General features: G+C 41.6%; 1 long non-coding RNA gene across 1 annotated transcript; it reads left to right on the forward strand.

Moving 5' to 3' along the window:
* The first annotated feature begins 16718 nt into the window (after positions 1–16718).
* On the forward strand, positions 16719–72853 carry LOC121474964. The gene is made up of 3 exons (XR_005983591.1): positions 16719–16932; positions 70269–70527; positions 72562–72853. It is a non-coding gene; the product is annotated as an uncharacterized LOC121474964 (long non-coding RNA).
* The last annotated feature ends 71326 nt before the right edge of the window (positions 72854–144179 follow it).

The following is a 144179-nucleotide window of genomic DNA, read 5'->3' on the forward strand; positions in this document are numbered from 1 at the left end:
TAGGCATCCATTTGCTGGATAACAGAAGCTGGTCTTAAAAGCAGAGAGCTGGACAATCACACCATTGTCTGAGAAGTCCAGGCTTTATCTTCGGTTCTTTGAGGCAATGAGGACAGAGATTTCTCATATCTCCTGGTGCTGAGACTCATGGCTCACAAGGCAAAACAGCCTGCTCTTGCATGTGGCCTACCTCTCCATCCCCCGCCCCCACCGCCGGCCCAGTCACTAAATACTCTCTCTGTTCTAATCGCAAAGTTCTCACAGGGTATTCTCAACGTTTCTCTGTAACATGGTCCTCAGATAGCCACACACTGTTGCAGAGGCAAGTTGCCTCTTAAGCTCTGAGGTAACGTGATCAAAAGTCTGAGACACCTGGATTGGAAACTTCGACTGGGCCATTGGGTATCTAGTTCAACTTAAGCCTCTCTGGGTCTTCGTTCCTCCTCTCTGAAATGAGAATACCACTACTACCTAACTCATTGGTAGGCTGAAAACTTGAGTGGGTGTGTGTAAAATCAGACCACAGAGCTTGGTCTTGGTAGAGCTCACTTGAGGATGGAGATGCTCCATAGCTTTGCTGTCTGATACACTAGCACTAGCCAGGGAGGGCCATTGAGCCCTTAAAATGTGGCTAGTTGGGGTTTTGCTCTATGAATTTCTTTCTCTCCTACATTATAAGAGGGAGGTTAGGCCATTATGTTCCTTTGCCTTGAGGGTACAAAGGCCACTTTACTTTCACTCTGTGGGTCCAGTAAACCTGCACTGTTGGGCCACCCTGGGTAGAAAAGGGAAACCATGGTGGAGTGGAGACCACTGTGCAGCTACCAGATTCCTGCCCAGCTCCCTGATGTGACTGGCAACTTGGACTATAAGAACCTGGTGCATATCATCACCCACGGAGAAGAGAAGGACTGAGGGGGCTCACCAACCAACCCTGGGCTTGTCTTTGGTGGGGATGTAGTCCCTGCCCTCCTCTCACTTTGCCCAGTAATGCTGCCATCCCTGCTACCGGCCCATTAGTCGTGTGGCTGCCTCATTAGCCAACCAGGAACAGCAGAACTCAGAGGACCGAGTGTGGTTCCCATGAGGCTGCCTCTCAGTCTTTGTGCCAAAATACTGGGGATTCAACTCCTGTCCAGCTTGGCAATTTTGTTTAAAGATCACACCCAAGGGGACTAAGAGTCATCCATACTACAGTATTATCATCATTGCTACCAGAAAATGAGCAATTCCCAGAGTTTCCTTGGGTCCAACTAAATCATAGACTGGGGTGGGGAATGGGGAGAAGGTAGATGGAGGAAACAAAAAGAGGGCCAAACAGGACACCTATGCTTGTTGGAGGTGGTTCAGTCACCCACACCGAGAACTCTCCCTGCCTTCCCTTAACAGAGTCACATTACAGTGCACGAGATTTTACAATTTGCAGCCTTGTTCATTTAGAGCCTCCGAACTATAACAACTAATTCTGCAGGGCAAGGAAAAGACATTTTGTTCATTAAATTATCATTTTGTTCATATCATTATCATCCTGGGAGAGTAACCTCCCATGGAAGGAGGGGCAAGTAGGCGAGGTCACGTAGTAGCTTGCCAGTATTTTTTATCTAACAGCTGTCCTCAGACTCTCCTGATATTCCATATGATAATAGTAAGCTTCTCGTGGATTGATGCATAAAGTTCTTTTTCTCTCTAGAGTTCTGCTATATAGGACAGTAGCCACTAGCCATGTGTGGCTATTGAAATTTATTTTGAGGGGCACCTGAGTTAACTCAGCCGGGTAAGCACCTGCCTTCGGCTCAGGTCACAATCCCGGGACCCCAGGATTGTGCCCCAGGTTTGACTCCCTGCTCAGTGGAAAGCCTGCTTCTCCTTCTCTCTCTCTCTCTCTCTCTCTCTCTCTCTCTCTCTCTCTTTTTTAAGATTTTTATTTATTTATTCATGGGAGACAGAGATGGAGAGAGGCAGAGACACAGGCAGAGGGAGAAGCAGGCTCCCTGCAGGGAGCCTCAAGTGAAATTGGATCCCAGGACCCTGGGATCACACCCTGAGCCGAAGGCAGACACTCCACCATGGAGCCACCCAGGTGTCCCTCCCTCCCCCTCTCCTCCTTGTTCTGTCCCTCTCCCTGCTTATTCTTAGTACATAAAATCTTTAAAATACAACAAATTCTATCCTCAGTCATACAAGCCATATTTCAAGTGCTCAGAAGCCACACTGGACTCCTGTCCACGCTGTTGCACAGAGCAGATATGCAACATTTCCATCACGGCAGCAAGTTCTACCATAGGATGCTATTCCACAGAGGACTACTCATTGCGTATCTAGAAAAGTATTTTAAACAGCCACTTGCTTGGTTGTTAGGAGTAATAACTTATTTTATACTTAAAAAAAATGAAAATAAACCTTACCCTGCTCCAAATCCTGAGGAGTCATATTCTAGAGTCATAGTTTTATACAACATTCACAGCTAAAAATAGAAAGCTAAGGCTTCCCAAACACACAGCACTTTTCTTGCTTTGGGAAGTTGCATTTGCTTCCTGGGGACCAGCGATACTCTAATAGTCTGGTCAGTGTCTGTGAGTGGCAGTGTCTTCTGTGTACTGAGACCCAGTTATTCTGCAAAGGTGACAAGAACACGGGGACCTGTGCTCAGAGTGAATACAGGTAATACCCTGCTGCCAGGATGGGTTGCAGTTATGGCAATTTACAGCTCGCCCCAGGGAGACTCCACTATAAAAGCCCAGTGACAGTTGTTGGGAGGGAGTTGCCACGATGATGCAGGTAAGAGAGGCATTAAGCTATCGACTCTACAGAGGCAAGTAAGGCCCCAGGGCTGAACTGTCTGGGTACACTGTCTACACCGACTATTCCCACAGTGGTTTGATGTTCCCCTTCATCTACCCGGGGACGGCATGTCTTCAGGTGGCACAGAGAGTGCTGCTGCTACCTTTGAGTGTCCGAGAATAAAGTCGCTCCCATTAGAAGCCTTTATGGGTTTTTATTAGGTGCCACTGCAGGACGCCTACAGCCTTCTAGAAGCAGCAGGACCCGAACATAATCATTTAAGTTCCATGCTAACAAAACAGAAGCTGCTGCAAGACAAGTAAAGGCAGACCGTGAAAGAGAAGGACGGCATTCCAGGCCACACCTGGCTGGATTCCAGCTCGGCCCGTGTGACCACAACAAATCCTTCACGGCGCATGACCTTGCTGGCACAAGGACAATGGTCTGATGTTACATTAATAATAACAGTTACCAGGTATTAAATGTTTACTCGGCCAGGCTCAGTGCTAAGCCCTGAACATGCATTACGCCAGGGACCCCTCCAATAGCACTGTCAGGGGTCACCATCAGCCCCCTCTCCTAGTGCCTTAAATGAGTTCGGGGCCACCCTAGCTCATGCAGTGAGAGGAAGTAGCAGAACGTGAACCAAGGGGATCTGGGCACTTGAACAAGTGTCTGGGAGTCTCCTGGCCCAGCACCCTGTCAATTCATCCGTATACCCATCCAGCCCACTGGACTTTTAATCAGCTTCCCCATTCGCCTGATTTCGGGGTAAAGCACATGGGTTCTGGGGCCAGATCACTGGGTTCCAATCCCAGCTCTGTACTTAGCACCTGTGTGCTTATCTGGGCTGCTTGGTTGTTCATCTATAAAAGGAGGAAGATATTGGTGGCTGGCATCACCTGGGAGCTAGGAGAAATGCAGAACTTCAGGCTCAACCACAGACACAGTCAGAACCTGCATTTTAACAGGATCCTCAGATGTATTTACACATCAGGGCTTGGAAGCACCACGCTACGCTAGATAATAGTGCGCTGCAATTAATTATTCAGTCGGATCCACAAGACTCCAGCACAAGCGGGCTACAAGGCCAGACCCACCCCACAGGTGTAGCTTGACTGTGCATGTGCACTCAGAGCTACGAGCTCTTCAGGTGACCACGGCCCTGAGAAAGCAGAGGTTTGTTTCTTCTGTTCAAAGAGGAGGTCCTGAAGCTCGGTCATTGCTGTTAGGACTCAAGTCAATGAGGTTAACGATAGCCACGCAGACCCGGTAATCTGTGAGGGCTGCAAGGGAAGCATCATATAAGCAGAATAAGGTCTGTTGTCCATATCTGTTCCCACCAAGATTTCATGCCTCACTAGGTCTGGCCTAGGAAAGCCAAATCCTGTTCTGGGGAGACCGGGAGGCCACCGTGTACTTTCTGCCAACTGACTGCTCCTCAAGGGGCCACACAGAACTGTGTCCGGGTCTGGTCCTCAGATTCCTAGAATTCTGCTTGAAAGGGAAGCTGCTTACAGGCCACTAAGCAGGTAATTTTGAAAAAAGGATCCTGAGTGGCTCTAACTGGGTCTATTCCTGTCTTCCGCCCCCTCCCCCACATTCTTAGGAGGTTCCCCCAAAACAGAGCTCAAGACAGGAACTCTTATTCCAATGACTTACTGGGCATGCTCTCAAGAGAAGGGGCACAAATAGGATGCCTAGTTCAATCTTAATTCCAGATGACCAACAAATAACTTTAATGCAAGTATGACTCAAAGATTTTGTGGGACCTGCTTACACTAAAAAGTTATTATCTGAAGTTTAAATTGAACTGGGTGTTGTTCATTGCTAGATCTGGCGACGCTGAATGCAATGGACACAGGACAGGCAGGGAAAGGAGCTAAGTAACCAGCAGGTAGCTGGGCTGGGTCCTGGCTTTTGCCTGAGCCCATGAGGAACCCACAGTGTACACACTAGGAGTCCTACCTTGGGGTAACGGGGCTAGCATTCTGTACACTTCTGCTACTGAGTCAATGGCTTGGGCTGCCCCTGGGCATGTGGATGGGGAGGTGTTCATGGCCAAGGTGGGAGGTGGATCCCTTTCAGCCAAGGGTTAATTTTCTAGAGACCGAGAGTGGCTGGGAATTGCCGACAGCCAGCACTCAATCAAGGTGGGGTAAATAGTACCCACAATACCCTCCCCCCAACATGTACATTCCTTGGCAATCCTCAAGCCCTTGAGAAGTCACCATCTTATTAATGGTTTTACACTGGGGGAGCGTCCCTGGATTTTTATCGTCATTTCATTGGGGATAGATCCATATGTAGGGCTTTCAAAAAATAGAACAGGAGCGTGCTTTATTCACCAGCTCCAGATCTGCACCATCAGCATATTATCAGGCTAACTCCGGGCATTTCCAAGAGCTGGGCTGAGCATTTTCTTTCTCTGGTGCTTCTAGAACAGAGTTATTGTTTCACTAGAATGGGAAATGGGGTGGGAGAAAAGCTTCCTCCCCGGGTTCCCGCCTTCCAGGCAATAAGGACTTGGCAGTCTCTGCTGGAGGCTGGCTGGGCCGGTGTCACTTTCAGAATACAAAATGACATGATGGCTTATGGATAGGGCAGGAGTCCTACGTACATAGCAGCTAAACAGATCCCTGTTTGTGTGTGTGTGTGTGTGTTTTAAAGATTTTATTTATTCACTCATGAGAGGCACAGAGAGAGAGAGAGAGAGAGAGAGGCAGAGGGAGAAGCAGGCTCCACGCAGGGAGCCCGACATCGGACTCGATCCCAGGACTCCAGGATCACACCCTGGGCTGAAGGCAGGCGCTAAACTGCTAGGCCACCGGGGCTGCCCAGATCCCTGTTTTATACGCATTTGTCCATTTAAAGCCCAGCAGAAAACCAGAGATGAAAAAGAAGTATTCAGGACCAAAGACTTCCAAATTCAGCCTAGTAGGAAGAAGGGGAAGATTTTGCCCATTTAGTCAGCAAGGAGACCATAGGAATATTCCTAACTTCATATTCCTAAACTTCAGATTCCGAGCATTCTTCACTGATAACTGCTAACTACCGCCAGCTCTTTGCCAGCTGCAACTAGATCAGTCTTCCCAGAATGTGGTCCACAGAACACCTCCCTTGTAAGTGAGGTTGTATGTGTAAGAGTTAGGCTATTCTGCACGTGGTAGCTATTTCTTTGAAACTCCACAATGCCCATTTGTACTGTAAAGGCCCTGAGAAGTCCTGTAATACAGAACCCCAACTGTTTGCCAGTGCCCAACACCAGGAGTTCTGTAGAATAAGTACCACCTGGGCAATGCCCACAGTTCAAGGGGAAGAGGACAGGGGCGCAAAAGACAGCTACCTGCGGGGAGGAGTGGGGCAGGGCAGGGGAGGGTGTCTATCCAGTATTTACACCAGAGAGCCTGCATCGTTCCAGTCATTCCCCCATTACTAGTTTTTTCTGGATAAGAAATTAAAGGCAGTTAAAAGGCTAACTGGAATCAGGAACAGTAGGACTTTGATATGGTCCAGCCTGTTCTCCAGTAGATCCCGCGCACCATTCCTCACCACCTTCCACACCGAGAAAGGATTCAGGAGAGCCGAGTCCAGGTTTTCTCAGAAGTCACCACGTGGGGGAGCTCGTTGTAAAACGGAAAGTCTGTCAGAGGGGCCCGCAGGCTCAGGAATTGGAGTATTTGCTCTTGTGCCTTTTGTAAAGAAAAGGCTGTTGAGAAAGAGAAAAAAGTCCATGCCTCACAGTCGGGTAGAAGGACAAAATGAATCCTGCTCATTCTGACACTTGGGAGACAAGTCATCTTAGAAGTAATGACCAGTGTGTTGTTTTGCTGTGTTTGACAGATTTTTATTCTATGAAAGATAAGGGGCACAGACAGAAAATGCTCACTTTCCCCCAATTAAAAGAATAGGAAACATGAAAAAGTGGCCTGTGGGTATTATTTGGGAGGCAATGAGAAGGTCTCCCGGCCCCCAATATATTTCTTAAAGTAATTTAATGGATAGCTGGAATTTCATCAGTAGAGATTCATTCCTTTGAGTTAAGTCATTGGTTCTCAACTAGGGATGATTCCCCCCCCACACACACACACTCCCACCCCCCGCAGCCCCCTTGTTAAAATAGATTGCTAGGCCCCACTCCCAGAGTTTGATTCAATAAGAACCAGAGAATTACAGGTCTAACCAGTTCTCAAAGGACGTTGACGCTGCTGGTTCAGGGACCCTACTTTGAGAACTACTAGTTGAAAGACCTGAATGAGATAATGCATGCACATAGCTATTCATTTACTGCCTGCCATATATAAGGCCTGCCATGCTCAATGGTTCTTGAACTGGGCTGCACATTAGAATCTCCTAGGGAGGTGTGATAATCCCAGTGCTCAGTCCACATCCTAGACGGATTAGATCAGAATCCCTGGGGGTGAGGATGCCTGGGTGCCTTCAGCTCAGGGTGTGATCCTGGAGTCCTGGGATTGAGTCCCACATCGGGCTCCCTGCATGGAGCCTGCTTCTCCCTCTGCCTCTCTGTCTCTCTCATAAATAAATAAATAAAATCTTTAAAAAAAAAAATCCCTGGGGGTGGAAGGGTCCCCGACACCATCACTTTTTGAAACTCCCAGGTGTTGCCAGTGTACAACCATGGTTTGGATGCACTGTAGTCAATGGTAGCTTAGAGTCATCTGCAGTACCGGGCCTTCCCTATCTCCTCACCCAGCCTGGGCATCAGTTGACCTCTCTCATCCCAAAGCACTACCATGTTCAGGTCCTGACCAGTCCCCCTCTATCATCTATTACTTCTCCTACTCTGGTCCCCCTGCCTCAAGTAATCCTCACCTCCATGCCAGTCCACCCGCCCCTCTGGCAAGGAGTGCTCCTGCTAGTACATGTGCCCACCTGCTCTCACCCTCTGCCATGCAGTCCCTTCCTGGCAGTCCCACCCTGGATGCCTAGCCACACTCTTTGTCTTCCTGGTCCTTCCTCTCTGGCCTGCTCAGGACTAAGACACTTTCACAGCCTTGGACTCCTGCTAACTTGGCCCCAACCCAGGAAGATGTCCCTGACGCAGTGCTCCCCTTCCTAAGGGCTGAAGTATGATAAAGGCTGTTACTACAACTGTTAAGAGTCATCATTATTACTGATTTGTCCCTCCAACTAGACAGCAGGAAGGGAGGGGATCTTCACTGGTAACAAGAAAGCACCATTTATCAGGTGCTCATTTTTTTTTTCCAGCCATGCAGATACAAAAATTAGAAAACAGCTCCTGCTCTGAGGAATTTTAATCTGATTGTTCAGAGAGCCTCCTAAAATGTCCCTGTGGTTGCAGGTCTAGCCCTAACTACAAATCAGGACTAAGAGTTTGATAAGAGATTTCTTTCCGTCATGGCACTGTGTCAGGAAACCCTTACGAAAGGGATAAAACTTAAAGCACATTTTGTTACACACTCACCATATTGCCTAACCAAGCAGGAAAAGGCAGGCAGGCAAAGAAACATACAACTGAGTAAATTATAGCCATAATTTACTGGCTATATGGATCTATGCGAGTGATTGGGATTAGACCCACCCGCCAACCCCAGGAAGGGTTATCTACGCCTACAGTCAACCCAACCCATCCTTGAGATTGGAAATCCAGGAAAAGAGCCTCCTCCACTCCCACAGGCCGCCACAGAGACAGCCTGCTGCATAACCCTCTGGCCACATTTGAAACAGGTGGCTGCACACCGCCCGACCTCCGCTTCCTCTCTCTCCTGGCCTCCTTCCTCGACTCCCCCCTCCCAGGAGCTCCTGCCCGCCTCCCCCCAGGTGACCTCCAGCCCCCGCAGCTCACCCAAGCAGATGTGTTTCCTCTTCTTCCCCTGCCCCACCTAGCCTTCCCACAGAGCAGGATTCCTTCCCAAGCTTCCTGTGGAGCCATGCATTTTCTGTGTTTGTGTTTGAGGGGGGAGAAAATAAAGGAAGAGCTTTATTATTTGAGCCTCGACCTTTATAAATGCACCTCCCTGCCATCTGTTATCCTTAAGAGTGGGAGCAAAGGAGAGGGGCCCCAAATGACCCGGCTGGTCACTGAGTGGACTCCGTGCCACAGACAGTGGGAATCCGAGTGTTTGAACAAGAGGATCCCACCCCACTCCCCTCCTCACCCCTACAGATGGCACTAAACCCTTCTTGCGAAATATTAAATTCAATCTTGAAATGGAAACCCAGTGGAGAATTTTTTTTTTAAGAGAGGGATGGGGGTAGAGGGAAAGGGAGAGAGAATCTCAAGCAGGCTCCATGCCCAGCACAGAGGCCAATGCGGGGCTTGATCTCACAGGTCACATTTTGACCTGAGCCAAAATCAAGAGTCAGATGCTTAACTGACTGGGCCCTAGTGGAGCATTTTAAATAAACCCCTTAGATCTAACAAAAGGAGAAGATGGGAAGTAGGGTTCATGGTAGGCCCCACCATGCTTCATAGGAGCATCACGACAGATGATAATCCCAACAGCCCCCGAGAGGAAACCACTGCTGGCTGCTGCCCACCGGGGCAGATACAGTGACGGAGACCCAGGAAGATCCGAATTGCCTTGGCCTTGGCTCTAATTTCCCAAACACACGTCTTCAGCCTGTTGTCCCCCCCCCCCACCCCGCCCCCCCAGCTAGCATGAGCAAAGGCCGAAGCCGAGCAGCACAGTCCAAGAGAAAAGCCAGGATGTTTTCACATTTTGCCACAGACAAACCCCCAAATGGATTGTGGAGTTAAGGGAATGAGAAAATGTCTAGCAGTTGCAAAGACTGGGATCCCTGTTACCTCGGATACAGTTTCTCATTCAGTGACTATATTGCTGGGTTTTCTTCTACCCAAGGCTTTTGTTGAGAACAGTCACAGAGCGGGCAACAGCGACACCTGCCTTTCAGAACAGATTCAAACCAGGTAAAGAGAAACCAGAACCTCACCCCTCAGCACCTGTGAGGGGGACCTTACTAGGAAATCCTGTCTTTGGAGATGGTCAGGTTTCTGAGGTCATTGTATGGGCCCTAATCCAGTAGGACTGGTGTCCTTGTAAGAAGGGGAAATTTGCACAGGAAGATGCACGCAGAAAGACCATCACGTGGAGATGAAGACAGAGATCAGAGGGACACATTTACAAGCCAAGAAATGCCAAATGGCCAACAAACCATCACAAACCAAGAGGGAGGAAGGGAACAGATTCCTTTGAGAACCAACCAACCCTGCTGCCATCCTTGATCTTAGGATTCTCATCAGCAGAACTCTGAAATTCCCCACTTTGGAGGACTTTTTGTGACGGCCCTAGGAAACAGATATAGGCACTATAATTTGAGAGTTTGCTTACATGGTAGCCACAACTGGATAGAAGCATTTGTGATACAATCAAAGAATTCAGGTGGGCTCTAATCCCACTTACCAGCTGCAGGACTCTAAAGCTCAAAGAGGCCCAGGTACTCACCCCATTGCCTTGTCTGAAAAATGGAACCCTGTTGCCACTAACCACCTCAGAGCTCATATGCATCTTTGATAAGTTCTTGCATGTGAACATGGCCTATAAATTGGAAAAGGTGATAACTATAGTTGTCATGAGAGTTTTACTTTTCCTTTATGTGATCCAGAAATGAACAGACTGGCCAACCCTGAGCAGTAGGTAGCTCTTTATGGGGCCCCACAACTGCCTTGTTCTAACCTCCCTAAGGGAGCTTGACCCGTAGGGAAATTTGCTATCAGTCAGGATTGGCCAAGGGGAGACACCAGGAGATGACAGGAGGGCATGAAAACAGAGACATCAAGGCTTTCATCTCCAGGCGCCTTCCTGCTTGGGTTATCCAGAGTGACCCAATCCTCTATAGAAGGCTTCAGCTACCATCAGAAAAGCATCCCTGTATAGTCACTCTCTCAGGATTCTAGAAATTCTGTGCTCTCTTTATCTTTTCAGGCTTAGGAAGCAACAGAGTTCCACCGGGGCTAACTCCGGGACATTGTACTAACCATGACCAACTTGCTTTCACTCCGCACATACCTTGGCAAATAATCCCTTTAGCAAAGGCTCCTCAAAGGATCCTGTTTGATTGTGCCATCCTGGCATGCCAAGACTCTGCTTCAGTAATAATACAGTTAGAAAGTAAATTTTACAATATCCAGTCATCACCTTGTACACCTTAAACGGATATGTCAGGTACGTGTCAATAAAACTGAAAAAAAAAAATAGACACATCTGTAGTTCCTATGAAAAGGTAGGGTTTATTTCTCCACCCCGATTCTGACCTTAGCCATATTTTCCTATGGCTGTTGGGATATTAACAAATGTGACACAAGCAGAAGCGGAAGTGATTGTGCATTCGTGGCTTGCCCTTGTCTGCGCTCCTTGGCAGCCCTTGGACCACCATGCAAAGGCACCTGGGCTGGTTTCCTGAGGGTGAGACAATGTGAAGAGAGGCCCCAGCCATCTCCAGCATCCCAGCTGAGGCATCAGACACTCCATTCTAGACAATCTGCCACCAGTCGCGCTGCTCAGACCAGAGAAGAGGTACGTACCAGCTGCCTCACAGAATTGTGAGCAAATAAAATTATGGTTTCCTTAAGTCCTTCTCACTTGGGGTGGTTTGTTAACTGAAATAGTAATTATAGAGATTGTAGGGCCCACTGACTTTCTGATGGAACTAGAGTGAGTGCAGAGGGATAAGAGAAATTGAAGGCCATGAATATCCAACTGAGAATACAACAGGGAAGTCAGCAGCCTCTCAGGCAGCTTTGAAGGAATCTGCATTGCCTGTAATCCCAGCAGATGTGGCTGGGATCCAAGCTCAACACACGGTTGTCAGGTTTGCAAAACTGCAACCACAAATATTCAAACCCACAGGTCTTTCAAACTAAGACGGTTTCAAAATGTAGTTCTCATACCAGCAGCGACAGTGTCAGCTGGATACTCCTCAGAAATGCCAGTTCTGAGGCTTCACCAAAGGCCTAGTGAATCAGACACTCGGGATGGGGCCTAGCACCCGTGTTTTATCAAGTCCTCCCAGTGATTTATTTGGAGGCAGGCTACGGTCTGAGAAACCACTGCCTGAAAATAAGTCTCTGGTGGAAAAGGAATGGGGCTCTGAGGTGGAGATATCTGGGCAGACACACATGAAGCAAAGAATTCTGAAGCCTCCCAGTTCCCCTTAAATCTGCTTTGTCCTCAGAGGCTGTCCCTCACCCAACCTGGAAACTACCTACACCTGTCTAAACCCTTTCTGGGACTCCCAGGAGATGCCTCCAGGCCCATACGAAGAATTAGGTCCCGGCATAGCCCAAGTAAACACGAGGCCTACTCTGACCTGAGCAATTGGCGTCGCAGGAGTCCGGGCTGCTTACGCAAGAGTGTGTCCTAGGGTTGACAGGCCGCAGAGGAGTCGCTGGCGGTGTGGGGGAGAGTTCACTAGAATGGGCTGGTGGGAGCCAAATGGAGATTTTTTAGGGCTTGGGGTACTTGTTAAACATAGACCTTAGTAAAAGTGAAATTGTGTAAACTTACAATGAGGTGTATTAAAAAATAAAGCTAATTCTCAAAATCCATGGCTCCTATTTCTCTCCCCTACGTTTTACTATTATTGATGCTTATGAGGCTATTTGCCTTTACCACCTCTCCATAGGGGGAATACTACATCATGGCGGCCCACCCTGGATCTCCCCCCAGATCTGCCTTCAGTACAGAGACGTTTACAGCTTGAAGAGAGCAATGGTGAGAATATTTACAACTCAGAGATGAGCCAACAAGAGAAGCCAGGCTCTCCCTCTGGCCCAGATTGCTGAGCAGTAAACCTTGACCAGCATACCACTGACTCTAAGGCTTAATAAGCCAAAATTTATTTTTTTTTAAAGATTTTATTTATTTATCCATGAGAGACACAGAGAGATGCACAAAGAGGCAGAGACACAGGCAGAGGGAGAAGCGGGCTCCATGCAGGGAGCCTGATGCAGGACTCGATCCCAGGCCTCCAGGATTACACCTTGGGCTGAAGGCGGCGCTAAACCGCTGAGCCACCCAGGCTGCCCGCCAAAACTTATTTTCATGAGTTTAGTCGTCTCTGATTTGGGTTCATGTAGGCTCTAGAACCCAGGAGTGATGTCAAGTTGAAGCTTGGATTCAGTGGCAGCTATTGTCAATTCCTGATGCTGCTATGACAGGTTATCATACACTTAGCGGCTTCAAACAACATAAATAAATGTAAGGAATTACCTCGAAGTTTGGGAGGTCAGAAGTCCAAAACAGGCCTCACTAGACTAAAAATCAAGGTGTTGACAGCACTGAGTTCCTTTCTGGGGACTCTAGGGGAGGATCTATTTTCTCACCGCTTCCAGATGTCTGACAGTTCTTGGCTTGAGACTCTTTCCTCTGTGTTCAAAGCCAGCAACAGCCAACGGACCCTCCTCCTGCCGCCAGCCTGCTCACACTGGCTCTTCTGCTTCCCTTTCCTCCATTTAACAACTCTGGTGATTGTATGGGGACCACCTGGATGACCCAGGCTCTTCTCCTTAAGGTCAGCTGATTAGCACTTAAGGCAACTACTCTGCCTTCTATAGTAGCCTAGTCAGACGAATCACCAGAACCTTCCTGCAAAGGCTCAGAAAGATAGGAAGATCAGAATGACTCCTCTATGTTCACCCTGCTTGGCACCCATTCGCCCCAGTCCTATCCCACTGACAGGCCCTGGAGCACTCTCCACGCACACCAACAAGTGTTTTGGGGATGGGACAGCTGCACAAGTCTTCGAGTGGCTCTGTGGTGGCTGTTCTCCGCAGGCAGGAGCCCAGATGGGAACGCTGAGCCACTAGACAAGGTGGGCCTAACTGACACAAGAACAGCCCAGCAGGGATCTGTGGCAATGACTAATTGATCATGGTGTCCTTAGGAATGAAATCAATAGATAGCCTACTAAGATGCTGCTTGACGTATATCAGGACAAATGTGGATTTACTAGGTCAAGTGATCCTAGGGGAATACAGGACCTCTTTCTCTGGTCAGACCCAGAGCCCCAGAATGAATGTCCAAGCACTCAGTATAATGCAGCGTAGTTAGAATTTTCTTCCAAAGCCTTCCCAGAGCAAACTGTGGTCATTTATCTTGGTAACTGGGACTGGAGAAGAAAATATACAGACCTCTCAGGAGTTATGAGATACTGGCCCTGAACACACATGAATCCCTGAAATATCACCATGGACCACCACTCAGAAGCTCATGGAGGTCACATGACGGACTGTCCTGGAGCAAGTCCCTCTCACAGTATGTCCAACATGGACACCCTCTGAAGTTGGCTCCTCCATCCCAGGGTGCAAACAAGAAATACATAACCTTGGCAACTCGGAGAACATTCACATGAGCTCCCTGACCTGTGGAGTAAAGGCCATGGTAGCTGGAAGGGCCAAATGGAGTCCCCTGGAACTGACCCCTCTGCGTCCCAGGGAACTGCCAAGATTAGCACTGAGATCAATGGCCTGACAGATGCAGGCGTGGTGATTTCTTTTTTTTTTTTTTTTTTTTTTTTGATGCAGGCGTGGTGATTTCTACTGCATCCTCATCCTGCTTGGCAGGTGCAAATTCCAGAGGGCTCATGGAAAATCACTGTTTTCACCAATTAGGTAACTTTTAATATGCATTTTTTCATTCCGTATCTCAGGAAAGAAAAATTTTCCAAAGAAGACCTAAAACCCAGAATCCATAAAGACAAAAACCAATCAATTTCATTATATAAAGGTTAAAACTTTCTGTATGAAAGAATTAAGTGAAACGGTAAATTTTTTTTAAAAAAGATACTTGCGACACACATAACAAAGGCTTCTTTTGCATAATACAAAAAGAACATTTGCTGATTAGTAAGGAAAACCTACAATCCAATAGAAAATTAGGAAAGAAGCGTAAATGGAAGAAGAAATCCAAATGGGTCATAATTATATGAATAGAATTAAGACAATGAGAAACCACTCTTCTTTGCCTTGCACACTGGCAGAATATTTTAAAGTTTAAAAAGGTTTTTTAAATACAAGATGGTAGCAAGGATGTAGAAAATGGACATTTTAATATATCCTGGAAATTGCAAGTCTCTTTAAATTGCAAATTGACAGTACTCTATCAAATGTAAAACACACATAATCTTTCCACAGTTCCACATAGAAAAATCTGTCCTTTCCGATAATTGCACACATGTAGGGAGCTGTCACTGAAGCAAGGACTGGTTAGGCTAACAACTGGAAGCCATTCAAATGCCCATTAGTTCGAGTGAAGCAGAAAATTGGAAGTCTAAATACTTTGACTCAATCTTGGTTAAAATTAGAGTTTGAAACTATGGCCCACAAGTTTCAAAGGCATTATGAAAACTTTAAATGAAGATATGGTTGATACAGTGCTTTTGATAAGTGAGGCACCTGGTTAGCTGTGATCTGTCGCTTAAAAATGTAAGAAGGACAGGCAGCCCAGGTGGCTCAGCAGTTTAGCGCCTGCCTTTGGCCCAGGGCTCGATCCTGGAGTCCCGGGATCGAGTCCCATGTCGGGCTCCTTGCATGGGGCCTGCTTCTCCCTCTGCCTGTGTCTCTGCCTCTCTCTCTGTGTGTGTCTCTCATGAATAAATAAATAAAATCTTTAAAAAAAATGTAAGAAGGAAAAGTTAGAGAATATTTACCAACTAATAACTGTAACACTAATAACTGTAACATTCAAATAAGCCTATACTCATCCTGTATCTCCTGCATTTGAAGAGGAGTTTCTGTCCGCTTATGAAAAAGAGCAACAATCTTCCCCAATAGAGTTTGTTTTCACAGTTACCTATCAGGACTGCTGACCTGTAACTTTAATACCGTGTTTTTGTTATTGGAAACTGACCACGAATGCTTATTTTAGAGGATTGTGTTTGTTTTCTCAAAAACCGTGTTTGCATAACAGATTTAACTGCTTATCAACCTGGGACACTGAACCCCTAGCTATGACCTCATGGGTCTTGTGATAATAAACAAACCCGTATGAAAACTGTGAAGTTTCTTTTGGAGTTAAGAATGTATCTTTATTTTGGCTTTCTCCTTTCCCTGGTTTATGGAAGTAAAATAATCTTTAAGCGGTGTTAATATCAGATCTATTATTTAAAACACAACTCAAAATATGTAATCTTTTTCAATTAGCTAAATAAATTATGGCACGCCGAAACAATAAATAGGGAATAGAGCAAGTGCTCCACACCACCCCCTCCCCGATGTGGTTCTCAAGGCCGAGAAAAGAGGGCTTGTTCAAATACCTGCTGAGCAGGGACCCTAAGACAGGTTGTGAGGCTCCATCTCAGGACCCGTGAGCGGACACCAAGAGCCCTCCTTTAACCAGCTGAGCCACCACGCATGCCAACGTACCCTTAGAAACCAAAATTAGCAAGAGACGGCTGCAAGTCTCTATGCAATGCATCCCCTTGCGGGGCATCCCGAGCGCAAACCGGCTCCATGGGCCAGGTTTCCCCAGATGGGGCCCCGGTGGGACATGGGGTGAAGGCGCAGGAAAACAGGCAGGGCCAGAAGCGGGCTCATTGCTCATCCTGGAGGGAGGGCAGGGGTTGGGGTGAAGGGGGTGGGGGTGGGCAGGGGTGGGGGGTGAAGGGCAAAGCCGCACCAGGGAAGTCTTGGTACATCGCAACTGTTCTACGTCCTGCCTGGGAGGCTCCTTTAGCGACTCTGTGTAATTGCCAAATACATCACCCTGCACGCTTAAAACTGATGAGTTTTATTCCCTGCAAGTAACACCGTGAAACAACAGCAAAAAAAAAAAAAAAAAAAAAGGGGGGGGGTGTGGAGGATAGGGTGACAGCCGGCAAAAATGCCGAGCACATACCCTGGAGCAGGCCAAAGGGGCGGGGACCACGGAGCTGAGTCGCCCGCCTCCGTGGCCCGGGAATCTGCGCGCCTGCCTCGGAGGGAGCGGGACCGAACACCTGCTGTCCCTTTCCTGAGCAAGCGGCGTGAAAGAAGCCGCCCGGGTCGGCGCGGGGAAGGAAGGATGTGCCGCGACCGCGGGGCGGGAGGTCCCTGGCGCTGACCCTCCGGGCGGGCGGGCACCAGGAGCGAGCGCGGCGGAGATGCACCTGCACCTGCTCCACGGGCGGCGGCACCTGGCATGAGCGTAGGTGCAGCGCCCAGCAAGGCAGGTAGGTGGGAGGCAGGAGGAGGGAGGCCTCCGCTCCCCCCAAAACACCGCCGCCCCGAAAATAATCCGGCAGGAGCGCCCTGTCTCCCCACCCCACCCGGCTTGACTTGCGCAGCTGGGTGCGGCTGCCCCCCGCGCCCCGCCCCGGGCACCGCCGAGCGCTCTGCGCAAATGCAAGCAGCTGCTTCGGCCAGAAGGGGGCGCCGCTGCTCCGCCGCTTCCGCGAAGGCGGGCCCGGGGCGCTGCGCAGAGGCCGCCGCGGACCGGGTCCGGCCCTCGGCGGGAGGATGTCACGCCCCGGGGGACTCCTGGTTTATTATTATTATTATTATTATTATTATTATTATTATTATTATTACTTCATGAGAGACACAGAGAGGCAGAGACACAGGCAGAGGGAGAAGCAGGCTCCATGCAGGGAGCCCGACGTGGGACTCGATCCCTGGTCTCCAGGGTCAGGCCCTGAGCGTGAAGGCAGGTGCTCACCTGCTGAGCCACCCGGGGGGGGGGGGGGGGGCTCAGCGCATTTTATTAGGTTCTAATGTATCTTTCCGGTGTTTCTTTATGCAAATACAAGCAAATGTGACTACATTTTCTTATTTCCCCTTTTCTTACACAAAAAGTAGCAGGACATACCTAATATTTGGCATCTTGCTTTATTCACACAGTATATCCTAGAGATATATTCTACATTTTTAAAAAGATTTTATTTATTTAGGAGGGACACACAGATGGAGGAAGAAGCAGGCTCCATGCAGGGAGCCCGACATGGGACTTGATCCCAGGTCCCCAGGATCACACCCTGGGCCAAAGGGAGGCACTAAGCTGCTGAACCACCTGGGCTGCCAGGACTCTTGGTTTAGTTAGTTTGATTTTGGTCGGTATTTTTGCCGGCTGTCACCCTATCCTCCACCCCTTTTTCTTTTTTCTTTTTTCTTTTCTTCTTCTTCTTCTTTTTTTTTTTTTTTTCTTTTTTTTTGCTGTTGTTTCACGGTGTTACTTGCAGGGAATAAAATTCATCAGTTTTAAGTGTGCAGTGTGATGTATTTGGCAATTACACAGAGTCGTTAAAGTTGCCTTCCAGGCAGGACGTAGAACAGTTCCGATGTACTAAGACTTCTCTGGTGTGGCTCTGCCCTTCACCCCCTACCCCTGCCCACCACAGTACCCAGCCCCCCGCCCCCCCCCTCCAGCGGTGATTACTAATCTTCCCTTTTCCAGAATGTCCTATAAATGCAACCATGGAACCAGACTCTTTAAGTTTTGAAATTCGGCCAAGTCGTTGTGTTTTCATACCTTGCTCCTTTCTGTGACTGGGTAGTTGTCCGTGGTGTGGGGACCCCAGCATTTGTTGATCCCCCCACCACTTGGTGGACGTGTGGGGGGTTGTTTCCAGTTTTGAGGTTACATCAATAAAACTGCTATGAACAATATTGTACACGTTTTTACGAACATAGGTTTGCATTTCTCTTTGGTAAGTACCTCAGTACTGGAATTGCTGGGACAAATGGTAAAGGCCTAGTTAGCTTTATGAGTACTGCCAGACTGTTTTTAAAGATTTTATTTATTGATTGAGAGAGAGAGCTTGTGTGCATGCAGATGAAAGCAGGGGTAGGGGCCAAAGAGAGAGAGAGACCCAATCCCACCACCCTGAGATCATGACCTGAGCCAGAATCAAGAGTGGGTTGCTCAATAGGGTGAACCACCCAGGCGCCCCTGCCACGCTGTTTTTCTAAAAAGGGCTGCACCATTTTAGGTTCCCACCAGTAACGAACGTGGGTTCTAGTTTCCCCACATCCTTGTTAACACTTGGCATTGTCGGTCTTTTAAACTTTAGCCATTCTTGGGGCTCTGTCTGGCCATCAGTTTTTACCTTTACCCCGTTAGGTCCTGGGTACCCAGGGACACAACAATTGCAATATGCTCCTACCACATGGTTTAGGGAGCATGAAAGGCTGCTGAGGAGTCTGCAAGCTCAAGAAGGCAAGATTCTGTGGCTTGTAACCTTTGTTTCAGACCTCTCAAGGCTTCTGAGCCTCAGCAGCTGTTGTAAAACAAAGTTCCAATACACAGATTAGATGGGGTGTCTTCGTGCAGAGAACTGGGGGATGAACACCAGCAATACCTCCAAAAGCTTCTGAACGTACTGCATACTTTTAGGGTCAAAGGAAGGTTGTCAGCTGACGGTGGCCTTGGCCTTGCAGAGACCTATATGGAAGTGTCTTACTTGGAATTGGTAAATCTCAGAAATGACTTATATCCTCCCAAATGCATAATATTGTATAAGTAGAGCTTCTGTGACCTGCTCCTCTGTGTCTCCCAGTCTCTCTTGCAGTTAGATTGGGCCAGGTGATTACATTATGGAAGATAACGCAGAGAAGTTCCAGACCAGACCCTTAGAGATAGTCCAGGGGATCCTCTATCTCTTTTAATACCCCATCATGGTGACTTGATAGGACATTCTGGTGCCCCAGAAAATGAACTTACGACATAGAAGAGGGGCTGTCTGAATCCATTTGATTTTTAGGTTAATAAGAAATACATCTTTTCCATGTTAAGTAGCTGAGATCTGAAGATTTTTTTGGTTACTACAGCATAGCCTAGTCTAACATATATTTAAGTGATCCTCCCATTCTTCCAATGTCTGCAGAAGAGCATCTTGAACATGTTGCTAAGACCTCATTTGATGGTGGGAAAATCACAGTTGCACAAGAGGATGTTGGGAGGGCAGGCCCCTCCTCCCCGCCGCCACCCTTGTCTCCTAGACCATTTTGTTTTGCAGCTACAATAGCAGTGATTCTGAGCTTTCTGGGATGAGGAAAGGCAGGAAATTATACCTGTAAGAACTTGATTCTATACAAGAAGTGCTCATGGCAAATTGATCCATAAACAACCTCCCATCCCACATTTTAGATGATAGTTTCCACAACCCTCACATGGTTTCCTTGCCCAAGATGCAGACACATCCATACATGAATGCATGTCCACTTTCACCCCTCCATCCCCCTTCTCTCACACTGAGGGCTACAGGCAATACAAAAGGAAGAGTGAAAAACAAAAACAAAAACAAAAAAACAAAAGGAAGAGTGATCAAGTTCTTTGGTCACAGTAATAAATATAAATATAAATATAAATATAAATAAATATAAATATGCATTATCCAGTTATTTCAAGATTTCAGGTAGGCGCACTCAATCAGACTTAGTAGGGAAATTCCCTGCTCTTGGTTATTTTCTATGAACAGAATATTAGACAGTCTCCTTATGGCCAAGGCATAGGGCCAAAGATCTGAATGGGGGATGAGTTTCACCTGAAGGCAGGTGGGGGCAAAGGGAAGAAGCTTCCAGTCTCTGGTCAGTGGTACTGCTTGCGCTGTGTCATGACCCCTAGGAAACCAGAGACTGAACATCAGAATGTGGTGAACTGGATTCCAGGAGGTCAGGAGACGCTGGATGTGGACTTTGTTTGCTCAGGAAGGGAAAAATAAAAAATATTTTCAGAAGCATTCTTTTCCTTTTGATTTATTTATTTTTCATTTTAAAGATTTTGTTTATTTATTCATGAGAGGCAGAGACACAGGCAGAGGGAGAAGCAGGCTCCATGCAGGGAGCTCAATGTGGGACTCGATCCAGGGACCCCAGAACCACGCCCTGGGCTGAAGGTGGCGCTAAACCACCCAGGGATCCCTCCTTTTGATTTAAAAAAAAAAAAAAAAAAAGTTCCCTAACAATGTTAGTCTTGTTATCAGAACCTCAAATTAGTTCTGAGAAGCTCCAAGAAGTCCTCAGAACATACTTCCCTCTAATCAGGGTCTGGTTTCCTCACTCAGGTGTAAGTCAAGGGCTTTGTCAGCCCCGCCCTCTGGGAGTCTGTGTCCATCAGTCCCCAGCAAAGGAGGCTTGGACAACTCCAAATTTTGACAAAAGTCAGGAAACAGTGAAATCAATATCCTGTCCCATCTACATCTCGTGCTTCTCCTCTACCTCCAAAGCCATAGACCTCAAGGTTGGGGAGGCAAGTGAACAATTCTGGCAAGCTTTGTGAACCATGCCGGAAGGTCCCCTCAAACACCCTGACCATGAAAGCCAAGGCACTCCTGAGAACCCAGGCAATGCTCAAGATGGTTTGCTCTGGAGCTGGGGCCTAACCTGTGTCTTGTTCTGTCAGAATTGCTTCATGTTGTTCTGCTTCAATGTACACATGACTAGTTTCGGCACTGAAGGACCTTGTCACTTTAACATCATATTATTTTTTTATTGTGCTTTATTTTACTTGTACTTCCAAACAAGGAACTAATGGATAATAATGCTTGTGGAGTGCTAATTTTTTTTGAAAGCTCTTTAATAGTAGAGCCCTGCTGAATTTACTCTCCATCTTACCACTTATGTCTCCTGATATTTGTTACTCTACTTAAGTGGTATTAATGAGCTTTCAGCTAAAATGTATAGCACTTTCATTGTGGGATAAATCACAGGATAATAATAGTCCTCCATGAATAATTCACTGTGTTCCAAAGATATTTTCTAGAGATTATTATATAATGACCCACTAGTTATGCCACAGCAATTTTTGTTACAGAAATTTCATCAATACAAATATTAACTTGTATTAGTATATAGATATATTAATGCCAAGATAAGACACTAAGTGACCCTGTACATTATTGTTCCCTAGGTGTTTTTACTTTTTAAGTTTGCAGAATTAGGATTTGAAAACAGGAAGTGGAAATAAGAAAGAAAGAGAAGGAAAATTATTCGGATGCTTGAATATATTTTTGAAGAAAATACAAGAAATGCCAGCGGGCAAGAAAAGGAACTCCAGAGGCTCTTGATTTCATGGAGTGTGGCAGGCATAAGTCACAGTTGGGCACCCTCTACCTCTGTGTCAATCACACTGAAGAAAAATAAGAAAGGCAGGAAGACCCATCACCCCTGTGAAACCATTTTCCTGAATATACTTTCTTTAATCCAGGTACATGACCATGTAATTTGAGTATTATGCCAAAGGACACTCTTGTTGAAAATTAGTCACCTCTGAAAAGTAATTTCCACTTTCCAAGGACAATACAGATAGGAAGTTTTGAGAAAATTATTACCCTGAAATTTTTACAGATGAAAAAAACTGCTAGACTCTTGTCACTTTAGTCTATCTTGAAAGAGTCTGCTTTGTCCTTATTATAAATTTTTTGTGGGTGAATGGGAAAGCTGAAGCTAGTGGTTGCACAAGAGCCTGTCAGAAGGCAGCACAACGAGAAGCAGATGCACACTGGTGGTGGGACAACATATTAAAGGTGAAAACCTACTTGAGGGCAGCCCCGGTGGCTCAGTGGTTTAGCACCGCCTTCAACCCAGGGCGTGATCCTGGAGACCTGGGATCCAGTCCCATGTGGGGCTCCCTGCCTGGAGCCTGCTTCTCCCTCTGCCTGTGTCTCTGCCTCTCTCTCTAGCTGTGTCTCTATGAATAAATAAATAAAATATTTTAAAAATTAAAAAAAGAAAACTTACTTGAAAATACATAACTGTCGGGGTGCCTGGGTCACTCAAGTGGTTAAGTGTCTTGCCTTTGGCTCAGGTTATGATCCCAGGGTCCTGGGGTCAAGTCCTACATCAGGCTCCCTGCTTGGGAGCTTCTCCCTCTCCCTCTGCTGCTCCCCTTGCTTGTGCTCTCTCACTCTCTCTGTCAAATAAAAAAAAATTCTTTAAAAAAAAAAGAGGAAAATACATAACTGTCAATGCTGTAGAACGATAACACATAAAAATAAGAAAATATACCAGTGAGCCTCTGGAGAACACACAATAGGCATAATTCCACATGAAGCAATATCTAACAATCAGGGAATCATCCACAATACCTATGACTATGATGATGTACATTGTTTTCATTTGGCAGAAACCTAGCAAATATTGATAATATTATGGTCGCACATTTGTGTAGAATATTAACATCAACTCCAAATAATACTTTAGTTTATTTAGGGGACAAAACAGAACTGAAGAAGGAAAAAAATAACAGATGTGATGAATTAAATCATTTTGAATAAGAGAAGAAATATTTTCAAGATACTCAGTTATAATTGATACAAGTCCCGATACAAACTTTGTAAACAGTTAATAATTGTCACTAGGCTCCTCATTTCTCAAATACAACTATTTCCCTCTTTGCATACTTAGCTTTCAAATGTTGAAAATCCAGGAATGTATAATGCTGCAAATATAATAAATTACAACAGAAAATCCTCTAAAATTCTTCTAGAACATTCTGTATTTCTGACTCTGTGTTCACCAGTGAATAATACAGCAAAAATCTCTTTTGACACGAGTCTTTAAAATATTGCCTGAAATCTCTACAGCTACATGAAAGAGAGTTGCACTAAAAAAAAATGTTTAAACAACCCAAATTTGAGACCAGTTTCAAAGGCAAAATGGAAAAATCGAGTTAAAAGAGAAGTATGCAATACTCACTTAAAAATTATAGATGATTTTATTGATAGAGAAAGACCTGAGAAAGTAAGCCAAAGGTACACTTCTGAAAAATATCAACTTTAAATTTTTTTTACTTGGTAATCGTTTTAGATGACAAATGAAGTAAAATTAATGACACAAGCAAAATGACAAAGAAGCCAAATGCAAGTGCATAATGACCTTGACAGCATCTAAGAAATGAAAAAACTCTTTGAAGACAACCAACTGTCAATCAACTGTTACTGATGCTAAATAAATTGCAGGATCCATTTATTTCACACCAACTTCTCCACCACTAATAAATAAATAGACAAATAAATAGGAAGAAGCTCTTTGAAAGTCTCATGATCAGGCCTTCCATGACCCCCACTAGATTTTAAAGTCAATTTCTTTTTTCTACATTAGATACAGTAATTTTATTATTAAAAGAAAGGTTGGCAGGGGCTCCTGGGTGGCACAGTCTGTTAAGTGCCTTGGTTTCAGCTCAGGTAGTGATCTCAAGGTCATGAGATCAAGCTTCATGTTAGGTTCCCTGCTCAGTCTACTTATGACTCTCTCTTTCTCTCCCTTTGCCCCTCCCCTCCTCTAAAATAAATAAATACATCTTTTAAAAAAGAAAGAAAGAAAGATCTACAATGCTGAAAGAATATCACAGTTTTCTGGATGATACATAATTGGAAAGATTAAGATAGAGATAAGCCATCTTAATTATGTTACCATTGCTTTAGAATGTCAAACTTGCTAATGAAATTAACTTATAAACAGTAAGAGATACGATATTGATGGGTCACCCCACGTATGAGGAGCTAAAAACTTTAAATTGCCTTAAATTCTAGTATGTGGGGGCATCTGGGTGGGTGGCTCAGTGGTTGAGTGTCTGCCTCCTGTGGGGAGCCTGCTTCTTCCTGTACCTATGTCTCTGCCTCTGTCTCTGTGTCTCCCATGAATAAATGAATAAAATCTTTCTTTAAAAAATTCTAGTATATGTCTCTTCTGGCATTAGAGTATATTTACAGCAATAATTCACCAGGAATTTCCAAATACTTTTGTAACTTTCAGGATATAGTTAACTTGGCCAGTGAAGAATATAGTCAGTAGGGATCTAGCTTCTCAAAATTCATTTTTTTCCCCAGAGGTTCAGGTTGGGGAAGGGGCAGAGGAAGACAGAGAGAGAGAGACTCTCAAGCAGGCTCTATGCCCAGCACTGTACCTGATGTGGGTTCAATCTCACAACCCTGAGATCATGACCTGAGCCAAAATCAAGAGACACTTAACCAACTGAGCCACCCAGGCACCCCTCAAAATTCAATTTTTATTTTAAAAAAGCAACCTAAGTTTATGTTATGTCTGAGGATCATAATATTAGAGGAAGATTGTCAAACACAGCAATTATCTCTAGAGAAAATGAGACATTGGAGCAAGTAAACACTGCAACTGCCAAAAGATACTATTTCTGTGAAAGCAAGGCAAATAACTATTTTAACACAAAGTATTAACATCTTAGCGCTATTGAATGCCTAATTGTTCTTGTGAGAATTTCAGGCTTTCTATTACTGAATCATCTGTAATTTAATTTGTACAATTTATACAGAACTGATATAAACTTCATGCTTATTATAACATTGAAATAATTTTTATTTTTGAAAAATTAAAAATGTCAATTAAAAACAAAACAAAACATGATTTGACTTGAGCAAAAGCTCCTTTTCCCCATCACAAAGCCAGAGTATGTCTTGCTTGGTATCCTATCCGAGAAGGATGGATCTCTAAGCCATTACCTCCCTTCATGGGGCCTGTGAACTCTCCTAAAGTGGTCGCAAAAGTCCGCACGCATGTGCACTTGTGCCTTTCTTCCCTGGGGCAACTGTCCCTGCTGTAGAAGATCAAGAACAATCATTTTAGATGCAACCCTGGGCCTCACACTTGGGCATGCATTAGAATCAGCTGGGGGGCTTGTTAACCAGCAGATTACTGTCCCCACCCTCAGAGTGTCTAGTTCAGCAGATCTGGACTAGGGCCCCCAAATTTGCATTTGTAACAAGTACCTAGGGGACGCTGTCGCTGTTGATCTAGGAATGACATCTGAGAACCACTTTAAGGGCCCGCGGTGGCCCGGCTCGCGAGCCCCCGTCCCCGCAGAACCCTGTGCGTTAGTGACGAGGTCTCACCAGCAGAGGGCAGGCCCGCATTTATTCCAACTCGCAGCAATAGCACCTTTTGTCACTAGGTGGCAGCACACGCCTACAAATTCCCACGTGCCTGTATATGAAAAAAAAAAAGGCATCCCAAAAGCAAGGTAAGAAAGCTACATGAACAGCCTTTGTCTACCAATTGGACGATAACCTAATTCTGACAAATGATCGAAATAGCTATCTGTTAAGAATCCATATCCATGCAAATCAGGCTTCAGGTACGAGTAAAATACACCGTTTGAGAGAAAAAGCGATGGGGAGCTATGTGGCCTCTGGCCTGATGCCCCTGGATGGGGTTTCATAGTTCTCTGTCTGATGATTTGGAAATGTCCCTCCGTGGAAAGTCCTGGGCTAGATGCTGCAAAATTACCCAAGGAGTTCGTGAAGAATACAGATCCCTCTTCCTCCACACCCCCCCTCCCCCATTCTAATTAAGCAGATCTGGGGGGAGGCACCGGCTTTTTGGCATCCCAGTGGATTCCGAGGCACAGCCAAGTTTTGGCCATTTGCATCTTTACATGTAATAAACATAAACCAATGCTTAGGTGTGAATATTTGGATTTTTTTCCACCTTTTGCAAAATGGTTCTTTCTGGGTTCAGACATGACAACCGCTCCAAACGTAGAAGAGCTGCACTGGTCCATACAGAAGCCACCAACCACATGTGGCTGTGGAGCCATGCGAAATATGGTCCGTCTGAATCGAGATGTGCTGTCAGTGTTAAATAACATCAGATTTCAAAGACTTGGTAGGGGGAAAAAAGGAAATAAAATATGTTTAATGTGACTACTAGAAAAATTAAATTACATAGGTGGATCATAATATGTTTTCCCTGGATAGGCTAGTTGGAGGATGTAAATAACTTTGAAAAGAATGGGGGAGTGGGAGTGGAAGCAGAGAAGCAGAGCCTGGCAGGCTCAGGGGAAGGAGTTTTGACCGCTTGGCCCTGGAACCGCATTCCTGGACGTGGGCCTCACGCCCTGGCAGTCTGGCCTGGAAACACCCCTCCGCCTGCAGGCAGCGCTACAGCAGCTCATCCGTGAATGGGTTTCCAACTTAGCCCCAGCTGTGTGTGAAAACACAGGCAACAGTCACCCTCCAAATAGGTTGAGTCTGAAACAGACCGGGTGTTGTCCACCTGCCAGAACTTGGAGGGGAGTTTAATGCAGGAAAACAGCGTGGTTACTACCAGTGGTTGCTGGTGTGTGTGCCAACCCATTGGGACCCAACTTAACCTTTCCAAGAGCTGAACAACTGTCCTTAGCCCTGACAAAAACTTGACTGCTGATCAGCAAACAAAACCGTGTTTTGTTTATTCTTTACTTAGTAGAAAAAGAAAGATCTGTTCAGAGAGCCTCTCTGCAGTACTAGTTCTGTGCTCCAAGAAAGGAAGGCAGGTTTACCCTAAGCTGTCTCCTTGGTCCTCAAGGTCAGAGGCACCAGCATCATCTGAGAACTTGTTAGAAGAGCAAATTCTCAAGTTTTCACCCCAGACCTTAGGAGTATGGAACTCTGCAGGTGGGACCCAGCAATCTGGGCTTTGAGGAGCGGTCCAGGTGATTGTGAGGATGCACCCCCTCCGCCAGGGAAGCGCCCATCTAGAGAAAGAGGAGGCCTGGAAAGGGAAGCCCAAGGGCACCACAAGCCATAGATGCAAATTGCTCCCTACTGCATCTGCCGACATTGGGAAGCTGTGCGGTGAGCCAGTTAAGGGCCTAGAGTTTGGATTCAGGACAATCTGGTTTCACAGTTGAGCTCCGTTCCCTACTGTGCGACCTGCTACAGTTACTAAACTTTTCTGACCCTGTGCTGCCAGTTAAAAGATGAGGGAAAATAATGCATCGTGTGTATGATTCTTAGTGGGAGTGAATGAGCCACTGTATGGAAAAAGCTGCACATGGTTCTTGGTACAGAGCAGGGGATTATTTTTAGGTACGTGTAAGTAAGACACCCAGAATGCTAGGAAAAAACAACCGGAGAACTTCTGTGGTATCATCCCACCATTATTATCTTATCTGTGTCTGTAACATGCTTGCTCTTCTCATGGAAATTACTTATTTTCCGTGATTAGCCAATGAATCCATGACAATTTTATCTAATCTCTTTCTTGCTCAATTGACTCATTAATGTTTTATCTCCTCAGTTTTATTGAATCAGGTTGGATGGCAGGGAGCGCCCCACATGGTTTTTGAGGGTTCTACTTTCTTTGCCTTCTCGCCATATGGCTTCAGAGGCTGGTTTTGATTAAGAGAAACTGGTTTGTTGGTACTTACGTGCTAGGACCTCATTCCTGGGTTTGCTGCTTTCCTAAGTCTGTCTCATAAAATGCATAATGCTTTAATATTGAGGATGCTTGCTGACGTAACAGTGACATTGGACTGTGGAAAGGTCTGCCCAGGGTCAGAAGCAGCAGGCTTCTCTCACTGGTTTTCTTTCCTGGGTCTTAGAAGGAGAAGCATTGCAGGGAAGCATTGCAAGTATCAGGAAATATCATTTTCAAAGAACCTAAGATGGGCTGAGTCATCGGCAAATATGCACCACAGCAGCTCTCCCCAGTGGGCACTACCAGTTTGGGCTGCATCCTGGGTTTGTGGAACAGGCAGCAGAAATAGCCCAGATCAGACCAGATTAGGAATCTGAAACCAAGAATCCCCTAACTCTCACCTCTCTCTGGTTCCCCTGTCAGGTCCTATTTATCATCAATGATCTACTTTAAGTCCTCTGTGTGTCGGGGTGGGTATCACTGACACTAAGACTTTTTTAGCCTATGGGGATCTCAAGTGAGCATTAAAACAGTTGGCTTCACCTTCAGAAGGGGGAGAAAATGCACTTCCCATTTCCTCACTGCTGGTGCTAATGGACCATGGGGCTGCGGTTGGAGGAGGAAGCCCAGGACCCAGCTCCCTTCCTGTCTCCCCAGCCTGTGGACTCCAGGTGATGGAGGGCAGGAAGGTGGCACCTGCCTCCTCCATATCAACCATCCCAGGAAGTCCTAGACCACAAGAAAGACTGAACATGCCCTCAAAACCAGACAGTTTCAGCAAGCTGGGCAGCCCCCAGCTGCAGCATTGACCCCTTCCTGAGTCATGGAGAGCAGAGAAGGACTATTTATAATCACAGAGGAGAGAATCAAGAGACATTTAACCTTCCATCCCAATGTGTTCCCCCGTGAGCGCACTCTTCTAAGGCTATAAGTTGCCTGTGAGGTTGAGAGACTCTTCCTGAGTTTTGCTGTCTCTGAGATCCCTCTACCTCATTCAAGAAGGTGTCAACACACGAGCTCTCAGAAATGCCTCCCTTGGCTTTCCACTCTCGATGACTGCAGTAAAGAGGCTATTATCTCACACACAAACACCGGTTAATTGGTGTCTGCCCAGAACCATAACTCTGAGTCTACCTCAGAGTGGAAGGAGGCAGTGATTGCTTATGAATATCTGCCCAAGGCAAAACGAGATGGACGATAGCCTCAACGTACACTTTTGGCCACCTCTCTTCTAGAGCAATAACTCTTCAGTTTCTTAGCTTCAGCACTGGAAGACTCATTTAGATTACTTACTTCCCCCACCCTTGCTACAGCAAATAAGAGAAAGATAAACATTACAATAGATTGGGTATCTGCTAGGTGAGAATCACTGCACCGTGTATTGTCCGCATATTATCAGTGATCTTTTTTTCGTTTAATAAATTTATTTTTATTGGTGTTCAACTTGCCAACATATAGAATAACACCCAGTGCTCATCCCATCAAGTGCCCCCCTCAATGCCCGTCACCCAGTCACCCCCACCCCCCGCCCACCTCCCTTTCTACCACCCCTAGTTTGTTTCCCACAGTTAGGAGTCTCTCATGTTCTGTCTCCCTTTCTGATATTTCCCACTCATTTTTTTCTCCTTTCCCCTTTATTCTCTTTCACTATTTTTTATATTCCCCAAGTGAATGAGACCATATCAGTGATCTTCAGGGCAGCTCAAGAAACATATCATAATGGCTCCTTTGGAGGAGACTGCCGAGACCCAAGGAGAGCAAAAAATGCCTCAACATAACACTGGCCAGGGTCAGAATTTGAACCCAAGCTTGCCTGACTCAACAGCTGGTGCTATTGCACCACCCTGTAATCTTAAAACACCTGTTCTCTCCAGACCTCTCATTCTTAGATTATGTCTGGTTTCTCTAACATAGTAAAATAAATATATTGTTAATTCATCAAGAAATAAAGTGCATGAGACATGGGAGTCAGTCAGTAAATAAATGTGAAGTGAGTGAATGTGCTGAGCCGGTATCAGCCCCTTTCCCACCCTCAGGCACAGCCTGGAGAGCCTCCAAATCCCACCTCTACCCTAGGACATGACCTTGGGCGTGACACCAGGCTCTGCACCATTCTCTGACCGTGTAGGATGCTGAGGAATTAAGGCTTCAGGTGGTTTCGTGTCCCCTGCCAACGTTTCCCCAGAACTCAGACTTTGGTCTCCCTTCGCCTTCAGCGCATGTTGTGCATGCAGCCAAAACCAGCTCCTCCAGGATGCAGTCCAAACCAGAGAGTGTGGACAGGATGTATGAAAGACTGTTTAAACAGTTTAAAGAATGAACCATTTTAAGTCATGAATACTGCGGGAACAGCTTGGAGGCACTGAGGACCGCAGATGGCTGGAAAATGCATTTTGGATGCAGAAGAAGGTGAAGATATTGGAGAATACAAGGAGGACTTTGGTTTTAATTTCAGATTTGTTTATCGAGGATATATATATATTTTTTCCTATAAAATTAAGAAAATGAACATAAGACACCTCTAGGAGTATATTATAGCATGACCTAACATTTCAAAAATGATCTTTCGATTCAAGAATTTGGGGAAAATGGAGACCATGATTATTTTGTTAAGCAAATTCCAGCCTAGTTAGAAACCACATGTACACATCAAATGAAGAAGTGGGTTAATGACTAATTGATATTGCTAACATCACCTTCATTCATCACTGAGCCCACGGACTGGTCCTTCTCACAGGGCCTATTATGCAAATTACTAAAACTGTCTTTTTTCTCCTCCTCGTAGAATGAGAGAAGCTGTTTTTCTCCCTTCAAACTGCTCTCTCTGACTAACTCCTGACTCCTAGACCCTGGGTAAGGCACACAGACGTGACTGTCACCTGGGGTGTGTTTATCCCTGTGGACAAGCAGACACGCCACGTGTCCTGGACACACATGCTCTCCTTGCCTCCAGGCCCCTACACTGCCTCCCACCACAGGGGCTGCTCCCTCCATCTCCTTGGCAGCCTCTCCCCCACCTCTTCACACTGAAGGCCAGAGCTCAGTTCTCAGTGCTCCTCTTCTTTCTTACTCCCTTGGTGTCTTCCTCTGGTCTCGAGGCTTCCATAGTCCCCAAATGCCTAACATGTAGCCCTCGTCCAGACCTCTCTTCTGAGCAACAGCCAACCTTCCCCACCTTGTTGTCTAATGGCCTCCCTTCACTTAGTAGGTCCAGAAAGAGTGCCTGGTCTCTCCCCCAAACAATTCCACAGGAAGCCTTCCCATCATAGGAGTAGCATCTCTATCCTTCCAGGTGCTCCAGTCAAGGACCATGGTCTTGGACACCTCTCCTTCTCTGATACCCAACCTGCCATCTATCTGTTGGCTTTAAAACATAGCCAAAATCAAATTCTTTCTTAGTTCCTTTATTACACCCCCTCATTCCCTGCCCCACACATACCTACCCATTTTGTTCAAAGGAAAAGCCAAAGTCATCACAATTGTCTGTAAGACTCTATCAGGCTTTTCCTCTCTGACCTCACCTACTCCTCTCCAGCCTCACTGGCCTCCCGGCCAGCCTCCAAACACAGGGAGCATATCCTAACTCAGGATGTTGGCTTTGGCTATTTCTACCTCCTTTAGGACTTTGTTTAAGGATCATATGCTCAGTGAGGTCCACTTGGCCATTCTACTAAAATCCAAGCTCCAGGGGTGCCTGGGTGGCTCAGTGGTTGAGGGTCTGCCTTCCACTCAGGGCGTGATCCTGTGGTCCTGGGATCAAGTCCCACATTGGGCTCCTCACAGGGAGCCTACTTCTCCCTCTGCCTGTGTCTCTGCCTCTCTCTCTCTGTGTGTGTCTCTCATGAATAAATAAATACAATCTTAAAAAAGAAATCCAAGCTCCAGGTCCCCATGCCTCCTCTCAATCCCTTACTGGCAATACTTTCTCATAGTTATCTTAGGCTATTTGTTGCCTATCACACCCACCAGGATGTAAGCTCCAGGAGAGTGGGGGTATTTTTTTCTGTTTTGTTCATTAAACGAAGGCCTAGAACAGTTTCTAGGCACACGGTAGGTGCTTAATAAATATCTATAGATTGAATGAACACTACACACACACAAAACTTACATTTGAATCTTACTAAGGGAAATCACCATCTCGGATTTTTACTAGGATGAGCTGACCCTCCAAACACAGCCAAAGTCATTCTTCCATGTAACCCCAATTTTATTCATTGCAGAAACAGCCCCAGATATCTGAAATGAAACTGAAAGATAGTGTAATAATTTTATTTCTGCCTCTTAAATACCCCAGCTCACCACAATCTGATAAATCTCCTAGCTTTGCCAGGAGCCACATGTCCTCTTTGAGGACCAGGCACCACTCCTGAACCCAGGGACAGGTACATTTGGTCACTGATTCCCCTTGGCCTCACTGACCACAGGCTGACCCTAATTCCCAGGAATTTCACTGTATTACTGACATTTTTTGTTGTATTCTCTTCCCACAAGTATGTACAGTATTTAAACTGTGTCCAAATCTTGGCTCCAGTGAGATTGAGTTTCTTCATCTGTGTTTCAGTTTTCTCACCTGCGGAATGAAGATGATGATAATACTAGTACCCACCTCATAGATTTGTGGTGAGGATTGTTTGTGTAAACAGATGCAAAGGGCTCAGAACAGTGCAGGGCACACAGTAAGTGCTCAGTAAACATCAACCATTAGTATTAGTCTTATTATTACCACTATGAACATCAAACACAGTATCTTTTTAGTTTTTTATTTCCAGCCACTAGTACAGTGCCTGAGAAGTGCTTAGCAAAAGTCTACTGGATATTAGTGAATGAATGAATGAATTAGCGAATGAATGTGATAAGCTATTTCAGTGCAGAGGCAATATTTTTTCATCTCCATTTAGCATAAACCTGGCACCTAATAATACTCAGGAAAGGCTTGTTGAATTTTGAATGAATGACGTATAGGAAGCTTTCTGCACATATTTTGCATAGCACAGACAATTTTGGAAAGGCATAAAATAAACAGAACTAGTGAGAGCATGGAGGAAGTTGGGGTGGTGCTTAAGGTCTGGAAGATGAAGAGACAAGGTATGTGACTGGGCAAATTTTTAAAACTTTTGTGGGTCTCAGATTGCTCTCCTCTACCAACTAGGGCTGAAGAGTCACTGGATGCTAAGAGGACCATGCCAGACAATGCCTGCAAAATGCACAGTTTAGGGCACAGCACCTGGATTGCCTCATTCAACAAATGTTGACTTTAAAACCACGTGGCCAGAATGGCTGCTGTGTGCACCCCTGGGTACTAAGGAGAGGCAGGCATCTGGCTTTACAGGACAAGAGCTGAGTCTCCAGGGACCCATCTTTCTACCCCCATGTCTTTTCATGTTGTGCAAATAGACATCTTCACCAAAGGCATCTCTTTCTTGTCCCCTCCTGCCCTTGACCCCAGGAACAACCTGGATAAGTTCCCACATCTATAACCAGAACTTCATCTGTCATGTGCAAGGTATTTCTCCAAAATTCTTCAAACAAGTCCAGGCAAGTCTCATCCTTTCAAGAGACTTGAGAACAAAAACTGGACATTTCCTACTAGTTTCCTGTTCTCACTTCCTCCCCTGGACCTTCGCAAAATCTGCGCAAGCAAGCGGATGGGTGAAAGGAGGCTTGGCAGACGATGATTCAAGCTCTTAATCACAGATGGCACTCATCGTCATGCTTGCCCAGTACAGACTGAACTTTGGCCTTAGTTGATTTAAATCCAGAAAGTAAAAAAAAAAAAAAAAAAAATCCAGAAAGTATCCACAGTTTATTATAACTTATCAACTCTGAGCACATTGTGAGGTCTGTGTGATCACTCTTTCTTTTTAATGTCATATATTTTGAACTGATTGACTTCTCCAAAAACTTATGATGGTTATCATTTGAAAGAATGTTTTCTTGCACTTAGATGAGAGGAGAGGGGGAAGTGCCTGCACCGTTGGTGCTTTGACTATCTGAACAGGGGAACTGGGAGAAGGATGGAGGCAACAGCTTGCTTCTTTGTCTTTCAAAAACTGAAATTTATTTATATTACAACTTCAGGGAGTCAGAAGAATACCAAACTGAGCACTAAAGTTTGTTCTCCTCACCTGAACTTTGAAAAGCAGGATTAAAAGTTCTCAAGTTTAAAATTGGAAGGAGGAAAATGATGAAAACAAAAGCACAGAATGACAGAGGAGATAATTTCTACAGCTTAAAAAATTCCCCATATTTTCCCCATTTCATCCTATGAACGGAAAAGTCTTCAAAGGAAAATACTACGAATTGCATAGTGTTCCTCATTGAGTATCTTGACACTTTAGTATCTTCATTTTGATTATAATAAATGAATTAAGAGTCTGTATCTGGAGCTTCAGTGATATATTTGCCATACATATGTTCATATGTATGTTTGTATGTGTGCATGTATACACATATAGTTGGTGACTAACTCTTCAAGAATCCACTTAAAAATATTATTTTGAGCAGGAGTTGTTGGAGAGGGTGGTAGGAAAATAACAAGGACTCAGTCTGTCTTGTTCCTACCAAATCTCAACACTGAGAAGTATACTCAGTAAATGTTTGTTGACTATATGAAAACAGGAAATGATATATTGAACCAAAATTACACATTTAAATATGGCAGTAGTATGTACAACATTAGAGGAAAGAAATTCAAGCAACCAGATGGAGGCATCTGCAATAATCCATGACATTCTGATGTTGACATTCTGTGGTAGTTGTTGACATTTTAACATTCATACCAATTTTTAATCCCTTAAGAACAAAACATTAAACTTTCATCTTCTTTTTTATTATCATGAGATCTGTGCACTTGATGCCCTCACCCCATCCTTCACCCCTCCTCCCCCGAAATTAGTCCTATTTGGTCCCTAATCCACAACCCATCCTCGACTCTCACTTCATCTCTCTGTAGACTTCCCCATATCCTTTACCCTATCTGTTACCAAGTGCTCCCAAGTCAAAATATCCTTGGTGTCCCGACAGTGGACAATGTCAAACAGTATTCCAGTTCCACCCATGTGGTACAAATGGCCTGACCAAGTGTGCTGGTAATGGACATATTAGGAAAGGCAGAATGAGAGGAAATCGGAAGGAACAATGCACAAGATTTGGCAACTGAGTAGATGTAGCAGAAGGGACACAGAGAGTGGGCAAAGATGACTCTCTAGTCAGTATGTGATTAAGAAGAATGAAGACACTGGGGAAGTGGGGAGCAGAAGAGGGTATGAGAACAGCTGAAGAGGATGAGTTTGGACTGGGGCACACCAAGGTCAGAAGCAACACCAAAGCCCTGAGCTTCACGTGGTTGCTGATTAGATTTGGCATTGATGTACAAGATGCATGGGACCAGGACATTTTGGGGTCAGATTCAAGCAGGGCTGATGAGCAGAAGGAGAAGTTCCTGAGAAGAACAGCCCCAAATGAGAACTGTGTTGAGGCTGCAAGGGCCTGGCTTCTATGTATGCTAGGCCACACTCTGGTTCCCACCACTCAGGGGGCCAAATACTTCCACTTACTAATTATTGAAACCCTGGAGGTAGAGGAAGAGGCCAATCTCGTAAGCCATGCAGGGCTGAGGGAGTTGTCGAATGAGGAAACTGCTCATTATTTTTCTATATCTCACTTTATTCAAATAAAGACCTCCTTAGAATTCTTCCCCTGAAAGTTCTCTCTCCTCAGAAAGAATGGGGCTGTGATTTAGAAACCCAAAGACAAGTTTGCTATGGCTGCTGTAAGCTACAGATGTGAGCAGCAGAAATTTTTCTTCTCACAATTCTGGATGTGAGAAGTCCAGGATCGAGATTGGTTGCTTCTGAGGGCTCTGAGGGAGGGATGTGTTCCAGGCCCCTCTCCTTGCCTTAGAGATGTCTGTCTTTACATTCACAGGTGGTTCTCCCTGTGTCTTCACATTGTCTTCCCTCTGTATATATCTCTGTGTCCAAACTTCCCCTTTTTATTTATTTTATTTTTTAAAAGATTCCTATTTATTTATTCATGAGAGATGCAGAGAGAGACGCAGAGACATAGGAAGAGGGAGAAGCAGACTCCCTTGAGGAGCTTGATGTGGCACTTGATCCCAGAACCCCAAGATCATGCTCTGAGCCAAAGGCAGACGCACAACCACTGAGCCACCCAGGCGTCCCCTAAACTTCCCCTTTTTATAAGGATACCAGTCATATGGGGTTAGCACCCACTATAATGACCTCACTTGAACTTGATTACCTCTGTACAGACCCTATCTCCAAACTGGGTCTCATTCTGAGGTCCTGGGGATTAAGACTCCAACATATGAATTTGAGGGGACCCAGTTCAATCCATTACAGCAAGCCAGAGGGAAAGGACAAGTGCATGAGGAAGTACATGTTCTAGGAGAACCCCATCTAAGTGTGCAGAGTTGGCAGTCATCACTTTGGCCTCAGACCTTTGGAAATCCCCTGCATTTGGTTTTCCCAATTCTCGTAATCTCATCCCACCAAAAAAAAAGACATCTAAATACATTCCATGCATTTCTGGTGAGAAGCTCACTCTGCTGCCCTCTATGCAATGTGTTAATGAGGTTTGAACTAGAGTGGCTTAAATGGTTTGGGTAGACTAAGGTCTCTGAGGCATTTCACCCATTCCTTAAGCCTAAACAAATCTTTTCCAGGTGTTCAATACATTGCACAATATTAGACCACCTGACGTTCCATCTCCCAGTGACAAATCAGGATGGTGATAAAAGTACTTGGTGACCTTTTCCCTTCGTGTCTTGCAGGGAAACCCTATGTCGTGTTCTTCCAGACTAGTTGGAGGGACACTGCTGGGTGAAGCAGAACAGTTTGCACTCAAGACAGGTAAATGTGGGCTTAGGTAGAGTTTTTGGGAGAACGCTGACAGTGTACCAGGTGCTGTGCTGCGAAGCCTCAGGATTTACCTATGAGCAGGACAGTCTTCTGGTGGGAGAGGAAATCCTCCCCTTCCCACAGGCAGATGGGATTTATTAGTGGAAGGGCAGAGGAGCTCAAAGACAGTGGGACTAATCCTATTGCTCTAAAACAGAATCTTTGCTTACTGGTTGTGCAAACATTTTGATTGGTGGGTTTCCATGTCATACCAGTTGCTAAGTATTTTTATATTACCCTTGCATATGAGCATATGGCTCTTGGAGGGAAAGTGAGAAGGGAGTGAATGTGGCAACCAGCTGAGAATTAGCTTGAGGAAAATGAGCCAGGATTTGTGCAGCAATTCTCAACTGTCTTAGTATCAGGACTCTTTTCCACTCTTAAAAATTACGGTGGACCAAAAATAAATAAATAAATAATTTTTAAAAATCGCTGAGGACCTGAAAGAGCTTCTGCTTATAAAACTTATATCTACTAATATTGGCTATGCTAGAAGTTAAAACAAAAAAATTCTTTGTAATGTATGTTCATTCATTTAATATAATAACTACCCATTACATATTAACATAAAGAACTTATTTTTCATGAAAATTAATTATATTTTCTTTCCTCAAAAATGTAGTGAGAAGAAAAAAAAATGTAGTGAGAAGATTGTCATTGTGTTATATTTTTTGAAATTTTTGAATATCTGGCCTCAGAGAAGAAAGCTAGAATCTCATATCTATTTCTGCATTCAATCTGTTAGTTGTGCTGTTTCAGCTGAAGTATAGGATGAAACCCAGCCTGATACAGATATGTAGTTGGGAAAGGCAGGATTTTGTGGGTTTTCTGAAAAGAACTCAGGACTCCCCAGAGGACTTCTGGTCACACTTTGAAAACCACACTAGACTAGGTTAGTAGTTATATTATCTTATTACATCTCAATCAGACCTCCAGAAAAAAGCATTCCTTGAACACAGCAGGCAACTAGCCTCTCACCTACGGGAGGTAGAGGCGAGCTCCACTGTGGGTGAGGAGGTGCCATGGAAATGCACTGTACTGAACTCTGAGACACAAGCATTCCGGCTTTCAACTAGACTCCCAAAGGGAGGTAGAAGCTAACTCAGTAGGAGTGGAGGTGCCCTGAGGGGCTATGTAGTTAACTGTGAGCAACAAGGTTCCTGGAGAGCAGCTTTCCACTACCCTCTCACCTACAGGCATTAGAACCTATATCAAAAGAACTGAGGGGGGCACTTGACAGGATGAGCACTGGGTGTTATACTATATGTTGGCAAATTGAACTCCAATAAAAAAAAAAACATACAAAAAACCCTACCCAGTGCTCATCTCATCAAGTGCCCCCCTCAGTGCCCACCACCCAGTCACCCCATCCCCCCACCCACTTCCCCTTCCGCTACCCCTTGTTCATTTCCCAGAGTTAGGAGTCTCTCATGTTTTGTCACCCTCTCTGATTTTTCCCACTCATTCTCTCTCCTTTCCTCTATAATCCCTTTCACTATTTTTTATATTCCCCGTATGAGTGAAACCACATGATGATTGTCCTTCTCCGATTGACTTACTTCACTCAGCATAATACCCTCCAGTTCCATCCATGTGAAAGCAAATGGTGAGTATTTGTTGTTTCTGATGGCTGAGTAATATTCCATTGTATATAATATACACGCCACATCTTCTTTATCCATTCATCTTTCGGGTCCATAATTTCCCCAATAGTCATTCCCCCACTACGGCTGCCCTTCTCCTTAGCCTCAACAGCTAAACTCTGGTGCCTCACCTGGGAGTTCCAATGCAATCTGTATTGTGTACATTCAACCTTCGAGCTTCGAGTTCAAATCCATATACACACTTCAAAGCCCAGCCTTGTCCGTGTTCTCTGTGCTTAGCCCTGGGATGAAATCAGTGTTCTTCCTGAACTACCTCTTTGCCAAGGCCATGTGCAGCTTTAGAAGTAGGTTTAACTGGTGATCCTGCAGTAGACTGTCAGAAAGAGAAATCAAAACACTGAGGTTCTGTGAGGGGAAATGTTGAGGCCTGGGGAGAGTTTATAAGCACATCTCACACGCCTACCCCCAAAGCCACTTTAACTGATTCTTGTCAGGAAAGAAGCGTGCCCCAGGGAACTCAACTTTGGGTCTCTGATTTTGTGGGATTCCCCCCCCCTTTTGTTAGAAAAGAGCATAACATGATATTTTTTCTAAATTTACTTGCAGAAAAACCAATAGTGGTCTTCCAGCTTCGTATGAGGATAATTTTAACGCATGGCCTAGAATATGTGACACTGTTACCTCAGGTCTGCTAGTGGGGTCCAGAGAAAAAGCTGGAGGCTTTGCTGGGGTATTGCCAGCTGAGGGTCAATCAGTGTGTTTTTCCAACAACCACAAACTGACAGTATGCTTTTGCACTTGCTAGGAAGAGGATTCCTTTCTTTCTGCCTCATCGCAAATCATTGAGTTTGTGGTAGCATCGTCCGGGCTGAACCTTTCCAAGACCACACTCTCCTTTCCTTTGTGTTTTGCTTTTTCCTCGTAATGCTTCCATCCCATAATTTTCTCTCTCAGTGAACATCTCTCCTGGATGTTATGTAGCAACCCAAGACTGAGTGTGAGTCTCCACTAAATCATAATAGGGGTGGTATTGATCCTTGTCTTGACTGCATCCATCAGTAGATTGATGTCCAGAGAGATTCCATATGGAGTAGAACTGCTGTCTGGGTTTTCTAGGATGACAGATCAATTTGGAACTCATGGAAGTTTTTCTAACCCCAGCTAGACACCAGTGAAGGCCTTATGTGCCAGTCAGAGGCTGCAGGAGATACTCATTCTCAATGTTAGTGTCCCATGAAGAAGGTTAGGCAGTGTTTACTTAAAAAAAAAAAAAAAGATTTATTTATTTATTTGAGTGAGAGAAAGAGCACAAGCAGGGGGAGCGGCAGAGGGAGCAGCAGGCTCTCCATGGAGCAGGGACCCAATGTGGGGCTTGATCCCAGAACCCTGGGATCATGACCTGAGCCAAAGGCAGACACTTAATCGACTAAACCACCCAGGTGCCCTACTATTTTTACTTTTAAAGAAATGTTAAAACAGTTATAATTATTGGATTACATACATGGATTAAGTTATGGAATAGGAATAATAGGACCTTAAGAGATAATGTGGTTTATTTTAAAGTATAAACACATACACACACTCATATTTCATGGAGTAATAGAGGAAAATTTCTTCTGAAAGAGCAAATAAGCTTAGGAAAACCAGACTCACGAATTCATGCGCATTCCTGGCTTTATGATCCCATGGTTTTATTTGGTTAATGTTAACTTTCCACACTTGGCTACCAAAATAGCTTTCCATTCTGAGGCTGTTACTGCAAAAGTGAGTAGCTTTAGTTTTCCTTTCACACCTCACCGGATATTAATCTTTCAGAATCTTTGCCCTCCCTTTTGCAATGTTCCTAATGTTCACACTTCCTATTGAGAAACTGCCGCACACACTGAGGATATCCTGCTTGGTCAGCAGGGTTGGTTGTTCTGAGTGGCAATCCTCAGGAGATGTGTCCCTATTATTCCCCCTGACTATTGCTTTGGAAGACATGCCTTGTACCCTAGGAGCTCTGAGGTTTATCAGATCCAGATCATTCCTTCTGACTAATTACGGTCTTAAACAGCAGTTGTCATTCAAAGTTTGTTCTCTTATGGAATTTACCATGGCTAAGCAATCTTTTTTTTTTTTTTTTTTAGAAGCATTAGACATTTTTAGAGGTGATTCCCTGGTGATTATGGAGTTTTACATTAGGCTATGCAGGAAGACATCTTTTAGGAACCCCAAATACTCAGTGAAGCACATCACATTGAATAGGAACAATTGTGAATAGAAAGGTGATTTGAGGACATGGTGATTCCAGTACAATTTGTTTCTGAACTGTGGCTTCTCATAGTACTTCATGGATTGTTTTATTAGTGCTGAGAAATCTGATCTGGGAAAAAAATTGGACAATTTTTCTAAGGCTCATACAATTAAGGACATTTCTTCATTCGAGGAGGAGAATTTATTCCAAATTGGGGGAAATTGAAAAAATAGTTTATATGACTTAAATCCTAACTCTGTTGTTGTCCCAGTTATCTATTACCACGTAACAAAGTACCCTAAAGTTTAAAGGACTCAAGCAAAAACCATTTTCTTGTTCATGATTCTGTGAATTAGGAATTCAGACCAGGCTCAGTGTGGATGGTTCATGGTATTGTCTGAGGCATATCTTGTGCCACTAGATGATCCAAGATGGCTTTACTCACATGGTTAGGACATTACTAATGTTATATACACCAAGACAGCTGGCTCTGCAAAGGAACTAGAAGTCCTTTAACCCATAAGTCACACAGTATCACTCCCCTCATATTCTGTTGATCACAGTAAATCACAGGGTCAACCTAGATTCAGGTAGAGGAAAAAGAGACCCCACTCCTTGGCCAGAAAGTATCAAGTGTCACAGAAATTGTTAATAGCCACTTTTTGCTGAAATGCTTCTACAGAGACTTATTCCTGGCAAAATGCTTGTAAGTTCCTTCATTTAGCCAATTAATATTAGCCAATTACCTCAAAAAAAATAGAGGGTTACTTATTTTATTGACTCCAAAGTGCCATTAATTGTAAGGTGTACTTTGTTCTATATATTGTTTAAAAAATAAAAAGGCCACCAAGTAAACCAGGACATGGCAGAAATTGTTAAGATGCATCTTGATTCCATAGATATTAATAGGTGGGGGGAGATGGACATATTCAAGATAATGAAAAATGGTAATTATCTAACTTAGCAGAGTCTAAGACAAATGGATAAAACCCAAGGTTTAGCTAGTCAATATTTTGATCACTGACTCCATCAACTGAGTATCAACTTGCATAGTCCTTATCCTGACTAAGGCACTCACTCTGCATGATCTGATAGAACAGGGACTTAAAGGATCATTATTTCCCTCTCACCTCCTCATCAAACCACATGGGCAGGCAAATCATGAGAATCAGGAGAACAGCTAGGTACTTGTAGCTCAATTAGCAAAGCTGCCTCTACTGGGAAACTGATCCCCACTTTTAGTTGCTTTGCACCACTCAGTTCAACCAATACACCTAGCTAGACCTTCTACTGGATTCTTTAATTCACTCACTGAATGTTTTTCACCATTTATACATCCTCAGTACTTTCACAATGGATTCCTAGATGAGAGGATTTCTAGGAATACCCTAAGTCATAAAAGCAGTGATTACCATACTTCCAAATTTGGTCAATGCTTATTCAGTCCCTATGTACGCCATACAGTGCACTAGATGCTATAGTAGTCAAAAAGACAGACTTGTAGTATTCCCTCTCACAGTCAATGGAGGCAGGCAATGGACAAGTAAAACAAACATTTGAAATCATGAGGGATCTTATAAGTCCTATGAGGGAAATGAAGAAGGCAATGAGAGAAAGTAAGAGGAGCCCCCTTTAAACAGAGGTGATCATGGAAGGGCATCCTGAGGAAGGAATATTTAAGCAAAGACCTACAGATTTAAAAGGACAAGTCATGCAGAAAGCCAAGGGAAAGTGCTCTAGGCAGAACAGAAGCCACAGCAAGTACAAAGGTGCTGAGGTTGCAAAGAGCCTGGCATGTTTTTGAAACTGAAAGTCCATCGATATAATCAGAGCACAAGGAGCAAATTTCTCTAGAAAACCATAGAACAGGCCTAGAGATCTATGTCAAAATGTCTCCTCTGTTCCATGCAGGTAAAATAAACAGAAAATAGTTTAAAAACAAACAGCAAAAACAAAAACAAAACAAAAACAAAAAACCCCACATGGAACCAGAACTTTATAAGCCTAAAAATATCTCTGAGGGGGGAAAAAAAAAGAGTCCTATAGTGTTTTGTTTCCTTCCCTTTTTCCTACAGATGATGAGACTCTTCTTGGACTTATAGAAGCTTATTATGAAGTCAGTATTTCTCAAGCATGAGTAATGATTTTCTTTTAAAGGAAAAAAAATATAAATCATCAGCATTGACTTAAATCATTTTAATTATGTTCCTTTAAGATGAATGAAGTATAAATGCCTTGTGTTCATAAATCTTATGTAAATCTAAAACTAAGTCAAGTTTATAAATTAAAGGCAAACTAACTTACCAAACCAACAAAATGCAAATTATTGATATTAATTTAGTTATTTGCTGCCACTAAATTGCCCATGTTTGGTTTACCAGCGGACTATGCACTGATGTGTTTCATTTCACTTGTTGCAAAGCTGGGTCATTATTGTTATCATCTTCTTTGATCATCATTTTAAAAAATAAGCTTCCTTATTTGAACGGATCCATTATTCATCCAAAGGATTCATTATGATAAAGGCCAATTAGCACATTTCAAAATAAAATATTGAAATTAAAATATGGGACACCTGGGTGGCTCAGTGGTTGAGCGTCTGCCTTTGGCCCAGGGTGTGATCCTGGAGTCCAGGGATCCAATCCTACATCAAGCTCCCTGCATGAAGCCTGCTTCTCTCTCTGCCTATGTCTCTGCCTCTCTCTCTCTGTGTCTCTCATGAATAAATAAATAAAATCTTAAAAAAAAAGAAATTAAAATATACTGTTTAACAACAAAAAAAATCTTTGTTTTTCACTACTGCATTTACAACCTAGCCATTGTTAATTTGTATATACAAAGAAAAGTTTTCACAATATAGCCAATGATTTTGTGAATATGTACTAATGACCAGCTTTGGGGTCTTTATAGTTTCATATGGCAATGATATTAATCATTCCATTCTCCCACTACCTTTCTCTATGGAATGACTGCAAAAATATTAGCATGTATGTTGTGTTGTAATTTGGCTTTCCATCATACTAATATGACCATATGTTCAATGTAAATGTTCCTATGAAATTGCATGGAGTACTTCAATAAAAGGAGGTAGTCTGGGAGTTCTAAAATGTGCTCAGATTACTTTAAGATTATCACAAATATGAAAATCCCCAAAAGTTTCATCCTATAGATTTTGCAGACTCAGAAAATATGTCAGAAAGATCCAGGCTGAGAAATGGTACATACATTAATAATGGGGTCAGAAGGAAGAATGGGTCTGAGATGTTTTATAATCTCAGGAACAATATGTGAGTATAGTTAGATTAATGCTTGCCACTGAGACACAGCATGGGACATCTATGCAGTTTAGAAAGAATGTGACTAAGGAAGTTTGAAAAATGTATTAGCTAATAATAATGGTGATTAACACAAGTGTCTAGAGTATTAGGCATTGTGTTTAGTAATTATTAATAATGATAAAAAAAGAATGCAGTTCATTTATTAGCTACCACAGGCATATATAATAGAATAACATAGTTCCAACTAGGTCACTTTTTTAAAGAAAAAGCAGGAGGGCAATTTCTTTCTAATTTAACAATGTCAAGTCTAACTAACAATCCAAACAAAATCTCTGAAGGGAAATTTCCTGCCCAATTTCTGGTGACTCAAAATCTCTTCCTGTGACTTGAATACCAACACTCATCTCAAATGGAGTGTCAGTGATAGATGATGTCCAAAGATGTCCAAGCTCTGCCAACAGCCCCTTCCCCCCTCTGTACATGCAAGCTGCTCTTCAAATCAAGAAGTGAAGTTCTATTCCCCTTTCCTTGAATACACACTGGCCTTAGTGGTTTGGTTAACCAGTAAAATACAGCAGAAGTAACATTTGGGTGCTTATAAAGCTAGGTCATATGAATGGAACTTGGAACTTCTACCTTGCTCTTTGGACTGCAGCTGTTTGAGATATGCCCTCTTGGAACCCACCTGTGAGAAGGCTACTATAAGAAGACTAAGCCACATGTGTTGGCACTGCCATTGACAGTGCCAGCTGAGCTGCCAGCCAATGGTCAGTATCAACTTCCAGCCATAGGTGTGAGCCCTAGACGTCTCCCTACAATTTCCAGAGAAAAACAACCAAGAGTTTCCCAGCTTAGCCCAGGCAACCTACGGAAACATGGAAAATAATAATAATTGTAGTTTTAAGTCACTAAGTCTTAGGGTGGTTTGTTATGCAGCAATAGGTCAATACAGTAGTATCCCAAACCAGATCTTTCATTGCCCTTCACAAAACCACTCTGCTCTTGTGTGTCTATCATAGGAACAACTTCCATTTAATTAGATTAAAAAAAATCTCGAAGTCATCCTTGAGCTGCTCTTTTTCTCAAATACTACCTCCTATCCATTGGCAAATCCTGTTGGTTCAGTCTCTAAATTGTATCCCAAGTTTCTTCACTTCTTATTTCTTCTTTCCTTCCCATTTTTATCCAAAGCTACCATGACCTCTTACCAAGGCTCCTGCAGTAGCTGCTCAGCTAGACTCCCTGCTTCTACCTTTGCCACCAGTGTCTCTTCTCCACATGATAGGCAGTCAAAGCCTTCCTTTAAAAATGGCAATCACTTCTCTGCCAAAATCCTCTCATCACATGTGGAATAAACCCAAAGTCCTGGGCTTGACCTAGAAAGTACTCCAGCATCTGGCTTCCATTTCCTTGCCGACCTCATTTCTTCCTGCCCTCCCCTTTGCACATTCTTCAGATAGACACGCCCTCTTGCTCTTTCTTGAATATGCCAATCACATCTATAGTTCAGGTCCTTTACACACACTCTTCCCTTACCCTAGAATGCTCTTTCTTGAGATATTACTATGATCCTTTGATTCACATCTCTGTGCATATTGCTTCTGCTCCAGGAAGCTAAAATAGCAGCTATGGCTTCTACATCCCCATACGCTGCTTTAGTCTTCTTTATCATATTTCTATCACCACCTTTTGCTATGGATCTCTTTATTTCCTGTCTATATTGCTCCACTTCAGTGGAACTCCATGAGGACAAGGATATTGTTTGTTTTATTTACTGATATATCACCAATGCCTAGAATAATGCTAGGCACATAGTAGGCCCTTAACAAATGCTTTGGTAGATGAATGAATGGTCCCTAGACTTGTTTCCCAGATTGTCAATAAGTACTGACACACATCTGCCTTCCTGACATTTAAGCTAATGTTTTCCATATGTCTTTCAGCTCTGAACATCAAGACACATGACTTTTCCAGGCTGAAATGGGGTGGAGAGGACACGTCATCCCCATATATTCTACTTTATTAATTTGTGGAGTCAGTACTGTCTGGGTATTACAGTATGTGACCACAAATCCTTCTCCCAATCCTAACTTCTTGGAGCTCAGGCTCAGACTAGACTTTATTCAGGAGCCCATTAAAAATTTAGATGGCTGACCCTAGTCATTCATCTATTTAATTAAGGTCAGTAGATCCCCTACTCTGTCCCAGGCTCTGTAAAAAGTACTGGTGCTACAGCAGGGAACAAGACAAACTGGGCTCCATCTACTCAGAGCTGGCATTTTGAAGGATGGCTGAGAGATAAGGCAGCTGGGGAGTAATGGCAAAAGATGTCAAGGAAACTGCCCATAACTCCAGCCGCTGAGTGTGAAATGGAGCTCCCAGCTCTCCCAGTTAATAACCAAGAGGTCTCCTGGATCCTCAGAGTTCCTTCAGCCTTCCATCAACTTGAGACTGGACCAGATTTCCTGGTGTAACTGCCCTTTGGAGATACTAAAACCTCACATTTGTATGGTAATCTGGGGGAATGATAACAACCAGCACTTGTTGGTGCAAATTAGGTGCCTAGCACCATGGAAAGGACACAACTGTCTTTTTCTCACAATAAACTTGGGAGTTGAGGTTATTACCCTTATTTAACAATTAAAAAATTAGAAGCTCACAGAGGTTCAGTAATTTGGCATACAACAAATATAGAGCACACAGAACTCATATCTGCTTGACCCTAAACTTACGCTTTTTCCTTAATAATACATTGCTGCCTATTAAAAATTAAGATAAAATGCCCGGTGTTAATCCCTTTAAAAGTTCATGCCTGTTATCTCCTTTTGTCATTATATGGCCTTCTGAGTCAGTAAAGTCAAGTGTTGCTATCTTATTTTACAAAAGAAAAAATTCAGTCCAATTAGATGAGCATAATGGAAGTCATTTAAGACTACCAGGCAGGTTTGTGTATTCAAAAGTATTTCCCACATCGGCTGCCACTGAACCCAACATTTTAGCATAAAAGATTTATTTCTTTGACTAATGATATGTTTAGGTCTCTAATTTCTTATTAAAATATGAGTACTCTTAAAAGGGTTTATAACCCAAGCAAGTTTTCAGGTACCATCGAGAAGGTGGTACCTGATGGGTCTGCTTGAGAGTTGGCAGAAAAAGGATTATTGTTTTCGAAGTAAGGCATCCATGGGGAGAGCTCAAGGCACAGACTCCTTCAGAAAATCACTTAGATTGGGATCTAACTGGAGATAGTCCTTGACTGGCAGTGGCCACATGACTACGTTAGCAAGTGAGCCAACCAGACCCAGAACTCCTGGCTCCCTGACTCTGCCTTGGGTTCACTCTATTCTGAATCATCCTACACTCATGGGAGGACCCATGCAGTGCCTGCTGCCATACAGCTAACCAGGACAGACCCAGAGAAATAATAGCAAGAGAGATTTCAAACTCCATCTAGTGCAAAGATTCATGTTTTTTTTGCAGTTTGTTTCTTTACTATGTAAATACCTGGACTTTAAGGGTGTATTATTGGGATAGAATCCTTTGCAGCAAACAGGAGAACCACCAATAGAACCTTGGCTCTATTTCCTGGCTCAAACTCAGAAGCACCACTCAAAGATGTGTTCCAAATCCTTGCGTGGTTCCAAGGCCACATGCGTGCCTTGGGAGGTCCTGTCTCAGTAGTGTCCTCTAGATGACATTGGCTGTAGCTGGCACACTCACCGAGTGCCACATAAGCAAGATTGCTTTGCCCACAACAGGGGCCCTGGTAAACCCTGTGGCAGAGCCAAATAGCCGTAACTCTCCAGGACTTTCAAAGCATTTCTAAAGCCCAGAAGGGCAGTGTATTATCTGTATTTACCCAGCAAAACAGCAAAAGCCAAAACCACAGTTGTGAATATTTTCAGCAGTTGGGACTGTCAGAAGAGCAAGAAGCATGGCTAAATATATCCAGGCAGTTTCCCTGCACTGTTAGGCAGGGCTTTTTTTTTTTTTTGCTTTGTTTTGTTTTTGTTTTTAAATCCCAGCACCTTCAAAGAACAGTCATATTGGAAAAAAAAAAAAAAGACCACCATAATAATAAACATCCTTTATGCATCATGAATTATTATGGAAAATTTTCCCATATTTATTTTCTCGAGAATTCCTAAATTCCTGTGGAATACACTGCTAATAGGATTTTCAATTGGCGGGATCTTTTGTGAAGTTTCAGAGATGTGGGTCACCAGCTCACATAACAAAGTAGATGCCATTTCCCACAATCATTCAAGTCCCCTTTATACTTCTTACATGTTTTAGCTAAACTAACTAAACTCTCGTAGGTCATTTTTCTCTTTCAAAAAGAATATGAATGGGGACGCCTGGGTGGCTCAGTGGTTGAGCATCTGCCTTTGGCTCAGGGCGTGATCCTGGAGACCCGGGATCGAGTCCCACATCGGGCTCCCTGCATGGAGCCTGCTTCTCCCTCTGCCTGCGTCTCTGCCTCTCTCTGTGTGTCTCTCATGAATAAATAAATGAAAATCTTTAAAACAAAACAAAACAATACAAAAAACAAAAAGATTATGAGTAATTTAACTAAGGTATCTCAGGAACTAACTGCAGATGACAGCATCTAACAGAAACATCCAATGTGCCAAGTGCTTCACAGGCATTATTTCATCGAATTCACACACCGACTTTGTGGGGGGAGCACTTTTAGTATCATCACCAGGATTCTCCAGATGAGGACACCAAGGTACAGCATGTTTTGACTAGCCCAAGATTGCATAGCAGGTAGCTAACTGGTAGAACATGGATTCGAACCAGGACCCATCTTCTGCAGAGCCAGCCAGCACAGCCACTGAGCCCTTCAGCCCTGCTTTAGAGGCTGACACCACAACGGGTATAGGACTCAAGAACAAACAGGGGCAGTTCTCGACATCTGTTATCCTGCTTGCTAATAATGCCCACGTTTGGACACCCAACTGCAGAGCCTCCCGCTACTGTTGACACTGCTGCAAAGGGTGCTCCCATTCCTTCCACCAGAGAACTGATTCCCGCCCTTGCCTGATTCCCCTTCCTCTAGGTCGTCCCCCCTCCCCTGTAACCTCAGCCTTGGGGTTGCCCTCTAGAGGCCGGTGAGAGAACTGTTAAAATGCAGGTCATTTCTAGGATAGGAGTGACCTACACCATTGCCTGCCCTGTTGTTTCCTTACCTGAAGGATTCCATTGTCCAGCCTGCAATCTTCTCTCCACCAATATGATTTTCCACCGGAAAGTGAGTTAGTTTCAAACAACTAACCTGCAGGTAAGCCCCCTCCATTCAAACTGCCTCTTTAAGATTATGTTGTACTGAAAATTCCCATCTGACCCTCTCTCTCCAAACCTAACCAGGGAAAACTGTAGACATGTCAGGATGACATTACGTCCAAGTTTCCTGTTCCATTTCTTACTATACATATGTAAATCGACCAATAGTACACTGTTTCCTATGCCAGGGTTATTAGTCATTTCAGTGTTTACTGGTACATTTTGTGAAACCCTCTCCAATGCAAAACCACACAGCATCTGGGTTATCTGCTCTGTGTTTGCTTCCAGCCTTCACCATTTTGAAATTACCTGGTGCTTATTTTCTACTTCTGTTCTTTATGGGCTGCATTTTCATTCTTCACACATACCTTCCTGTGTTCTTTTAGGCTCATCTTTGAAATGCCGCTCTTAGTCCACTGATATGAAAGCTTTTTTAAAAAAGAAAATTTGTTGTCATTTCTTTTGAGTTGTAAAAGTAATAAATGTTATTTATAAAATAAAATCATTTTTCCCAATAAAAATGATCTTTGGCCTTAAATCTAGTAAATTAATCAGAAAAGAAAACCTCATCAGTACTTCTGAAAATGCCTTTAATTTTAATTTTTTTTTTTTTTTGAGTGAGCAAAAGCAGGGAGGGGGGTGAAGGGAGAGAGGGAGAGAGAGTCATAAGCAAACTCCATGCCCAGCCTGGCCAGAATGGGAGCCTGATGCAGGGCTCGATCCCAAGACCCTGAGACCATGACTTGAGCCAAAACCAAGAGTTGGATGCTCAACTGAGTCACCCAGGTGCCCCTGAAAATGCTTTTCTTAAATAAAGCATACCCCTGTTAGAATAGTAATGCAGCAGTTCTCAAACTTGAGCACCCACCAAAATCACCTGGAAGGCCTGTAAAAATGCAGATTGCTGGGCCCCACTCATAGAGCTTGTGGGGCCTGAGGCCGCGCATTCCTGACAAGTCGCCAGGTGAAGTTGATGCTGCTGGTTGGGGGTTCACACCCTGAGAACTGCTTGGTGTAGCCCAAAAAAGCCGTGTCGTTTATGGCTTATTTAAAGCTCTAGTGGTTGTTAATTTACGAAATCCTACTTGAACTGGCCTGAGTACAGAAGAGAGTATATTGGAACAGCTGGGATAGACTCATAAATGGAACAGTCAGGTGGCAGAGCAGGTCGATTGAGGAGCACAGCAGGAGGGACGAGATCTCCTCTGTCTCTGTCTCTACGCTCCCAGTGTAAGCTCAAAATTGCTCTGTTCAAATAGTTGAGGGAGAGATCTGATGGGCCACTGGCCAACTGATGAATTGACTCCCCTAGGATAGGATTAGAGGCCAGCCCTGATTAAATCAGCCCAGGTCACAGGTGCAGAGTCTCTTAATCCAATAAGGTGAGAAAGGTGTGGTTCTCAGAGAAGTGGCTTGGCAGAAACTGTAAACAGCATCTACTACATCATCTGAACTCTTACTGTCAAAAGAGACAACTGTGGTTTGGGGAAAGTAAAATACTTGCCAAGGAGCATGCATCTAATAAATGGCAAAGCTGAAGACAGTCTTATCTGGGAGTAGGGGGGTGGTGGGGGGAAGTGGAATGTGGTATGTGGATTCAGAGCTGGTCTGGAAGTGGAAAATAGAAATTTGTTTCTTAGCCAATGGTGGGCTGGAGCTTCTGGTAGCAACTCCAGGGATCTGAGCGTTAAATATTCAGGAATTCTGCAAGCAGGTCAACCACTGGTAGCTGAAAACTACCAGAGTAGTTGGAGTATTGCAAGAGTTGGAATATTTACACCAAGAAAATTAACATTACAGATCAGCCCTCCCCCTTATCTTTTAGTTCCCAAGAGCCTGTTTACTAGCACCCCATTGCCTCCCTCCGTGTGGGGAGAATTTACAATCAACGTAGACACCATATTTCATGTAAGATAAGGCAACCCGAATTTGCAGTTTTCCCAATAGCTGGGGTTCTAAACACTACCATTAGCTGTTTGCCCTGGGGCTGGCAGCTAGAAGTCTGTGCATCCTACCCCTCAAACTTCTCTCCCATAATGGCACTCCTTGTGGCTGACCCTCGTGCACCAAGCAAGCTCACTGTCTCATTCATTGACCGTGTGCTGCTGCTCTTGTTCCCAGGTTCAAAGCTGGCTCCGTCCTAACAGTTGAAAGGCAGAGCTTGAGTGTTACAAGACTAAGAAAAGCCTGAGCAAGTGCATATAAAACCAAGAGAAGTGTCTTTAAGAGATCTGAGTTTAAAAAGCAATACAAAAACAAAACAAAACAAAAAACCCCTAATAAGGCAGCTGATAAATGCCCTCAGGGATATTGACTTACTGTGTGGTGAGTTAAAGAAGGAAATGCTTGTGCAAATTGCCTGAACATCTTTTCTCCAGCTCCCATTATGTGACTTGGCTGCCTGCTACCTCATTCCCATCAGTGGACAAAGGCTAAGAAACCTCCATGACTGTAAGTGATTCCCCAGTCCCCTGGCCTCTGCCACCTGTCACGGAGCCCGCTGACGCACCTCCACTGTCACGTTGGCGGCACTCCACGCAGCCTCCTGTCCCACATTTCTTAAGAGGCATGAACTGCATGTGCTTCACTGACCACAACACAGCACTGGGAGCTGGCTGGGGGGTGGGGGGCGGGCCAGAGCGTTTCCATCCAGGGTTTTCTGGGCCAGAGAGCCTAAAACAACACAAAGGACAACGCCGGCCTTGCCCAGGAATTTCGGCGGGAAGCTGTTGCTGCTGCTGCGACTGTCTGGCAGCATGATTTCCTGGAACACAATGTCGTCAGGAGCTCTCCCATGCGTCTTCTCGTCCGGCAGACCAGGAGTTACTAGCTCACTCATTTAAAACACTAAAAACATGTGAGGATGCCAAGATAAATGAAGTCCTGGCACTGACATCTATGGAGACAGGAGCATTTTACAAACTAATGCTCTACTCTCCTCCTTCTCTTTTCCTTTCTTCTTCCTCCTTCTGCCTTCTTGTCCTTCTCTCCCTCACCCAAAATCTGCCCCCACCGCCCCGTTTTGTCAGCATTGGACTTCCACTGTGAACTTCCACAGCACACTAAACGAGGTACTTTGAGACACGCAAGAATCTGTGTGGAGGGGAAAAGCATTTGGTGTGTGGATCCAGCCACTTCTCTCCCTCAGACCAGGCCGCTTCATCTGATTCATTGTTTCTTCCACAGTCTTGAGCTCACTGTTCTTAGTGATGGTGGGCAAAACCCACTCCCTGCCCCTGCAATCTCCTCAGGGAGGCAAATGCTTGGAAAACATTCGAGAGCCCAGAAGAAGACTTGCTCCAAAGTGGCACATATGAAGTGCTAAAATATTTGCACCTCGATTTTTGAATCACAAGGTGCTTTCACTGGATTGGTTAGTGCATAATGTACCGTAACCTTCACAGCAGCCCTATGAAGTAGGCAGGGGAACAATATTGTTCATGTTTTGGCCTAATTGTCCTTCCTGGACTGGGAGCTCTTTGAGGGAAGGACCTTGTTCTAGAGTCAGAGAATCTCATAATTGAAGAGCCTGTGGAAGAAAGACTGCAGCCTACCACTTCCCCTGTACCAATGAGGAAACTGAGGTAGGAAGGCAGGGAACTTGACTAGGCCACCTGGTTCCTGCCCCAGCTCTCAGCCATATGGTACATACATTATTTCACATATGGCCTCTTTATGCCTTGACATTCTCTTCTGTAAAATGAAACCAACACTATGTTATTGTGCTGCTATAAGTATTAAATGAAGTATGGATGTGAAAACAGTTTGTGAAGCATTACTACAAATATGAGAGCTCTTTGTTACTATCTCTTTTAAAACCTGTCAAATCCTATTACACTTGATTGAAAATGTGGTTGTGTGGGGACCAAATATAAGCTCTTTGGAGGCAGGAGACAAGTTTTACTAATGTTTGTATCACCAGCACTGAGTACGGGGGCTGCTAAAATGTTGTTTTAAATATGTATTTTTTAAATAATAATGGCTGGTTGGTTGGCTAAAACATAAATACAGCTTGCCCAAGGGCAGTTCTAAATGTCTCCAGGGCTATTTCAACTATAGCTCATGAACATACCCTCTGAGGAATTTCTCAGTTCCTATTATATGACTACATCAAGGCAAGGTATTCATGGTGTCCCCACTACAGCAGAAAGATCACCTGTGTTTCTCACTGTACCATTAGGCAGGGTGAGAGCGAAGGCTTGCCACTCCGATCTTACTCTCAATAGGGCATTTCTAATTTTCCTTTTGTAAACTTTTATTCCAGCCATGCTCAGGGTTAGCCAAAGACCTTAGGCTGATGTCCTGTAGGTAGTGCTGCTGGGATGGATTTATAGTCATGGGAATGGAGCCCTGGGGTCTTCAAGATGCAACAGAGACACTGGGATTCTTCACCACGAGTTACAGATCCACTGTTGAGCATATCCCTGCACACATCCAGATAGAGAGTCTACTGACAATTCCCACTGCGTCTATGAAACTCTCTGGAAATAATGTGCTCATCCTCATCAGCTATTTGACTAATTCACGGCTGTTTGCCCATGAAGCACCTGCTCTATCCTATGCTTGAAATACTGAAGTAGGAGTTGTTCTCAGAGGTGGGAGTTGAAGCCATGAGAGTGAAAGCTTTCAGGGAGGGTGTGTGAATAGACTGGGGAGTTGGAGGATATTCATAGTTGATAAGTGGGGCAAGAAAGAGGAACTAGAAAAGAGGGAGAGAGTGAATGTAAGAGGAGAATGAGGGAGTGACACTGGGAAAGTGATATGTCATAGAATAGAGAGAGAGAGGTGAGGTAATAGTGTCATATCCAGTGGAGTCATCAAAAAGAACTCTGATGAAAGACAAATAGATGTGGCAATGAGGAGGTCATTAGTAAAATGTAGGAGGAAATGTTCAACTGTGTGGTGAGTCAAAAGGAGCAAGAGAGGGAAGATGTAGCTGCCCAGGAAAATGACATTAAGGTGACAGTTCACACATTCGAGGATTTGGACAAGAGAAAATTGTTAACCTGTAGTGAGAAGAGATATCAGGATCAAATGAAGATCTTGTCAATTTAGGCAAATCTCAGCATGCCTGGTATTGGGAGGGAAAGAGTCAGAAGGAAGGGTGGGAAACAACAGATATACATAACTACCTCTAATTCCTGGCACAAAGCTCCTAAAATACTTGTCATTTCCTAAGTGATAAGAACATGAGGAGCATCTTTTGTTCTAACATTTGATCTTTACCTGGTTTCTGACATAGAGCTCCTAAATTCCTTGGAATTTCCCAAATCCCTTGGAATATCTTATGTTATAATGAGGCAGCTCTGGGTGGGCCTCTGAATAGCTTCAGGATAAGTGCTGGTCACCAGAATGACAAAGTCATGTTAGAAGCTTCCAACTTTCCACCTCATTTCCCATCCTTCAAGATAGGGAGAGGGACTGGAGACTGAGTTAATGATCAATCATACTATGTCATGAATCCTCCATAAATATCCCAAAAGTACTGGATTTGGAAGCTTCTAGCTTCTAGCATGGTGAACACATGTAGGTGCTGGGAGAGTGAGGTGCTTGCAGAGGGCATGGAAGCTTTCCCACATATCTTGTTCTTTATGTCTCTTCATCTGGATTTTCATCTATATCCTTTACAATAAACCAGTAAATATAAGTGTCTCTTTGAATTCTGTTATCCATCTAGCAAATTAGTGAGCCCACGTAGGGGATTGTGGGGATCCCATTTACAGAGGTACAGGTGACAACTTCAGACCTGTGACTGGCATCAGAAATGAGAGCAGTCTTGTAGGATTGAGCCCTTAATTTGTGGGATCTGAGGCTAACTCTGGGTAGATGGTGTCAGAATTGAAATGTAGGGTACCCAGCTGGTGTGGCAGAGAATTGCTTGATGTGTGGAAAACCCACACATCTGATGTTGGAAGTAAAATACTGTGAGTGTGTGGGTAAAGGAATATATAGAAGTGGCTTCCCTAGACAGAGGCAAGTTTCCAAAGGAGAAAATGACTGGAAGAATCAGTATTTACAGGAAAGAATGGGCTTCATATGATGGAAGTCAGAAACCTCTTTATTCTAGCCTACAGCTGTAAAATGAGGGTGCAGATAAAGCGCCAGTGAAGTTACATTATCAAGAGCCAACTCCTCCAAAAGACGACAGAAAAACCTGTTAATCAAGCAAGGAAGGGTTTGCAGGGTCTGGGTTCAAGTGATTCAACATAGGTCTTTTAAAGGGAGATCTGACTGGGAAAGAGAAAAATCCATGACATGATAGTTAATACTGGTGAACCCAGCAAGGTGAAGGTCAAGTCTTGGATAAGCAAACAGTTGTTTGACAAGTGAACTGTTGGCCAAAGTAAATAATCTATTTTCCTGAGAAGAGAGCCGTTCACCCAGATGAGCAAACTCTTTGCCCAGATAAAAGCAACAGGGTTATTTACTGTTTTACAGCTTTTACTTCCTAGACAAGAAATCCTTGGAGAGATTAATGATCATGTTGACAGAAATGGTCTTAGTCTCAGCGCTGGCATTTAAGCTTTGTTGATGTAGGTGATCTTCATGCTTAACATTGAGGGTCTCCTGAAGCATGAGCATAAACCAGAAATGCTATGGCAGTAGTTTCAAACTTTGCTGAACATTGAAATCACCTGAGATCTTCAAAAAAGTACCAGTGTCTGATTCCCAAGCCCCAAATTCTAATTTAGTTGGTATGGGGTGCAACCTGAGTATTAGGACTAAATGCAAGGTTTGGGAACCACTACACAAGGATTACAAGAGATCAGAGGGATGACATCACCATTTGGGTGATGCTTTGGGGCTTAAAAAAAAAGAAAGAAGATTGGTAAGCTACACAGCATATGGCAGGTTGAAATCAGACAGCAGTATTCCAGAATAGGCCTGGTCTGTAGCTTCCACCATAGAAGGCAACAGCAGCCCGGGTGTGGCAGCCTCAATGAGAGGCTAATCAGAGGGGACTGAGGCATTGAGCAAGTTCTCTGTGGTGATCAGTGTGGGAAGTGTGGACTTGAGTGAGGGGAAGAGCAGACAGTTGAGAGCTGTGAGCAGAGAGAGACAAGTCTGAGGTGTGGGCTTTTCAGAAATGAGAGATCCTTCAAGGGGACTTAGAAGGAGGAGGCCCAGGACGTTAGGGTGCTGCTTCTCTGTTATGTGAAGTGAAGGTGGAGGCCTGTGGCCTCATGGAGGAAAAGGACATGATGGATGTAGTGATGGATGATGATGGGGTGGCCTGCACGAAGAGAAAGAAGAACACTGAGGACATGTGGCGGTGCCTGCAAGCAGACAGGAGGCCACAATATCATTGATTGGAAGAGTGCAGTGTGGACAGATGATGTGGAGTTTAAGAGATGAAATAGCAAGGAAGACAGCTGTGATTTGATGGCCTAGAAATGGCCCTGGGGAGTAAGGAAGTCCTGCCCTCCAAGAACGGGTCTGGGAGGAGGTAAGAACTGCCCAGGAAAGGACAGCGGGGGTGATCCAGGACACTGAGAGCCAGGGTAACCTGTGGACTGAAAGAGGGTGAAAAGGCGGGAAGGGACGAGCTGTTGGTTAGAATTCAGGTGCGCTTGTCTCTGCAAAGCAGGAGTTTCACAGAGCATAAAGCACATGGGAGGTGGTGGGAAGGACAAGGTGGTTGAGGAGGCATGCGTGCAGTTTTGAGGAGAACAATAGGAGTCAGTGAGGTGAGAGCAGAGATTCCGAATGCCAGCTGGGGAGAGGAAGGAGCAAGCACAGCACAGCACTGGGCTGACTCCAACTGCCTGCTATAGGCCAGGAGGTCAATGAACTCAAGAAAGACTGAGGCATCTACCAGGATGTTTTTTTTCTAGATAGTTTTTCATCTCTTAAAAAATTATTTAATTTTTGAATAGGCTGCACATTCAATGGTTTAATACCCAAGAAGAGTATTAAAAGGGATACAATCAAAAACCTCCCTCCAGCCCAAACTCTCCAGCAGCTAACCATTATTACTATTTTCTAATGCAGCATTCGCAGAATAAAGGTTGTGTATACATATGTAAGCATACACGAGTACACATTTCCCCTTCTATGAACACACTCATGGTGTATTATCGGGGCACCTACTCTTGCACAACTCTAGGAGGTGCTGCTGACACAGAATTCAGTGTGAATAGTGCTCCAGAATTGCTCAACATGGAAGGATCCCACAATATGTAGTTATTTTACTTAACAGTATGTCTTGTATATATTTCCACATCAGCATCTAAAATCTGTATCCTTTTTCTAAATATTTTTTAAAAATATTTTACTTTTTTTATAGTCACTGCCATGCCTTGGTGTGGATATACTATAAGTTCTTAAATATCCTACCAGGGTCATTTTGGTCATTTCCAATGACATGCTTTATAAACAGTGCTGATTATTTCATTTTGCACATGTCCAAGTACATAAAATGAATTGCTCAAAGCGTCATTACTGGTCATAGGCTTTCTGCTGGCAGTACATTGGCAAATGTTTTCTAGAAAGAACAGATAGTAAATATTTTAGGTCTTGCAGGCCATATGGTCTCTAACTCAATCTCAATTCTGCATTTGTAGTGTGAAAGCAGCCACAGACAATATATAAATAAATGAGAATGGCTGTGTTCCAATAAAACTTTATTTAGGGACACTGAAATTTGAATTTCACATCATGTTTATGTGTTATGAAATATTATTCTTATATTGATTTTTGTTTCATCATTTAAAAATGTAAAAATCATTTTTATCTTGTGGGCTATCCAAAAACAGTCAGCAGCCCAGCTTTCCAAACTCCTGTTTCTGGAGTAAAAATTTTGATAAGCATTACCAAACTGACCTTCATGTAGGTTATCACTTCATACTTCCACTATGAATGCGTAAGTTGCTATTTCCTGGTAGCCTTGTCAACAGAGTGTATTTATGAGTTTTTGAAATTTTTGTCAAACAGATGGCTGAAAGCACTATCTCAGAATAATTTTAATTTGTATTTCTCTAAAAATGGACATATCTTCATAGCCATTTGCTTCTCTGTCAGTCATCAGTTTGTATCTTTTATTGCAAAGAAAGTTTCAAATATCAATTTTTCTTGTAAGTCCTTTCTCTTTTAAAAGTGGAAATGGTTTTATCGGGCTTTCTGATTATAAAAAATTTTATGATTATGATGATACTCTCCTGGTATAAAAATTTAATGAAAATACAAAGAAAAGAAAAAGTATTACTCATAATCTCATCCCCATTTGTATATTTTTCTCAGGCTATTTTTCAGACATTTTTATATAGGCATGTTTTTAGAAAAATGTGACTCGTTTAACAAATAGTTAGTGTTATGACTACTACAACGGTCACAGGACATATACCATTTTGTAACTTGCTTTTTTTACTTAACAATGGATCATGGAAATTTTATTCTCAGCCTGTCAGTGCAGACAGTTAGATCAACAAAGTAAAAAATACAATTAAATAAACAGTAACTCAGTTTATCTCATCGTCTCTGGACCTCTGTGGGTGCCTGTTCTGATAGAGAAGCCAAGTGAACCAGTGACATGGATTGACAGAGTAGTGTTACAAAGAGAAAGAGCCATTCATTCATTAGGTATTTATTGAGGACCTACTGTGTACCATGCTAAATGCTGGGAATATAACAGGAAAAAAGGTTAGGAAAGTTCCCTGATTTCATACAGTTCAGTGAAGGAAATAGATAATGTAGGCAAGAGGTTCCCACAGTGAGATACATGTTATGAAGAAAATAAAACCAAGTGATAAAACAGAGATCAGTGAGGGAGCTGCTTTAGATTGGGTAAAGAGAGGATACCCATTAAGGAGGAGACAAATGAATTGAGGTCTGATGGGCAGGAGGGAGCCAGCCAGGTAAAGATCTGAGAAAGAGAATTCCAGGCCAAGGGAATGGCACATCCAATGAACCTGACTGGGTCTAGAAACAGAAAGAGGCTACGAAGACAAGCAGAGTCAGAATGATATGGCCAAGGCTGAAGAGATAACCAATGTCAGATGGTGAAAGTCTTGGCAGGCCATGGCAGGGAGCTTGGCCTTTATTTAGAAAGCAACGGAAAGTCATTGGTAGATTGGTATGATTTGATCTACATTTTTTTTTAAAGCTGATTCTAGTTTAGGGTTGCCAGAAAAAATACAGAATACCCAGTTCGATTTGAATTTCAGATAAACAGTGAATAATTTTTTAGTATGAAAAGTAATTTTTAATATTTTATATAACTAAAAAATTACTCATTGTTGATCTGGAATTCAAACTTAACTGGGTGTCCAGTATTTTTATTTATTCTTAAAACATATTTTAAAAATTTATTTGACAGAGAGAGAGCGCACGTGCACAAGTAGGCAGAGTGGCAGGCAGAGGGAGGAGAAGCCCCCTGAGCAGACAGCCTGATGTGAGCCTCGATCCCAAGACCCTGAGATTATGAGCTGAGCTAAGGCAGTCGCTTAACCCACTGAGCCACCCAGGTGCTCCAGTCCTGTGTTTTTATTTGCTAGTTCTAGCAACCCTATTCTAGCTGTCGTGGAGACTTTTGTGGGAGGTTGAGAGGTAGGAGCAGAGCAATCCTTAAGAGGCTTTTTGAAAAGTCCAAGAGGCAGAGGAAAGTAAACAGACACAGAATCTATTTTAGAAGTAGAGCCTAAAGGACTTACTGACAGCGTGCTGTGGGGTAGGAAGGAAGGAGAGACATTGGGGATGACTCCCAGGTTTGCGGCACCTGGAGGGATAATTAGAGTGATTGTTATCTTCCCGTTTGTTTGTTTGTTTCACAAAGTCTGTAGATGTGTGACTATTGAATAATAATAATAATAAAACAAAATAAGAAGCAAAGTGGTTTAAGAGTAAAGAAACTCTTTGCTAGAGAGAACCAATAGCCCTCCAGCCCCACCTCCCCACATCAACTGAGATCAGTATACTTAAAGCCAGTTTATTTATTCTCCTTGTTTCTTTGAAAGACAACTTTAAAAATTTTACTTGGATTAAGAAAAAAGAGGGAACATAAAATGTTATTCAATAGTTATAATAAGGACTAACTGTATTTTGGCTCTGTCCAGTGGACATTTTCCCACTATACAGCAAGTGTAAATGATATTGAGGAGAAAGGTAGGGAGGGTGTTAGTAGAAAGAACCAAGGCAGGTTAGGACAGATGCAAAAAGGAACAAAAAGATAGAGAAAAGGTGAGAAAACCCATGGGTTTGGCTTCTAAACTGCCTACTGGAACATTTTCTTATTCAGTTGGTTAATTCCAAAGTATTTAAGGCCCTGGTTTATAATGCTAACACTCAAGAGTTTACTAGTCTGACAAATGGTTTGAGAAGAAATATGTATTGAGCTCTCGGCTAGATAACAAGTCCTTTACATAAGTTTTCCCAATTTTCATAACAACCTGTGTTGTAAGTATGTTTATTCTTGTTTTACAAAAATTAGTAACTTGCCAAAGGACACAGAGGAAATAGTTATCAGACTTGGGTTTGAATGCAGGTCTGAATACTATTTATAATAAATTTCTTAGCTCTTTTCTCCTTTACAGATTCTCTAAGTTCCAGAGATAGCAATTCTTGTCCTTCTCCTGTTCCAGGGAATATAAATAGGGATGTTGGAAGCAGCAGAGAAATAAATGTTTTAGAATTGGTTTTGTTTCAGGAACAAAAATCTGCCTACAGACTGGCTGTTGCAAAGTGGGAGTGGTTTGTTCATCTTTAAAGGGAAATACCTCTTTTTTCAGGAAGGCTTTGAAGGAATTTTTGGTTGTCTAAGATAAGGCCAAGACTAATTTGAAATGGGGAAAGTGGTTAGAAAAGGAGGTGAACTTCATCTTTATAAAGAAAAAGGGAGTCTTCCTTAACAGAGTTGTGGGTGAGGTTTCTAGGGGAAGAGAAGTGTTTGTTTTCAAAAGTTTGCCTTAATTAGATTTTCGTTTTCCCCTGCAGAGTCTGGAAGCTGGGGATTTGGATTCTAGCAACCAGCCAGAACCCGGGGAGGAAAGGAGGAATAGGGCTCCCTGTGAAATAGAATCAGCAAAGAGGACCATGCGGCCTGAGAGCTTTCTGCTTTCCTTTGTGTTTCGTAATCCATTTTGCCATCTTCATCTTTAGGAAACCAATTGACCACTGCAATTTAGATTGTGTTAGCAAAGGAGGAACTGAACATTTGGAGCAAAGCCAGGAGAGAGAAGCAAAAGGCTTCAGAAACTGTTACTAGGTGATAAGAAATCATTCTCCGGAGTCCCAGAGAGTAGATATTCTGGAAGAGAATGGATTTCCTGCTTTTATGCAGGATGAAGACTTGAGTAATTTTGTTTGGTTAGTATAGAAATGCTGGAAGATAGGGGTCAGGTTATTATCGGTCTGGGAAAATTCTCTTAGCACTGTATGTCTAAGGCAGGAAATCAGATACAAGATGAAATCCAAGAAGGTCCTGTGGTTGGGTTTCTCCCACAGAAGGAGGAGAAAAATCCCTATATCCCTAATTATACAAACAATATGCAAATTGGGGGTGATTACATATTTGAGTAGAAAATTTCCGTTACCTCATTTTGGCTTCAAGGGGAGTGGGGACACCAGAAGGGAATGTTTGTCAACAGTCCAGAGTTGTTAGATTTATTCCAGGGGAAACAAAAGGGTAAGTTTCGTATCAAACAAATGTCAGGGTTTTAAATGAGTTTTCCAAATGCCTCAATGTCTCCCACAAAACATACCAAAGAATAATTATGAAATGGTCAAAGTATGATCCGTAGATAAAACGAAGCACAAGCGGAAAATTCTTTTCTCCCCCATTCATTTTACTGTAAGGGACTTTTTCTCCTTTTTCTTGGCTCAACAATATGAAGGAAGCACTGAATTTTTTTTTTCCCTGCAGATGATTTTTGCTATCATTTCTGGCCATTTCTCTAAAGCTGGACTTGGAATCTGTTTGCTTAGGAGTGCTAGAGAAGGCCTGTCTGATGTACCTATGAGGCTGGGAGCATCACACAAATGGACCAGCTGCTTCCACAGCTGCATGTGACACGTCCTGGGGTGCCCAGGCAGCACAGCTGAGACCCAGCTGGGATGGCTTGCAACAACCAAAGGTGGATGTTGCTGCCCTCGGGGGTTAGGGAGAGAGCTAGAGAACCAACTGTCTCTTTCAGAACAATCTAAAATTGGGTAAAATCTGCCTTGGGTTGAATTAAACATCTTTTCTGAACATTAGCTGACCTGATTAAGAGTTGGGTGTCTTTCCTTTTAGCAGAGGTGGTTGGATAGGTCTCCAAGCAACTGGGAGTTCTCTCAGTAACTGCCCATCTTCCACACCCTACCTCTTCCTGTCTTCTTTCAGGCATACACAGCTTCTGTCAAAACGTCATGGCCTGGGGCCTTGCCTCCAGCTGTTTCTTCTGGCTGAAGATCCACCCCTTGATGCCCTGCCCAGTTCCTCCATTTTTACACATCCCAAACCACAAAGCCAGCTCAAGTCTGACCTGGTCTATATAGCCTTCCCCGATATCCCTAGCTAATCTTCTGAGCCCCTATACAATTTACTCATATAATGAGGTCACCCTAACAATAATAAACCAGGTGCTGCTGGTTCTGTCCCACGTGCTTATGTGGATCTCAGCCTCCCTTTCAAGTTCTAGTCTACCAGTATTTCCAGAAATTCCCAGAGTGGCTCATGCAGAGTGAACAAGGACACTTCAGTGAACAAGGACACTTCTTTTGGCCTTTCCCATTGCTCTGCCATCTTCCCCCAGGCATCTCCTGGGCACTGCTGCTCATGCCACAGCTAGGGTGCTGTAGCCCTTACCATGCCAAAGTGGTATAGTGTTCTGTGACAAGTTATAGAAAGAACATATCACTTCTCCTTAATGAGGAGTTGGAATCCACTCTATTGGAAAGGTCCCAAAAGAATACTGTTTGATGCCCTATCTTCAAACTACTGTGAAATAGTTTATCCTGCTAAAAAAAAAAAAAAAAAAAACCTTGATTTTACCTTCTGACATCATTATATCTAATGTAACACTGAGTTCTAATTATCCTGTTAGGATATCCCTCAAATCCCACATCTCTCCATCTCCACTACCACTCCCTTGTGCAAGCCACCTCTCACCTAAACTACCGCATTCATTCTTGTTCTATTCCAATCCTTTCTCCTTATAGCAAAGACAAGTTATACAATGTCAGCCAAATCATTTTACACCTCAGCTCAAAATCCTTCAACAGATGCTGCTTGTCTGTGGGTAAACCTCTAAGATTAGTAACAAGATTTAGAGGCCCTGTAATGGCCTGGCCTCCTCATGTTTCTCCAGCCCCATCTTGTACCCCAGTCCTCTTCCCCCCCGTATGCACTCATATCAACCTCTTTTCATTTTATTTCTTTTTTAAAAGATTTTGTTTATTTATTAATGAGAGAGAGAGAGAGAGAAGCAGGCTCCACGCAGGGAGCCCAATATGGGATTCGATCCAGGGACTCCAGGATCACGCCCTGGGCCCAAGGCAGGCACTAAATTGCTGAGCCACCCAGGGATGCCCCTCTTTTCATTTTCTCAAGGATACCAGGCCCTTTTTCTCTTTGGGTGTGTTGTCTAGACTATTCCTGAGGACCGAAGTGCTCTCCTCCCAGCCTCTCTTGGAGGAAATACCACTCTTTACATCTCAACCCAAAGGTCACTTTGTCCAAGAGACCTATCCTCCAGATAGATATCCTATCTGTCTAGAGGTCTACCTCTTTGAAATGTAGTAACTTGTTTTTTTTCCTCTAAGTAATACATTCCAACTTGTACTCATGTATTTATTTATATGATTCTTTGTTCAAGTCTGTCTCCCCACTACACTAGGAAAGAAATGTCCTTGCTATCTTCACAATATCCTCAGTACCTAGACAGTGCTGAGCCTCCAAAAGCACTGACTGAGTGAATGGAAGGAAAGAGGGGGAAAAAAGGAAGAAATTATTAAAATCTTGTAAGGAAATTAAATTTTACTATGAGGGTGAAATTCTGTAGCTCAACCCCATGCTCCCCATTAAAATAGTTGTGCATTGAAACAGCTCTTGCTGTGTGGTCATCCAATTTCTTTCTTCTGATTCTCTGCGTCCACCACATTTTGCCTTCCCTGTCTTCAGCAATGGATACTCAGATTGCTGCCTTCTCTTCTATCATCATAAACAACAGCCAATGTTTAAAATGCTATTTTTAAAAAAAAATGCTATTTTTAAAATGCCTCAATATGTTTTTAATAAACTTGAGTTAGAATGTGTCATAAACTATCAGAGGGTTTGGAAGGATATCTTTCATAATGACTTCAGTACCTAAATTCAATATTTCCTTTAATCCTCCAAATATATTTTCAGGCATTTAGAAAAATTACAAGCATAAACAAAGATATATTTCCAAGGGTGGGGGACAAAAAACAATTGATTAAATATGTATGCTAGTTAGGATCTTGATCAACTGAAGGAAAAGCATAACCAAGATGGCCCATTCTCACTGGCTAACCTTCTCTCAAAAAGAAATAAAAGAGATAATGTAGGCAGTGATACCAAACATTTACCTAATTTTTCAAGACAGAAACCTAGGACTTATCCTTGATTCGCACATATTATTATTATTTCATCATCTGGGGCAAAACCTAGTCATTTAACATTTCTGTCTTGACGTTATTACTACTTTATTCATATAACCTCTGAACTATGATGACTGGTAGGCTCAAAATGAAAATAGGCAGAAAATTATCAGAGGATTTTGGCTTTCGGCCAATTCTACGGATATGCGAATGTTTCATAAGAGTTGGTTCCAGGTTTTACTCAATGTGCCTCTCACATTGCCCATATCCTCTCTCAGTCCCTTCTAACTCATTCTCCACACAGCAGCTAGGATAATCCTTTTGAAACTTGAATTTGATTCTGTTGCCTTACTACTTGAAAATCTCTTGATGGTCCCTCAGCCGAAGGCTGTAACCTGCTCACAAGGGCTGGCCCTGCCTGCTGTCCTATCTACCTCCTACTCTGCTCTTCCATTCATCTCTGCTCTCCCATGACACACCAGATTCCCAGTTCCTCAAATGCGCTAGAGCCCACGTACTCCCTGCTCTCTCTGCCCTAAAGGCTGTTCTCGATTTCTCATTCCTGACACCCCCACTCCCAGCCTCCTGATCTCAGTGCAAGCATCAGTTCCTCAGGAAAAGACTCCCCGGGCCTCCCAGTTACTGTGCTCATAGACCCTCATTCCTCTCCTTTGGAGCACTTAAATGGTTGTAAATTAGACAGTTCTGCAAGACTCTTTAGTTTCTGATCATCCTTACTAGACCAGAGGTGCTAAGATTAGGGGTTTGGCTAATGTTGCTTACCACTGTGCTCATGGTCCCTAGGAAAAAATCAGCATAGATTAGCATAGAATCAGTATTCAGAAAGCATTTTTTTTTTTTTAATTTATGTAGTCATACAGAGAGAGAGAGAGAGAGAGAGGCAGAGACACAGGCAGAGGGAGAAGCAGGCTCCATGCACCGGGAGCCTGACGTGGGATTCGATCCCGGGTCTCCAGGATCGCGCCCTGGGCCAAAGGCAGGCGCCAAACCGCTGCGCCACCCAGGGATCCCCAGAAAGCATTTTAAATGGATAAATAAATGAATAATAGACAATTCTTTTTTTAATAGACTGTTCTCTTTACTGTGACCAAAGCCCAATTCCAGTTGAAAAATATTTGTGAATTATTTGTAATTCTGTCCTGAGATTTTTTTACTAGTTGGGTTCTCTTTTTCCTTTCACACAGATAGAATGTATTATTGTTACTAGATGTGCTGTGTGAAGGGAAAATCATCAGGGATTGGTGATAATACCCAAGCTGGAGGACCAGGCGAAAGACTTGTCTTGGTGAGAGTGAATCCCATTGAAGAACAGTGGGTATCAGAGGCAAAAATGAGAATTTCAGTCACTACTATGGTTCATCCAGGTGAGTCTATCACCCAAAAGGCAGAAAACTAGAACTGGATTTAGATTTCAGTGTATAACAACATGGGTTGCTGTCTAGTTTGTGAACCCTGGGAACAACCCAATAGACATAGGCAGATCCAAAGCAAAGTCTTGCCTGCGTACCTCTGTCCAGATTTTACTGATCTGCTGTTCGATCTGAGTTGGTCATGTTCTCTCTTCTAGGAATTTGAAATGAGGAATAGAATAGCAAGGAGATTGGTTGTAAGTTCACATATTAGCAGTGGACTCTAGAGTCTTTTCTGTTCATGACTGTTCAACTCCTGATTCTATGAGTGTCTCTAACCTTCCAAGAAATTTCCCCTTCTTTTTTGCATCCAGTAAAAGCTGATTTTTGTTATTAGCAACTCAAAGAGCCCCATAACTACAAATATAGAGAAGGTACCTCTGGTGCAAGTGGTAGGTGAAACTACAAATATGGGGAGGTCATTTTTTACAAATTGCAGGAGAGAATATAAGGGGGAGAAAGAGAGGAAAGAGACAGTGAGCATGAAAGAGAAATAGAGAGAAAATGTGAGTAAGAAAGAGAGTGAGCACAAGAGCAACATAAGAGTAAAAGCCAGAATGTGGAAAGTATGAAGAGCGAGAGTGAGAGCGAGAGACAAGAGAGACAGAAAGAGAGAGAACAGAGAGAGAGAGAGAGAGAAAGAAAGAGACATGAGTGGGGTGGGGGCAGGAGATAAGATTAGAATAAGAGAGGAGTACTGGCATTTGGGGCTATCTAGCAAGGACGTAGATTGAAAATTGAAGTTCTGCTCAGGCTAAAGTCACATAAAGGCCCAAACTTAAGATATAAGTCAGGCTAAATTGGTCAATTAATCAAACAGTAGGAAAAAAAATCAATTTAAAAATGGAAGGAAAACTCAGCCCACAATTATGCTGATAGCCATCAGCCATACTTGTCTCCCAACGGGAGATATCAGAAGTATTTCCTGAGGGGTTGGGATTTATTTCTTTCTGGTGGGTTTTTATAATTTTTCCCCACTTTGGCTTAACCTAGTTTATCATACAACTTGTAAGGAAATAGGAAAATAAAGAAAGAAAGAAAAAAGAAAGACACAAGTGAGGAGGAATCACCTTTCAGAGCACAGACCCAAGTACATTTATTTGAAGGTGAAATAACAGAGAGGGCTTCATAAATCCTAGGAAGCACCATGCAGGCACCTCAGTGCTTGTTTGCTCATTTTTTGACAGAGATGATCTCTGCTCCAGCAATTTCTTCACTAAAAAAACTAGTGGATTTATAGAAAGAGATAGTTTTGGCCACATTTATAATGTAGATTTATTGGAAAACTTTGAAGCTTCCAATCCAGATTACAACATATTCACAGCAGCTTTATGCAAAGAAAAAGGTTTTATTGTTTTATTAATCATCATATACTATAGAATTTCATTGGAAGTGCCTAAAACAACTGCTCGCTTACTTGGGCCGAAGAGATGAGCAGCCTCTTAGCATGCTGATACATGGACAGAAGTCAGCAATGCAGAGTCTGGCAGTGCAGACAGAATGACAGATGGTGACCTCTTTCCTACAGGGTGCTGCTCACCTGCCTGGGCTCTCCTTGAAGCTTCTTGAGCACTCCTGCCTGGAATACTATGCTTTGGATCTCCATCTCTTCCTTCCTCAGCTTCCCTTATTATAAGTTGTCAGAGCAAAGGCTTCCTTTCCTCAGAGCATTGCCCTCAGGTTATAATACACATTCACTGGTATGATTTACCTGGTTGATGCTCTCTGTCCCTAAAGCATCTAGATGAAAGGCTCTGTGAAGGCAAGGGCTGGGCTCTTTTTCACTAATATTGAATCCTCAGGATCTAGCACAGCCTGGCATGTAGTAGGTGTTTAGTAAATATTTGTTAGCAAATGGATAAAGCTAATTAATAAACACTGTTGTCTTTGAACCTCAATATGCTATTTCTAAGAAGACCACATGGATATTTCTTTATTTTGGCTGACAAATACATTCAGGAAGGTGGAGTCTTTAGCACTGTCACCAACTCTTTCCCCTTCTTCCTGCTACATCTACTTGGGATCCAAGGGCTACCCATGTTGCTTCTGGTATGTTTCTCAGATCTGCCCCTCTTTCCCCTCTCAGTGCCACCATTACACGTACAACTACGAATCCTATTCACCTATTGTCTTGGTCCCCATCGAATCTCACCTCCACAGGTTGCTCTGCTCAAGTTCAGCCTGATTTCCAAGTTTCAAATGGTGCCCTACTAGTCCCTTCAGCTTCTTCCAACTGCTGATGAAAATAAAGGTTGTCTACCTTATATACACTAGAATCACCCATGGAGTTTAGTGGATACACTAGTTATAATCCAGACACAGACAGATTGAGAGTGGCTTACCCAGTTTCTACCCCAACTTAGCTCTCTGAATTAGGACAGGGAGGCACTGCACAAATCTATTCCTTCTGATAGGCCCCTGACACTCCTTGTGGGTACATGGAGAGCCAGCCATGCACCCACAGGAAGCACATCAGCCATTGCCTGGCCCACTAGTTTTGCTATTGGGGGTGACTATTGTTTCCAGCCCATGTCATCATTTGGCAGACATAAAAAACCCCAGAAGACAACTGAGCCAAAGTTAAGCAGGAGGTATCTGGTGTTAGTGCATAGTGTCCTGAGAAAAGAGGTCCCCACAAGAAAAGCACTATGGGTGCAAGGTAGAGAAAAAGTGTATAAGAGTGATGCTGGACAGTTTTTAAAAGTATATTGTGCTTATGTCTTATGCTTATTTTTTAACTGAATTATTTGTGTTTTGGGTATTGAGGAGTATAAATTCATTATATATTTTGGGTACTAACTCTTTATCAGATATGTCATTTCAAAATCTTTTCCCATTTTGTAGGTTTCCTTTTAGTTTTGTTGATCGTCTCCTTTACTGTGTAGAAGTTTTTTTTATTTTGGAGTCTTAGTAGTTTAGTTTTGCCTTTATTTCCCTTGCCTTAGGAGACATAACCTAGAAAAATATTGCCATAGCCAATGTCACAGACTTTATTGCCTGTGTTCTTTCCTAGTATTTTTATGGTTTCAGGTGTCACATTTAGGTCTTTAATCCATTTTGAGTTTATTTTTGCATACAGTCAGTCAGAGAAAGACAAATACCATATGATCTCACTCATGTGGAATTTAAGAAACAAAACAAATGAGCAAAAGAAAAAAGAGAGAGAAAGACAAACCAAGAAAGACTCTCAACTATAGAGAACAAACTCATGGTCACCAGATAAGAGGTAGGTGGGGGGATGGGAGAAACAAGCAATGAGGATTAAGGAACGCACTTGGTCACGATGAGCACCAAGTGTTGTATGGAAGTGCTGAATCACTATATTGTACACCTGAAACTAATATAACTGTATGTTAACTATACTGAAATAAAAATTTTTTTTTAAAGTACAATGTGCTCGATTGGAGTATGAGAGGACCAGGTAAATAGAGGCAAAAGATGTTTCCTCATACAACAAAACAATGTAAAGAGAAAGGCTCTTAGACTGCTGGAATTAGACTTGGACGTGAGAATGCTTATAACTACTACAAAAGGGGATTTATGAAAAACCTATCACCCACGTTGCCTGAGAGTAAGGCCAGTAAGATTAGTTTTTCCTTATTTGAGATGAGGAAAAAAAAAAAGAAAAAAGAAAGCATGCACAACCAAAATCACAATAACAATAAAAATAGGGTTCTGACAAAAACAATAGGGAAAGGGAAAAAGGGAAAGGGAATATCATTCTGGACATATAAAAGAAAAACAAGCTTTCAGAAATGATCTCCTGCAAAATATAAAAGAAAATTTCAGAAAACTATTTTGTAAGATGTAAAATGAGTCACTTCCATAGCAAAAGAGGGGAGAGCTGTAAGAAGTCAGTTGGCATAAAGAGACCAGAATCAGACTGAAAGGGTGATGACAAGAAAGGATTGCAAAAACTCTAAGAATATAAAGGAAAATTCTAATTCACACTGATGGCAATAAAAAACTAAACCAACATTGTTGGAAACAGTGTTGTTGGCAAACTTGAGAATTTCTCACACAAAGGAGAAAAAGTGTGATGATTCCCAAGTTTCATCTCAGAAATTCAGATTTAATTGACCTACAATGGGGTCCGAACATATTTTTTATTGTTGTTTTGTTTTGTTTTTAGTCATGATATCCAGGCCACATCTAAGACCAGTTTCATCAGAATTTCTGGTGATTGGACCCAGCCATCAGCATTTTTCAAAGCTCTTGGGAGATGAGACTATGCAGCCAACGTTGAAAATGACTGCTCTAGAGGTCTGAGAGCAAAAAATTGGAGCTTGAAGATTTCAAGGTTATTTTTTCATTCATGAAGACAATAAGAGACAGAAGCACACAAGCACTTACAAAATACCAATGTATCTTCTAGAAGAAATAACTTAAAGGTATCCTTCAACTACTAAATTATGAAGCCAAAAAGGAACTAAAAACTAGTTAAGTCATGTTATAAAAGATGTGGACCTAGTTTAAAATGTCAATGTTGCTCTTTAAAAGGAATAATATCATTTCAAAGCATAATTTAATAAAAAAATAATAAATCCCCATATATTAATAATGACTAAAAATGAGATTAGAGTAAAAAAATATAATATATATTTACATATATACATATGTATGTGTGTATTTGTGAATATGTATATGAAAAAGATAATATAAGCAAAAAATTATAAAGGTATTCATATCATTTCTTTTTTTAAAAAGATTATTTATTCATTTATTTGGCAGAGAGAGAGAGAGAGATAGAGCAAGGGAGCACAAGCAGAGGGAGCAACAAAGGGAGATGGAGAAGCAAGCTCCCCACTGAGCAGGGAGCCGACATAGGGCTGGATCCCAGAACCCTGGCATCATGACTTGAGTCGGAGGCAGACACTTAACTGACTGACCCACCCAGGCACCCCTATTCATATCATTTTATATTCAGAATCCAACAGCATCAGTTTTGATTATTGATAGCTATCTATGGTTATTGTTACAAGCTTACATAGTCCATTCAAAAGCCATTCTGACAACTTTCCTCCCTACATCAAATATCTCTCAAGGCCACGCTACTTAATTGTTCAGGGCCTCTGCAATTGAAAGCCCAAATCTGCACCACCAATGTAACATTTTATATCCTGGAATCCAAATACTAGAGGAAGGCTATGGCCCTTTTGAATTCTTGAAGTCATAACCATATTGGTGAGTCTTTACCACAAAGCGTAAGGATTGGGGGACTCCTGTTCTTGAGTAAAATGTGGTAGGTCACAGCAGATTAGAATTCCCATTGCAACAACTAGAAAAAGTCAGACAGACTACATAAGTTATGTTTTTAAGGGTCTCAGAAAATGAGGAAGCAATGAGGGCTACATAAATTACCAGTTGTTTTCTTCTTTGGGGATATTTGACAATTGTGGGCATGGACTGAGAATTAGATTTGGCTTGTAAAGAAGAATTTCTTGAAGAAAGAGAAACTAGAGAGGTTTTTGATAGTCACATGGGGTTTGGTGAGAGAAACTAAACTTGAGAACTATTAAACACACAGCTGGTTTTCCCCATGGGACATCTTCTGAGTTCAAGAGCTATGCAAAGGAAGCTGGGAAGTTTGGCTAAAGGCTTCCAAAAGGCATGACACAATGTCCTCTGGTTTTATGGTGCTAAGGAGAAAAAATGTAACTAGATAAAGAGGTCTTGTCATTTACATGCATAGCCAGTCATCTCTTAGGGCATCTTTCAGATTTTGAAGTTGTGATGGGGCAAGGAGTGGGAGGATAAAGAGCTAAGTTCAAAACCTCCAAAGTATAGTACTAAATTGCCCAGTCTTTCAGGACTGAGAAGACCGACATCCTGCAGGCTTTAATCAAAAGCCCAGAAGAGGGACACCCAGAAGAGGTTCAGTGGTAGAGCATCTGCCTTCAGCTCAGGGCATGGTCCTGGGGTCCAGGATCCAATCCCACATCAGGCTCCTTAACAGGGAGCCTGCTTCTCCTTTTGCCTATGTCTCTGCCTCTCTTTCTCTGCATCTCTCATGAATAAATAAATAAAAATTTTAAAAACAAAACAAGCCCAGAAGAGCTAGGTTTGAGGAATAGGGAAAAAACATAAATGGACTAAGTCTCACTAAAACTGCAACTTAAACTCTATCCATCTAAAGATAAACCCCCCATTTATCTGCCTAATGGGGAAAGTGGAAACCCTCTTTAGAGTAAAACATCATACAGAACCTCTGCAGTGTTCTTAAATAACAAACAATAATTCTTAACAAACAATAACAAATTACTAGGCATTCAGAGAAGCAAGAAAATGTGGCTTATAATCATCATCAAGAGAAAAGATAAATAATAGAAGTAGACCTACATATTGAAGCTAGCAGACAAGGACTTTATTTTTTTTTTTATTTTTTTTTTTTTAGACAAGGACTTTAACTGATTAATGTGTTATAGGAAACAGAAGGAAAATATGGGAAAATGAATAAGAAATATCAACACAGAATTGAAGTCTATGTAAAAGGATCAAATGGGCATTCTTCAACTAAAAAATATAACACACTGGCCGCGTTTGACAGCAGACTGAACAGCAGAGAAGAAGACAAGATTACCAGACTCTTAAGACAATAAAAAATCTACAAATTCAAGCACAGATAGAATCTAAAAAAACAAAACTGAGGGGGATCCCTGGGTGGCTCAGCAGTTTGGTGCCTGCCTTCAGCCCAGGGTGTGATCCTGGAGACCTGGGATCAAGTCCTGCATCGGGCTTCCTGCATGGAGCCTGCTTCTCCTCTATCTGTGTCTCTGCCTCTCTTTCTATCTGTGTCTCTCATGAATAAATAAATAAAATCTTAAAAAAAAAAAACTGAGGACATATGGAACAAAGTTAAAAGGTCCTCTATATTTCATTGGACTAGCAAAGAGGAGAAATAAATTAGGGCAGAAACAATATTTGAAGAAATAATGGCCAAAACTTTTCAAAAGTTGATTTTATCCCACAGATTCAAGAAGTTCAGCAAATTTAAAACAGGATAAATATGAAGAAAGACATACTTAGACATATTTTTGTCGAACTTCTAATAATCAAGAATTGAGAGAAAAATTTAAAAGCAGTCAGAGAAAAACCATTAACTTCAAAGAAGCAACAATAAAACTAAAGATTGATTTTTCAACATTTGTTATAGAAGTCAGGAGATAATGGAATAACATGTTCAAAGTACTAAAATAAAATACTGTCAATCTAGAACTCTATACTTATTTAAAATGTCATTAAGGGGATGCCAGGGTGGCTTGGTGGTTGAGTAGTCTGCCTTTGACTCAGGGTGTGATCCCGGGGTCCAGGATTAAGTCCCACATCAACCTCCCTGCATAGAGCCTGCTTCTCCCTCTGCCTATGTCTCTGCCCCTCTCTCTGTGTCTCTCATGAATAAATAAATAAAATCTTTTTAAAAATAAAATATTATTCAAAAGTGAAGGCAAAATAAAGAAATTTTCAGAAAAATAAATATGAGAGTTTTCACCAGCACACTCACACTACCAAAATAATGGCAAGAAATAATCATATGAAAGCATGGAACTGGGCAGCCTGGGTGGCTCAGCTATTTAGTGCCTGTCTTTGGCCCGTGGTGTGATCCTGGAGATCCAGGATCGATTCCCATGTTGGGCTCCCTGCATGGAGCCTGCTTCTCCCTCTGCCTGTGTCTCTGCCTCTCTCTTTCTCTGTGTGTCTATCATGAATAAATAAATAAAATCTTTCAAAAAAGGCATGGAACTGAAAGAAGGAATGAAGAGCAGCAGAAATCATAAATATGTGGGTACACATAAAATACTATTATTTCATGTAATAGTAATAATGTCTAGTGGAATTTATAATACATATATACAAACAAAATATATAATAATAGCACAGAGGTTAGGATGGACTGTATTAAATCTCTAGAGAAATCCTAAAATAAGAATACAATAATTTATAACCATCTAATAATGGAGTAGAGAAATTAAACTTAAAAATATGCCTGATTTAAAAAAATACACCTGATTAATCCAAAGGGAGGAATAAATGAATAAAGAACATATGAACAAATAAAAAATAAATAAGATGGTGGTCTTAAACCTAACTATATCAGTTATTCCATTTCATATCAATAAGCGAAACAACCAAATTTTAAAGAAGATTCTTAGATTGAATAAATAAAAACACAAATCCCAATTATATGCTGCTGACAATAGAATCACTTTAAATACAGAAATACAGGAAGGGTAAGAGTAAAAGGATGGTAAAAGATATATGGTATAGACACTAACAAGAAGAGAGTCAATGGTAGTATGTTAACAGTAGACATTAACAAAACACACTCCATGCTGGCCTTAAAGAATGCCTCGCATTTTTTTCAAAGAACTCAAATCATATAGAATATGTTCTCTGACTACAATGAAATTAAGATATATATTGATAACAGTGGGTAATTTGAAAAATCCCCAAATATCTGGAAAGTATATAATACACTTCTAAATAACTTAAGGATCAAGAAAAGTAAAATTAGGCAATATTATGAACAAAATTATAATAAAAGTGACATATTAAACAGTGATGCCAAAAGGAAAACTACAGTTCCAAATGCATTGTGCATATTGCAGGTGGAGGGGGAATGGTGGTCAAGAAATATTGAAAAACAATAAATCTAATTCCCTTTTCAGACAAATGAAATCCAAAGAAAATAGAAAACAGGAAATATTGGTGAGCAAAAATCAATGAGATAGATAAGAAATATAGAATAGAGAAAATAAAGTTAAAAGTTAGTTCTTTGAAAATATTAATACAATTGATAAACCCTTGGCAAAACTGATCAAGAAAAAAGGATTGGGAAAACATAAATGACCAAGATCAGAAACAAAAGGGTCATCAATATAGACATTTAATAGATAACAATATAATGAACAACCTTATGTTACTTTATTTTAAAAATTTATATGAAATAGATAAAATCTTTTTATTTAAAAAAAAATTTTTTTTGAGAGAGAATGGGTAAGGTGAGGGTAAGGGGCAGAGGGAGAGGGCAACTCAAGCAGACTCTGTGCTGAGTGCAGAGCCCAATTCAGGGCTTGATCTCATAACCCTGAGATCAGACCTGAGCTGAAACCAAGAGTCAGATGCTTAACCAACTATGCCACCCAGGAACCCCAAAATCTTTTTTTAATTAACAAAAGGGACACTAGAAGAAATTAAAAGTATAAATGAAAACCTTCTATATACTGAATTATTCTGTATCTAAGAGATTGAATACAGGCATGCCCTGGAGATATTGAGGGTTCAATTACAGATCACTACAATAAAGTGAGTCAAGTGAATTTTTTGGTTTCCCAATCTTATAAAAGTTTTGTTTATACTATATTGTAGTCTATTAAATGTGCAACAGCATTATGCCTAGAAAAATAGTCTATATACTTTATTTAAAAAATATTTGTTACAAAAAAAGTTAGCCATCATCTTAGCTTTTACCTAATCATAATCACTGATCACAGACCACCATAACAAATTTACTGATGAAAAAATTTGAAACATTGTGAGAATTATGACAAGGTGGCACAGACATGAAATGAGCAAATGGGGATCCCTGGGTGCCTTAGCGGCTTAGTACCTGCCTTTGGCCCAGAGTGTGATCCTGGAGTCCAGGGATTGAGTCCCACATCAGGTTCCCTGCATGGAGCCTGCTTCTCCCTCTGCCTGTGTCTCTGCCTCTCTCTCTGTCTCTCATGAATAGATAAATAAAATCTTAAAAAAAAAAAAGAAAGAAAGAAATGAACTGGAAATGAGTTGGAAAAATTGCAGCTTACAGACTTGCCTGATGCAAAGTTCCCACAAACTTGCAGTGTCTGCAAAGCACAACAAAGTGAAGCTCAATAAGACAAGGTATGCCTGTAGTCCTTCCTATACCTCCTGAAAGATATGGGGATGAGGGGCAGAAAGAGAGAGACTGACTCAATTTCGGGATTGAGGGTAGGGAAGGGTGAGGAGTGGGCTATGAAGGAAACAAATTTACCTGACTGGGTTTTATGACAATGTGTGCTTAATGTTAGGCAGAGCTAAACATGGAGCCAACTCAGAGGATGGAAGCAGACAGAGGGATCCAAAAGACGTTGGCTAAGCCCTCAATTAGGCTACACCTGAAGCTCCCCCGACCTTTCAAGTCTTCAGTATATATCAGCCAATACTTTCCTTTATTGATTCCTCTTATGAGGAACTCTTAATACTTTCCTCTTACGATGATTTGGGTTGGGTTTTCTTTCACTTAGAACCAAAAAAATGTTTTCCAGCACATGCTGGCATGCTCTTATTATTCCTCCTCCTCCTCCTCCTCCTCCTCCTCCTCCTCCTCCTCCTCCTCCTCCTTCTTCTTCTTCTTCTTCTTCTTCTTCTTCTGTCAAATTAAAGTCAGCTTTACTTAATAATGATAACTTTTTTTTTCTTATTTTAGACCAGCACTGGCCAGTAAAGCTTTCTGCAAGAATGGAAATGTATTATTTTTGCACTATCCAATAAAGCCCCCAGACTGGATATAATGGTTTAGGAAGAGAATTGGGGCAGAGAAAAGAGGCCAAAGTTAAGGACTGGTGGAGGGGGAAGAGCTGCCTGATAAGATGAATGGCCAGTAGAGTAGGAAAAGTGCAGATAAATGTATGACCCAGAAGCCTGGAGAAGAACATGTCTCAGAAAGGAGGAACTGGTCAACCACATCAAGTGCAGTTGAGAAACCAAATAAGATGCAGATATAGGCCTGTTGATGCTGATAAGAGACCATAGGGGAAGGGAGAATGGTGGAGGTGAAAGCCTGTTGGAGTAGGCTAGGGAGAGAATAAGAGATGAAGAAGCAAAGACCACAAAGTCATCTAACTCTTAATAAGAAGTTTTCAGTGACAGGAAATAGGGAATAGAATAGTCACTAAAGGGTTTATGGGATCATTTTTAAAAAAAGATGGGTTATTTTTTTTTTTAATTTTTTATTTATTTTGTTACAGTCACAGAGAGAGAGAGAGGCAGAGACACAGGCAGAGGGAGAGAAGCAGGCTCCATGCACCGGGAGCCCGACGTGGGATTCGATCCCGGGTCTCCAGGATCGCGCCCTGGGCCAAAGGCAGGCGCCAAACTGCTGCGCCACCCAGGGATCCCGGGTTATTTTTTAAAGTTATTTTTATGTGCTGATATGAAAGATTCAGTAGAGAGGGAAAAGTCAATAGTGCACAAAAGGAGGAGACAAATGTGGAGCTGACATCCTTGAGAAGGTGAGAACACATATATTCTTCTTTGCAAGTAAAACCCTTTGTATTAATACAGAACTGGCTCAGTAAATAAACTGAAATTTGAAGTGGTGGAAACACAAAGCAACATTATTCTCTCCCACCACCATCCCATGACACTAGGTAGATCTCTCAACTTGTACTTCTCTGCTCCTGGATAAAACTTCTGGAACATCTCACAGCTTTACCAGTCACTCTCAAAAATCCATCCATTGTGTTTAGCACCCAGTATATAATCAATACTCCCAAATTGACATAACATAAAGTTTCTCCCATTCCCCAGCTCCGGCCTATCCAACACCAGGAAATTATAAGTGATAGAGGAGAAAATGCTTCTTCCTTCTTGCTTGCTCTCCTCATCTGCCAGTCTGACATGCCAAGTTTTGGCTTTTCCAGGTTTGGAGCCTGATAAGAAAAAAGTTAAGAGGAACAACTGGGTGGCTCAGCGGTTAAGCATCTGCCTTCAGCTCAGGGTGTGATCCCGAGGTCTGGGATGGAGTCTCACATCGAGCTCCTTGCATGGGGCCTGTTTCTCCCTCTGCCTGTGTCTCTACCTCTCTCTGTGTGTCTCATGAATAAATAAATAAAATCTTAAGAAAAAGAAAAAAAAAAAGAGGAACAAAGGCCTTATCTGGTCAGTGAGTTGTAATTTGGTATCAATGCCCTTTTCAGGGTACAGAATTTAAATGCCAATTCCATTACAGAATGACCCATTTTGATCCCTTCCATGGGGTCCACATCTGACCAAGGGGAAACACCCTTGTCTCACCAAACTCTAGAAGTACAGCTCATAAGCAACAAAACTCTCTACTCCATGGCTGTAGAGCAATAAATAAGAGACATGACAACTTCTCTGTGATTCTTTCTTATAGATCCCCTTAGGTGCTTTGAAATGGCAGAAATGCCCTTCCTCACCCCCACCTCCCACTGACAACTCTCTCCAAAGATACCCTGAATCCTAAAATCTATCATTTTTATTCTCACTTAGAGGTAATTGGTGGACTAAAGCCAAGAGAACAGAAGTCACAATCTCTAAGCATATCCTTTCATAGGTGGTCTAATACCTTTCTTTGGGATGCTAGAATATTTGGTTCCCAGACTTGGGGCCTCTGCAAAAACTCTAAGAGCAAGAGTCCCATTTTATTTTTATTTTTTTTAAATTTTTTTTTATTTATTTATGATAGTCACAGAGAGAGAGAGAGAGAGAGGCAGCGACATAGGCAGAGGGAGAAGCAGGCTTCATGCACCGGGAGCCCGATGTGGGATTCGATCCCGGGTCTCCAGGATCGCGCCCTGGGCCAAAGGCAGGCGCTAAACCGCTGCGCCACCCAGGGATCCCAAGAGTCCCATTTTAATAGTCTATAGGAAATACATAAAAAGAAGGGTGAGTGCATAAAGAGGGCAGCTGTTGTGACATTTCTGTAATATTTCAAAATTATTTCTTCCAGCACCACATACATGCTTCTCCCTAATTATTCCTTTTTCTCCTACTTTAGAGCAGGAGAAGTAGGGAGGTGAGCATACCATTGTCAAGGCTGCTCACTGCACAAGGGCACCTGACTGAGGGGGCAAAAGGTAAATGAAACAGAACCCACCATGGCCACCAGCTCTGGGCTGCATTATCCTTCAGGGGCACTTGTTTTATTTAATCCACAGAAAGGTGCCTCAGGGGTTAGTAGAGGCTTTCGAAAAGAAGCTACAAAAGCACAGGAGTAATCACTAGTACAAACAGAATTATAATGACTCTGGGGGTAGAAGATAGAGTGCTACAACAGTAGTGTGATTTTTATTTTTATTCAATGTGATGATGTGACCTCATAGAGAAAATCCAGAAGCAACACTGACTGGGGAGGAGGAGGGGAAAGGGTGAGCAAAAACAAGGTCAAACAAGAAGGAATGAGTAGTATTTGAACTGAGGTAAAAAGTTAATTAGTTATAGTCAATTTAATTCAAATGGAGGAGATAAGCCATCTAAAGCTATTTTCTCTCATTTTGAAATCCTGTTTTGCCTTATTCTATTTTTTAAACATTCAAATATGCTATAGAAATGCTTCCAAGCTCCTTTGCTCTCACAGGATTCCAGACCCTACGTAGGTGTTTAGCAATGCGATGTGAATGTACCACCCTCCCTCTCCTTTCATGTAAAGTTTGACCTGCTGGGATCAGCCCAAAGACCTGACTCAGGACTCCTGGTGGTTCAGTAATGCCTTGTATCTGTGTGTACATGAGTGGCAGATAGTAGTTGCTTGCATCTCCCTTAGGTTAATACTCAGGAATATAAAGGAATATAAATCTTAGGAAGGGGACTTCTGATGTAATAATGGTAAACTACCACAGTTAGGTGTTTTCTAAGTGTTCTTGGTCTGGTAAAAGAGAAAGTGGGAAGAAGGGAGAAAGAAAGAAAGAGGAAAGAAAAGAGAAGGGAGAGTTACAGCATTTAGTCTTCTGAAAATTCTTAGCTACAGTGTTGTCTTCTCTTGGATATAACATGAAACAAATTATCCCAAGTAAACATAGATTTTTAAAAAAATTTTCATTGTAGATTTTAAAAATTGAGATATAATTGGCATATAAACATTGTGTATGGTTTTTTGGGGGGGGTTGTTAAAAGATTTTATTTATTCATGAGCGACAGAGAGAGAGAGAGAGAGAGAGAGAGAGAGAGAGGCAGACATACGCAGAGGGAGAAGCAGGCTCCTCTCCGGGAGACTGATGTGGGACTCAATCAAGGGACTCAATCCAGGGACTCCGGGATCACACCCTGAGCCAAACAAAGGCAGATGCTCAACTGCTGAGCCACCCAGGCATCCCTAGCATTGTGTATGTTAAAAGCATGCAGTGTGTTGATATGATATGTGATACATTAATATATTGCAATATGATTACCACTGTAGGGTTAGCTACTACCTCTATGACAAACATAGAATTTTAGAATTCCTGATCCATAAGAGAGCAAAATAAAACACTAAGGTAAATAGTATTATTTATTTAAGAGTAAAAGTACCCAGAAAATAGGTACATTCTCCCCCCAAGTTGTCCTGCATTTAGTGTTCCCTATGTTCTATTACTTACAAAATTACCCAGTGGCATCTCAACATTAATTAAACTACTCAGATATGAAAGTATTACTTTCTTGCTGTCTCATCTTTAGCATACCAGGGACATGTTTTCCTATACCAACTTTCATCCTACCCCATGTCGACATGGGATCCTGACAAGTGAGGACAGAACAAGATGGTCTCTGAGCAGATTCAGTCCTGATGGTCTCATCATTAAAAATCCATTCCAGTTATGGAGACTCAAATCAACTAGAAAAGAGGAGGGATCTGTTCTGCATCTAGAGAAGTATGAGTTACTTTCTGTCCTAAACAGGTTCTCAGCACTGTCCTAAACAGGTTCTCAACATGAAGGGGTTGAGCTCCCTGCCTGGTGCCAGAATTCCTCTGTAACATCCCTGTCAAGCTCTCATCTATTGAGAGAAGAACTGCTCCATAGAAGGAAAGCACGATATTCTTCTTTTATTTTTTTTTAGATTCAAAAAATATTTTTTTAAGTAATCTCTACACCCAATGGGAAGCTTGAAACCCCAAGATCAAGAGTCACAGGCTCCACTGACTGAGACCACCAGGTAACACTGAAGTGAAAGCATATTATTATCTTCAAGAGACATTATCAAATTTCTTCCAAAAAGGTTATGAGAATCACCATTCTCACTTTCTCCCACTTTCACAAACATCAGACATTTGACATTATTGGATTGTTTACAATTTTGTCAAATCTGATTTGCTGGGATGCCTGGGTGGCTCAACAGTTGAGCACCTGCCTTTGGCCCCAGGCATGATCCTGAAGGTCCAGGATCGAGTCCCACATCAGGCTCCCTGCATGGAGCCTGCTTCTCCCTCTGTGTCTCTCATGAATAAATAAAATCTTTTTTAAAAAGCTGGCTATTTATTTTTAAAAAATCTGATTTTCAAAATCAACTATGTGTGTTTGTATACCTATATCTGTGCAGATAAGGTTTGTGTTTTAATTTACATTATATTAGCAGTTTATTGCTTATTAGTATTTCTTTTCTATTTGTTTATTCCCTTGTTTTTTATATATAAGAAATATAAACTCTTTCATCTGCTATATATATGTTGCACATTTTAAAATTTGTCCTTTAACGTTTCAAGGACCTGTTTAGCCATGTAGATATTTTAAATTTTCATGTAGTCAAATCTGTAGCTCTTTTCTTGTAGAACTTGCTGGTTTTATGTTATGTTTAGAAAGGCCTTTCCTATTTCACCAATACTCATCCTTGGGAGTTGTTGTTGTTGTTGACTTTTAGTAAATTATTCATTCATCTAGGGTGAATGTAGGGATCAATCTTTTTTCTTTCCAAATATTTGAAAAGCTCTCTTAACTATGCCTTCTTCAATCTAAATGACTGGGTGAATAAGTGAAAAATAGTATTGGGGATTTGTCAAATTGTCTTCTATTTTTTACCATTGCTCTGGATCCAGGGCACAGAAGGGACTGAGAGGCTACACTCCCTCCTATTTTTGTCATATCTTCCTTGAATCCAAATAATAATTAGTTAGCAAAACAACCTAATGGGAAATATAGCCTCTCTTCAGAGACCTACAATACTTTTTCAAGTTTGTGCTAACTAAGGTCTTATCCTAATTTTATTAAGGAGTAGCTCTTCCCATTCTGAATTCCAAACCAATGATGTGATCTTTGGCAATCTGCTCTGGAAGAAAGAGAGTAGCATTCTATTCCTGCCTGTGTTTGGTTGAGGGTTTATGGAGTGTGGGTGGATGGAGAAAATACAAAAGAAGGCACAGATAAGAATTACATCGGTTTTTAAAAATGGATACATTTCCATAACTGCAGATTTCAGGTACTCTTCTAAATTAGCTGAAAAATCACAGAAATATTTTGTCCACATGTCCCAAAATACTCTATCTTACTATAACTCTCTTGGATTTACACATACCAAAATGTTTGCGAACAGCTTGGGCTAATTCAAATTCCAAGGAAAACACTAAAGCTATTTGTGACAAGAAAAAAGAAATATTTGAACTAAAAACATAGTCAATGGTAATTTACAAACTGAAGATAATTTTATGTCAATACTCAATTTGGAAAAAGCAACTCTCATAGGAATTTCCCTTCTCTCCCCCAATATACAAATAGCCAGCTCGTATGTTCATATGGACTCCACTGCTTACTGTAAATGGAAGACCTTACATTTCGCATCTTAAAATAGATAAGACATTCTGTAAAAGGAAATCTATCTCATACAAAATAGTCCCTTTTACTTATGAAAACAGGTATTCATATTTTATATTTACCATACAAATCCTAAGTATTTATGAGGTTTAAAAATGTATGTATCACTGAACTTGTTTGGAATTGGTCTCCAGATGATCTTTGACCTTAGACTGACAGTTCCAAAATTCTAATCTGTTTGAAAATGTCAAAACATCAAGGCAGCTTTTACCTTCATAGGGAGATTATTTTGTTTTTCCTTGCATTGAAAAATTAAAGCCCTTGTGCTCCTTTAAACACAGAAGAAGAAAAAATGGCTACTTTCAAAAATAATGGTAAATATGCACAGACAGATTTTATTAGGCATGGTTCTTTTAGTCATGATTATATACTTTTAAAATGGCCACTCCTATTTCATCTAAGTAGTTAAATTCTTAATGAGTTTTGTCCCCAAAATTTGCAAAAGAAAGAAAGAAAGAAAGAAAGAAAGAAAGAAAAGAAAAGAAAAGAAAAGAAAAGAAAAGAAAAGAAAAGAAAAGAAAAGAAAAGAAAAGAAAAGAAAAGAAAAGAAAAGAAAAGAAAAATACCGGAAGACAGTTTATAATGGGAGTGGGGGAGGAATAAGTTAGGGCTTAGAAATTGGAAAGAGCAGTTCTGGTAAGACAAGCAAAAACAAAAAAAATGTTTATAGTTAACAGGCAACTAGTTAACCACAACTAGGGAGCATGTGGTGCTGAATAAAAAGAACTGTTTAGGCTGTAACGAAAAGTCAACTGGACTTGACCTAGATTCCAAGCAAAAGAATAAATACCTTTTTCTCTGAAGGGTAGACAATACCCTATTGTCTATTCCAAATAATAATTATGTTAGACAGAATAATTGCCCCCTAAAGATGTCCAGGTCCTACTCCCTAGGACTTGTGAATGTTAGTTTCCATGGCAAAAGGAACCTCACAAATGTGATTCAGATGAGGATTTTGAAATGTTGAGATGATTCTGGATTAACTGGGTGGGCCCAACATAATTGCGAGGTCCTCATAAGAGACAGGCAGGACTGTCTGTTCTGAGAGCACAAAATGTGAAGAGGGAAGCAGAGAGTTAGAGCCAGAGATTTGAAGATACTACTCTAATGCCTTTGAAGATGGAGGAAAGGGCTGCAGAGCCAAGGAATGCAGGCAGAAACTGGAAAAGGTGAGGAAATGGATTCTCCCCAATCCTTGAGCCTCCAAAGGAAATAAGCCCTGCCAAACCTTGATTTTAGCCTAGCAAAGCCGATTTTGGACTTCTGACTTCCAGAACTTTAAGATAATGAATGTATGCTGTTTTTAGCTGCTAAATTTGGGATCATTTATAACAGCAGCAGTAGGACACTATTAGTCTAGCCCAAACCACATGTAAAATGCAAAAATTTTCATTCATTTATAAACGAGATCACCATACATATCTCCTGTCTCTGTGTAAGGAGCTTTGCTAACAGTATTCTGGACAGGTGAATGCACCAGGCTTGAGGAGATGGGAGAAGAACTAGCAGGCACAAGGACCATATTTTTAGCATCAGAGACCCAGCATCAGCTCCTCCAGCAATGAAGGTTTCAAGGTGAAGGACACCATATCCAGCAGATATCTTGGTGGAAACTCCAATCCCTGACACTTGGTTTTACTTTTTTTTTTTTTTTTTTTTAAGAGTTTATTTATTCATGAGAGAGACAGAAGCAGAGGGAGAAGCAGAGGGAGAAGCAGAGAGAGAAGCAGGCTCCATGCAGGGAGCCCGATGTGGGACTTGATCCCGGGACTCCAGGATCACGCCCTGGGCCAGAGGCAGGCATTAAATCGCTGAGCCACCCAGGAATCCCCTGGTTTTACATTTTTTTCCTCTTTCCTGACCAGTCAACAGCAAAAAATTTAAACAAATCTCCTCTATTTACAATGTCTCTAGAAATATGTACGGCATAATTTTAAAATGAGCCTGGGGGTGATTTTTTGGGGGTGGTCATGAAACCATCACAATTAATCTTGCTCCCATTTCCTCGTGAGATGACCTGCTAAGGTTCCCTGGGATCCCAGGTGGCCTGGCAGACAGCAGAACTATTCTTTCCAGAAGTTAACACTCAGTGGGGCCAGTACCCCCATCCTCACCCCCTTACCCCTACATTGCATTCCCCCACCCTCCCCACCCCCTACCCCTGGGCCCAGGCAGGCCATTGGGCCATTAGAAGAAAGCAGGATGGCCACTGCCTGGGGCCCTGGGAAGGGAGGTGGCTCACTCACCTGTGTCCTGGTCAGGCTATCCTAGAGCACAGGCATCAAGGGCCCTCTTAGCTCCGGCTGCTCCTGGCATCCCAGTGCTGGCTCTGTGGAATCTGCAGAAGCTGCTTCTCTGCTCAGGTGCACGAGGTTTCACAGTGCAGCCTCCTATCTCCCGTGGCTGGTTCTTTCTGAAATTCCCTTGTTTGTCACACAGAATACTCCAAGACTGATTTTAGTGAACTTATATGTTAGACAGCTGTGGAGACTTCAGAAGAATGAAGGGGAATTGTTTTCAAGGAGAGCCCTGGGGCCAGGCTGCTTAGCCTCAACTTCTTGCTGTGTGGCCTGGAGCAAATTTCCAATCATTAGAGGGTGTCACCTTCTTCACTAGTAAAAGAGGACCAACTGCTACTACTATTAGAATCTAATTTAATCTAATTCATGTGCTTGTTGTGAGGTTCTTAGCCTAGAACATTTTAAGGGCTCAATTAATGTTAGATATTATCATTATCTTCTTGCTATAATTAATGTTGTATATATCCTGGACCTTATCCATTCAGCAGAAATTCTCACTTATGCATGGACATCAGGAACACATAGGTCAATAAGTCCCCTTGCAGCCGAAGAAGAACTCATGTCTAGAGGGAGAGGCATACAAAAATATACAATGATAGGCTGGCCATACCACCATCATAGAAGCACTGTTAAGGAAGACTAGTTAATCTGCAAATGACTTGCAGTTCTTTGATCCAACTGTATAGGCCACAACTGCAAATTGGGACCCCAGTGGCATCCACATATTATGTGTGATCTATTCTACTCAGCAGCTTTAAGCACAAATGTATCCAGGAACCAGATTAAAATCAGTGTGTTTGTGTGTGTGTGTGTGTGTGTGTGTGTGCAGATAGAGAGAAGGGAATTTTAAGTAAATTACAGATATTCCTGTGTAAATATCTCAGCATGTATCTCTAAAAAAATTTAGAACTTCCCTATATATTCACAACACCATTATCACACCCAAATAAGTTAACTAGAAACTCTTAATATCATCAGTCCATACTCAAATTTCCACAAATGTCCCCAAGATGCTTATTATGGGTGATTTTCTTCAAGACAGGCTCCAAAGACACTTATTGCATTTGGTCATCACGTTTGCCAAGTGTCTTCTAATCTTTCTCATCTACAACAGTCCCCCAGCCTGGTCTTTTCTTCTCTTCTCTTTTTTTTTTTCTTTTTTTAAATGACTTTGACTTATTGAAGGAACAAGGATAATGTGTCTTATAGGACAACCCATAAGGATATGTTTGATGATTTCCTTGCAGTAATCTCATGTTTTTTAAAAACATGTTTTTGAACTAGTAACCTACATTCAGAATTCAGGCAACTTTGAGTAAAATTCTGGATTTCTGGCTTCTTTTGAATAACATCAAAAGATCTGACAGTACTAGGTCAGTGCTGTTGGCCAGTTACAATTTTTGGCACCCCACTGTCTTCATGTTAACACCCAGCACATCTCATCCATCTGCATGCACCTAATGACTTAGTTTAATGACTGCATCAGTTAAGGTTCTCCAGAGAAACAGAACCAATGGATACATATAAAGAGATTTGTTTTCAGGAACTGGCTTGTGGAATTGTAGGGGCTGGAAGTCTGAATGAAATCCATAACTTTGGCAGGATTTCAATGTTGTACACTTGCAGAATTCCTCCTTCTCGGGGAAACCTCAGTTTTTGCTCTTAAGGCCTTCAAATGATTGGGTGAGGCCACTCCTATTTTGGAGGGTAATATCCCTTACCTAAAGTCAACTCATCATAAATGTTAATTCCATCCACAACATAGCTTCATGGTAACATCTATCTATCTAGGCTTTGATCAAACAACTAACTGGACACCATGGTCTAGTCAATTTGAAACATATCCTTAACCATCACAATAACTGTTCTAAAGCCAAAGATATGAATGTTGGTTTTACTTTGCTTTCTTGTCTCAAAGGCTTTCTCCTCCTTCATATTAGTTTTTCTTTGCTGTGTCAAATGGAAGGCTTAAGCTCTAGACCTAGTGGCATGAAACAACGCAAATTTATTATCTTACAATTTCCACAGGTCAGCAGTCTGGACACAGTGTGGCTAGATTCTCTATTCCAGGTCTCACCTGACTGAAACCAAGGTGTCAGGTGACAATGCACTCTCATCCAGAGCTTTGTGGCCTTTTCCAAGCTCTCTGCTCTTTGGCAGAATTCATTTCCTGGTTGTAGGCTGAGGTCTGCCAGCTGGGAACCATATTCAGCTCTTAGAGGTCACCCACATACTTTACACTGTGGTCCCCTCCATTCTCGGGTTGGTCAAAATGCATCAAATCTGTCTCCTGCTTCAAATCTCTCCTTTGTCTTCTGCAACTGATTGGGGAGAAACAAGCAAACAAACAAAAAGTCTCTCTGCTATTAAAATGTTCATGTAGGTGCCTGGGTGGCTGAGTTGGTTAAGCGTCTGCCTTTGGCTCAGTTTATGATCCTACTGTCCTGAGACAGAGCCCCACATCAGGTTCTGTGGGGAGTCTGCTTTTCCCTCTCCCACTGTCCCTCCCCCTGCTCATGCTCTCTCTCTCCCTCTCTCCCTCTCTCTCTCTCTCTCTCTCTCTCTCTCACCAATAAATAGATAAAATCTTAAAAGAAGAAAAAGTTCATGTATTTAGGTTAGGCCGACCAAATTATTTCCCTTAAAGTCGGCTGTGACCTATAACATACCCTAACACAGGAGTAAAATCCTTCATAGTCATAGTCCTACATATTAACTTATTTATTTTAAAGATTTATTTACTTATTTGAGAGGGGGGAGAGCAGAGGGAGAGGGAGAGAGAGAATCCCAGCAGAATCCCCACTGAGTATAGAGCCTGACACAGGGCTCAGTCTCATGACCCTGAGATCACAACCCCAGCTGAAATCAAGAGTCAGATGCTTAAACAACTGAGCCACCCAGGCTCCCCATAGTTCTACATCTTTTTTACACAGGACATCTGCATGGAAGGGAGAGGTGCAGAGTCTTGGGGCCCATGTTAGAAACTCCCTACCACATGTTTCTTCAAGTTATTTGCAAAAGGTGTTATCCTCCATATTTACAGAAAGAACAGAATCACAGTGAGATGCTCAAAAATCAACTGATGAGCAAAAACAATTTCCTAATTATTACAAGAAGGTAGCTAGTAGCTGAGCCATGCCTTTCTATACAGACCAGGAGCACTTTTAAATAGAGCCTTGCTAAATTATGCATTCTCATAAAGTGTAAAGGGGATCTCCCTTTGTTTCTTTCCACAAACCCTGCCTTCAGAGTAAGAATTTACTCATCTCTTCCCATTCTGAGCTTTATTGGTAGCTTCTTGTAAAACCAGTCTGAGCTGCACACAGCCAAGTAAGCATGAAAGATCTATGAAAGCAAAACCAGAAACCAAACAAAGAGCTGCACAGACTCTTTGGCATTACATTTTTAAAATAATCACAAAAGGGGAAAGAGGGAAAAGATCCCAAACGGGGACCCACCAATGCATGTGTTGATCTCAGAGGGACTTATGGTGGTAATTCAAGTTTTTTACTCTCGGTTGCTATTTGGTGTACAGGAAAAGCAAGAGGAAAAGTGAAAGAGGCAACTTTGAAGAATGGATGCAAAATCCAAAATTCCAGACTGATAGAAATGATGATTGAGCCACAAAAATGTGCAGTCACACTTATAGCCTTTATCTTTTCATAACTGTGTGTTTTCCAGATCATTTTATAAGGAGAAGTCATACATTCATCTGCCAAAACAAAACAAAACTTAAAAAAAACTTAACACAGCAGTAATACACATTTATCAAACCTCTATTATATAAAGAGCTCAGCACTAGTTACAATGACAGCCTTTGCCCCAGCATATTTCCCCAAAGACCTTTACAGGAAAGTTTTAAAAAGAGAAAGAGATGCTTCAATTCCCTTATTTGATTTTTCTTTTATTGGAAAACCTTGGGGGGGTGGGGAATAAAACTCAGGCATGACTAGGTGAGATTTTTTCCATGGATCCAATTTATAATCCTATGCCACAAGGAGGAACCTAAACCACAAAAAAATATTTCATAAGTGTTGCTAACATACATCTTTCAGCCTGTTTTACAATGCAAGGCAGTTGAGCATAGACTCAGCAATCTCCCGAAATGAACTGCTGGAAGTCCCCTCAGGAGAGCTTTTCCTCAGTGAGGAGCCACAAATGACACCTCACTTAAAGTGACTGTGATCAGAAGAGTTTATAAGGAACTGAAATATTCTCATGAATTTTAATGTTTAACTTAGGCATTTCTTCTCCAGGCGAAATCTAAACAGAAACCTTGCCAGATACCTCTGGTAGCCAGGAGAACTAATAACGCAATCTCCTGCCAAGTGTTTGAGATACGAGATTAAAAATAATGGTGTCCCTCTCAAGAGAGTTTTTGGGTCAAGGATTCCTCCCTCCCCTCCCATCCCAACTTCCTGGAGAGCTTTCTATTTTATATATCTAGGATGTTTCTTATTATATTTATCTAATAATGGAGAGTGGGGTTGAGGGTGGGCATGGGTGATAAAGAAATAACTATTTGGCTTTCTTGTACGTTGCAACCTAAAAGAAAGCCAAACATGGCATAATGAGGGAGAATTTGGGGAACACAGCCAAGGCAAAGGCTGAGAGGACTCACCAAAAGCAATAGGCATCCATCATCCCTAACCCCAGAAAACCCTGAGTAAGGGTCTGGAAAGAGAAGCTGTGATTTGTTTGGACATCACAGTTCAGAGTCCCTGAGACCAACTTCCTTGCCTCCTCTATAAATTAAAGCTCCTTTAATCATCCAGACTTTATTTCAAGGGAAGGTAAGAATGAGGATGTTATAAACACATATCTTCTTGACAACATAAATTATAATTCCCAGAAGTTTCCTTTATGCGTTCCAATATTATCATTACTATTCACCACTAGTCCCCCAGAGTTACCTAGAAAATGAGCTATTTAAATCAACACCTCCTACAAATAAATAATTTCTCAGCCTGCAGTTTTCATCCATCTAGCATTTCCTTCTTCACTGTACTCTCTCCTATTCCTCTTGACTAAGGGAAATTAGATCCTCTCCTCTGACTTAGCATTAGTTTTGCATAGGTGTTCACTTCTTTTTCTTCCCACACCCTCATCTCCATGACAGCTCCATATCCAATAGGATCCCTTTTATGAGGGCATTTGTCTGACTGAAAGGTAAAAGTGTGTCTATGATGTTGGGTTTGAGACTAATAAGGTAACGTTTTTCAACCTTGCATGAAATGTTGAGCTGGGTAATCCATTTGTGGGTAGGAAGATACTGTCCTGTGCATTGTAGAATGCTTAGCAGCATCCCTGGCCTCTACACATGAGATGCTAGTAGGACCTTCTGCTCCAAATATTAGCCTCAAATGTTAAATGTCTCCTGGGGAAAAACTGTCCCCAGTTGAGAAGCACTAGACTAAGGAAATCAGAAGAGAAATATAAGGCAGAGTCCTTTGGCTTTGGTAGTTTAAAATTGTAAGGCGACATAGAATGTTAGATATAGAAGTGTCTTCAGAAATGATCTTGATCAACTCTTCTTTTTGTGTGTGTGAGTAAACCAAATAAGGTACAGAGACATTGAATGACTTGCTCAGGGAGTTGTACAACAGGAACATTGCTGAAAAAAAAGCAGCATGTCATTGTACTTGTGCAGATCACATATGATATATCAACCTAAAGAAGTGAGATATTAATGTTGGTTAGTAGTGGTAGGGAGGAAGTAGGACTGAGCCTCAGATGAGGAGACTTGAAAAGTGAGATGGGCGGGAAGAATAGGGAAAGGAATGCTAGGTATGCCTGTGCATGACTGCAGCATGAGCAAAGGGTCAAAGCTGAGTAGAGCGTGGAACATTGGAGGAATGAGACAGAGACTACCCTAGGACGGCAAGAGGTGGGCTTACAGATTGAATGGGTCCAAATTCTGGAGGTATCTGGAGATCTGATTTCCTGGATTAAGTCCCAGCTCTGATCCAGAGCACTCAGGAAAAAAAAAAAAAAGATTTCTGACATCCTCTTGGGGAAAGCCCAAGCATTGAGACAACTCTTCTGTGTGTAGTGATAAGAGATACAAGTAACATCAGTTCTCCTCCTTTTCGTGCTTTTCCTTCCCAGGTGCAGCCTGTGATTCTGATGGGGACTGGCAGATCTGTGCTTCTGCCTACAAGGACCTCCTTCCCCAGGAGGCCATCTACAAGGGGATCTAGGTGACCTGCTGATTAAGATCCAGCTTGCCAGAGACTTAGGTTTATCCTGTTATGTTTGCTACTGGTTAAAAATTCTATTTTCTGTACAATTAGTCAGACTAAAGTTTTCACTGTGTTTGTTTGGCAAAACGAATTAAACAGAAAGTAAGGTTTTAAAAAAAAAGTGAAATATACAAAATGGAAATCAAGAGATCTGTGTTCTAGTCTCAGCAATTCACTGACAACCCAATGACTTGGACAAGCCCCTTTACTTCCCTAGGTCTTAGTTCCTGCACCTGTGAAGTGAGGTTATAGAACTGGATGATCCCAGAGGTCCTTTCCAGCTCTCACATTGTATGATTCAGTAAACACGCACCCCTCAAAATACCCCCATGAGATTAGACCCACCTGCTCTCATCCTACTGGCTAAAGAGCTGTTTGTCACTTGCCCTCATATGTCTCAGCAGGTCCCCTAAGAGAGCCATGAGGTGAGAGGGATGTGTAACTTCTGGCCCAACCATACATCACATCCACATGTGAATAGCCTGACTATAAGGAAATGTGCTGATGTCCCAAATGTTCCTGATTAGTTGCAGTTTTTCTCTTATAAAATAAAGCCTGCCATTTCCGGCCCTGATTTTTGCTAAACACATGATTGCACAGTTGACTGGATTTAGAAAAAAATAATATACAACAGCTGAAGAGCAAGTGAACAGAGAACAAGTCATCAAAAAGATGTTATCATGTCATTTAGTTTACAAAACCAGTAAAAGGAGTCAGTTTTGTTTGGCATGGATAAAGGCAAACAAAGAGAAAATGCAACAAATTTAAAACTTCTGTTCAAGGAGGGATTATATGGACAAGGTTAAAGGACAGCTAAAAAAGTAGATAAAGATATTTGCGATGTCTAAAATCTATGAGGGATTGTAAGTAGAATACATATGAAATTTCTGGAGGTCAGTAAGCAATCCCAATAGAAAAATCAACAAAAGCTATAAACAGGCAATTTCCAGAAGACCAAACCCCAAAAGCTAATAAGCATACCATGAGATACTCAAAATAAGGGATAATCAGGGAAATGGAAAATGAAGGAATGATGAGATACTGCTTTGCACCTATATGGCCAGTTACAATAAAAAAGCTAGATGATGCCAAATGTTGGCAGAGTTGTAGGAACTTCTATTTACTGTTGGTGGGAGTGTAAACAGGTACAAGTAGTATCAAGAACAATCTGGCAGATGATCAAAGTACATTCATACTTCTGGGTCAACATCTGTATTAGCTGCCTTAGCAAAGTACCCTAAACTCGGTGCCTTAAAACAACAAAAATTTATTCTCTTACAGTTGTAGAGTTCAGGAGTTTGAAATCAAGATATCAGTAGGGCCTCACTCCTTTTAGAGTCTGCAGGGGAGAACCTTTCCTTGTCTGTTTCAGAGTATGGTAGCTCCAAGTGTTCCTTGGCTGCACAATTCTAATCTCTGCTTCTATCTTCCTATGGGTTTCTCTTCTTTTTTATGTCGTTTCTTCTTCTATCTCTTCTAAGGATACCAGTCATTGGGGCAGCCCGGGTGGCTCAGCAGTTTAGCGCTGCCTTCAGCCCAGGGCATGATCCTAGAGACCCGGGATGGAGTCCCAGGGATGGAGTCCCGGGGATCAAGTCCCACGTCAGGCTCCCATGGAGCCTGCTTCTCCCTCTGCCTGTGTCTCTGCCTCTCTCTCTCTCTCTCTCTCTCCTCTTCTGTGTTTCTCATGAATAAATAAATAAAATATTTTTAAAAAAGGATACCAGTCATTGGACTTAACGCTCACCCTAATCCAGGATGACCTTGTCTTAATTTGATTACATATGCAAGGAGTCTATTTCCAAATATATCACATTTCAGGTTCTAGGTAGATATGATTTTGGGGGGATTATTAAACCCAGTATAGTTTACTCTGAGGTTCCCCCAAGTGTTTGTCCTTCCCATATGCAAAATATATTCAACCTCCCAACCCCAACATCTCCCCAAATTTTAACCCATGCCAGCATCAACTCTAAGTTCAAAACTCTCATCTAAGTATCATCAACTGAAAAAGTTCTAAATCTCATCATCTAAATCAGGTATGAGTAAAACTGGAAGTATGGCCCATTTGGGGGCAAAATTCTTTTCCATCTGTGGATCTGTGAAACTAGAAAATAGGTTATTTGCTTCTAACATACAATGTTGAACAGTTATAGGATAGACATTCCCACTTCAAAAGGGAAAAAAAATGAAAGGAATAAAGGGACACTTGTTCCCCCAAAAGTAAAAATCTAACAGGGCAAATTTCATTTTCCCTTTCAAGCCTGAGAATAATCCTCCATGATTCAATACATCCTCTTGGCCCATGAGAGCTCTGTCTCTGGGCCTGCAGTGATCCCACCCTCTAAGCCCCTGGTGGCCCTGTCCTCTGGGCCTACAGTGGCACCACAGTCATTCTTCCTTTTTCTTTAAAAGGTTGCAAGTATTTGTAGTAAGGTAATTCTATCAGCCAATTCTGTCTGTCCTGTTGAATTTTGGAAGTCTGATAGCCTTCCTTCATTTCATCCCATCTCTATTCTTTCAGTTCAAGCTGGTAGTGTTTTTCTGATATAAACTCATAAGAACCCTTGTGGGTCTCCTCTACATGTCATATGGGTCCTTGCTATCAGACAAGAGGGTTCTTGTCTGTCAAGAAAGATAGATCTTTCCAGCACAACACTATCTCTATCCCCAGCTTCTGTGGTGATAGCCAAGTGGATCCATGAGTCACATGGCTAATTTCTACAGCAAAAGGTTGTCCAGCCACATCTCACCCTTCTCTCTAGAGCACACTTTCCAAAGTAAATTTTCTAAGTTTAGTGTCCTTTGTAGTCCTGGTAGACTGAGAGTCTCCCCAGTCAAAGTGCTGATTTCTTTTCATTCAATGGTTCCATCCTCAGTTGATCTTTCCTCTCACATTTTACCATAAGTAGCAAGGAGAAGCCAGGCTGCATCTTCAGCTCTTTGCTTAGAAACCTCCTCAGTTAAATATCCAAACAAATAGTTCACAAATTCTGCTTTCCACACAACAAAGAAAACACAATTTGACCAAGTTTTCTACCACTAGATAGCAAGGATAACCTTTGCTCCCTTTTCTGATAAATGTCCCTCATTTCCTTTTGAGGTCTTGCCAGAGCACCTTTAATGTCCATTTTCCTAACAGTTTTCTATACATGGCAATATATGTATCCACGAAGACCACAGATGCTTTCTGCACTGTGGCGCTCATGTCCTGGTGAGTTTCTCATCAGAATCTACACTTTGGTTATAATGAACTTCACAGTTCATTTAGCCTCTAACCATTACCCAATTCCACAGCCATTCCCTCTGTTTTAGGTATTTGGTAGAGCATCATCCTACTTCCGGGTAGCAAAATCTGTGTTAGTCTCCTAGGGCTGTCTTAACAAGTAACACAAAATTAGTGACTTAGTGAAATGAAACTTATTCTCTCATAGTTCTTAAGGCCAGAGGTTTGAAATCAAGGTTATGTTCCTCCTCTGAAGGGCCTAAGGTGAGAATCCTTCCTTGTCTCTTCCAGGCTTTGATGGCTCCAGGTACTTGGCTGTGGCTGCATCACTCCAAGAACTGCTTCAGTCTTTACGTGGCCTTCTCCTCTTTGTCTGGGTCTTCTTCTCTTCTATCTCTTAAAAGGACACTGTTCATTGGATTTGGGGCATGCTCACCTGTATAATCCAGGATGACCTCATCTTGAGCTCTTTAATAATTATATCTGCAAAGACCATTTTTCCAAATAAGTTCATATTCACAGGTTCTGAGGGCTAAGATGCAGATGTGTCTCTTGGGGGGCCATCTTTCAACTGACTACAATATCCCAGAGACATTCTCCCCTAGGTTATGTAAATATAAACCAAAGATATACACTGCAGCATTGTTTGTGCTGGTTGGGAGATGGATGCCCAGCCCTAGGACAATATGGAGATAACATGGTCATGCTCATTGCATCAGAGACATTTACAGCTGACTACCCATGTGCGCCCTACATTTCCCAGCCCCAACACAGTTGGTAACAGTCATATAACAGTTTTGGTTAATGTGTTGTGAGTGGCAGTGACATGTATTTCTTCTAATCTGAGGCAAGTATGCATTTTCCATGCTCTCTCCTTCCCTGCCTCAGCAACCCTGGAAGGGATGCTCTTAGTGCCATAACTATGAAATACAAGTGGTGAGGATCCCCGAATCACAACTTGGAAGAGCTGCCAAACCTACAGGATACTGAGAAATATACTTTAAAAAAAAAAAAAAAAACTTTATTTATTTAAGAGAAAGAAAACACGAGAAAAGGCAAGTCGCAGAGAGAGCAGCAGACTCCCCACTGAGCAGGGAGCCCAACATGAGGCAAGAAATTCACTTTTATGTGTTAAGTCACTGTGATTTGTGAAGTTGTCACTTCAGCATAGCCCAGCCCACTTTGAATAATGTGTGTACCATGAAATACTGTCATTTCTTAGGAGCAACAGATTAGAAATACATAGCTCTACAGCTTGATCTTAAAACAAAATGCTTAATGCAAAATCAAGAAAAAGAATGAGACATAGAACATAATATCATTTATAAATTTTAAGTGAAATGCACACAAAAATGCCCATTTCACAAGAATACCTCCATATTTTTAAAAATACAATTAAAATGGGGGTGGGGGACAGGAAGGAGAGTGGGGTACAAAGGAAATCAATCTTTCTATCAAATAAGGGACTTGCCAATCAGAGAAGGACAAACATTATATCGTCTCATTCATTTGGGAAATATAAAAAATAGTGCAAGGGAGGGATCCCTGGGTGGCGCAGCGGTTTGGCGCCTGCCTTTGGCCCGGGGCGCGATCCTGGAGACCCGGGATCGAATCCCACATCGGGCTCCCGGTGCATGGAGCCTGCTTCTTCCTCTGCCTGTGTCTCTGCCCCTCTCTCTCTCTCTGTGACTATCATAAAAAAAAAAAAAAAAAAAAAAAAAATTAAAAAAAAAAATAATAGTGCAAGGGAATAAAGGGGAAAGGAGAAAATATGAGTGGGAAATATCACAAAAGGAGACAGAACATGAGAGACTCCTAACTCTGGGAAACGAACTAGGGGTGGTGGAAGGAGAGGTGGGTGGGGGTGACTGGGTGACGGGCACTGATAGGGGCATTTGAGAGGATGAGCACTGGGTGTTATTCTATATGTTGGCAAATTGAACACCAATAAAAAATAAATTTATTTTTAAAAAAACGAACCAAATAAGGGACTTGCCAGTTCTTAATACAATAATATGCCAAGAGCTGAGGAACATGATTAACCAGACACACTTCTCCTCAGGGCCCAAACAAAAGCTGGGGTATGCTGGCCTAAGGTGGTGCCCCAAAAAAAGATATTTGAGAAGCCTGGAGTCTGCTGAGAGTTAAAGGGTGAAGACGAGAAAGAAAAGAGTAGCTAAGGACCCTGAGGAGGAGGAAGAGTTAGAAAACCTGGGAAGATAAATAGTCCACATGAAGTGTAACATGATCTTGACAAAGAGTGTGGGGAGGAGAATGAAAAGGAAGGTGTGGATAAAAGAGTTGGACTAAATAAAACACAATCCAATGTGTCCACCATGTCCTACAAGTCCACCATGATACGACTCCCTTCATCTTTCCTTGACTCCAGACAGTGGTCTCTCAGACTTTTTCAAATAGTCTCAGGGGGCAGACAGTTGCAGTTCCCTTTACTTCTTTTTTTTTTTTCAAAGATTTTATTTATTTATTCACGAGGGACACAGAGAGAGGCAGAGGCATGGGCAGAGGGAGAAGCAGTTTCCCTGAGGGGAGCCCCATGGGGACTCAACCCCAGGACCCAGGGGCCACACCCTGAGCCAAAGGCAGACACAGGCATCTCACAGTTCCCTGTATCGTAAATGATTACCTCCCCTCTGCTTTCCATGGCTCTTATCATTCAAGTAGTCCCTTTGAGAGGCTCTCTGGGACCATACTTCCTAAAGTGGCCTCCCCATCAAGCTCTCTCCCATTCCTTTACTTTCTTCATAGTCTACTTGTTGCTGAAAGTAGAATTACCTCTTCACTATCTCTTCACTCTCTCCCCACAAAACTGCAAGCTCCATAAAAGCAGGCTCTACTCTGGCTTATTCACTGTATGTATGGTGGCTGGAACAACGGAGGGCACATAGTAGGTGACTCTGATAAGTTAAGCCCTATTGATGGGGTGCATAGAACTGCTATTGACAGCTGAGATAGGAATGATGAGAAAAGAAGAATGCTTTGAGAAATAGGCAATGAGTTTGGTTTTATAAATGTTAAGTTTTAAGGAAGTCCATGAAATATCCAGGTGTAGCTTTCTAACAGGTCATGAGTCAAAAACTGGGAGAGACCTATAGATTGGAGAGCTATTGGCAGTCACAGTTGAAACTGTAAAGGAAGAAAAAACCTTTTCCTCTACCATCTTAGGTTCATTGACTGGAGTCCTGAGAATTAGACTGACAAAAGACAGATTAACAGGAGAAAAGACATGTGAATTTCATCTGATGTTAATTTTTTATATTAAGAAGGCCTTTTTAGAAAAGATATTAAGAACCAAAGAAGAGGATAGGCCTGAGAGCTTATACATCAATTAAAACAAAGAATGATGAATTGTACAAATGTAACAAGACAAAGGAAAAGGTTTTGAGGGCTTCTGGGGATTGCAAACTATGGAAAAGTAAATATAAAAAGAAGAAGAATGGAAGATAAAGGTTATCCCAGGAAGGTTTTTTTGTACAGGTCCATCTTGGTGCTGACTTTTCATCTTCTTCATGGCTATAAAACTTCCACAGGAGAGGGAATTGATGGCAATCCTTATTTCTCAGGAGTTTCTGCTTTTAATCAGATAAAAGAAGCTCCAAAAAGGTTTCTTTCTACACCTGTTGAATCTCAAATGTCTTTAGCTCAAAATAATTTTCATGCCAGATTGGCATAATTTAGGGTGGTATATTCTAATTCACTTTAAAACCATGAAGAGAGATAAAGTAGTAGAAAAAAAGAACACTGTAGTTGAATGAGGTCATACATCATATACAATACTTGAGCCCCCATTGTGGAACCTAATCTCAGGATCTGTGAGATCTGGCTCTGAATTCCACTCCTAAGCAAAAATTTGTTGCAGGAATATTCCAACACATTTGCCCACTGTGTGGCATATTGGGACAGATGCAATCCCTGACACCCAGGGAGCTTTTGCTTAGCTAAAACATCCCATGTATACTGAAGTTAGGGGAGGCACAGCTGGAACACCAACTTGAAGCCCCTACTCCCTAAAAAACCATTGTTCTATCTTGGAAGTCCCCCCAAAAGAGCCATTTGCTCACCTGAGCCTACAGAGGCTGAAACCTTGCAAGAGCCTGGGATCATGTTATTTTCGAACAAAAAATTACCTGTTCTGTTCAGATCAAGATGGCCTTTAAAGAATCCACATCAATCATAGGCTTACCTGGAAGTTCTAGATACAGGGCAAGTTGCCCAGACACACTGAAAGAAGAGGAGAAATGCTGAGCCTGGGGCTAAACCAGTTCTCATCCCTGGTTGTATATTAGAATCATCAGGGGAACTTTAAAAACAGACATGCTGCCTGAGTCCCTCCTCAAACCAATTAAATCAGACGTAGGTAGGTATGTTGTTAAAATACTATAGGTGATTCTAATCAGTCATGGATGAGGAAAAAAATGGTTTTGAGCTATAAAAATGTGTCACTGGAAAATTTTCCTTTCTCCCTCCCATTCTCTCTTTCCTGGAAATAGAAGACATAAAAGCAATCTCAGCCTGTATGCCTCATCCAGGTCTGACCCGGGTGATCAACACCCCTTGCATCTCTGCCCAAGAATGGCGGTTGAATGAATCAGTCATCTCCCTGTTCCCAAGGAGCCATTGGGAAAAAAGATCCAGTGGGAAACCAGAGGTAAGGAGGGAGAGTAGATCAGTTCCCAGGGACAGCAGGATAGCTTTGGCAGCTGCTGACTTGTTCATTTGGTATTTCCCTCCCCTCCCCGCTTTCCCTTTGCCATGAGGGATAATCTTAAGATACCGCCAGTAAGATGTCAAGTCCAGAATTAATTTTTAGGCTTCTTTACAACAATGAATGCCTTAAAATTCCAGAAGTGGGAACCATGTCAGCATTCAATATTTGTTGAATGATAATTAGACAAAAGCATTTGACATCATCCACCACTGCATCTTTCTTAAAGCCGCCTTCTTAGTGACAGGACACATTCCCAGCTGTTCTCCTATCTTTCTAAATAATGGCACTCTCTCCATTGTCTTTTGCTGCTCCTCTTCTCCTTCACTCTAGCCTCACACTTTTTTGGGGAATCCCTGAGGCATTTCTGTAGAGCTATAAAGTTCCTCAGAACAGCTTGAAGCATAATTCAGCCCTATTCCCTTATTTTTTAAGACTGAATATTGAAGTCCAAGAGGGTGAGTGATCTGCCCAAAGTCATAATTAGTGATAGGATCAACAGTAGGACTCGTGTCCGGACCTCCACCTGCATTCACTGCTTAACTGGCCTTACCACTGTTTTGGGCACAAGAGGAAAAACATCAAAAGGTGTTGATCTAGATGAAGTTCCTGCTTTCCAGTCTTATAAATCCTTGCTATTCAAAATATAGTCCGTGGGCCAGTAGTGTAGGCCCCACCCAGACCTACTAAAGGAATCAGAATTTGCATTTTTAGCCTGATCACTAGGTGATTCTAAGGAACATTTAAATTGAAGAAGGTACCTTTCTAAATTAGCATTTAGATATTCATTCGCACAGAGTTGTAAGTACTTATTTAACACACACTGTATAAAGCAGGGTAATAGACAGTGAGAAGGTAATATTACTAGAAAAAAAAAACACAAATAGAATTTGTTTTAATTATCTTAAGAGGGCAGCCCCAGTGGCGCAGCGGTTCAGCGCCGCCTGCAGCCCGAGGTGTGATCCTGGAGACTTGGGATCAAGTCTCACATCGGGCGGGCTCCCTGCGTGGAGCCTGCTTCTCTCTCTGCCTGTGCCTCACCCTCTCTCTCTCTCTCTCTCTGAATAAATAAATAAAAATATTTTTTAAAATTATCTTAAGAATTTTAGAAATAATGGCAAATTGAGGTATTTAGTTGGATACCAATGATCCAGATGGATCTGATAGCCTCTTTTCCATATCAGATAATTCTAGATTTAAATATTATATAAATAACTTAAAAAATGAAAATCTAAACACTCACCATCCTGGTATTAAGTGCATGTGTCAAATTCCAATGTTCCCAAATCACTCTTCATTGCTATTCAATGCCTTTGCTTGACTTAAAACCACAAGGACATAGGACTGACTCTGTGTTGAGATCAAGGACTGAGCATCAGTTCCATTCTGGTGATTGTAAAACTCCTGGCACAGAATAACCTTACTACCCTCATCATCATCACACCTTCCCAATTTACTTGATCTTGTTGCTATTAAAAAATCATTTCTAGTACAGAAGGAAGCAGGCCCAAAGCACAGCTGATGTCTGCTAACTTTCCTTCTCTCTTTTTTTATTAACACTGAGTTTCACATCAAGAGTTTTGGCCTTTCCTTGTTTCTTGGCAACAGAGCTTCCAGAGGAAGTGCAAGAGCAAGGGCATACACAAAGACTAACAGAACAAAGGTGGAGAGGATAAATGCATACACAATGAAGAGCAAAACCTGTGAATGTGGGAACCATGGGCCCCTTTGGTAAAATGAGAGTATCTATCAAATTCCAGGCATCACAGCTCCTCTGTTCTCTGTTCTAGCACTACTTTTGTGTGCTCAAATAATGGCATTTGTACCAATCTAGGTGATTCTAATTGCTGACTGTAAATAAAATCAAGTGCTAACTTGTGGAAATGAAAGCCTTCAGAATAAATACACTTGGGAAGAAAAGGCAATACATGTACAGAAGACTAATGTCAATGCAAACCCGGATGTGACAGTAGCCAAGTGAGGGACAAAGATAAAATGTGTAACAGATGTTCAAGGGAAAAGCCCAAACTGGAAGCAAGGAGAAAATTGTCTTTTTCTCTCTACAGACTGGCCATTTGTGCTTATCCGTGTTCATGGGAGGTAGAAGATGGCCACCCCATAGCTTCCAAGTTTATACATCAAAGATAGAATTACAGGGAATGCCCATCTCTCACGGTCTCATGGTCATGACTACAAATTCCCAGCAGAGGAAATGACTGCTCTGATTTGGATCATGAGCCCACCCCTACACAGTCAGCCACCCCCAGGATCTGTCAGTAATTCCTGACTGCCTGCAGACCACATGGGGAGAGGGATCCATTCCTATGACAGAGAATTTATACTGGCTTGTGAGCTGAACAGATACCTCAGAAGATGTTCACCTGTGAGACAGAGAGACATGGTGACAAATACAAGTATCAGCCAACAGCAGCACCAAGTCCAGGAATGGCTGCCTGAGCTGGATGCAACCTCACTATCCAGAGCCATCCATAGGCCGAGCGGCAACATTTAATAGATATTCAGGGTGAAGAGTGACTCAAGGCTAAACTGTTGGAGTTCTTGCAAACTCTTTCCTTCATCTCTCAAGTCAGCTCACTAATCTGTATCTGGTCATTTCCTATCACTTCGCTGCCTTTTTCTGAGACTTACTCTGACACGCACACCCCCCCGCCCCCCCGGGAGCTACAGTACTTGTAGTATGGGTACCTGTCCTCTGGTGCAGGTACATCCAGACCAGTGTCAGGAACAAGAAGCTGTCTAGCCTCTGGTCAGCTTTCTATTTCCTCATTCCAGTCCCTTTCTGTGGTTTACTTTCTAAAGGATGAATAAAATGAGATTATTCAAAGACTGAATGTTAAAATGCAAGTTTCCTTGTGGTTCCAGGCAGATAAGGCCTGAAGTGAATTTGGGTCATACTCTGAACCAGTTTTGATATTTTGATAAAGACACGATACAATAAACCTGCTAATTGATGTAAATTATATGCTGATTATAGGTAATAAATTAATCCCTAAATATGAGCTCAGAGATTTGAATTCCCAGCTCAAGCACCACATAAATGATCTAAGAGCTTTTGTGTGTGCCACGAAGGGAACCATTTCCTGTAGCGTGTGTGTGCCACGAAGGGAACCATTTCCTGTAGCGGCAGGGCTGAGATTGTGTAAAATAAAATAAAATTATAACACAAGTTCAACCCTCAGACTCTCAGGGAGTCTACAACTGAAGTGAGGGCATTGCCTGGCAAAGAATGGGATCCTATAAATGGGGATGGGAACATGCAGGAAGATCCTGATGAAGCCAGGGACATTAGGACCCTAATTCTGATTGCTCTTTTTTCTTTTTCTTTTCTTTTCTTTTCTTTCTTTCTTTCTTTCTCTCTTTCTCTCTTTCTTAGAGAGACACAGAGATAGAGGGAGAGAGGCAGAGACACAGGCAGAGGGAGAAGTGGACTCCATGCAGGGAGCCTGACGTGGGACTCGATCCCAGGACTCCACAATCACGCCCTGGGCTGAAGGCAGCACTAAACTGCTGAGCCACGGGGGTTGCCCTGGTCACTTTTTGTCAGTGGAAAAGGCCTCCCCACCCTTTGTGCTATAGACCTTTCCACTTCGGAGGGTTTAACTCTGCATTGCCCAAGGAACCTGTAATGGACCCCCCGAAGCAGTTGCCATGCCAGGCAATGCTGATTCTCCTCAGTAACCCTCTCCACCACTCTTCTTTGCTTCTTCCTTATGGGAAAGTGAGGAAGTATACTGTTTTACAAGAGTTGAGTTTTCCAATTTATACAGATAGAAATGAGGGGAACATTTAGTAGGAATGAGCACTAAGGACATGGAATAATGGTAGAAGGACCATAAAGTTAGATTGGACCAAATTTATGGATATGGGCTCACTAAGCAGAGATTCTACATTTAATGGTGCAACTTGGGGAATTAGAAAGGGCTTTAAAAGTTTGCTTGGGGGGTACCCAGAGGGGTTCAGTGTTTGAGCATCTGCCTTCGGCTCAGGGTGTGATCCCAGGGTCCTGGGATTGAGTTCCATATTGGGTTCCTACGGGGAGCCTGCTTCTCCCTCTGCCTATGTGTCTGCCTCTCTCTCACTCTCTGTGCCTCTCATGAACAGAAATAAAATCTTAAAAAAAAAAAAAGTTTGTTTGGTTGGCTGGAACATAGATGAAAAAGTGGCTCAGGGTGCCTGGATGGCTCAGTCAGTTAAGTGTCTGTCTTTGGCTCAGGTCATGATCCTAGGGTCCTGGGATTGAGCCTTATGTCAGACTCTGCTCAGTGGGGAGGCTGCTTCTCCCTTTCCCTCCGCTTGCCACTCCCCCTGCTTGTGCTTGCTCTATCTCTTTCTGTCAAATACATAAATAAAATATTTTTTAAAAAGTGGTTCATGGTGAGGGAATTAGAATTGCCTGACCTGCTTCATTTAACATAGAAGAAGAGATTTAAAGGCAGAGGAATTGCAACATTATAATGGATTTGTCATTTAGGACCTACTTACTCACATTGGGAGGGTCCCGAGATATACCTTTTAACAAGACTGTGAGAAATAAGTTTGTGAGGGGAGTCTCAGCAGGCTCCATGATTACTCTTCTCTGTAGGCCAGACCTTATGGTGGAAACTGCAGCCACTCAATTGGGAAACTGAAATTCAGTGGGAGTAACTGAATGCTGAAGTGGCAGGATCTAAGTAGCAGCACTCAACAGCCAAAGGCAAGGTGCACATGATAACCATAATGGACAGCAGATTCAAATCAGAAGTTGGAATAGTGTGACTCACCTGAATCTATGGCATTGACTACTTGATCTTGGTGTTCCTAGAAGTAAAATAGGTAAGAAGTTTACTAAATTCTTGATAGGTATAAGCAGAAAAGTTCTAAGTTAAGTGAATGAAAGTCCAACCTGAATCATGAAAACAGAACGTCATGGTCTCTCAGTCAATTCCCAGATTGGTTTATAGGCCTAGAACCCCTCAAGTGAAGGAAAGGCTTCATTTCCCTTGAGGAAGGATCATGGCATACTACCAAACATACTACCATACTACTATGACACTGCTAATTTTCCTCCTAGCTTTTCCCAGAGGGACCTACAATATTTTTCCAGGTATATATGCATTGGAGAAAAAGAAAATAATCAGACCTTTCAGGAACGTTCTCCAAATTGACACTAATTCCAGGAGACCCAAATGTCACTGTGGCCACCAGTCAGAGTAGGGGCTTATTGAGGACAGGTGATTGATGGAGTTTTAGCACAGGTCCTCTCACAGTGTGTCCAGTGGGTCCCTGAACCCGTTCTGTGATTTTTTTTCTCCAGTTCCAGATTCCATAATTGAAATAGATACGCTCAGCAGCTGGCAAAATCCCCACATTGGTTTCCTGACCTGTGGAGTGAGAGAAAACAAGGATTTTCCCCACCACATCTCAATTCAACTCTCCTATTTGGCCTGTACAGGAGACAGATCTTGGAGAATGACAGTGGATTAATGTAAACTTAACCAGGTGTTGAGTTGAATTATAGTTGTTGTACCAGATGTGGTTTCATTGCTTGAACAAACTTAATATTTGGCCTGCAGCTAGCTATTGGTCTGGCAAATGCCTTTTTCTCTATCCCTGTCTATAATGCTCACCAGAATCAGTTTGTTCTCAGCTGGAAAAGCCAGGATTATAACTTCACTGTCCTACCTCAGAGGTATATCTAGCCCTATGTCATAATTTAGTTCACAGGGGTCCTGATCACCTTTCTCTTCTATAAGATATCACACTGCTCCCTTATATTGATGACATTGTGCTGACTGGACCTAGTGAGCAGGAACTAGCAACTACTCTAGACCTATTGGTAACATATTTGCATACAGAAGGTAGGAAATAACTCTAATATTCAGAGGCCTTCTACCTCAGTGAAATTTGCAAGGATCCAGTGGTATGGGACATGTTGAAATATCCCTTCTAATGTGAAGGGTAAGTTGTTACATCTGGCCCCTCCTACAACTAAGAAAGAGGCATAATGCCTAGTGGGCTTCTTTGGGTTTTGGAGGCAACACTTTCCTCATGTGGATGTGTTACTATGATCCACTTATAGGGTGGTCTAAAAAGCTTCTAGTTCTGAGTGGGTCCCAAAACAAGAAAAGGCTCTGCAACAGGTCCAGGCTGCTATGAGGCTGCTCTGCCACATGGGTCATATGATTGGGCAGTTCCAATGGTGCTTGGAATGTCCATGGCAGGTCAGCATGCTGTTTTGAGCTGCTGGCAGCCCTCCATAAATTGCAGTGCTGATTCTTAGGACTTTGGAGCAAAATCCCACAGCCCTCCACAGACAACTTCTTTCCTTCTTAGAAATAGCTCTTGACCAGCTAAGAGCCTAAACAGACATTGAATGCTTAAGTTACCAAGTTACCATGCAACTTGAACTTCCCATCATGAACTGGGTGCTATCTGATTGAGCAAGTCACAAAGTTGGGTGTGCCATTATCAAATAGAAGTCGTGTATATGTGATCAGACCTGAGCAGGCCCTGAAGGCAAAAGTAAGTTACATGAAGAAGTGGCCCAAATGCCCACTGTCCCCATTCCTGCCACCTTACCTTCTCTCCTAATCTGCATGGCCTCATGGGAAATTCTCTATGATCAGCTGACAGAGGATATGAAATTCAGGCCTGGCACAGAGGACGGTTCTATATGATATATTGGCACCACTAGGAAGCAGACAATTGCAGCATTACAGCTTCTTTCTGGGATATCCCTGAAAGTCAGTGGTGAAGGGAAATCTTCCCAGGGGGCAGAACTTTGGATAGTGCACCTGGTTCACTTTGCTTGGAAGGAAAAATAACCAGATATGTAATTATATAATGATTCATGGTTCATAGCCCATGGTTTGGCTGGATGGCCAGGGACTTAGAAGGAACAAGATTGGATCATTGATAATAAAGAAACTTGGAAGAGAAGTATGTGGATAGACTTTTCTGAAGGAGCAGAGGAAGATATTTGTGCCCCATGTAAATACTTACCAAAGGGTAACCTTAGCAGAGGAAGATTTTAATAATCGAATGGACAGAATGAATTACTCTGTGAATACCAGTAAGTCTCTTTCCCCAGGCACCACTGTCATTGCACAATGTGTCATAGTGGCAGGGATGGAGGTTATTCATGGGCTCAGCAACGTGGACTCAGCATTTCTGAGTCAGCCAGCTGTTCTGTGACAGGTAGGTTATATCATGGAAGGGACAATGTTTTGTTCTTAGTGGAACAGACACGCTAGATACAGATTTGCCTTCCCTGCATGCAGTGCTTCTCCCCCAAAGTACCATCCACAGATATCCAGAATGCTTTATCAATCATCATGGTATTCTACATAGCATTGTTTCTAATCAAGGAAAACATTTCACAATAAAAGGAATTTGGCAATGGGTCCATGCTCATGGAATTCACTGATCTTGCCATGTTCCTCATCACCCTAAAGCAGCTGGCTTCATAGAACATTAGAATTGCCTTTTGAAGACTCAGTTACAGCGCCAGCTTGGTGGCAATACCTTGCAGGGCTGAGGCAAAGTTCCCCAGAAGGCTACAGATGCTCTCAGTCAATATATGGTGCTATTTCTCATATAGCCAAGGTTCATGGGCCCAGGAATCAAGTTGTGGAAATGAGAAGAGCACTGCTTACTATTACCCCTAGTGACCCACTACCAAAATTTGTGCTTTCTGTTCCCACAACCCTACACCAGCCTAGAGATCTTAGTTTCACAGAGTGGGATATTTCCAGTAAGAGATATAGCAATGATTTCATTGAACTGGAGGTGCCATCCAGCCCATTTAGACTCCCCATGCCTTGAAATCAATAAGCAGATAAGGGAGTACTGTATTGGCTGGAGAAACTGGACTGCTACTCCACTATGGAAATATGGAAGAGTATATCTGGAATGCAGCAAACCCCTTAGGACATCTCTTAGTATTACCTTGTCCTGTGATTAAGGTCAATGAAAAACTACAACTACCCAATCCAGCCACAACTACCAATGGTTCAGGAATAAAGGTTTGGGTCACCTCACTAGGTAAAGAACCATGATCCGCCGAGGTGCTTACTGAAGGTAAAGGGAATGCAGAATGGGTAGAGAAAGAAGGTAGTTATAAATACCAGCTATGACTTTATGAGTAGTTACAAAAACAAGGACTGTAACTGTCATGAGTATTTCCTCCATTATGCCGTGAATACATTTTTGTGTGTGTATATATTTTTGTTTTCATTCCTTTCTTACTCTCTTATGTAAATTAAGATATATTGACTTTATAACAGTATTTAAATATTGCTAATTTTACATCATAATAGTTAAGTTGCAGGATATCAAAAAGAGTAAATACCATTCAAGGACTTTACCTCCTCTTCTGAGGAGGTAGAGGAAGAGGTTAGTGCGTTTTCAGTTGTATGCACAGTAGTTATATCATGTTACATAGAATTATGACCTTGTTATTGTCTTTATTTGGATATTAAGTATGATTTAAGAAGATGCATGTGGGTGCCAACTTGATAAAGTGGGAGGACTTGTGTTGGTTAATTTATGTGCCAACTTGATTGGCTCACAGGGTGCCCAGATATTTGGCTAACCATCATTTCTGGGTATGTCTGTGAAGGTATTTCGGATAAAATTAGCATTTGACTCAGTAGACTCCAGAAGGCAGTTTGCCCTCACTACTGTGGGTGGGTGTCAACCAATACAATGAGAGCCGGAATAAAACAAAGAGGCAGAGGAAGAATTTGACCATTTATTCCTGATTGTGTGAGCGGGGGCATTTTCTAGCTCTTAGCATTCCTTGTTTTCAGACCTTGAAACTTGAACTGGAATCTATATCATTGGTTACCCTGGTTCTATGGACTTTGCATTTACACTCAATTATACTACTGGCTTCCCTGGGTCTCCAGTTTACAGAGAGCAGATTATGCGACTTCTCAGCCTCCATAATTGCATGAGCCAATTCCTTTTAACAAATCTCTTCCTATATGTATATCCTATTCATCAGTTTCTCTAGAAAACCCTAACTAATACAACCTGTTAGCTGTCTACCCTCATGATTCCAAGATGACTGCTTCCCTCATGAGCCTAAGAGAGTTGCACCCTAGGAGTCAAGTATTGGCAACATCCCCAGGATGGTTCCTCAGGAGAGTTTCTTTTTATCAAAGAGGAAAATATTTCCAAGGAGCCTACAGCAGACCTCCCCTTATCTCATTGGCCAGAATTGTATCATTCACCCAAGCTTAAGTCTATCATAGGCAAAAGGAATAGGACCACCATGATTGGCGTAGGCCAATTAAAATTCACTCCCAGGACTGAGAAGGGGCTTTAGTTTCCCCTGACACATCTGATTACCTGATACCCCAAATTTTGGAGTTCTATCAGCAAGAGCTATGGGTATACAACCAATAATGTCTACTATAGCTCCAATTTTTAGGAAAGCATTTCCAGTTTAAAAATATGCCTGTCTTGGGATGCCTGGGTGGCTCAGTGGTTGAATGTCTGCCTTTGGCTCACAATGTGATCTCAGGGTCCTGGGATCGAGTCCTGAATCAGGCTCCCTGCGGAGAGCCTGCTTCTCCCTCTGCCTATGTCTCTGCTTCTCTCTCTGTGTCTCTCATGAAAAATAAAATAAAATAAGAAAAGAAAATATGCCTGTCTTATCAAACAACGTAGAACCAGGATTAGAAAGTTGCTTTCACTCGGTCACCTGTACTGTTCAAGCTACATGGACAACGCTGTTGAGCTGAACTGTGAGATAATAATAAGAGCAATAATGACAACTTAATAACAATTTCTGAGCACTCACTATATGCCAGGCTCTGGGTTAAGTGTATCACACACAACTGGGAATGTTGTGCTGGGACACGACTAGGGTAAGGCAAGCAAGGCAGAGAATTTAAGGAGACATGCTCTCTCAGGGTGGGGCACATGCAGGTTGTCATTTGAGAGTGAGTGCCTCCTTAAATTTTTGCCCTAGGGTCCTTAAGTGCCTCACCCTAACTTCAAGACTGATACAGTGTTGTGCCACCCAGACCCAACACTCTGTTTGAAATGAAGGCACCCATTTTCCCAGTTGTTGGGATTATGGGTGGCTCAGAGTTCTAAACTGATGTCTTTCCAAGGGAATTACCCTCAGCTGAAGACAGCTGCTTTGTCTGAATTCTCACCCCTTCCTGGGAGCAGCCCCTACTTAACACCTGTTAAATGCAGAGGTATGAAGCCCTAGCGCTTTTGCATCAACTCAGGTAAACTCTGCAAGGGTCCTCCCACATCCAGAACAGTCCATGGGATCAACTAAGGCCTGCTTTGTAACTGCATTGCAGTTCAGCTTTTCCTTGTCTCATCTTATTTCCTAGCACTTCCTAATTACCTTTTAGCAAGCAAGTCTTTATCTGAGAACCTGTTTCTTAGTGAACTTCTACGGCAACAGCTGGTGCAGGAGATGTCTGGAAAAGCAGACATTAAAATAGGCTACAATGAGGATTTTGTCCAAAGTGATAAGATGAAGCACCTTTAGAGCCTGATATACATTAGTAATGAAATTTTAAAAACTTTCTCTAGGGTGAAGTAGAGTGGGAAACAGTGGAAGGGAATGCACTGGCAAGTGTAACGTGTCAACCATTTGGGAGATGGGGTAGATAATAATTTAAGGACTATGGAATTGGATGGCTATTGCTGAGAGAAGAGATGCACTGGAGAAAAACAATGAAAGACTGGGTGTGATTAATTACTAATTAAAGCTAAATGTTAATATCAGAAGGCTTCCTTGGAAACAGAAAGAAATTCTCATGTCCTATAGCCAGAGGGCAGAGAAAGCTGAGTATCAGGCTCAGGACTTAATTACAAGAATAGCAGAGCCCCAGAGGAGATTGAATTGTCAACTTAGAAAGTATTCCACATCAGAATCTGATCCTTGATTAGGAAAGGGTGAGCCCCTGAAACTTGGGATGGGAACATCTCAGTTGATGGACGCAAAAATCTCAAATCCCCAGATTTCCCTAGACACTTTGGGTCTGCAGAGTTGGTTCATTCCTTCTGCGAAAGGCTAGCACTCAACCTTTGCCTGAAGACAATGCAGAGAGAGGATCTTCTTGAGAAACACCAAACACCACTCTGTGGTAGACACCTCCAAAGATGGCTCTAGTGGTCCCTGTTTCCTGCTATACCCACTCTTCTATAGGCTCCATTTGCTCTGAATGGAACTGATTTTTTTAACCAACAGGATATTGAAGAAGCACCCAACTATAACTACTGAGGCTAGCTCATAAAAGACATGTGGCTTCCTTCTTGTTTTTATGGTGGGGGGGCGGCAGGGGTGGGGTGGTCATGCACTCTAGGGGAAGCCAGGTGCTATGTTGTAAGGATACTCAAGCAGCATTATGGAAAGATCCACAAGGCAAGGAATTGAAACCAATAGCCAGCAAGCTGCTAAGATCTGCCAGCAGCCATATTATGAGCCGCCTTGTAAGCAGATGTCCCAGACAAGCCTTGAAATGATTATAGTCCCGGGGAATATCTTAACTGAAATCTCATGAGAGACATTGAACCAGAAACACAGAGCTAAGCCACACTCAAATTCTTGATCCACAGAAATTGTGAGATAATAAATTTTATTGTTTTCAACTGCTAGATTTTGAGGTAATATGTTATACAGCATAGGTAACTAATATACAACCTCAGGATCTGTTCCCACCTCCCATCTTGGTCATCAGACCAATAACTAGGGTTAAATGACAACATAACTCAATTGAGGAAGTTCTGAGTCTTTTAAGAAAAAATATATATATATTCACATATATCTCCTAAATAAACTATAGGATCTAGCCAGTGCGTGCCAGCCGGAACTATGATACTATTTTTGTGACAAAAGATTTAATACCTCAGGAAACAGTGCTAAGACATATCTAAGATGGATCTTGGATATTTGGCAAAAGTGTGAAGTAGAAATGCCAGAACTGCCATGGTAAATAGTAGAAGAAAGGATGGAAGGACTCAGTGAAGTAGACATGCTAAAGTGGATACACTAAATAAGGTGAGAAAATGCACCAGAAAACTTTGTTTCATGGGAGCCCTAGAAGATACTCTTGTTTACCAAAGTGACAGTGACAGGGGATGCCCTATTAGAGGGGCACCAACATCACTGAGAAGTCTCTATAGTGAACATTTTCTGCAGGGCGAGGCTGATGGTAGTAGATGCTATTACATAATCAGACTTATTGGTAGCAATGATAATATCAGCCAGAAAAGAAGTCAGGTAGCCACCCTTAACTACCAGAAGCACATTGGTCACAATTGCCATAATTCATGGAGATGGTTAATAGGATACAGAATTTCGGGCAAACTAATAGGGTAATGTTCAATCTATACAAACAAAAGAAATCAAGGATGGTGAAAAAGAGACTAGGGGCAATCCAATGAAAAGACATGTTCCTAGCTCAATTTCTGGATCTGAGCCAGTGTTTAACTTGGAACCTATTGACTGAAAGAGAGGCAAAGTCCCCAGGAAGGAGGACCCTATCACAGCATGGTATTTATAGTAATGATCACTTCAATCCCTCCCTAAAGGAATCTATGGCCATTTATTCAGGAAGTTGCACACTTGGAAAAGGGGAATTCCTAAACAATTTCAGCACTGTAGGATAAAGGACACAGGTTGATATTGAAAATTTGGGCTCAGATTTATGGCCTCCTTCAGGGCTTAGCACTCAATCTACTAGAGTGTCAACAGTTAACAGCTATCAGCTGAATCCCTCTTGAGGCATTGCCCTCTGCTAAAGAGGTTCTTTGTCCGAGATCACATCTAGTGACTGGACACTGTGAGAATGTCAGACTGACCCCCTTTTTCTTGGTTTAGGATAACTCTGAAGGACTACTGCAGTTGCATAGCCACTTGGTATTAGTGAGGTTTTTCTTACAACTGCATCACACACAGTTCATCAGTAATGCCATGTTCACTTCCCCAAAGTATTGATCCCAAGAGGACTCCCCAGTCCCCTTTCTGTTCGCCAGCTCTGACATTCTGTGTCACAAGGAACACAAATTGCAACACAGCTTGATGACAGGTTTTACTCTTATCATTCTTTTTGAGGAAACTCAAACCCTAAGATCTTGAGTGTAAACTTATACATTCCCCAGTTCTCGAGCCTATACTCTTAATCAAAATGGATAAGCAAAGTCTAAACCTTATGCTATCATTAGGCAAATATCTCCCTGGAAAAGGATCTGGGTGTAGCCAGTCAGGCACTGACTCCCAAGAGTCTGGAGCTCTCTCTTATGCTTGGGATGCTATCTTCCCTACCTGACCAAATGCCACCCCCAGCCCCATGAGTCCCAAATCTCAAGGTAATGGGGGTGACTCTAATGCACAATAGTCTTTGTCTTATGAATTCAGTGGTTTAATAAGTGATCTGTGGCTAGAAAAGTTATGTAACTTTAGAGATCATTCAAATCTGCATCAGGTCTCTCTTTCCTCCTCACCCCCAAGCTGTCAGTTCCTCCTTTGAGTAAGGCTCTGTCCCCCAGGCTCTCCCAGGTTGTAAAGTGTCAGTGCTAGATATAGGAAATGCTTCATGGGAATGTGGCTAAAACTGCTTCTGCTGTGGCAGAGAAACAGATTGTCAACAGCTGTAGGCAACCTAGAAGCCCTCTGCCTTTAGAACAACTTCATTCTCATTTTGCTCTCTGAGAAATCTCTTAGACAATGTCCAGACTCTCATCAACTTCTGCACGTACACAACATTTATAAGTAACCAGGTAGGGCAATGAAGCATGTTTAGTCATTTTGCATAAGAACTTCCCTTGCACAACTTCTATATATAACTCACTTGGCAACCCCCTTTTCTACCCATTGAGGCACCAGTGCAGAACATGTTCTTAGGAGTGCTTACAGCAACTTCTGTTGTGGATTCCTTGGGGCAACACAAAGAAATTCCAGGTGTTATGTTTCCCACCCCCCCAGCCCTTATATTAACATCTCTGGTATCTCCTAGACTGGTCTCATTATTTGCAACTCCAGTTCTTCTGCCTGGGAAGGTCTGGCTCCTTCCTCTGATCCATATGTTCAGCTCATTCCTGTGCTTGTTCTACTCCCATGTCATTTTCCATCTTTCTCCTCACATCTGGGCCTCCTTTGATTCCTTCAATCATCCATGTTCATTGTACCCTTTCCCAAGAGAGCACCCCTGGAGAGCCCCATGCTGCCACGATCATCCACAAAGTCTTATCAACATGCACTTATACAGATATTGGACTATAACTGCCAATTTTCAATGGAATCTGATAGAGTTTTAGAGTCAGAATACTATTTCTAAGACTCTTTTACTGGAATGTGATCCTAGGGAAGTCCCTCGTACTTCAAGACTCACTGTCCCCATTTGTAAAATGGAGACTGTAAAACCTATGTGTTTTACACATAGGAGAATGTGTTTATAGAGAGAATTAATGAGGTAAAGTAATGGGAAGTGATTTTACATTTTCAAGTGTTGTACAAGTATTAATGATCTTTATTGTGCTGTTTCTCTCCCATGGGCCCTCTGAGGTCACATCTTTTACTTCCTTTCTACCTCTCCCCTGGGTCACATACAGTGCCAGTAACACTGTAAGCTAATATTAGATGCAGAGTTAAGAAAGAATAAAAGGAAACCACTTAATTAACAGAATTAAGGCAAAATCATAATCATATTAAATCTATTATAGACATTTTCCACAGAATGAATTTAGGATGCTTTCTACAGGGAAACATCCTGAAAAGGGATGAAAATTTATTTGCAGCCCACTCTTGAAAATCTACACTGAATGGAAGAGGAAACAGCATCAAGACACATCCGTTCCTCATTCTAACATGGGGCCGACATTGCTAACAAGGGTGGCCTCTGGAACCCTCGTTAGCTTCCCCAAAAAGATTGCTACCTTTAAATAACCAGATTTTAAAAATCCTCTTTACAAAGATATAATTGTTATCTCCATAGAATGATCGGTTCCTCTTCAATATCTGATGCAACCCTAGTGCTTTCCATTGCTTTCTAGCTGTGTCAGATTTCCCTAGAAGATAGAAATGAAAGTGATGACTAAGAAGATTGTGCTTAAAATTCAAATTTTTGACCTACACGTTGATTCCCCCCACCCACCCCTCCCATTCCTGTCTCCTTGACTTCCAAAGGGGAAATTACCATCTTTACACAGTGTAAAACCTTCAGCTTACATGTGGTCTTGCAATCTCCAAGCACAAATCTAGTTCATTTGGTTGAAACCATCAAAGCGGAATCTATTCAGAGATTTCAGACTTTTTTTTTCTATTTCCTTGACAATCTTCTGAAGAGACAGAAAAGGTTATATGCCAAAAGTGTACCAGTTATGGTCTATTTTCCCTCTGTCAGTTAGAAACAATTAGGCATTTACTTATCTCACCCCTCTCCCCAACATTGACTTGTGTTTTATATACCAATCTTGCTCCCAAGTCCATTTATTTAAAGCACTATGTCTGGGATGGAGAAAGACATCAGAGAAAAAGAAAAAGAGAGTGAGGGGGAAAAACATAACAATAATATGGAGTCTTTCTTCAGGCTACCTTGACACGCTCCCATAGAATATTTCCCTCACAGAAACAAGATGAGATTTCTCTTTTTTTTTTTCTTCAATGATCCATACAGCCAGTACTTTGATGGATATCTAAGATAATTAAATGGTTATGCTGACGTGTTAATGAAGCTCATTTTCCAGTGCAGTCTGGAAAAATCACCTAGAGTTTTAGCTCCACTGTCTACCAAAAGGCAGATTTTCTAGTCTGTCAAGCTAATGAAAAGTAGATCATTAGATGGCCTGAACTATTACTGAGGGATCTTTTGCAAAGATGCACGGTGCCTTAGTTGTAGTACAGAACATCCTGCAGGAACTCTATACTTCCTCTATATATTTATTGAAAGCCATGCACTGAAACTACAAAACTGTTGAAAGCTACCCCTAAACAGAAGTGCCTGGTCTTAGATTGACCCATTAGCAGATAATTGTAATGCAAGTCAGGTGGCGACAAATATACAGGGCCAAGTGCTGGGGCAGTGAGTGTTAGGGGCTGGTGAGGGGAAGAAGCTGCTTGACTATGTCTTAAAGGATAAGCAGGAACTGGACAGGCAAAGGGAAGAAAAAAGGCCAATCCAGGCAAAGAGAGCAACCAGAATAAAGAATCAAGACAACAAGAGAATGTGCTGTGCAGAGAATCAGCAAACACTTTTTATCCCACATGTGTTTTTTACATGCAGCTACCATTTTGTCAGGCGTGAGTCAAGCCTGCCATTTTGTTTCTCTCTTGTTCTGGAGTCCCATGGAGAGGTTGGTCTGTGAAGCACTACCTCTAACTCCCACCGTGTGGCTACCTCTCTTAAGGCTCTACTGCCTCAGTGGCCCTTCATCACCACTCCCAGGAGCCTCAGAGGTGCCAACACCGTCCAGTGACCTGGGGTGAGCTGAGGAAGGAAGCTCTCCCTTTATCGTGGCCTGCTGTGATGAAGGGGTCTTCAAGCAGGGCTCAATGTCTTCCAGAACATTAAAAGAGACAGCCCTTGAAGGCTTTATCTCAGCTGACTGGGTTCTCTCCAAATCAAACGAATCAGAAATGACTCCATGGGGGTCTGCCATGGGATTAGAGGAAATTACCACTTCTTCTTCAGAATCTCCCTTTCCCCTCACAAAGCCTAGAAGCTTTGATGTGGAGCCAAGCTCCCTCTCCCTTAGGCACTCATCTCTCCCGCATAGTTTTTACTCCGGCCGCTGACTTCTGGCTGGCTGCCCTACCAGCTTGCCAGACAGCCCACATGTGCCTCAAATCCTGACAGAGGATCCAGCTGAGGCCAGAGCTGAGGTCTCTTCTACAATATTTCTTTCTCCTTCAAGCACAAATGAGAAAGTAAATCTCCAAATATGATTTTCAGTACCAGAAACTGTTAACAGCAGATGCCTCTGGAGAGAGGAACAGAGGGGCTGGGAGGCAGGGTGGAAGGAAACTAACTTTTTTTTTTCAAGATTTTATTTATTTATTCATGAGAGACACAGAGAGGCAGAGACACAGGCAGAGGGAGAAGCAGGCTCCATGCAGGGAGCCTGACATGGGACTCAATCCCGGGTCTCCAGGATCACGCCCTGGGCTGAAGGCCACACTAAACCGCTGAGCCACCCGGGCTGCCCCGAGACTAACATTTTTTACATACCCTTGCGTGGTTGATTGTTGTACTGTGCATATGAATCACCTATTCAAGAAGTGTAATTTTCTAGAAAATTACTTTAGAAAGAAAACTACTTTTTTTTTTATTAAATCCAGAGTTTTAAGAATATTTTGATAATGCAATATTGAGGCCTTTCCTATGTATGCAAACAGTTCACTAATCTTGTAGGTAAAAAGTCAGTAGGTTAAAAAGAAATGTGATTAGGAAGACAGATCTCAGACCATAAACTTGCTGTGAGGCTTTAATTAAATTTCTCTCTGTATGCCTCAGTTTCCACATCTGGAAAATAGGGGACAATTATAACATCTATTTCACAGATTTATTATGAGATTAAATGAACTAATGTATATGAATAACTTGGTGTTTGCTACATAGCGAATGCTGTATAATCTGTTGCTAACAATCATTATCCTTAAAAGTTGCTGCTCACCTCTGTCACCTGCTATAGCACATGGTGCTAAGAAGAAAAGCTCCAGGTGAGTAAAGCACACCTTTGAGAAGTATTAAAAATTAAATCTTCAGGGCACCTGGGTGGCTCAGTTGGTTGGGCATCTCGATTTCTGCTCAGGTTGTAATCACAGAGTCCTGAGATCAAGCCCCATGTTGGGCTCCCTGCTCAGCAGAGAGTCTGCTTCTCTCCCTTTCCTTCTGCCCCTCCCTCCATTCACTCTTTCTCTCTCTCAAATAAATAAATAAATCTTTAAAAAAAAAAAAAAAAAGATCTGAGTGCTTTCTAAGCCCTTGTCATACTTTGCTGTTTCCAGCTAGTGGAAGAAATACTTCCTATCATGTGCATCATCTCTATCATCCTCTACCTCCAATAGCCTCCCATACTCCAGAGTATAGGACCTGAGTCAACGACCTGGGTTCAAGCCTTTATTCCTCCACATTGTGACTCTTGGGCAAACCATGAGGTCTCTAGTCTTAATTTCTTCACAGAGGGCCATGCAAGCTACTGTATGTGAAGAGGCTTTGTACCCTCCAAAACTCTGCAAATGAGGTGCAGTTATTTCAAAAATACACAGTGGATGACCCATTAAATGGAATAGCTGAGTTCAACAGAACAAGTGTGCAGGAATTGGAACCACCCAAAAGCTTCAGCAGGCCATGAGAAAAGTTTACTTTTTAGTAAAAACTCTGATGATTGAATCAATGGCTGAAGGGTTAGCCCCTCCCAGAATGCTCTCCTGGTGGGGTTGCTGGTGCCCCCCTCTGCCAACACCACCCCAGGGTAGAAAAGTCCTGAAACTCCAAACGTTTCCTTTTCTCATCTAGATATTTCCTCTGGGATCCACACTGGATCCTTTCACTTCTCTGGAAATATTTGTCTCCCTTCAAATCCATGGCACCAAAACATACTGCAGATTCCTATAGTTCAATCCATAATGACTTAATCAGTTCAAGAGATCTCAGAGAACCTAGTTCGCCAGTTCTGTGACTTCAAGGTAAATTGGTTAATCTCTCTAGACCATAGCTTCCTTACTAAGAAAAGGATATTTCAGATTCTAAGAGTCAAAATGAGTATGGCACAAGTGTAATCTTCATTACCACTGTTTCCTATCTCTCTGACACTTCTGGTTAATTCCATAAACCTTCACCCCTAGACCGGGCTGAAATCCATCTCACTCTCTCTCCGGATTTAAAGAAAGTGGATCATGGCTTGTTTTTGTTCTCAGGTGTGAAACGTTGCTCTCCCATCCTGGTCCACCTGGCCAGGGTTCTCACAAAGCTGTTACAAAATTCTTGCTTAGTAAAGAGACAAAGGAAAGAATGCATGGATGAGTGGATTAACTTGTTCATTTATTCAACAAATGTTTACTGAATATCTATTATATACCAGAGAGAGTAGTTCAGTTAAGAACATGATCCACCTATTAGGTGGAGGTGAGGGGACAAGGCAGACTCCCTGAGTAAGTGAAATCTGGCTAAGACCTGAAGGAAAAGGAGGTTACTCTACCAGGAGCATTCATAAGACAAAAGACCCTAAAGCTGGAAAGAAGAAAGAAATGAATGGATGAACAAAGGAATGGGTGAATGAATAAGTGACCAATGAATGGGCAGTCGGCCTTACCCTTGGTTACTGGCACTCTACCTCTTTTTGGGTTTATTTTTCAGTTAGCACCTCTTTGTTGCCAGACACATGATTACATTTCATTAGTCTGTAAAGCAGGTGTGAGTCCCGACACCTACCACTATGGTTAGATAAGAATTTTGCAATATTGGGACGCTTGGGTGGCTCAGCGGTTGAGTGTCTGTCTTTGGCTCAGGGTGTGATCCCGGATCCGGGATCCGAGTTACGTACTGGGGCTCCCTGTGGTGAGCCTGCTTCTCCCTCTGCCTGTGTCTCTGCTCTGTCTCTCGAATAAATAAATAAAAATCTTTAAAAATTTTTTTTGCGGTATCTAAACATTTCCTCAGTTCCTATTGTGTGGAAAGCACTCAGTATCCAAATGGAATATTTGGAAATTTCAGACTTGCTACATCAGAGGATTTGCTCCTCTCACCTCTTCAACTAATTCACCCCAAGTTTTTCCAAAAGATAGTTTACATTTCAGCCCTTTCCATTATTAACATAATTGAAACACCTCCTCAAATTGGCTATAGCAATTTCGATTTTTTTTAAAGTTTTGCAATAAAATCCAGTAAATCCAGTATAGAATTTAACCGTGTCTTTCTTTCTTAAGGTGAAAATCCTCAAGGGAGATAAGTTTACTAAGCAGAAAGAAAAAAAAAAAAAACTTTTGTCATTCCTGAGAAGGGGGGAGGGAAGGGTGGAAAAAAAACCCTCTAAATGTCACTACTGACTAATCCCATCTATTTTTGGAAGGCCCTGGGGGGTTTTAGGGCTTTCCATGTGGTAAATTAAACAGTGGCATTCCTCTGAAAGAGGAATGTGCAGCCTTTGCTTTGCTCCCTGGAGCACTCACCTGCAGCCGCCATAATTAGGAGACTGAAAGGTGAGTGGGAATTTTGGAGGCGGGGTGCAGTTTCCAATTGCACCCCTACCTGCTCTGGGGTACTGCAGGTCACTGGCATTTTTAAAGCCCATGAATCAAGCATGACTCTCATCTGACAGCTTTTCCAGGGCCACTATGAACTTGTGATGGTGCTCTTTCAGCATCTTGCCCCCCCCCCCCCCCCCCCCCCCCCGCCGGGTCTACTACTATTGTCTCCATTTACATCTCGTTTAGGACAGTGGATGGTGAGGTCAGATGTCCAGATATGTGTCTTCCCAGGAGCCTGCCCTGAGCTCTATCAATGAGTGTGAGTTCTACAAAAAACGAAAATGGCACTTGTTAGAAGTTCAGAAAGTGTTTTGTTGTTAAAAGCATTTACAGTCTACTGGTTTTCACTGGAGGCATAAAGTTGGGCAGACAGGCAACTACGATCTTGCCATTTTTTAAGTTCCACTGTGTGTATATGTACTTCTCAGGTCTGCCACCTTTGTGTCTTCCCATATCAGATTGATGGCATTATGTGGAAAATAAATTTTTGCAGTGATGGTTCATTACACCAGTCTCTCTACTTTTGTGTATATTTGAGATTTTCCATGATAAGTGGAAAGAAAAATAAATAATAACAGCATTTCATATGCTTAGGACTTTTGATGCTTTTACTTTCTGCTCTTCAGTCCCACCAAAGACATCCACAAGTGAGAAACTGAGAGCAGAGCTTCCTGCCTTACAAGTATTCTTGGCCCTAAATCCCAGCTCATTTTGTTCAGGGGTGTAGATGTAGGGCTTAATTTTTTTGCATTTTACATCCCATCAATGCTTTCATAAAGGAACTCTGTCTCACCAGGCCTAAAATTAAAGGTTCATTTCTTCTAAGAGGGAAATTACATATTAACAGGCATTCTGATGTTATTCTTATCTCTTACTTAAAAGGTAAATGTTCCCAGGACATGTAAAGTTGCAATACTATTATTGGCAGTAAATTTTATTCCTCTATCTAGAAAACATCTTAGCATATGATGATGTCACGGTAGTTGAATTTTACAATACAACAATTGAAGATTTTACAACTGCCTTAAATCTACACCACAACATAGATAAGTAAAACACTGAAAATGAATTCTGTAACTGTCCTTGCCACACACACAAAAAATCCGTTGAACATTTACAAAATTAATAACAATGCATAGAATGCTTGCAGATAATCATGGGGGTGAAACTACACTGGCTTCTTAGGAACTGTTATAAAAACTCCACATCCCACCTACACAACTTCAGGTCACAAGTGTTCTACTCCTAGTGAAAACTGTTCTCTCAGCAGATGTTTTTAATACATGCAAGGCCAGGACGAATTGGCATTCCCGCCTGTCCTGAGGGGCACCACATGAAGGAGGTGGGGCAGAGAGCTGAGGACTCCATGACAACTCTGACCAGAGTGCTATTCTTGCCCCACCCCACAATACCCCAGCCTTGCCCTGACCTCAACCAAGCTTCCTGGGCTCTGAATGAGAGCAGAAAACAAATTCCTCATGCTCCATTAAAGAGTCCACTGGTACTCAAAAGAAAACCTTAGAATCTGCTGGATGATACGGACCATTTTGAACTAACAGTATGATAGCCAGTCTTCTAAATTAGTGAAAAACCTCCTTTATGCTTTCATGTGATTTATAGGACAATTTTTAAAAGTAGTTTTATTACTTTTACTGTCAAAATCATGGTGTAAATCTAAGGTAGGCTAAACAAAGGACAATTTTATGGGTATCTCTTGCTTGATAACTTGGTATGAAAGACTTTCAATGTAGTCATTTCTTAAATTTTAAAATGTTCAAATAGAGCTTGGAAACCATTTGTTTTTTTAGCTTTTTGTTTATCTGTTTTTAAGCTTTTTTTTTTTTTTAAGCAAAATCCTATTCCCATTCCAACATAATAGCAATGGCTTTTGTCAGTTTAACTTATCATAACTACTTTGTCCACTCTGTCTTAATTAGGTTGTGACCTCTTATTAGAACATCAGTTGTATGTAAGCTTTTAAGAAGGAAACTGCATCACCAGACTTTCTTAAGAATTCCTGCTCTAGGACAAAGGGGCAACTAGTAATCTGCAAGAGCAAAAGCAGCGTGAAGCATGAAACAATGGCATCAGTGCAGCTTCCCAGAGGTGCACGAGAAATACCAGGGACCCCAGTCTGAAGGTGAGCATGTGCTGTGTGAGTTCAGCATGCACACTAGTTCAGGTCCCACCTAATCCATGGTGCCTGCACACACACAGCATACACGTTTATTCAATAGGTCCATCTCCTTCTTCTCACAATAGCTATCCTGTAGAAGCTGGTATATTGACCCATATTCCCGAATCCTATGGAAGCCCCATACCTAAGTATTCCCACTTGTATTAAAGGACAGAGTCAAAATCCCCATATGCTCTTTCAGATTATACAAGATTCAGGAGAGTAAGATTCCATGTAAACAATAATATAAGCTCAGGGAGAAGATAGGACTTGGCCAGAGGAGGTAAGAATAAATATACCAGCAGAACTTCTAGTCCATTTAAAGAATTAAAGATTTATGTTTATTCACCCCAAATCCATTAAAATGGCATTACAAAAAAGTTGTTAAAGAGAAAAAAACCTAAGCAGCCAAGGGAATCTGCCTAGGACTTCACCCACAGGTGTGGGCAGAGTGAAATACCAACAGAAAGCAGAGAGATTAACTAAAAGGCTCACAATGGATAATGAGACACATACAGGTGCACATGCACACACCCACTGACATCGCCCCTTTTGCTGACCTTTATGAGACTGAGCTATCAGAATACTTGCAAGGCAGGTTTATGTCCTCCAGTCAAGAGACTGGACAATTCCTCTCTGCAGAAACTGAATATTCCAGGAGAAACCTGCCCCCACCTGCTGCATATACTGATGTTTAAGATCTTCTATCAGAGCCCTCCCAGATCTCTCTTCAGAAAAGCCCACCAGCTAATAAGCCCCACGTACATTAAACTTCCAATCCGTATCTCTCCCTTACAAATAAGTAACCAAGACATTTGAAAAAAGCCAAACCCTTGAAAGAAATAGACCAAACACAAAGAATCGGGAGAAATTAAAAAAAAAAAAAAAAAAAAAAAAAAAAGACTTCGAAGAAAAAAATTTAAGCCAATAGCAATTTTCCTCAGAAAATTTTTAGCTCCTCAGAGAAAAAAATTTAAGCCAATAGCAATTTTCCTCAGAAAATTTTTAGCTCCTCAGAGAGCTAAAAGAAGATACATTCATTCATGCAACAAGACACCATTTTTTTTTTAAAGAGAGCTCTTGGGAATTCTAAATATGACAGTAAAGATGAAAAGCTCAATGGATTAAATAATAAAGCTGCTCCTAATAATAATAATAATAATAATAATAATAATAAATAACAAGCTGAGTAATAAAGCTGAGCAAGTCTTCTGGAGAATAGGAAAAAGAGAAAGAAATGGAGAAGAGAAAAATGGTTTTGTTTGGTTGTTTTTGTTTTTGTTTTAATATAAGATTAATCCAGAAAGGCCAATATCCAAAAAAAGAGAATAGTGAAAACAGAGAAAGAAAGAGAGGGAGGGAAGGAGGGAAAACAGAAAGAGGAAGGAAGAAAGAAATGTAACCCTCACAAATAATGCAGTTGATTTGTAGTCAGGACTGAAGTGACTTAACACACCATAGAACATTAAACCAACAATAGCAAAAGTGGAAAACCATCAAAATTTATAGTACAGTCCTCAAAAACTCAGGGACTTCAGAACCTGAGGATTAAGGCAAAGCAAACCAAAAAAAGGCTGAACAAAGGCTGTTTGAGAAATAGTTAGAGCCCTCTATTGTCTTCCTGCAGTACCACTGAGTCTACACTCTGCTCTTCCCCACACCATTAGAGAATAGTAGGTTTATTCTTTGAAGAAATTATTTCTGGATTGGAAGTCAACTGGCTCAGTCTTTGGTTTTGGGAACAGAACCACCAACTAGGGCAAATTGTGACCATAAAATGCTAAGACTCCCAGCTCTATTTCCCCAACTGGCTGCCAGAACACCAGCAGCAAAACTTTGTGAACTTGACAGGAGATAAAAATAAATTCCTTTCTGGAAAATGTGATCAGTGCAAGAAAAAAGACCAGAAAAAAAACCTAAATCAGGTTTCCTACAATAAAAAGTGCTTCCAGATCATGCTACAGTGAAACTCAAAGTCAACAAAGCCCCATCTACAAGTTCAGAGATTCCAATTAGCGGAATTACATTCTCTTTAAAGTGGAATATAATCACAGGTTGAACAGGATGTGAGGAGACCAAAAGCCATGCAAGTAGGTGTGGGAATAGGAATAGTTTGTCAATGTAGAGTAATAATCACTCTAATCCTGAGCAGATATCCAAGGATTACCAGATATCTAAGGAAGGCTGAAAACATTAAAACTAGATAATAGGACAAATATATAAAAATACCTTGGAGGAAATAAAATATATAGGGATTAAAACAAATTAAAATATGTCATTAAGGGGCACCTGGGTGGTTCAGTCAGTTGGGTGTCCCACTCTTGGTTTCAGCTCAGGTCATGATCTACCAGTTATGTGATCAAGCCCACATTGGGCTCTTTGGTCGGTTGGGGAGTCTGCTTGAGATTCTCTCTCTCACTCCTCCACTCTCTCTCCCTCTGCCCCTCCCCCTCTGCCACAAGCATGTTCTCTCTCTTTCAAATTAAAAAAAAAGATGTCATTAAAGGTCTCTCAGTAAAGTAAGACACAATGTCATACCCTTCAAACCATAATGGGAAACTATGAAAAGGAACATCCAGGTTACAAAAAAGAGAAGTATTAGAAATTAATGAATATTATGGTAATAACGAGAAATTGAAAAGAAGGGTCAGAAAATAAAGTGGAGGTATTCTCCTATAAAGGAGAGTAAAACACAGAGGGAACAACAAAAAGAAAAAATAAAGACATTAGAGGATCAACTGCAGGATTTCCAATACCTTATTAACAGGAGTTTCAGAAAGAGGGAACAGAAAATCAAGAGGAGGAAATCATCAATAAAATAATTCAAGCAAATTTCTCAGAAGTGAAAGACGGGAGTTTCCGGATTTCCTAAAAGGGCCACTGAAGGCTCCACATAATAGGTGAAAACAGGCCCATGCCCAGGAACATTTATTGTGTTTCAGAACACTGGAGACAAAGGGAAGATCCTTTTTGTCTTGACTACTAGAGAACGTTTTCCAGCAAAACAAGAGAGTATATCAAGAAAGCAGAAGAGATAAGGAATCCAACTCAGAAGAAAAACAAGGAATTCCAAGGTTGATAGTAAAATGAATGTCCTAAAATGACAGCATGGCAACAGCATGAAGAACACTCAATCCAAAAAAAAAAAAAAAAAGAACACTCAATCCAGACAGAATAAGGTTGGGGTCGGGGTGGGGAGGTTCTTTTTTTTTTTTAAAGATTTTATTTATTTATTCATGACAGACACAGAAAGAGAGAGGCAGAGGGAGAAGCAGGCTCCATGCAGGGAGCCCAATACGGGACTCAATCCCAGGTCTCCAGAATCACACCCCGGGCTGAAGGCGGCACTAAACCTCTGGGCCACTGGGGCTGCCTGGGGAGTCTCTCTATTTAAGAGAAAGAGGGAGACTGGTAGATTACCTAATGTTGATTGATCTTGTGTCTACTAGAAGGTTGATAAAAAGAAAATTAAGAAATGGCTGAAGTGGGGGAGGCAACCATTAATTTCAGGAAAAGCAAAAAGAAACATCCACAGTCCACAATGCTCAACTGTGAATTGTATTTGGAATTTGTATTGTATTTACAAGTTATGTAAGTATAGAAGTTGATTTAATCAAAGTGTATTATCCTAGGAGTATGCGACACAGAAACAGAGGGGAAGTTGGTGTAAAAGAGTTGGATGCTTGGGATCCCTGGGTGGCGCAGCGGTTTGGCGCCTGCCTTTGGCCCAGGGCGCAATCCTGGAGACCCGGGATCGAATCCCACGTCGGGCTCCCGGTGCATGGAGCCTGCTTCTCCCTCTGCCTGTGTCTCTGCCTCTCTCTCTCTCTCTCTCTGTGTGTGACTATCATAAATAAATAAGAAATTAAAAAAAAGAAATATAAACATTTAAAAAAAAAAAGAGTTGGATGCTTATCTATCATAATAGGTTGTAGAAAATGTCTAAAAGTCACAATTCAAAGCAGTATAATCTAGGCATATTATTTGGAAGTGCCAAGATAATGTACTCCAGAAGAAATGGCCAAAAGAATCAAAAGTGATTGCTTCTGGGAAGGGGCACTGAAAGAATATAAGGAACAATGCTAGAAACTACTGTGTTTTGTTATACACTTAAAAAAAAAGATTTTATTGATTTGGGACACCTGGGTGGCTGAGTGGTTGAGAGTTTGCCTTCAGCTCTAGGTGTGATCCCGCAGTCCCAGGATCGAGTCCCAGGATCGAGTCCCACACTGGGCTCCCTGCATGGAGCCTGCTTCTCCCTCTGCCTCTGTCTCTGCAGAGGAAGAAGCCGACTCCCCAGGGGACTCGATCCCAGGACTGCAAGATTACGACCTGAGCCAAAGGCAGTTGCTCAACCACTGAGCCACCCAGGTGCCCCTGTTTAAAACTTTTTAATACTATTTAATTTCTAAATGATGTACATGTATACTTTTGATAAAGTAGTTAATTTTTAAAAAGTAAAAATGTGTTCTTTTTTTTTCAAAATGAAAAAATAAAACAAGTATAAAGGACTTTAGTTTTTAATTCAATGAATCAACATAGTGATGGCCTATTGACTCCTCCAGATCAGGGGCGGGTCTTACTGTTCTCATTCCCAACATCTAGCACAGAGTAGGAACTCAATAAATAAATACTTGTTTGATTGATTGTTCTATGAATAAGTATTTTAGGCTACATCAATGGAATGATAGGGGAAAAGTTAATAGATAACACTCATTGAACACCCACTATGTGTCAGTCTTTGTTCTAAGTCTTGGGCATATATCACATTACAAAATTTTCACAATCTCATGAGAAAGATGCTGACATTATTCTCGTTTTAGAGACAAGGAAACTGAAGGACAGAGGAGGTCATACAGTTCATTCTAAGTTACACAGCCAGGAAGTGTCAAAGCTGGATCTACACCCAGTCTGGCTGGCTCTGGAGTCCACTCTTCACTAAGCTTCACAGCCAAGGAGGTGTATCCTCTGATCAGGCCACAGTTGGACAGTTGGACAGAACACACTGTGTTCTGTTTTGAACACACACACACACAAACACAAACACACACTCTCTTTATAGTGAAATGTAATCACAGGAGGTTGAACAAAATGTGAGGAGACCAAAAGCCATGTAAGTAGGTGTGGGAATAGTTTGTCAATGATGATAATCGTGTCTAATGTCTAATTGTGTTTCAAGGGGGCTGATAAAGAAGAGGCAATGGACTTGTTCTTTGTGTCCCAAGAAGTAAAACTAGAAACAATGGTGGAGATTATCTAAAGTTATATTTCGGTTTCAGGAAGAACTTATTCACTGTTCAAAGGGAAGTCAACTGCTTTGGAAACTAGATGGTTCCATTACTGAAAATCATTAGCTCATCAAACTCCAGCCTTAGTAGAAAATCTAAAGACATTTCATTTAATCAACCTCAGGATGTTTGAATCACCTCTACATTACCCTCCTCAAACATTTCAGAGATAAAGAACACAGCAGGGGAAGCACACTCTTAAAAAAAATCAAAGTTACACATGCACATAATTTAAGGAGTTGATTCTAAAAGATTTGTTATGAAAAGTTAAAGTTCATCTCTAGAGGCATCTACTTTTAATTTTTTTCCATAGGTAATTCTTTTAGAAAATTTTACCACTGTATCTCTAAATAATCTCCTTATATTGCTACTTCTTGATTTTTCAGGATTAGGCATTCCCCATTAACTTCCCACAATGTTATAATTTTGTTCTCTTTCACTCCTCACCCACAATATACCCTTTCCATCTCTTCACTATTCAAACATATTTTATGTAATTATTTTTGATAGATCAATATTTAGTGTTTACATTATTATAACTAAACACTATTCAGAATTGAATCATGATGCAAACCATTACTTTTTTTCCTTTCCTAAACATCTTTGTGATTCCTCTGGAATGAATAAAAAAGTCTCCCTTTTTGCCTTTGCTTATTTTTTTTTTTTTTATGTACTTGGCAATTCACATCCTCCCATTTTCTCCTCAATGTCTGAATTTTTTTCTTGAAACATCCATACATGTCAGTTTTCTAGCCATATTACCTCTTTAAAGAAGCCTGTCTCAGAGCCTCCTGGTTGATTCTAATGTGGACTGGCTACTCTCCATGACATCTGAGAACTTCCTTTACCATTATCTGGAGAGTCCCCTCGCCTTTCTCCTGTTTCCTGTATCACTTGTCTCACTTTTATTTGGTTTTCTCCATTGTTTTAGTGGTGCTCATCCCACAGTAGCTTCTTAAGAAAGGTTATGTGGTAGGTAAAGCAATTCTAATGCTTTCAAGACTAAATGTACCTTTATTCTACCTCATACTTGATTCTAAATTGCATTCCAGCTTCTAGTATTGCTATTGAAAAGTCTAGAGTCATTCCGATAGCTGTTCTTTGTATGTGGCCAGTTTTGTCTCACATGAGGTTTTTAAGATTGTTGCCTTGAGTGTCCTGAAATTTCACAATACTGTGCCTTGGGTGTAGGTCTATTTTCTTGCATTGTGCTGGACACTCAATAGGCAATTTCAGACAGGAAGCTCATGTCTTCCAGTTCTGGGAAATGTACTTGAATTACTTGGTTGATGACTTCCTCCCCTTGGTTTGTTCTGTTCCCTCTTTTGGACACTTCTATTCAGAAACTGCACTTCCTGAACTGATCCTCTTATTATTTTATCTTTAATTTATTGCCCTTGTTTCTATCTTGTTTCTTTCTAATTTCTGGTATATTTCCTCAGCATCATCTTCCAACCCTTTAGTTGAAATATCCACTTTTGATGTCATTTTGTTATTTCTGAGAGCATGTACTTGGCAATTCACATCCTTGTTCTATTAATTGCTTTTTCTAGCATTCTATTTTTATCTTATAGTTAACATATTTTTTTATATCTCTAAAGGTAATAATAGTTTTTTTCGTTGAAGTTTTCTTCTCTTTGCATTAATCTCCTTTTTTTTCCCTCTCTGAGTTGGCTTTTCCAGGTGTTTATTTCATCAAGTCTCTTTCATTTGAGGTTATTCTTAGGGGTCTGGTATTCCTTGGTTATCTGCTTATATTAAATAGGGACTTTTAAAAACTGGCTGGAAGCTCTGGCTTTTGAATGGGGTTTGGTCAATTTTAATTTCATTACAGTGGAACCTAGTTAGATTGTTTGGTTGGGAGCCTCCAACATCAGAAACATCAGGTATTTCTTCTTGGATTAATAAGATATGCCAGAGTATACTTTTCTATTCTGTTTGGAAGTTGGATCCTGGCTAGTAGAATTCTAAGAGCCTAGGGTGTTTTTGGATCATATCTCTGCCACTGCTCTCAATTATGCTGTGGAAGCAGACAAGTAGAGTAACTAAGAGCGTGAGCTCTGAAGCCAGGATTCATATACCAGCTTTGCCACTGCATGACCTTAGGCAAGTTATTTAGCTCCTCTGTGCCTCTGTTACCTCATCTGTAAAATAGGGTTGGACAGGTTTTCTAGGCTCTACAAACAAATTACAGCAAACTTAGAAATTTTAAAAAGCATTTATTATTTCACAACTTCCATGCAGTTAAATCATGACTTAAGTGGGATCCCATATAATTGCATTCCAGGTATTGGCTGGGTTCATACAATTGCAATTGAGCTGGGCTGTATTATCATCTGCAAGCTTAACTGCTTTCAAGTTCACTCAAGTTGTTTGCAGAATTCATTTCCTTATGTCTGTAAGACTGAGAACCCCTGATTCTTACTGGTTGTTAGCTGAAGGGCCACCCTTAGATCCTAGAAGTTTTGCTTAGCTTCTAGAAGGTGGCTTCAGTTCCATACAACATAGCCACTTACTCCAACAAGGCAGCCAAGTGTCCAAAGCTAGTCTGCTACCAAAATGGAGCCTTATAAAATGCTATAAAATCATGAGAGTGACAGTCATCATATTTGCCATATTCTATTAGAAGCAAATCACAGGTCTCATTCACACTCAAGAGGAAGCAATTATTCAAGGGATGTGAACACCAAGAGGCAGAGATCATGGGGATAGGGGGCACTCTGAGGTCAGTCTGCTATAGAGGGTAGTAGCAGTATCTATCTCAAAAAACTGTCATGAGGATTAAATGAGTTATAATATATAAAGCAATTAGGCAATTTCTGATTTATTTTTAGCATTGAATAAATATTAGCAATTATTTTTCATTATTATTATGTTTGATGATATAGAAATATATTAAAAAATATGATAAAGTGAAAAAGCAAGTTGCCGAGCAAGGGACAATATGATATCTTTTGTTTAAAAATTTTGAAACATACAAATATATACACTCATACATATACAGAGACTTTTTAAATAAACCATTAATGTTTGGGGGAGGGTGGATAAGGTTACCCAGAACTGCTGCATAGGTGAGAATGTCGGGAATCTCATGATCTTTAAGGACTCTTTTAACCCTCAACGCCCAAGAAATTACTGATCCAGTCCAACTGTCCCTGATCTCAATCTAGCAGTGCTTGTAAAAACTAGAAACTTACCCCTAAATCCATATTTCTTGGCTAGATCTTAATCCCCAAATCTATGTAATTGAACTCAGCAATAATTTACTGTGAATACTTTATATATAAAGCACTTGCTTTGATACTATGGGAAATAAAAGAGTATTGAAAGAGGTGACCTTGGAGTGAATTAGATGAACCTACAAGAAACAGTAGGAAACAGTACAAGACGGGTATGATTAGGGGCCAAACTTCTCTCACCAATGATACCACTTATTAATGTTTCTTTAAATCTGTTCCTACTGCTCCTTCACAGTTTTTTATCTTGGAAGGCAATCTCTAAGGGTATATCCATCCCTCACTGTGGCAAAGGAGAAGGTTTATCGTGATTAACTCAAACCCATCAGAATCTTGTCTAGGGCCAGGAGTAGATCTATCCCACTAAATGTCAGAAGTATCCCCTTCTAACCACGTGATAATCAAGAATACCCCCCACATATTTTCAGATACATCTCGGGAATAACTACCCAAAGTTAACAACTACTGCTCTCTCTTCCTCTTTTCTTTTTCTTTTCTTTTCTTTTCTTTTCTTTTCTTTTCTTTTCTTTTCATTTCTTTCATCTTTTGTTTTTTGTTTTTTGTTTTTTGTTTTTTGTTTTTAGTAGGTTTCACGCCCAGCTTGGAACCCAACACAGAGCTTGAATTCATGACACGGAGATCAAGACCTGAACTGAGATCAAGAGTCTGATGCTTGCTTATTCGACTGAGCCACCCAGGCGCCGCTACTCCCTCTTTTTAAAAAGGTAGCTGCTTGCTACACAATGGAGGAGGACAGAATAGAATTTGGAGCAATAACTACAATATCCAGTATAGTATTATCATCCCCATTATACAATTGAGAAAACTCAGGCTCAGAAAGTTTATAACTTGTCCACAGTTACTCTGTGACCAAAGGCAAGTCACTTAACTTTTCTGATGCTCAATTACTTCTATCATAGAAAGCTAATAATGCCATGAGAAAGTTTGCAAACTTTGTGCTTACACAAACTGAACACACATAGGTACAAACATGTAGTGCATTACACATTAACCTGCCTCTACTCCAGAAGAGAATAATGAAAATCTTGGAGATGACATCAAATGGCCTCTCCTAAAATTGTCTCAAATATTATGATCTCACATTCTTTCTCAATTGAAATGCTGTGAGTTTTAACTGTGAAAGAGTACTCATTCTTGTGTCTATGTGTACATATGTGGGTGGGAAATAGGCTGAGTAAGTTTTTCCTGACTTCATTTCTGTCCTCAGTAACACTAGGGAATGGACACTACTCAGTTAGTTGGCAACTATGATAGATTAGCCCTTAAGATTAACAAATAAATTAGATGTGATCTCCAGGGGTAGGCTATGTGAGCACACTTGAAAGAATTGAGACCTAAGCAATTAGGACTCAGCATCTTGGTCAGTGTAGCCTGAATTATCTCACCATCTCATTGTTCATTTCACTCCTGTGCCATTAACCCTGCCACTACTCGGGCAAAACTGCTCTCAGTGCCTTCCTAGCAACATTCTACTCATACATAGGGGCCTTTTCCAAAAACACACCCAGTGCTTGGAAAATCCTTCCCCACCCTCTGAACAGGCTCCTTCACTACCACCCCAGCCCCATGTCCTGAAGCCCCAGCCTTCCCAGTTGTCAAGGCTCCACCGGTTAATCAGAAAGAGAAGGTAATTTCCTGGAGCCTCTCCCATTATGCACTCACCTAAAAGGCCCTTCACTTGTTCAAAAACCCAAGATAAGTATTTTCCAAAGAATAGCTGTTTATCGGTTCTTTTACCTCTCCAGTCTTCCTCATTCTTTCTACAGATAAGTCTGAATAGGGTAGAAATGGTGTCCAACTTATTTGCAGTATCTAACACCATGCTATACTCTTCATTCATTCATTCATTCATTCACTCATTCATTCAACAAGTGATAGTATCATCTCTGTGCAAATCTGAATAAGACTCTCTACTCTCAGGACACCTAGCTGACTCAGCAGTTGAGCATCTGCCTTTGCCTCAGGGCATGATCCCATGGTCCCGGGATTGAGTCCCACATTGGGCTCCCTACATGGAGCCGGCTTCTCCCTCTGCCTGTCTCTGCCTGTCTCTGCCTCTCTGCCATTCTCTCTCTCTCTCTCTCTCTCTCTCTCTCTCTCTGTGTGTGTGTGTTGCTCATGAATAAGTAAATAAAATTATTAAAAAAAAAAAAAGACTCTCTACTCTCTAGGAACCTATAGGTAAGAAGGAGATAGAGAATATAGACAATTAAATACAGAAAGATACTTGCCCCTTGCAGCTGCTTTCAAAGCCCACTCAAATTGTTTGTAGAATTCATTTCCTTGTGTCTGTAGGACTAAAGACCTATGCTTAAGAAATAGGGAATTAGGGAAGACTTCACAAAAAGGAGAATTGAGGTTGCCCTACTCTTCCCAGATGGACAGGAGAAAGAGGGCATTTTAGGGAAAGTGAACATCAAGAAGTGAACATCAAGAAGACTCATGACCACCAAATGACATGTGAGTTGGACTTGGGGCATTCAGAAGCTCCTCATCTTTTCCCCTGTCCTGAGAATATGGGTTCTGCTTGCCTTTCCTGGTTCCCAAAGGCTGCTCTAAGGACCTGCTACTGAGATAGTAATGGATGTTAAGAACGCCTGCACAGCATATATGACTAAACCCCGTTAAGGCCTCTTTCTAAACTTTATAGATTTGGCAGGTGAGTGTGGGGATCCATTCATCTTGCTGCCACCCAAGACAAATCTCCTATGCAAGTAACCCGGAGTGACCTGCCTGTTCAATCTCTCTCTAAGCTGTGAGTACAAGGGTCAGTTTCAAATTACACTATGGAAGCTCTTGAGAGGGTTATGAACCAAGAGCAGCACAAAGGTATAGCATATAGTATATTCAGAGAATAGTCAAAGTTTGAAGGAAAGTGGCAAAATGATAAGTCTGGACAAGTAGGCAAGGGCCAGATTACAAAAGGTGTGCATGCCAAATTAAGAGGTTGAAATGGGAAGTCACTGAAGCATTTTGAATCAGAGAGTGATATGGTCAGGTATTGTGTCAGAAAGATCCCCCGGCAGTAGGAGAAGAACAGGTGAAGGGAAAAGAACAGGGAGGCTTTAAGGAAAGATCCAGCAGGAGATGGTGGGCCTTGAAGTACGATAGTGATGGTGCAAGTAGAGAGAAAAGGACAGATGAAGGAGAATTTGATTAAGTATAATTCATGAGAGAGTATGGGGAGACTCATCTCATCAATACATAGACTGCAGGAAGGTGAGCAGATTTGGAAAAGAAGAGGATCTGAATCTAGTTCAGGACCTATTGGCTTGGAGATGCCTGTGGGACATGCACATGGAGATATCCAGAAAGGGTAGATGAGGGTCAACGGTTTGGCCCAAGATTGGGTTGAGATGAACATTTGTGACATTCACACCCATAGAGATGGTAACTGAGGCTATAGCAGATAATGATCAAATTCCCCAAGGAGAAGATGTGGAAGGAGGAGAAAAGAGGATCCAAGGTGGATTTCTGGTAACACACGAAAAGTCATCTGGAAATCACACAGAAATTGAGACAAATGATAATTGTGGTTGACTCCTTTGGATCTTGACACTATATCTTCTTTTTCCTACAACACAGGTCCTGAACAAATTGAACCAATAATATCTTGTAAAATATTATATTAGAAGGCTTAAAGGGGTATGCATAGTCAAAATTACAACAAATTGTTTTCTCTCCTACTCAAATCAAGGTACAACATGCTTGCCCTATAGCTAGGTGGCCCTGTTTGCATAGGAGCATGGCTTCCAAAAAGCATCTTTTGTTCCCAACCAAAGATATCTTTACTTGGGCCCAGCTGCATTCCTCTGTGAGTAAATGTGGAGTTAGAGGAAGAAAGACACAGAAGGACTCTTTCCCTTTCCTGGAGTTGTATATGGGGATGAGCCCTGAGCATTAAGATAATGAGCTAAATGACACAAGATGTCCAGAGTGATAGAGTAGGGTCTCCAGGGACAGGCAACTCTGAGGAATGAACAAAAATTTCAAAAACATGTGAAAAATTATTTTCTCCATAAGAAAAAACTTTTTTTTTAACCGTAAGAGCTCTGTACGTATGTATGTGCATATGTGCGTGTGTGTGTATGTGTGTGTATGTATGAAGTTTGTGGAACACATTTAAAATTCCAACTCCTACCATGTGATGGCCAGTAACTATTTAAATCTTGATTTCTATGAAGCAGAGTCTTTTCTATTTAAAGAAAGCTCAAGAATAGGAAAAACTGATCTTGGCTGATTAGAAGTCATGATAGTGGTTACATGTACAGGGTGGTTATTAACTGGAAGGGAGTTGGACAGAATTCTATGGGGTAATGGAAATGTTCTATATCTTGATCTGAGTAGTGGTTACATAGGTAATACGTATATAAAAATTCCTTGGGGTGTACATCTAAGATTTTTGCATTTTACTGCATGCAAATTCCATATCAGTAAAAATAGACAATCCAAAACGAAATAGATATTACATTCCTACACATATACACAACAAATGGATGCACAATAAGGTCTATGTTACCCAGGAAAGAAAGTGAATTTAAAAGAAGACTGATCCACTTGAAGTGGAAGGAACTGAAGGAGCTGGTGAGACCCAAGAGCTGTGTAATAAAAAGAGAATGACAAAGTAGGAGGTCAGGAGCCATGATCAAGTTGGGCTGCTGGCCTCTGAGACTTCATGGGTGAAGCGGCCCCCCTGCATGGCAAAATCTAACATGGGGCTGTGTTGGGAAAAACTATGATGGGAAAGAGGTGAAGATCATAGGAACTGAGGAGATCTCTAGGAGAAGGCACTTTACAAGGATCAGCTATGTGGTCACTAACGCTTACCAGAGAAGATGGCTGGAGTGGAAATTCCAGGGGCAAAGATCTCAAGGCATTTGGGGAAGTAGCCAAGGAGATGAGTAGATGACAGCTTGAGATAACAGCAAAGCACTCAGGTGATTCATGAATGGTTTTTGATTATGACAGTAAAATGGGAAAAAAAAGGAAAGGTTTAGGGTAAGAAACTCTTTGAAAAATGAGGTTTTTAAGTAAAAATGAAGTTAAAGGTTAGTATTATATTCCTGAAGGGAGAGAGGAACTTTGATTCAACAGGTCTCTGTGCTGTGTAACCTTAGCAAAGCACCCCAACTCATCACAATGCCTGGGGGGCAATGAGTGTTCAATGAGAGAAAGGGAGAAAGGAAAGAAAGGAGGGAACAAAGGAAGGATCTAAATTCTAAAGAAAACCTCCAGTTGTAATTTTTTAAAGTGCAATAAACTACTACAATGGGATAAGCAGGGTTTAAATTTTTAAAGGCTGTAAACTGCAGTTATGACACTGAAAGGTTATTGGAAACCAATATTTTAAAATTTAAAAATGTCTTAAAACTTACAAACACTTGCATTTATTTGATGTGTAGGCAACTAGCTAATTAATGAATAGACCAAGAGTCAAATATCAGGAGGAAACCACTTGCTAGACCCTTCCTAAAAGGGAAGTACTAAAATGGGCCCATTCCCCAAGAGGCAGGGTTGAAAGGAGGGAGGGAGCTGATTGGTAATCCCTTTATATACCTGTGCTGTTATCCAAGCTGGAGTGTCCCTGAGTTACTACATCAGACTGTGATCCAAAAAGCAGCAGCAGCAGTATGATCATTGCGCTCACTCCTCTGCAAAGAAATTACTTAAGGTTTCCAAGTAAGCCCAGATGGGAATCAGAGTCTGTCCATATCCAAGAACGAAGCTGTGGTTGAGCGTCTGCCTTTGGCTCAGGTCGTGATCCCAGGGTCCTGGGATGGAGTCCTGCACAGGGCTTCCTGCAGGGAGCCTGCTTCTCCCCCTGCCTGTGTCTCTGCCTCTCTCTGTGTGTCTCTAATGAATAAATAAATAAAATCTTAAAAAAAATAGAAAATAAAACATTTTTAAAAAATTGACTTGTAAGGATTTCTTCTAGGACTTCAGATCACCTCTCAAGGAAAGCAAGCAAAGGTGGCAGCAGTTCCCAAGACGCTGGCTGGCAGAAACTTAGCCAGGCTCCAGCATGGTCTTAAACTTTTCCCAGGCTCTGTCTCCACTTTGGCTCTTCATCTTTCCCTGCCTTTCTTTCTGGTGGTCTCATCAGAACAGAAATCATTCTGATAAATCAAAGAATTAGAGACTGATTAAACCATCTCACCAGGCCATTGTGAAAAGAGGACTATCTAAGCAGGAAGTCATCTCCAAGGGTTAATTTTAGACTTCAAGGCTCCAAGACCCCAGAGTTACTTGGGAACCTGGAATTGCCCCATCTAGGCACCTAGCGTGTTAAGGTATCTGGATCGATTCATTAGTATCTGAGGTCTTGCAAAGAGCTCAGTCACAGTGGGTCTAGTCCTGGACAGCTGAGAACTGTGCTGGTTTTTTAATTCACACCCTCCTTTTCTAGCAGGTACATTCTGCTTTCCAACTCCTGTACATAAGGTACATTGTATTTGAGGATTTTTTTTTAAATTAGATATCCTTTGAAGTCCATGAAAATACTCTTTCATGAAGCCCCACTAGGTGAAAAACTTTTGCTGTCGCATCTCCTTGGGCTGCTTTCCAAAAACTAAAATAAAATCGTTCTCACAACCTTAGAAATGGTGAGAGCTTTAATTTAATGTTTGAAAATATGGGACATGTACAGGGAAGATAAGCTTGACATAACATTTATGTAAGATCTATTTTCCAAAATGCACAAGATTAAGTAATTAAGATCAAGTTGTTAGTATCTTTCACATGTCTGTCTTTTTTCATACTACTAGAGAAAATGTGTCCTAGATATTAATGCAAAGCATTTCTTCCCAATTAAACTGAAGACATAGTGTCCAATCTTGATAATATAATCTCATAATTAAAATGACTTAATTTAAAAAAAATAATAAAATGACTTAATTTCTTTTAAAGGCTCCCAAATTTATAGGCTTAAACCATGTGTAAAAGAGGGAATTCCATATGTGAACTGGGTTGAAGTAGCAATAGACAAAGAACAAATAAATTGGAGAAACTCCCTAATTACTTTTGGGTAAAATGAGGGTCCTCACAAAAGATTTTTAAAAAATCATTCTCAACAAGGGGCACCTGAGTGGCTCAGTCAGTTAAGCAAGGGACTCCTGATTTTGGCTCAGGTCATGGATCTCAGGGTCCTGAGCTGGAGCCCACCTCCGGCTCTGCTGAGTGAAGAGTCTGCTTGGGATTCTCTTTCTTCCTCTCCCTCTACCACTCCCTGCTTGAGCTCCCTCTAAAATCAATCAATCAATATCATTCTCAACGTGATAGATGCTATCAGAAAATTTTTATTCTATAAAATATTTATTTCTCACACAACTCAGAACACGAGTTTCTTCTTCCTTGACTTAAACAAACAATAGGCTTGATGATTGATCTAAGAGAACTGTTCTGTGTAAGAATACAACCTTAGAATAGCTAGCAGGGAGTGCCTTAGCTTTATTAGCTCTGGGCAGAATTTCTGTATCCCAAATAGTTATACAATGTGATTCATTGGCATAATAGCCCCAGGTATACAGTTAAAATGTTTCTTAAAGCGGGGGAGGAAGGTTGTGGACTTTCTCTTTCAAAACTACAGATCTCTGGTCCCCAGCCCAGCCCAGCTGCTCTCATTGAGATTTCTGAAAATAGGGCCCAGAATCTGTACTGTAAACGCTCCTCAGATGATTTGAATACACATCCAAAATTGAGAACTACTGATTTAAGACTGTATATATTTCTTTATGTTCCTTTTGGATTTCCCAGAGTAGTGAAATTTGTAACTCCACTATTCCCATTACTTTATAAAATGCCAGGAAAAAAACAAGTAGGATCAGCTCAAATGTCTGTTGTTATATGGTGGCTCTGTGATTGAGGATTAGGCAATTCATATATTCTCCTGAATTTTAGCTTCCTCAACAAAAAATAGGGATAACAATATCTACTTCATACAATTGTTAGGAAAATCAAATCATATAATACATGCAGATTAAGTCATGCTGAACACGATATGGCAAATGGTTCCACCCTTGTGCAATTGCAACCACAAGGGACATGAAATGATTTTATCATGGATGTGACAAGGCCTTCATGACTTTGCTCAGTGAAAAATCTGTTCTTAGTTATGACACCAGACATCTTATAGCTACCTCCAACAAGCAGCCAATATTCCTACTAAAAACTAAAGGCAGACAAAGAATATGTAGAACCACTGTAAGCTTTTAACATTTTAGGAATTTGAGTAGTAATGAGACAAGGAAAAAATAAGTATAAATCTCACAAAAGATGCTACAATACTATTTGAATGACATGATTACTAGTAAAAATCATATCAGGTAACATCTACTAGTATAAATAGGCCAGTTTGATAAGACAATTGGTTACAAAACATACAAAAAGAGAAAACATTCTCCCATGTATGATGTAAACTTTAATAAGAGCAATTTTTTAAAAATATTTTATTTATTTGAGAGAGAGAGAGCACAAGCTAGGGGGAGGAGCAGAGGGAGAAGCAGACTCCCCACTGAGCAAGGAGCCCAATGTGAGGTGAAATCCCCAGACCCTGAGATCATGACCTGAGCCAAAGGCAGCTACCTAACCCACTGAGCCACCCAGGCACCCCAATAATAGCGAATTTTACATATGATGGAAACATTTTCTACTCCCAAAGCAGAACAAAAATCAAAATACATAGGAAGTAATATAAATGAAATACATAGGACCTATACATTAAAAAAATTTTTTTAATGTATTTTTACCATGAATTTTTTGAGAAAATCAGCCTTGGTGGAAAAAACAAAACAGAATTTTATTGAAATGTAAAATATTTGAAGAAGTGACATAAACTAGCTTACTAAATGAGAAAAGCCAGCATTGTAAAGATGTCAAATCATTCCACAATACTTATATATTTAATTTAAATTTTAATAAAAAAAGTTTTTTGGAATAAAAAAAAATAACCCAAAGTTAATGAAATGTGATAGCTAAGAAAATAAAAGGAGCGATAGCAAAGGAAGTACCCCTTCACTGCCAGAAAGTAAGATATATTTTAAAGCTATAATAATCTGAGTAATGTGGCACTGGTAATAGTAGAGACAGTGAGCTCCACGAAATGGAATAGGAAGTCCAGAAACTGAGAAGTATATATAATTATTCACCATGGGAGAATGGTAGTTTAGTCAATAAACAGTACTGAGATTTTAAAAAGCAATAATATTAGCATCTTACCTCATTCTATTTACTAAACTTAATTCCATATAGGGTAAGTAACTAAAAAGTTTAAATGAAATGAACAAATGAGAAAGCAAACAAAAACCTAGATGAAAATATGGTGACTTCCAGGTTTATATAACCCTGGAATAAGAAAAAAAAATTAAATGCATTACACCATGGTAGAAGCTATAAAAAATAATAAATTTGTAGGTAAAAAGCAATATACAAACTTAAGAAAGTAGGGGAAAGTATTTGCAATTTATATAATAAAGGATCCATATCTTTACTATGTAGAGTATCAAGTATTTATAATGACTTATATTTATTTAGCAATTACTATGTGCCCAACATTGCTTAAATGCTTTGCACTAACTAACTTATTTATTTCTTGTAACAATACTCTGAGGTAGGCATGACTCTTTATCCTATAGATGAAAAAACTGAGGCACAGAGAGGCTAAGTAATTTATCCAGGATTACTCAGCCAAGTGAGAGATAGAGTAGAATTTGGGCCCAGGCAGTTGGGCTCCATACTAATAACCACTCCACTATTCTGTCAATGAGTTAGTGGACTTTATGTATGAACATAAGGAAATAAGAAAAAGATGACCAAAACAAAGGACCAGTGACCTAAAGAAACAAATCACACACAAAAAAGTATGTGATTATGAAACACATGTAAATATATTTAGACTCATAATCAAAGAAATGCCATATACAACACTAAGATACCATGTTACACCTATCAAAATGAAAAAGATTAAAAAGATAAGTGCCCACTGTTAACCACAGTCTTGAGAAATGGCTATTTCCATATACTGCTGGTATGAGCAAACTGGTATCACATTTATGAAGGGCAACATGGCAACATTTATCAAAATACTTAAAATGTATATGCCCTTTGACTCTAGAATTTTTTTTTTCTCTAGAATTTTACTTCTAGGATTTTATTCTGAAGAAAATGTCAAATGAATGCAAAGATGTCTCTGTAACCATGTTCCCTGTATAAATAGAAAAATGAAAATTATTCATCTATCTTCATAAAACTGAACTAATAAAATCTATTTAAAATGATATAAAATACATTTTTGGTACAAATACTATGGGAAAATGAATATAGCATATTGCAAAATTTCAAAATGTTATAACACAGGAAGCATAGTATGACAGTTCTTTTGTAACATGAATCAAAATGCGTGTGTGTGTGTGTGTGTGTATACATATATATATGTATATATGCAGATTCAAATATTGATTGTGATGACTTCTGGGTAGTAGAATTGGGAATAATTTTTCCCTCGTGCTTTTTGGTGTTTTCCAAATTTTCTCTATTGAGCACATTCTGAAAATGGGGGTGAAAACACTTATTTTTAAGGGGAAAAAGCAGGAAGTCATTTTTCCAGCCAAGGAGAATGGACAAAACAGTGTCTGAATACCAGAGGAAAAGAGAACAGAGTAGAACAAGACTCTATATAAAGATAGAAAGACATACTATTTCTTAGTAATACGTGACAAGGAACAGGCTTACCACATACTCTTGGATGGGAGGCTAAGCCTCCCTAGCCATGCAATTGGCAAAAACTTTGAAAGAGCACAAAAACAAAGGATGAGAATAAGAGTCTTCATTCAAGAATGTAACCGCCCCCACTCTGACTAGATTATCATCACAGAAACACAGTGAGGGATCTAAGCCAGAGTGGAAGGAAGGCAATTCCCATAACCATTCTTGAATAAAGACTTGATTCACCAACATCTTAGGCAGGAGGAACTAGAAGTTAGTATCAGTACCTCACTACAAATCAATGATAATATATTTAATATATTGAACAGAATTATGCTGGAGTTAATTGCATAGTGAATTTACATCAAGCTCAAATTCCACAGTATATCCTTCTTCATTCTCAAGTGACTTTTCTTATTTGTCTTCAGAAGTTAGAGAGGGAGGTTCCTCCATGTGTCCGGATGAGCCCTCCCAGATTTCACATCAAAACTTTGGTGTCTACATTGGCAGACCTTCACAGAATGCTATTGTAACAATGGATTATTCTATGGAGTGTTCCATAAGAAAAAAGCTTCTGGTACCGCCAGCACCTTTAGGTTTTGTTGTATTTATATTGTAAGCCCTGGAAACTGTTGTTACTGGTAGCTGGAGCTGCAGTTGGAGGTTGGAGGTTGGAAGCATGAAAGAAAAATGGCTAGGTCTTTCAGTAATGACAAAACCAGACACTTTCAATTTCTACCACCAGTTACATTAAAATAATTAAATGCTCAGTTGCAAGTTTCAATTCTAAGGGAGAATTATTTCAGTGTCATTATGAAAAGACAAGTCAGAGAGTAGCTTTGAAATTATTCAGGATGTAGAGGGGGGGAAATGTATCACTGAGAAGAATTCTTTTAATTTGAAGAAACCAGAGTAGAAATGTTACGAGAAGATCATGGAAGATTATCAGGTTATAAATAGTGGTCCAGTCTCTTTCCATAAAGGATAGAAGAGAAAATGAATTCAACTAAGTAAAGCAAGACACTTCTGACTTACAGAAGGATTTGCTGCATAGTTTTCTGAGGATAGTCATGGAGTCCTCCCTCCTCCAGAGGTGTTTAAAGAGCAGAAGGATGCAAACCCACTGTCTGGGGTGGCTGACAAGAAATCTCTCTAGGGACAAAGACATATACTCTCGGACATTATATGGGACTTTCTGGTCCTGTGTTTCTATAAACAATGAGGAGATGCTTATTTGTAGATTCTAAGCTATTACTTCTCTATGTTGACCTGCATCTTATGCACCTCCATCACATACTTCTGCCCCCTCTGACACATTTTTCTTGTTTATTCTCATGCATACATTTACTATTAAATTAAGAGAAAGAGAAGTTATCTAGATAAGTTATCTCCAGCTGCTGCTATATCAGAAACAACTCTTTCCTCTGACAGAATAATGAGACTACTAACAACCTACATCTGTCCTTTACTTTAACTCAATAGACCATATATATTGTCAAGTGTTCAAACCCTTTCTTCACAGTAGCTGTTGCTGCTCTGGAAGGCTGGCTGCTAGGGAGTCAAGGGAAAAATAATGTGGAGGAGGTAAGCCATTTCATAGTTGTTTTTGTTTTCTTTTTTAATATAAAACCAAGAGTGTGTAGGTGTGTAAATATTCAGACTGGATGAGACAGTACTTTTATAAGGTTAGGGCTAAAGAAAAATTATGAAAACTTAGAATGAAGTTAAAATGGTCAGGAAGGAGGTGACACAGATCTGAAAAACTAAAAATCAATATTTTTATTGCCACAGAATTACTTTTCCCCTAAGACAATCTTTTATTACCCTATTAATTAGCTGCTATTTTAACAGGGTTGATTTGGTTGTTTGTATTTCCAGGACAGATGAGGTTCTATGTATTTAAATGATAGTTTTTGTCAATTATAAAATGTCACCAACCCAAACATTCTCACCTGTTCCCTCATTAGACACTTCTGGATTGGTCCTCTTTTAGGAGGACACACATCCTTCCCATTTACAACAGCTCCCAGAATCCACCAAGAAAGTATCCATTCTTATAAGTCATGTAAAAAAAAAAGACAGCAACCCAAAATAAAAGTGAACAAAAGATATGAACAGAGTGAGGGTACCAGCCAATAAAACATACATGATGCTCGACATCATGAATAATAACAAAAGACTGAGGGCTAAAAAAATTGATAATTTCTATTTTGGTCAAAATGTGGAGAAGCTGGTATTGTTGGTCCAAGTGTAAATTTAGTGTAATTTCTCAAAAGAGAAATTTTATAGGTCAGTGAAAAATTTTTGAAAATATTTTATTTATTTATTCATGAGAGACTGAGAGAGAGAGAGAGAGAGAGAGAGAGAGAGAGAAGCAGGCTCCATACAGGGAACCTGATGTGGGACTCGATCCCAGGACTCCAGGGTCACACCCTGGGCCGAAGGCAGGCCTAAACCACTGAGCCACCTGGGCTGCCCTAGGTCAATGAGAATTTTAAATGCATTTACCCTTTGTCCCAGAAGACTACTTCTGGATATTTGACTTACAAATAAAATATGGCAAAGATCTATGTTCAGAGGTATTAGCAAAAAAAAAAAATCTGGAAACAATTTTAGTATCCACAAAAAAAAGGAACTAATTATAGGAATTATGGTAACTTCATATAGTGGAATATTACACAGTTCCTAAAAGATCAGGTAAATCTAAATAGACTAACAGGAAAGCTGTCTAAATAAATATATTTTAAATTGCATTTAACAGCCATATATGCACTCATTTTAAAAGTCCAATGATTAAAAGGCTTAAAGCAAAATACAGTAATTCTCTATTTCATTTCTCCCCAATCCTCTAGTTCTTTCCTCAGACACAACCACTTCTCACTATTTTAGCTGTTTCTTTTGGCATAACTCATCACCTTCTTTTTTTTTTTTTAAGATCTTATTTATTCATTCATGAGAGACAGAGAGAGAGAGAGAGAGGCAGAGACACAGGCAGAGGGAGAAGCAGGCTCCATGCAGGTAGCCCGGCATGGGACTCGATCCTGGGACCCCAGGATCAGGCCCTGGGTTGAAGGCGGCACTAAACCACTGAGCCACCCGGGCTGCCCACACATCACCTTATTTCTAAACCAGTGCTGTCCAATAGAAATATAATGCAAGCCACATATATAGTTTTAAATTCCCTAGTGGCCACATTTTTTAAAAAGTAAAAGAAACAAGTGAAATGTATTTCAAATCTTTCACTTAACCCACTATATTAAAAATATTATCGTTGCAACATATAATCTATATAAAATTCTTAATGAGATATTTTACATTCTCTTTAAGTCCCCAAATTCAGTATATAGCTCACACTAACAGCATATCACATT

Source organism: Vulpes lagopus, chromosome 13 (assembly GCF_018345385.1).
Source record: "Vulpes lagopus strain Blue_001 chromosome 13, ASM1834538v1, whole genome shotgun sequence".
NCBI classification, from domain to species: domain Eukaryota; kingdom Metazoa; phylum Chordata; class Mammalia; order Carnivora; family Canidae; genus Vulpes; species Vulpes lagopus.